This window comes from Homo sapiens, chromosome 19, assembly GCF_000001405.40.
Source record: "Homo sapiens chromosome 19, GRCh38.p14 Primary Assembly".
Lineage (NCBI taxonomy): Eukaryota > Metazoa > Chordata > Mammalia > Primates > Hominidae > Homo > Homo sapiens.
In genome coordinates, this window is record NC_000019.10 from 34249640 (window position 1) to 34359498 (window position 109859).

A 109859-nucleotide genomic window follows, 5' to 3' on the forward strand; every position below is an offset into this window, starting at 1 on the left:
GATCATGCTACTGTACTCCAGTCTGGGTGACAGAGCCAGACCCTGTCTCAAACCAACCAACCAACCCATCTGGTGTTTACCAAGTGCATCCAGGTATGGTCACTGATGGATTCTATGGCAAGGTCCAGTGGCCCCTGGGGCCTGTAGCAAGAGCTAGGAGGACCTCTGAATAACAGATGGGCTTATCTGAGACTGTAGGAGCTACAACTGGCACACTCAAAAGCCAGCCGCTGGCCAGCACTTTGGGAGGCTGAGGTGGGAGGATCACTCTTGAGCCCAGGAGTTCAAAACCAGCCTAGGCAACATGGTAAGGGGCCGTCTCCACCAAACAAACAAACGACAAAACTTGCCACCATCATTCCTAGCTCCTTTTCCAGCCTACAAAAGCAAGAGGACACTAGCACCCAGGCACACTTCCTCCAAGCCAGCTGTCCTCTTCCCTCTTACAACTCTCCTCCTGTGGCTCGGGTCCTACAGCCCAGCCCCTCATCTCAGGAACACTCTTGCCCTACTCTCCGTTACTCAACCTTCTGAAGAATCATTGCTCCACCTTCTTCCCTTTCACCTAAAAGCTACTGGACAAGTCCCTTAGTAGAAAGGAGATGTCTACAGGCCAGCACGATGGCTCACGCCTGTAATCCCTGCACTTTGGGAAGCTGAGCAGGGCAGATCACCTGAGGTCAGGAGTTCGAGACCAGCCTTGCCAACATGATGAAACCCCGTCTCTACTAAAAATACAAAAATTAGCTGGGCGTGGTGGCGGGTGCCTGTAATCCCAGACACCCAGGGGCTGAGGCAGGAGAATCGCTTGAACCTGGTAGGAGGAGGTTGCAATGGGCCGAGATTGCACCACTGCACTCCAGCCTGGGTGACAGAGTGAGATTCCATCTCAAAAATTGATAAACAAATAAAATAAAGAAAGATGTCTATAGTTGTCAACCTGCAGTGAATCCTCAGTACTACTGGGAAATTCTACCATGTTTCTTTTGTCCACTCACCTTTGTGCTTCCAGACCTTTCCCACTCCCCTCACTCTTTGCTGCAGTCTAAGGTAAACCTACCACCAAGCATTTTATTTATGGATTTATGTATTTTGAGACAGAGTCTCGCTCTGTCACCCAGGCTGGAGTGCAGTGGTGCAATCATGGCTCACTGCAACTTTGAACTCCCTGGGCTCAAGTGATCCTCTCACTCCAGCTTCCTAAGTAGCTGGGACTACAGGTGTATGCCAATGTGCCTAGTTAATTTTTGTATTTTTTGTAGAGACAGGGTTTCACTATGTTGCCCAGGCTGATCTCAAACTCCTAGGCTCAAGCAATGAGCCCACCTTGGCCTTCCAAAGTGTTGGGATTACTACTGTGAGCCACCAGGCCCGATCCCACCAAGCATTTTAGATCCCCTCCTTCAAGCCTTTTCAGAACCTTCACAAGAAGAACCAGATCATCTCTCTCCTATATCCTCAGCCACTTTCAACCAGATCTTCCTCTTTGACCTTAAAACATGTTTAAGTCTCTTCTACCTTAAAAAAGCAACCACCAAGGCCAGGTGCAGTGGCTCACACCTGTAATCCCAGCACTTTGGGAGGCCGAGGCGGTGGATCACTTGAGGCCACGAATTCAAGGCCAGCCTGGCCAGCATGGTGAAACCCCGTCTCTACTAAAAATACACAAATTAGCTGGGCATGGTGGTGCGTGCCTGTAATTCCAGCTACTCGGGAGGCTGAGACAGGAGAATTGCTTAAAACTGGGAGGGAGGCCGGGCACAGTGTCTCACACCTGCAATCTCAGCACTTTGGGAGGCCGAGGCGGGCGGATCACGAGGCCAGGAGATCGAGACCATCCTGGCTAACATGGTGAAACACCGTCTCTACTAAAAATACAAAAAAAAATTAGCCGGGCGTGGTGGCGGGCGCCTGTAGTTCCAGCTACTCAGGAGGCTGAGGCAGGAGAATGGTGTGAACCCGGGAGGCGGAGCTTGCAGTGAGCCGAGATTGCGCCTTTGGACTCCAGCCTGGGTGACAGAGTGAGATTCCGTCCAAAAAAAAAATTCAACCACCAAGAAAGGTATCCCCTCAATCTACACTGACATCTCCAGCACATACCTCTCTTCTAAGCTCCAGATCCTCATCCCCAAGTGCCTTATTGGTGCCTCTTCTTTGATGCCATGTTCACACTGGAACTCGGGCCATTCTTCCCATCCTCCACCCTCCCAAATATGGTCCTCTTCCGGGGCTTCCCAAAACAATGAGTGCCAGCACTACAATGGCTCATCCCAGAGACCCAGGAGACATTCATGATTCCTACCTCTTCCTCACCCTCCATATCCATTTCACCACTGATTTTACATCAATTTTATTCCAAAATCTTTCTCAAATTTGACTTTCTTTTTTTTTTCCATCCCCATTGCCACTACCATAGTCCATGAATGGTTTTCAAAGGGAGGTTCATGTACCCCATAGTATGGGAAGGCAATCCATTGGGATACTGGGAGAAAATATTAGAACTTCTACATTTCTTTCTTTTTTTTTTTTTTTTTTGAGATGGAGTCTCGCTCTGTCACCCAGGCTGGAGTGCAGTGGCGCAATCTCGGCTCACTGCAAGCTCTGCCTCCCGGGTTCACACAGTTCTCCTGCCTCAGCCTCCAGAGTAGCTGGGAATACAGGCGTCCACCACCACGCCCGGCTAATTTTTTGTTGTATTTTTAGTAGAGACGGGGTTTCACCATGTTAGCCAGGATGGTCTCGATCTCCTGACCTCATGATCCGCCCACCTCGGCCTCCCAAAGTGTTGGGATTACAGGCGTGAACCACTGCACCCGGCCTCTTTTTTTTTTTTTTTTGAGATAGATTCTCGCTTCATCGCCAAGGCTGGAATACAGTGGCGTAATCTCAGCTCACTGCAACCTCTGCCTCCCAGGTTCAAGTTGTTCTCCTGCTTCGGCCTTCCAAGTAGCTGGGATTATAGGCCTCCACCACCACGCCTGGCTAACTTTTTGTATTTTTAGTACAGATGGGATTTCACCATGTTAGCCAGGATGGTCTCGATCTCCTGACCTCATGATCCGCCCACCTCGGCCTCCCAAAGTGTTGGGATTACAGGCGTGAACCACTGCACCCGGCCTCTTTTTTTTTTTTTTTTGAGATAGATTCTCGCTTCATCGCCAAGGCTGGAATACAGTGGCGTAATCTCAGCTCACTGCAACCTCTGCCTCCCAGGTTCAAGTTGTTCTCCTGCTTCGACCTTCCAAGTAGCTGGGATTATAGGCCTCCACCACCACGCCTGGCTAACTTTTTGTATTTTTAGTACAGATGGGATTTCACCATGTTGGCCAGGCTGGTCTGGAGCTCCTGACCTCAGGTGATCCTCCTGCCTCAGCCTCCCATAGTGCTGGGATTACAGGCATGAGCCACCATGCCTGGCCCGTCTCTATGTTTTTGACTACTCTAGGTACCTTATGTAAGTGGAATCATAGGATATTTGTCTTTGTGACTGGTTTCTTTTGGCATAATATCTTCAAAGCTCATCTATTTGCATCGTAGCTGGGATTATAGGCATGCGCCACCACGCCTGGCTGATTTTGTATTTTTAGTAGAGACGGGGTTTCATCATGTTGGTCAGGCTGGTCTCGAACTCCTGACCTCAGGTGATCCACGCGCCTTGGCCTCCCAAAGTGCTGGGATTACAGGCGTAAGCCACGGCGCCCGGCCTCCTTCAACGCTGAGTAATATTCTATTGTTATGTTTATACCACATTTTGTGAACCCATTCACCCGTGGATGGACATTGGGTTGCTTCCACCTTCTGACTAATATGAACATGGGTGTACACATTTATATCCACTCTTGCCTCCCCTCCGTAGTCCTTCCTTCTCCACACTGCATCTAGAGTAACCCCTTTACACTCTCAAGTATGGACAAATCACCTCTTGCTTAAAACTCATTAGTTTTGCAACACTGTCAAGTAAGACCTAACTTCTCACCACTCTGATTTATTATTGGAACACAAAACTGGGCCATGCTCCGTGGCTCAAGCACTTTGGGAGGCCGAGGTGGGCGGAACACCTGAGGTCAGGAGTTTGAGACCAGCGTGGCCAACATGGGGAAATCCCGTCTCTACTAATAACACAAAAATTAGCCGGGCGTGGTGGCGCACGCTTGTAATCGCAGCTATCCGGGAGGCTGAGGCAGGAGAATCACTTGAACCCGGGAGGTGGAGGTTGCAGCGAGCCAAGATCACGTCACTGCACTCCAGCCTGGGCGATAGAGCAAGACTCCGTCTCAAACAAACAAAACCCACAGAACTGGAAGACCCTTGCTGCTGCTTCTGCGTAATGTGTTCTCCTCCCTTCTCGTTTTTTTTTTTTTTTTTCTCCCTTCTACCCCTTAGGACCTCAGCTCCTGCTCTTTCCCTGGGGGAATTCCGGATCACTCTCCTTTACTAGGTCAGGGTACTCTCTCCCTCCCTCTTACTCTTTCCCCTCCTACCACTTGTCACCATTGGTACTATATTATCACCCGGATATGTGACAATGGTATTGTGTATTTACCACTAAGGAATAAACTTATGAGGGAGAGAGCACTACCCGTTCCTGCAGTGCCCGTCGGGGCCTGGCATCTAGGAAACACTCCATACGCCAGTAATCGATTTCAGTCAATTTCAGTAATAAATCCAGGAGGACGCAGCCCGACCCCTCCCGCCCGGGGGCCAAGCCATGGTGGGGGATCTGGGTGGACCTCCGGCTCTGGCCGCCAGTCCTCAACCTCCGCCCCGGCCGTCCCGCTTGGGGGCCCAGGGTCCCAGGAGAGGAGGCTCCGGGGCGCCCCCTCCCCTCTAATGCGAGAGGAGAGTCCGCTCTAGGCGCGGGATCCGCAACCTCCCCGCGTCCGCCCGAGGCGGGGGCGGGGCCGGACCGGAGACGTAACTTCCGGTGTACACAGCCGGTCCAAGGCGGTGCGCTGGGGGCCGGGGCGCGTCGCAGGTGAGGAGCGGGCGCGGCGGGCGCAGGCGGGGGCTGGCGGGCGGGGTCGGGCGGTGGGCGGTGGGCAGCGGGGCCGCGGGCCGCAGCCAGGGCAGACGGCGAGACGGGCCCGCGGGGCGCCGCTCCGCTCGGGGCCGCAGGGCGCGGGGCCGTGGGCTCCCGCCCCTTGCCCGCCCGCTGTGGAGGACGCCGGGCTTTGCGGGCGCTGGCCGGCCGACGGAAGCCCGGAGGGGCCTCCTGGCGCGAACCCGGGACCTGGGGGCGCGTCGGAGACTCGGCGGCCGCGGCACCGCAGGGGCGGGTCGGCGCCCGTCAGGCGGGGAAAGGGGACGCTCCCTCGGTTCGCCGGGGCCCGGGAGGTCGCGCTGGCGCCAGGACCCGCTCCCGGAAGCCCGCGGAGGGAGGGCGGCCTGCTGGCGGCAGGGGTCCGCTGGGGCTAGCCGGGGAGGCGGCCCTCACGCCATCCCGGGGCTGCCGGGCGGGCTGCGCGCACCTTCCCGGCGGCGCCAGGCTGCCGAGGAACGCGCTTTTCCGGCCCTGCGGAGCCAGCTGGCGCATTGGGCCCGAGGGGAGGGTCCGCGGGGACCGGGAGGGCCGGGGCTGAGCGTGGAGGACCCGAGCCCGAGGGACGAGCGCAGAGTCAGGGGTGTGTCTTTCTGCGCCGCGCGGTGCGAGGAAAGAAGCGTGCCTGGTTGGCATGATAAGAATTTTGTTTAGACTTTTTAGAAATTTTCCAGAGACTCAGCTTTGGGGGCCTCCAGTTTGAAAATACCTTGTTCTGGTCCCTCATCCCCATTATAAAAGCAGTTAATTCTCCTTTCCTGGCAAAACACTCAAGACGACACAAAAAGTCTTAAGGTAGAAAATGACAGTCATCTGCCAGTCTACCATTCAGTGACAACCACTGCTAACATTTTGGTGATAATCAATAAATACAGATAGGTATTGTTATTTTTATGGACTTTACAGTATGTGATTTAACCACCGATGAGCATTGAGATAGTTTCCAATTTGTCACAAGATAAACAATTCTGCCGGAAGGATTTGTTTGATATGGTCTTTTTTTTTTTTTTTTAATAAGAGACTGTTGCCCAGGCTGGTCTCAAAACTTCTGGCCTCAAGCGACCCTCACGCCTTCGCCTTCCAAAGTGTTGGGATTACAAGTGTGAGATATTACACCTGGTCTGATTGTTATCTTAGAATAAATTTACAAATGGGGTCAAAGGTAACTTTATTTGTTTTTTTTTGAGACAGTCTCCCTCTGTCACCCAGGCTGGAGTGCAGTGGCGGGATCTAGATTAACTGCAACCTTAGCCTCCCGGGTTCGAGCGATTCTCCTGCTTTAGTCTCCCGAGTAGCTGAGATTACAGGCACCCACCACGCCCGGCTAATTTTTGTATTTTTAGTAGAGACAGGGTTTCGCCCAGTTGACCAGGTTGGTCTCGAACTCCTGACCTCAGGTGATCCGCCTGGCTCGGCGTTCCAAAGTGCTGGGATTATAGGCGTGAGCCACCGTGTCCGGCCGTAACGTTCAATTTTTAAGAATACATAGTATTTGTTTTCCTTTGACATATTTGGACAATTTTTCTGTCTCTTTGTCATAAAAAAAAATTCCAGCCTGGCGCGATGGCTCATGCCTGTAATCCCAGCACTTTGGGAGGCCGAGGCGGGCGGATCACTTGAGGTCAGGAGTTCTAGACCAGCCTGGCCAACGTGGTGAAACCCGGATTCAACTAAAAAAATACAAAAAAACACATTAGCCAAGCATGGTGGCGCGCTCCTGTAGTCCCAGCTACTTGGGAGGCTGAGGCAGGAGAATCGCTTGAGCCCAGGAGGCGAAGGTTGCAGTGAGCCGAGGTCGTGCCACTGCGCTCCAGCCTGGGCAACAGAGTGAGACTCCATCTCAAAAAAAAAAAAAAAGAAATTCATGTTTGCGTCTCATCGTTTCATGGTTTTATTTTTTTGCCTTTAGTCTACCTAAAATTCATTCTTGGTTTAAAATATGAAATATTTTGTAAATGGCTAGTCAGTTCCAGATTTATTGAATAATATGTAAGCTTTATCATTTTATCATATTTTAGACTAAAAGTTCTAAGTGTATGTTTGTAAGGGCTACTTACAAAGTTCATATTTACATTTTGTGTGTGCTTAGATGTTTTCAAGTGTCTTTAAAAATCACAGTATTTTCTTTTCACAGTATCTTCACAATATTTTGTTTTAAAAAGAAATCATTTTCCAATACAAGTACAGGGAATATTTCATGTTTGAGATTTTTTTTTTCTTTTTAAAGCAAAAAGTTTAGTTTATTGCCGTTTCATTTGCTTTCTTGCTGACAAGATAACAAACTCCATATGAAGAGTTCAGGTTTGTTGTGGCAACTTTTCAGTGTGGCATTTGAGATTCTAATCTTCCTCTATTTTTGCACACAAATACGTAGGTTGGCATTGGAGACCAAGATAGAAAAGTTCTCAGATTCCCTTGGCAAGCCTAGATTTTTCAATCTAAAATTATCTCCAGATGTTTGGAAGACCATGTTTTAAGCATCCTTTTTTTTTTTTTTAAGCAAATTGCACATGATTCTGTGAAAATTTTAGTAAATGTTTGTTCTGTTGAAAACCTATAGCCTAATACATCAGGATCCATGTGTCAAGTGGGTCTTCCAAGTCTATAGGAAATAATTGTTTCTGAAAGCTAGCAGGCTGGGATATCACATGGGTTGGGTGTCCACTCTCTTTTTTTTTGAGTCGGAGTCTCCCTCTGTCCCCGAGGCTGGAGTGCAGTGGCGCAATCTTGGCTTACTGCAACCTCCACCTCCCAGGTTCAAGCAATTCTTCTGCCTCAGCCTCCCTAGGAGCTGGGATCACAGTTGTGAGCCACCACCCCTGGCTAATCACTCTTTTTTCCTCCTGTAACTTTGTCCTTAGTGAAAAATGATGATCTTCCTAGGTAGGCAAAAAAATGTTGGTTTAGATAAGGAATTGATTTGTTTTGGAGTTATTGAAAAGCAGGTTGCCGTTTTCTCTGAAGTGTAAGTTCACAGAGAGCCTGAATGTTGTGTTTGGATTAAGGAAAAACAGCAACAGGTTGTGCTTGTGCTTCAAATGTCTTTAACTCTACTGAAACTGCCCTCTTGAGGGTCCCCTAACTGATGCATGCAGTGGCCATTGCTTAATTATTTTCCTTGACTTTGATCTCAGGTATTTGGCATGGTGAGCTATTCTTTCTTGCTCTCGTGAATCTCCCATTGATTGGCCTTCTTTTTTCTTTTTCTTTTTTTTCTTTTTTTTTTTTTTGAGACAGAGTCTTGCTCTGTTGCCCAGACTGGAGTGCAGTGGCTCGGTCTCAGCTCACTGCAACCTCTGGCTCCAGGGTTCAAACGAGTCTCCTGCCTCAGCCTCCCGAGTAGCTGGGATTACAGGTCTGCGCCACCACCCCCAGCAAATTTTTGTATTTTTAATAGAGATGGGGTTTCACCATGTTGGCCAGGCTGGTCTTGAACTCCTGACCTCAAAAGTGCTGGGATTACAGGCGTGAGACACCACGCTTGGCCTTGATTGGCCTTCTTGACTTGGAACTAGTGTGGTCATTTCCTGAAATCTGTGACTGCACTTTCTCATTTGTCTTTACTGCTTCTCTTCATACATCTACCTTGGGGCATTTTCTGAAGCCTAGTTTTGTACCTCTTACCCCCGCTCCAAAACATATTCCTTCCCACTTATCCAGTATATGAGTCCTGGGTAGAGAACCACCTCATTTCCTTACCTCTGCCACCACTTAGTGACCCCCGACTCAGAGTTTTCTGCAGGTCAATTCTTTTTCTCCTGTTCAGTAACCCCTGGACATGTTCCTGAGGCCATGCTTTCTCCAGGTGAAGAAAATATCACTTCTGGCCGGGCGCAGTGGCTCACGCCTGTAATCCCAGCACTTTGGGAGGCCGAGGTGAGCGGATCACGAGGTCAGGAGACCGAGACCATCTTGGCTAACATGGTGAAACCCCATCTCTACTAAAAAAAAAATATTAAAAAATTAGCCGGACATGGCGATGGGCGCCTGTAGTCCCAGCTACTCAGGAGGCTGAGGTAGGAGAATGGTGTGAACCTGGGAGGCGGAGCTTGCAGTGAGCTGAGATCGTGCCACTGCACTCCAGCCTGGGCGACAGAGTAAGACTCCGTCTCAAAAAAAAAAAGAAAAGAAAATATCACTTCTTTGCGAGGACAAGGTGAGAGGATTACATGCTCTCAGGAGTTGGAGACCAGCCTGGGCAACATAGTGAGACCTCTGTCTCTTAAAAAAATGAATTTTAGGTCTGGCACAGGGGCTCATGCCTGTGATCCCAGAAGTTTGGGAGGCCAAGGTGGGAGGATTGCTTGAGATCAGCCTAGGCAACATAGTGAGACTCCAAAATTATCTAGGTGTGGTGGTCCATGCCTATAATTCCAGCTACTTGGGAGGCTGAGGCCGGAGGATTGCTTGAGCCTAGGAGGTTAAGGATTCAGTGAACTGTGATTGTGCCACTGCACTCCAGCCCAAGCAACAGAGCGAGACCCTGTCTCAAAATAAATAAGTAAATAAATAAATAAATAAATATCACTTATCAAGGTGTCCTGTCCTTCCTGACTCTTAAGGTTCTTACCAGCCGGTGAATCACATCTTCCTTCTTGATATGGATTGTATTTGCCATTTGCTTTCTATCCCTACACCTCGATTTAGACTTTGTACCTTTTCTTAAGGGATTTCAGGCTTAACGTGGTCCTACTCTGGATGTGAAAGAGGAGACCCAGTGAATTTACTCAAGAATTGAGTTAGCTCACATTTATGGAGTACCTACAGTACAGCCCAGTTACTTTACTGGAAGATCAGAATACAGAGCTGGACAGCACATCCTGGGAAGAATGCCAAATAAGCAATTGTCATAAAGTATTATAAGTGCCTAGAAGGGGAGTCACCAAGTAACCTCTCCCAGGTTTCAGAGATCTTGCGTGTCTTATTTACTGCTTTGATCTCCAGGGCCTAGAACACAGTGCGTGGAAATGATGAAGTTTTTTTTGTTTGTTTGTTTGTTTGTTTTGTATTTCATTCAGTTTAATGAGGGGACATGAGGAGCCAGGGGCAGAATGATATGGTTAGGCTGTGTCCTCACCCAAATCTCATCTTGAATTGTAGTTCCCATAATCCCCACATGTGGTGGGAAGGACCTAATGGGAGGTAATTTAATCATATGAGCAGTTTCCCCCATGCTATGCTTGTGATAGTGAGCAACTTCTCACAAGATCTGATGGCTTTATAAGGGGCTTCCCCCTTCACTTGGGTCTCATTCTTCTTGCTGCTGCCATGTGAAGAAGGACGTGTTTGCTTCCCCTTCTGCCATGAATATGTTTTCTGAGGCCTCCCAGCCCTGGGGAACTGTGAATCAATTAAGCCTCTTTCCTTTATAAATTACCTAGTCTTGGGCATTTCCCCATAGCAGGGTGAGAACAGACTAATAAACCTTATTTTAAGAAATTGCCACAGCCACCCCAACCTTTAGCACCCACACTCTGATCAATTAGCAGCCATCAACATCACGGCAAGACCCTCTGCCAACAAAAAGTTTACCACTTGCTGAAGATGCAGATGATCATTAGCATTTTTTAGTAATGAAGTATTTTTAAATTAAGGTATGTGCATTGTTTTTGTGACAATGCGATTGCATACTTAACAGACTACAATATAGTGTAAATATAACTTTTATATGTACAGGAAAATAAAAAACATCATGTGACTTGCTTCATTGCGATATTCACTTTCTTGAAATGATCTGGAATGACACCTGCAATATCTCCAAGATAAGCCTATAATATCTTTTCCTGATAATTTTGGCTATATACTTCTTGATCACCTTTTCTATGACAAGGATTTGGTAATATCATTTTTTTATTTTTATTTTATTATTATACTTTAAGTTTTAGGGTACATGTGCACAATGTGCAGGTTAGTTACATATGTATACATGTGCCATGCTGGTGTGCTGCACCCACTAACTCGTCGTTTAGCATTAATGAAGTATTTGTTGAAGGAATGAATGATCATCTGAGAATGAAATCAGAAAAAATGTCATACACATTAGCTATCTATAGAAAAGATATAAGTCAAAAGATATTTCGTAAATGTAGTTTGAAGAATCTCAGGGAAAACTTTAAATTCAACCAAACTGACCCAGCTATAACCCCAGGAAGGCATGCATGGAATGTGTTTGTAGCTGGAAAGCTTAAACTTAATTTTGTATCCTCAGAAGAAATACTTGTGTTTCTGGGAGAGGATTGGGACAGTGTCTGGAAATTGGGGTGGCGGGTCCAAGAGAGGAATTACGTGGTGTGTGTGTAGCACTCTCTGGGGGCCTGACCAGAGGAGCAGTGCAGCGTTCCCTCCACAAAGCCATCTGCACTAACACACAGATGGGCGTGTCCCTGTTGTTGCCTCTGGCTGCAAGGGTCTCTCCCTTGCTTAGCGTCTGTCCTCCCAGTACCATCTGAGTAGAAGATAGCTGCACGTGGAGATTTCTTGGTAAGGAGAGAATGTGAGTGGTTGAGGGCTCTGCATCTAAGCTGCTTGGATCAGATCCTGGTCTTGGGATGCTGGCTAATCTTTCAGTTTTCTGATTTGTAGAATGGGGATAATAGTAGCACCTTTCTCTTAGTGTTGCAGTGAGGGCTCTGAGCGTGCTACCCGGCACCTGTGATAAGTATTCAATGACAGTATTAGCTCTCGTTGGTATTCATAAAGTAGTAACTGGCCTCTGGTTCATACATCAGTTTTCTTTGAGCTTAGATAGCCTAAATAATTAATCCCCATGGAACTGCTTGCTTCTGGGTGCATTGAATAAGCTGATAAACAGACACTGGGAAGTAATGACAGATAAGCTCTTCCTACACTGCTCATCCAGGGAATCCAGCCTGCAGTTCTCAGGGGAGACTTCTGGAGAAGGCTGTTCTTGAGCTGAGTACTGTGGGAAAAAGTAAGTCCAGTGCCACAGCAAGAGGGGAGGACTCTTGGGCAGGGGCATGACACGTCCAAAGGTGTGGAGGTGAGAGCAAGCATGAGGTATTTGAGCTGCAGGAGATTGAGGGTAGAGTCTGGACAGGTATGAATAAGGAGTAGAGGGAAATGACATTGGAAAGTGGGAGCAGTCCTTGAAATAACTAATAACAATGTCTAACTGGGCACTAACAGCACTTCAGGTCCTGTGCTGAGTCCTTCGACTCACTGCGCTAACCAGGTTTGATGCTGAGAGCTTTGTCTACATTGCATTGTTTAATCCTCACAACAACCCTTTGATGTAGGTACTTACCTCTGGTATGTGTGGCATCATGTCACATGTCACCTGGTAGGTCTCCCTGCCTTTTTTTTTGAAATGGAATCTTGCTCTGTCACCCTGGCTGGAAGGCAGTGGCAGGATCTCGACTTACTGCAACCTCTGCCTCCCTGGGTTCAAGCGATTCTTCTGCCTCAGCCTCCCGAGTAGCTAGGACTACAGGTGAGTGCCACCATGCCTGGCTAATTTTTGTATTTGTAATAGAGGCGGGGTTTCACCATATTGGCCAGGCTGGTCTTGAACTCCTTACCTTGTGATCCGCCCACCTTGGTCTCCCAAAGTGCTGGGATTACAGGAGTGAGCCACCATGCCCAGCTGCTGCTTTTTTTTTTTTTTTTTTTTTTTTTTTTGAGGCGGAGTCTCTCTCTCACCCAGGCTGGAATGCAGTAGTGCGATCTCAGCTCATTGCAACCTCCACCTCCTGGGTCGAAGCAATTCTCCTGCCTTGGCCTCCCAAGTAGCTGGGATTACAGGCATGCGTCACCACGCCCAGCTAATTTTTGTATTTTTAGTAGAGATGGGGTTTCACCATATTGGCTAGGCTGGTCTGGAACTCCTGACCTCAGGTGATCCGCCTGCCTTGGCCTCCCAAGGTGCTGGGATTGTAGGCGTGAGTCACCTCGCCTGGCCTCTGCTTCTTGATTCAGCCTGCACATGGCTGCCAAGATAACTCCCAGTGTCTTATATATGTTTAAAAGCTTTTTGTGATCCTGTTTCCTGATGAAGTCCAAGCACACTAAGATCCTCTGACTTCATGAAAAACCACGAAGTTAAAATGTAAAAATATTTATATCTTAGAATTTAATAAAAACAGGACAGGTGCAGATGTGGATCAAGCTCAGAGAAATCAGTGAAAGAAGCAAGGTACAGAACAATGTATGTTTGCCCATTTGTGTTTTTCTAATTTTAAAAAATTTCTCCACTTTTGAAGTAATATGAGCTCATTTGTTTAAAAAAATATATATAGGCCAGGCATGGTGGCTCACGCCTGTAATCCCAGCACTTTGAGAGGCTGAGGCGGGCGGATCACCTGAGGTCCAGAGTTTGAGACCAGCCTGACAACATGGTGAAACCCCACCTCTACTAAAAATACAAAAATTAACTGGGCATGGTGGCGGGTGCCTGTAATCCCAGCTGTCCAGGAGGCTGCAGCAGGAGAATTGCTTGAACCTGGGAGGTGGAGGTTGCAGTGAGCCAAGATCGTGCCACTGCACTCCAGCCTGGGTGACAGAGCAAGATTCCATCTCAAAAAATAAATAAATAAAAATAAAATAAATAATGTCTCCCTCTCTCGATAGAGAGATAGATAGATAGATAGATAGATAGATAGATAGATATACATGAAATAGGTTTATAAGTGCAGAAATAATTTATGGAATGATAGAAAAGAAACAGTGGTTGTTTTTGGGATGAGACCCCAGAAAACCAGGCTGTTAGGCTGAGTTAGCTTTTTCTTTGCATACCATTTTGTATGGTGTGAATTTTTTTCCCTGTGTATATGTATTTTCTTTTTTTTCTTTTTTTTTTTTTGAGACAGAGTCTTGCTCTGTTGCCTAGGCTGGAGTGAAGTGGTGCAATCTTGGCTCACTGCAACCTCCGCCTCCTGGGTTCAAGCGATTCTCCTGCCTCAGCCTCCTGAGTAGCTGGGATTACAGGTGCCCGCCACTACGTCTGGCTAATTTTTGTATTTTTAATAGAGACAGGGTTTCACCATGTTGGCCATGTTGGCCAGGTTGGTCTCGAACTCCTGACCTCAAGTGATCCATCCACCTCGGCCTCCCAAAGTGCTGGGATTACAGGCGCGAGTCACCGCACCCGGTCTATGTTTTCATTTTAACAATAACTTTTAAAATAAATGTCTATGATGGACATGGCTGTTGTGTAGAGTGAATGTAGCATGGAGGTTAAGAGTGAGGACTGTGCAAGGCGGCTTGGGTTCAAGGCCTGCCCCTGCCTTGACCTCAGTTTACCTCCTCTGAAAATGGGGAGGTAGTAATACCTGCCTCCTGGGGTTGTAGTGAGGCATTACTGAGTTAATATTTGTAAAGTCCTTGGAACAGTTCCCAGGAGGTATGTGTTTGTCGTCGTCTCTGTTGCTCTGTCCCTGTGCTATGCATGACCGTAAGTGTAAAGATGTGTCCAGCCTCTGTCTCTGATGCTCCCAGTTCATTTGGAAAGGGAGAGCATGCAGCTAATGACAGAGACAGCAGAGGCTGCAGGAGTCAGAAAGGCTCCTTGGGAACTGAGGTGGCCCAAGATGGTTTCATCAAAATGATGGTTGTTAAATATGGGTAATTTCTAGAGGGAAAATAACACAAAGGGACTTTTTCCATGTTGTGTGTCCCAGCCAGCCTGAGGCAGGCAGAGGAGTCAGAAACAGGACAAGAGCTTTGAGGAGGCCTGAAATTTGGACGTGTCATGTGATGACATGTCTTTTTTTTTTTGGAGGGGGGGACGGAGTCTTGCTCTGTTGCCCAGGCTAGAATGCAGTGGCATGATCTCAGCTCACTGCAAGCTCTGCCTCCCCGGTTCACGCCATTCTCCTGCCTCAGCCTCCTGAGTAGCTGGGACTACAGGTGCCCGCCACCATGCCTGGCTAATTTTTTGTATTTTTAGTAGAGACGGGGTTTCACTGTGTTAGCCAGGATGGTCTTGATCTCCTGACCTTGTGATCCGCCCACCTCGGCCTCCCAAAGTGCTGGGATTATAGGTGTGAGCCACCACGCCCGGCTGGCATGTCATTGTTATATGGCAGAGTTTTTCTTGGCATATATGAGACAATGATATGATTTGTAAATGGTGACATCTTTGACTCAGTGAAGTGTGGTTGCTCTGCCTTGATGTTTGGAATGGCTATGAGGTGTTCTGTGTGACGTATTTAACAATCCTCGTAATGCAGGGCACGTGGGAATAACCAGTGTTGCCAGTGAGTGTTCTTGACGCAGGCCTCTACATTAACCGTGAGTCTGTTCTAGGATTCGTGCCTAGATAGAATATTGCTTTTCTTTCTTTTTTTTAAGTCATTTTGATTATGTTCCTTGTGTCTGGGCCACTGTCAGTTAAGTGTGTTTTCAAATTGGCAGTGGCAAAGAATCATAATGGGAAGATTTTTGAAAGTGGAATTAGAGCAAGATATTACCTGAAAAAAAATCTGATTTTCTTACTAAAAATGATTTTGGGATTAAGTACTAGTGAGATGCTAATTATGGCCAGGAAACCTGGAAATAACTCGCATCTTCCCTCACCCCACCCCCGGTCCCCGAGGTGGATATATGTTCATGGGAACAGAGTTTGGGGAAAGCTGGCTTGGCTCCCAGACTTGGGTGCCGCAGGCTCTGGTGACCTAGGCAGGAAGAGGCGGAAGTGGTTCCTCTCACCAGCCACAAGGACCTGTGCTGCTCCTGGGTGTCAAGGTGGGAGAGAATGCGCTACATCCTTGTGCTTGAGTCACTTTGTAATGTACTTTGTAATTCCAGGTGATGCCCCTCCTCAACTGTGTCCCTTCTGTTCCTGCCTTTGGCTTGGGGTTGAAAGAGGAGGGAGTGGTGGGCACGGAAATGGGAGGAGCCATGACCTCTTTCCCCTCCAGCGCATAGGGCATTACTTCTTTTAGTTTGTTGCCTGGACTTGGGAGTTGGGCCCAGAGCTGCAGGAAGGTAAGTTTTATTTCTGAAAGTTGTTTTAACTTACAGATTTTGGGGGTTCGAGGGAGTTTGTTTTCGACTAGTAGAAGACAAGAATTAAGAATTGCAGTGGAAGATGAAATGCTATCTTCTTACTAATCCACGCCCTCTTTCAGAGCAGTAGCTTTCATTTACGGAGACTGAGGGTATGGCAGAGGCTGTGCTTTATGGATTTAATCCTCAGCAGTACTGAGGCACAAGAGTTAGGCGACTTGCTCAAAGTTAGTAAGTGCCATTTATTCAGCTGATATTTACTAAGAGCAGGAATTCACATCTAGATCAGTCTGATTCCCATACCCGTACCAGTAACTACTGCATTTTGGAAGTGCGTCGTTTCCATGAAGTTTCTTTGTATTGGAGCATCTACCTGAAAGGCAAGGGCCTGAGCATTTTCTCCTTTTCCCTTATTAACGGTAAGCTCCTTGAGAGCAAGCATTATGTCTGTCTCTTCACCACTGCATCCTGGGTTCCTGGAGCAGTGCTATGCACTTAGGAGAACCTTAGTGAATGTTTGAGTATGTGAAGGCTCATGGCGCAGATAAGTGGCAGAGCCAGAAGCCAGCCTGGAGGTGAACCACTGCGGGCCTGCTCTCTGGGGCTGTCTTCCCTGCCTAGCGAGTGGATGGTGAGGAATCACCTAGAATTTTCTCATTTCTTAATGTTTGACCTGATGAAATATTGGGAAGAATGAGCTTCCTGGCTGTGACTCTGATTTTCTGTTGTTTTTTTTGAGACAGGAGTCTCGCTTTGTCACCCAGGCTGAAGTGCAGTGGCGCAATCTCGGCTCACTGCAACCTCTATCTCCGGGGTTCAAGCGATTCCCCTGCCTCAGCCTCCTGAGTAGCTGGGACTGTAGGCGCATGCCACCATGCCCAGCTAATGTTTGTATTTTTAGTAGAGATGGGGTTTCACCATGTTGGCCAGGATGGTCTTGATCTCTTCACCTCGGCCTCCCAAAGTGCTGGAATTACAGGTGTGAGCCATTGCATCAGGCAACTTTCTGGTCTTTTTGAGGGATGGGAAGGTTTGCTGGGTATGCAAAATTGGAGTCAGTGTTCTCAGCTTGGAAGAGATGTTATAATTTATTGATAGAATTTTTTATGGATGCCTTAAATTCTCAGAAATGATTTTGAATCTTAAGTTTATCTAAAATTTATATAATCCTTCTCCATAGTGAGAAAAAAATTTCTAAATTATAGTTCGATTTACCTATTTATATATAAGCTTCTGGATAAATACTTGTTTTTTTTTCCTCCATTTGAGGTTAATTTTGGATAGGTTCCATAGTGCAAAGTTGTTAAGAGTGGCAGTATAGAATTTTTAAGTTTTCTTGGGCCAGACATGGTAGTTTATGCTTGTAATCCCAGCACTTTGAAGGGCCGAGGCGGGAGGATCGCTTGAGGCCAGGAGTTCGAGACCAACCTGAACATCACAGCGAAACCCCATCTTCTGCAGAAAAATTTAAAAATTACCCAGGCATGGTGGTGTGTGCCTGTAGTTCCAGCTACTTGGGAGGCTGAGGTGGGAAGTTGCCTGAGCCCGGGAGATCAAGGCTGCAGTGAGCCGCGATCACACAACTGCAGTACTCTAGCCTTGGCAACAGAGCAAGAGACTGTAAGGTCTCACTGCAGCCTCAATCTCCCTGGCTGAAACCATCCTCCTACCTCAGCCTCCCAAGTAGCTGGGACTACAGATATATGCCAGCACACTGGGCTAATTTTTTTTTGTTTACTTTTTAGTAGAGTCGAAGTCTTGCTATGTTGCCCAGGCTGGTCTTGAGCTCCTGAGCTCAAGCAGTCCTCCTACCTTGGCCTCCCAAAGTGCTGGGATTACAGGTATGAGCCACCGTGCCCAGCCAAGACCCTGTCTTTAAAAAAATAAGTAAAAACAAAAACAAAAAATAGAATTTTAAGTCTTCTTAAATAACTTTCTAATGGACACAATTAGTTTTCAGTAATCCAACCTTTTTTTTAGAAGTTTTGAAAACTTTTTTTTGGATACCTGGGCTTTTGCACATTGTACCACACTGTAACAAAAATAAACCGCAGGTTTCTAACTGGTGTAGACTGTTGATTTTTTTTTTTAACAAATTAGGTTTGAATAAATTATATAATTGCTTTGTGGTTTTTTTGTTTTTTTTTTTTTGATGGAGTCTCGCTCTGTTGCCCAGGCTGGAGTGCAGTGGGGTAATCTTGGCTCACTGCAACCCCTGCCTCCCAGGTTCAAGCAATTCTCCTGCCTCAGCCTCCTGAGTAGCTGGGATTACAGGCACCTGCCACCATACCTGGCTAATTTTTGTATTTTTAGTAGAGACGGGGTTTCACCATGTTGGCCAGGCTGGTCTCGAACTCTTGACCTCGTGATCCACCCGCCTTGGCCTCCCAAAGTGCTGGGATTAGAGGCGTGAACCACTGCACGTGGTGCTTTGTGTTTTTTTTTTTTTAAATCTACTTAGAAATAAATTATTTTCACCCCCTGATTTACACTTGAATTTCCACTAGCAACACAATTTGTTGTCACAAATGTTTTCATAGTACTTGGGCACATTTGATGCAGAAATTTTTAATGGTCCAAGACTATTTTAGTTGATAGATGAAACCTTCCTTTTACCTGAACAAACTTTTTCGGAAGTTTAGGAGCCAGCTTTGTTCATCCTTTGGTGATAGGTGGTGGTTTGTATGTGTTTGTAGACAAAACTTTCCTTGGCGGGGATTTGCCCCTTTTTTCGTTGTTTCTTCTTCCTTTGAAGATCTCTGTTTAACAAAGATTTTTTTTTTGGCTCACAGTGTTCCTGTAATAGAATTCCTTCAAGAGTTCTAATACTAGTTTTGTTTTGTTTTGATGGCAGCAGGTTTTGAGAGTGAGCTTTTGACTTCATAAGAAGACTAAAACAACAGTCTTAGAGTACAGTTAAGTCCATTTGTTACCAGAAAATCAGACAGACAGCTAGGTCTGTCCTCATCAGGACCAAGTAATACTGGATTTTTTTTTTTCATTAAATGTTCACTATTTTTCTTTGTATGAAATTGAGGCCAGGTATAGTGACTCACACCTGTAATCCCAGCACTTTGGGAGGTCGAGGTGGGAGGGTTGCTTGAGTCCAGGAGTTTGAGACTGGCCTGGGCAACACAGTGAGACTCCGTCTCTTAAAAGAAGAAAGAAAAAAGAAATTGAATATGTGGTGATTACTACCCGTTTCATTTACTTTTTTACTTATTAACGTAGTGACTGTTTAAAAAAAGTTACGCATTGATCTTCCTGTTCCTTCCCCACCAAAAATAAAAGCAAAAACAACAAGCCACCCCTCAAATGAAACAAAATTAAGCCTGTTCTTTATCTATATTACTACTTAGCACATTTGACCTATTTTTTTAAAACCTCTGTTATTTTGAAAGTAAATTTTGGCTCTGTTGACCTTGCGGTTAGAAAAGTTGTTCTTCTGCTTAAATGAAATGATCAGTTGTTTGTAGATTACCAAATATAAAAGCTCTTCAGAACCGCTAATGATAAGTTGCTTTGGCTTCATAGAGGAACGCCATGGTTTGTGGTGGTAAATTGTTACAGAGCAAATGTCAGTACCAGAGGCGGTCATGGATCACCACGTGGAAGCAGGTTGTTCCCACATGAGATTGGTAGCGAGCCGGTGCTGCATCTGTCTCCTTTCCCACTGCATCCTGGGTGCCTGGAGCCTCACAGGGTTGACCCGTGTTGGGGGTGGGGATGGTTGTAGAAGCCTCTTTATTTTTACTTGTGATAGATTCTGGCACTGATTAGAATGTTTATTCAGTAGTTTTTTTCCTATCCGCCTGAGTTTTCATAGCTCAGTATAGGATAACATGGGCTTCGGATTTTGTCAACCAATCAATTATATAGTAGCTCTTTTGTTTTGTTTTTAAAATTTATTTCTATTTATGTATTTATTTATTTATTTTGAGAGAGGCCCTTGCTGTGTTACCCAGGCTGGAGTGCAGTGGCATGATCATAGCTCACTGCAACCATGAACACCTGGGCCCAAGTGATCCTCCTGCCTTGGCCGTCTGAAGTGTTAGGATTACAGTGTGAGCCACCAGACCTGACCTTTGTTTTGTTTTAGTAGCTACCTCTTGACTAGAAAAATAGTTTAATCTTGGCCTCCTTAAAACCTTTTCATTGATATTTTTTACTCTGCTAGAACAGTTCAGTTTTTGCATGTCTTCAAGTGAACATGCTTTAGTATTAATTCCATGGAAGCCATTTCTGTAGAATAGGCTAGTGTCCAGTTTTGTCCAGTTTTCCTTTTGGAGCAGTGTCTCAGGCACAGAAATAGTCTGGGCTTGGTGGACCCCACCCCAAAGTGTCACTTCTTTTCCTCTGGCCTTGCTCTCCATGCCCGCCTTTCTCTTCTGATGTTTTAATGATACCCTCCCTGCTCGGTGATTTGTGTTCAGGAAGCTAGGCAGTGATTACTTTTGTTTCTGCTTTGTGAACTTCCTCCCCCACTTCCTATTTTTACCGCAGTTGCACAGGAAATGAGGCGGCTCCTGGCTGGCTGCTGCTAAGCAGTGATTTTAGGTGGCAGAGGACAAGGCCTCAGGGCCTGAGCCATTTAAGGCATTTTCCACCTTAATCTTTTCACTACCTTCTTCCTCTAGGAGTCATAGGAACATGATTTTGTGATTGGGTTGAGGTGACATCATGTCCTCAGCCTTGTGGGTGGAGACAGGGGTTGCTGTTTAGTTGGAGGACAGCACTTTTGTGAAGGAAGTGAGGGCTTTTTTCAGCAGTAACAATGTGGGTGGAATGTCGTGGCCCTGTGGCCTCTGCAGCTTGAGGGAAGGTTAAGTTGAAGGGACAGGCCCTGTTGCAGGTAAGGATAGGGAGGTGGATTCTGGTTACTCTCTAGAGGGCCTTGACTGGCAGCTTGAAGTGAGCTGAGGAGCCTAGTCTGCTCTCTCAGATCTTTGAGGGGGGCCTCAGCCTCTATGGCACCCTCCTTCCTCTGAACCCATGGCATTTGTTTTCTAAACGACTTATTTAGCATTTATCAGTCTCTTTTTTGATGATGCCTCTTCTTAGCTTATGGACCCGTTATAGCTTAATTTATGGAGAAAGTTTGTATCATCTCCCCAGAAAGAAGTAACTTGTTATACATTAGTTAACTTGAATATGGAAGGTGCTCAAAGCATTAGTTTATCGGAGATTCTTAAGAGCTGCACTGTTGACATTTTGGGGTAGATAATTCTTTGTAGGGGCTGTCTTGTGCATTATGGGATGTTCAGCAGCACTTCTGGCCTCTACCCACTGGATGCTACCCACTAGCACTTGCCCAGGGTGACAACCAAAACATCTCTAGACATTGCCAGATGTTGGTAGGGCAGAGAAGGACACAAAATTATACTTTTCCCCACTTGTTGAGAACCACTGTGTTAAAGAATTGAATTACTAATTACTAACTTATAAAATGGAATAAAGTAGAATGTTTGGTTCCCTGGGATTAAAGCCATTTGTTAGTTTCTATTTTCATATCTGACATTCTCATAATTCTTAGTTTGCTACTTAGAGTATGCTGTGCTCTATCAGCTTCAGCTAGTGTTCAGGTATACCTTCTGTGCACTTTCTTTTTTTTTTTTTTTTTTTTTTAGATGAAGTCTCACTCTGTTGCCCAGGCTAGAGTGCTGTGGCGTGATCTTGGCTCACTGCAACCTCTGTCTCCCGGGTTCAAGCGATTCTCCTGTCTCAGCCTCCCTAGTAGCTGGGACTACAGGTGTGTGCCACCACACCCAACTAACTTTTTGTATTTTTAGTAGAGACAGGGTTTCACCATGTTGGCCAGGCTGGTCTCGATCTCCTGACCTCGTCATCCACCCGCCTCGGCCTTCCAGAGTGCTGGGATTACAGGTGTGAGCCACCACGCCCGGCCCCTTCTGTGCACTTTCATTGAAAGAACTAGGAGCTGGGCGCGGTGGCTCATGTCTGTAGTACCAGCATTTTGGGAGCCGAGGCAGAAGGATTGCTTGAGCCCAGGAGTTTGAGACCAGCCTGGGCAATGTAGAGAGACCCCATCTCTACAAAAAATCAAAAAATAAAAATTAGCTGAGCTACTTAGGAGGCTGAGGTGGGAGGTTCACTTGAGGGAGGTCAAAGCTGCAGTGAGCTATGATCGTGCCACTGTGCTCTAGCCTGGGGCATGGAGCAAGTCTCAAAAACAAAAACAAAAACAAAAACAAAAAAACTAGGGCCTGAGCCTTTGGCAGGCTGGCTTCTTGTCCTCATAGAAGGCATTCTGTCAGCTTCTGTGCCTTGATATTGCTTGCTCTGGAAGTCAATTTCCTTGGAAGCTGAGTAGTGCAAGGGTAAGGAGGAAATGAGAAACATTTAGGATATAATAATAATAGGTAACATTTATGGAGCAGTTGCTGTAGAAGAGGCACTGTGGTGAACAGGATTGACAGGATTGAAAGGACAGGCTAGACAACAGGACGGGGACCATCTGGAATAACACCTTAAGTTTGGGTTAAAAGTTGGTTGTGCCTTTGACCAAGCAAGGCAGTAAATATAGCAGGAGGAGTGGGAAATAGAAAGGTGACAGGGTAAAACTTTTTTTGAAACATAGTCTTGCTCTGTTGCCCAGGCTGGAGTGCAGTGATGCAATCTTGGCTCACTGCAACATCTGCCTCCTGGGTTCAAGTGATTCCCAGATAGCTGGGATCACAGGCGCCCACCACCATGCCCGGCTAATTTTTGTATTTTTAGTAGAGACAGGGTTTTGCCATGTTGGTCAGGCTGGTCTCAAACTCCTGACCTCAGGTAATCCACCCACCTTGGCCTCCCAAAGTGCTGGGATTACAGGCGTGAGCTACCGTGCCCTGGCCATGAAAGGGTAAAACTTGAAGACCCTGCAGAGATGTCTCCTGGGTCTGGTCCTTGGAGAGGGAGGTCTTGACTGGAGAGTTGAATTTGGGAATCATCAGCAGTGATACGGAGTATGATCTCCTAGAGAGAGGTCACTTTTCATTGCTCCAGCTCAGCTTCTCATCAGTTCCAAGAAGCTGGAAGCCTTAACCATCTTCTAGGAGTGGTAAGCAGAGTGCCATGGTCTGGATATTTGACAGAGGTGGGATGGTGCAAGAATGGAGAGCTCAACCTGTGGCAGCAGATTGCCATGTCCCAGACCTAGCTGTGTGGTGACCACTACCTTAGCCATGTGGTGAGAACATGAAGAACTCACTTCATCTTATTAGATGCCTCACCTACCTTATGGGGTCATTGTGATAACCTTGTAATTTGATAACACGGCCAGGTGTGATGGCTTACGCCTGTAATCCCAGCACTTTGGGAGGCCAAGGAGGTTGGATCACTTGAGGTCAGGAGTTCGAGACCAGTCTGGCTAACATGGTGAAAACTGTCTCGACTAAAAACACAAAAATTAGCCAGGTGTGTGACGCACACCTGTACTCCCAGCTACTTGGGAGGCTGAGGCTGGTCAATCACTTGAACCCAGGAGATGGAGATTGCAGTGAGCCGAGATTGTGCCACTGTACTCCAGCCTGGGCTTAACAGAGCAAGATCCTGTCTTGAAAATAAATAAATAAATATGATAACATGTGAAGTGCATAGCACAGTGCCTGGCTCTTACCCACAGTTAATGTCAGCTGTTTCAAGATATTTGATATCTAAAGCTCCAAGTATAATGCTTGGCACGTCATAGACACTTAGTGACTGGTCCATTTCTTTGGGGAGTACTTATGTGGACGTGGCATGTCTTCACTAGCTTATTTATTTATTTTAAGCAGAACCTTATTTCTAGCATCTAACTACTGCCTCCGTGGTTGGCAAGGGTGACTTCATGAATGTTGTAAAGGAATACCATTAAATAAGTACTGAGGACAAACTAATAATTCAACAAATATTTGTTAAATGTTTACATCATGCTTAGCACCCTTGGATGTTTTGAATGAGCTCAGGGGTCCTGGGGGTTGGAGGTGACAGGGAAACACAGAGCAAACCGGCAGTTGTGATCTAGCATGTTATGCTTCAGTAGAGTTAATGTTAAGGTGGGGCTAAAAACAGGGTGTTACGGCAGCAGAGGAACCCCTCGCTCAGTCTGTCAAAGTGGTTTCTCAGAAGAAGTGATGCCTAAGTTAGACATCCAAGAGGAATGAGAGTGAGCCAAGAGAGCTTTCCAGACAGTAGAAATGAAATGTGTGGCCAGGTGGCGAGAAGGAAGATGGCACATGTAGGAAGTGGGTGGTGTTGGGGCGGTGTAAGAAAATTGGGAAGGGTAATGGAGAGCCATAGTGGATTTTAAGCGCAGAGTGGTGTGATCACATTGATTCTAGAGTAGTCACACAGCATCCAGAGGGGAGTAGCCCAGGCATTTGGAAGATCACTCAGGAGGCGCCTCCATAATTCAGGCAGGAGGTAAAAACAGTAGCTTTGGTACGGCAGTGAAGATAGAAGGAAAAGGACTTGAGAGATACTAAGAAGGCAGGAAGGGGCCGGGCATGGTGGCTCATACCTGTAATCCCAGCATTTTGGGAGGCCGCGGCGGGTGGATCACCTGAGGTTGGGAGTTCGAGATCAGCCTGACCAATATGGAGAAACCCCGTCTGTACTAAAAATACAAAATTAGCCGGGTGTTGTGGTGTATGCCTGTAATCCCAGCTACTCAGGAGGCTGAGGCAGGAGAATCGCTTGAACCCAGGAGGCGGAGGTTGCAGTGAGCTTAGATCGCACCATTGCACTCCAGTCTGGGCAACTAGAGCGAAACTCCGTCTCAAGAAGGCAGGAAGGATAAGACTGTGATTAATTGGATGTGAAGGAGAGTGAAGAGTAGAGGATAACTCCCAGGTTTCTGCCTTGTTCAAGTAGGCAGATGGTGATGTCATTTGCCAAGACTGGGAAGGCATATTGAAAGACTTGGAAGATTTGGTTTTGGACTTTTGATTTTGGGACCTGTCCACTAGGCAGTTGAATATTTGGGTTCTGGAGCACAGGACAAAGATCTGGGCTAGAGGGATGGATTTGGGAATCTTCCCAGAAGGAATATGTTGCTCTTAGAAACAGAGAGGGCATAGCACTTAAGGTCTATCAGAGGAGGAGTAGCTCAAAGGGGCAACTAAGAATGGCCAGAGAGGTATGAGGAGAGCCAGCACTAAGCGTCTTTTCGTGTTAGCAGCTTACAGAGTTGCTTCACTTTGTAATGTGGTAACAGATAGAGGGAGCTAAAAAAGTAGAGTTCTAAGGAACGTCCGAGCAAAGCACTGAATTTTCCAGGCATTTTCTCTTGCCTGGATAGATATTTTAAATTTATGAATGTTGAGAATAAAATTCTTCAAAGCATTTTTCTAGAGTGCATTTCTAAATACGGTTTGAGTCAGTCTGAACTGACTAAAAACATGGAAATGGTTGGGCTTTGAACTTCATAGACAATAACTTCACTAATCTGCCTAAAGAATTTCCTGTAGTGTCTCCACATTATCAAGGGTAGATATTTGGATTTGCATTTTTGTGGATTGGAGAGGACAGAACATTTTCTGTGTTTTTTTTTTTTTCCTCAGAAGAGGGAATTGTTTAGGAATGATTCATCTTTATATTTTTTGTAACAGCTTTATTGAAATATAATTCACATACCATACAGTTTATCCATTTAAAGTATATAAATTGGTGGTTTTTAGTATGTTCATAGTTATGCAACCATCATCAATTTTAGAATATTTTCATCACTCTGCAAATAAACCATATACCCATTAGCAGTCATCCCTTATTTCCCCCATTCCACACCCCCACCCCCAGCCTTAGGCAACCATTAATTGACTTTTTGTTTCAATGGATTTACGTAATTGGTACAGTTCATATTAAGGGAACTTTGGGTCTGGTTTCTTTCACTTAGCATAATGTTTTCAAGGTTCATCCATGTATCAGTACTTTATTCCTTTTCATGGCTGAATAATATTCCATTGTACAGTTATACTACATTTTGTTTGTCCATTTGTCAATTGATAGACATTTGAGTTGTTTCCAGTTTTTGGTATTATGATAATACTGCTCCAAACGTTCATCTGCATGTTGGTTTGTAGACATGTTTTTCATTTCTCTTGGATATATATACCTAGGAGTAAAATTTCTTGGTTGTGTGGTAATTTTATGTTTAACCATTTGAGGAACTGCCACTGTGTTTTCCAACATGTCTGTACCATTTTGTATTACCCTGAGCAGTATATGAGGATTCCAAATTCTCTAACATTTTGTCAACACTTGTTATTGTCTGTTTGATTATAGTAATCCTAGTGGTTGCGAAGAGGTATCTCATTGTGATTTTGATTTGCATTTCCCTGATAGTTAGTGATGTTGACTGTCTTTTCATATGCTTATTGGCATATCATCTTTGGAGGGTTCATCTATATTTGTGTTTTGTTTGTTTTTTTTTCTTTAGAGATGGAGTCTTGCTCTGTCTTCCAGACTGGTGTGCAGTGGTGCCATCTTGGCTCACTGCAGCCTATGTTTCCTAGGTTCAAGCAGTTCTCCTGCCTCAGCTTCCTGAGTAGCTGGGATTACAGGTGTGCGCCACCACGCCCAGCTAATTTTTTATTTTTGGTAGAGATGGGGTTTCGCCATGTTGACCAGGCTGGTCTCATGCTCCTGACCTCAGGTGATCTGCCTGCCTCGGCCTCCCAAAGTGCTGGGATTACAGGGGTGAGCACCTGTGCCCAGCCCATCCATATTTGATCATCAGTTTTGGCAAGGTAAATTAAGTTGCAAAACCTGAAACTTTAAAGGAACAAACATAACACATTTGATTGTAGAAATGAGGGAAAAAGAGTGTGTGTGGGTATGTGTGTTTATGTACATATGTGTATATGTACAGTGGAAGATGCCATAAACAGATTTGTAAAAGTTAAAGGACAGGCTCCCCAGAGAAATAGCCAGTGTGCTCCATCCACATCAAGCCTGAGTGTGAGAGAGTTCTGGATAATCCTGTTACCTGGCTGTGACTTTGGAAGTGGAGACCATGATCTCTGCCTTCTCCCTCATATCATCTGTCTTAAGGTCACAGATACCGCAGCCACTGCCAGGTTTCCACAAGCCAGTCACCTTTCAGGTGGAGAAGTAGCTTGCTATAGCAGCCAGTTTCTCGAGTTTGCGCGACAGTGCCACTGGAACAATGGCTCATTCATGTCAGATTTCCAGAGAGTTGGGCAGCACACTTGTGAGAATCCAGCTGTGAACAAGCCATTGCTGTCTTTAGGAGCTTATGTGCCAGGTGGTAAAGTGTACATATGCAAATAAAATGGTAAGATGATTGCAAGTTGTCATGAAGATAAGACAGCATTGTAGGGGTGAGGTGACCCTAGATTAGACAGGTTGGCTGCAGAAGGCTTCTCTGAGGGTGTAACACTTGTTTTGAGAGCTAAAGGATGAACGGGAGGAGCATCATGAGTAGGAGGGAGGCAGGAGCTTTCTGGATAGAGGCAGCAGCGTGTGTAAAGAGCTTGGGGCACTAGAAGAACTGGAAGATAAATGGTGTGACTGCAGAATGATGAGTGAGACTCAGGAGGCACGACATGAGGCTGGAGAGGTGGGCAGGGCTGTGCAGGTCTCAGTAAGGAGTTTGATTTTATTCAAAGTGCCAGGGACCATTGGATATAAATTCTTCATAAACTGCATGCAGAAGAGAGATTAAAAGGTTGGCAGAAAGGAATAAAAATGAAACTGGAGGACCAAGCTGGTAAAAATTGCCCCCAAGGGTCTATCAGAATCCTAACTCACTTAGACCAATAAGATCAGTGGTTACTTATGAACAATACGTTTGAAAAGACCTATGAAAAAACACGTGAAATTTGGAGTTTCTCTGTCTCTCATGTTTCCTGTAAGTAATTCGCTAGATATAGAGACTCGATTAGATTTTGATTCAGTATTTTAGGCAAAAATATTTTTTGGGTGGTACTGTGTACTTCCTATTTTGTCACAATGATAGGCATATAATTATATGTTTAGTTCCCCACTTTAATGATGCTAAAATTAATTAGTGAGTTCAGGTGTTATGCCTGATTCCTTCATCATAAACTTCTCCATCAAGTTTCACCAAATCATTTTAACAGTGATTAATAATCATTGGCTAGATACACTATTTCATTAGAGTTGCAAAATAATAGTTTTCCTAGCATTTCTTCTTTATTTATTGGCTAATTTTCTTTGATTAAGCACTTTCCTAAATGGAGTATTCAAAAAAAAACTATATAAACAGGAAAAGCAGGATAAATGCTTGATTTCACCCCCCCCCCCCACCCCCAGCAGTTTTCAGAACAATAGCTTGGTGCCTTAACACCTCCACAGAGAGATGACCAATGGAATTTTTCTTAATATCATTATTGACTCACTTTTTTTATTGTGGTAGAATATGCATAACACAAAATTTACAGTTTTAACCATTTTTATTATACATTTCAGTGGCATAAGTACATTAACAATGTTGTGCAGCCATCACCACCATCCATCTCCAGAACTTTTTCAACATCCCAAACTGAAAGTCTTGGCCAGGCATGGTGGCTCATGCCTGTAAACCCAGCACTTTGGGAGGCTGAAGCGGGTGGATCACCTGAGGTCAGAAGTTTGAGACCAGCCTGGCCAACATGGTGAAACCCTGTCTCTGCTAAAAATACAAAAATTAGCCAGATGTGGTGGCATAAGCCTGCAGTCCCAGCTACTTGGGAGGCTGAGGCACGAGAATTGCTTGAACCCAGGAGGCAGAGGTTACAGTAAACCGAAATTGTGCCACTAGTACTCCAGCCTGGGTGACAGAGCAAGACTCCATCTCAAAAAAAAAAAAAAAAAAAAAAAGTCTTGCCTATTAAACAGTAACTCCCCATTTTCCCCTTCTCTCAGCTCCTGGGCACAACCTCTCTTCTACTTTTTGTCCCTAAAAATTTGACTATTTTAGGCACCCCATATATATGGAATCACACAGTATTTGTCCTTTAGTGTCTGGCATCTTAGCAGAGTATCTCCAAGGTTCATCCATGTTGGAGCATGTTATTAGAATTTCCTTCATTAATTTTTTTTTTTTATTGACAGGGTCTCTGTCACCCAGGCTGGAGTGCAGTGGTGCAGTCAAGCTTACTGCAGCCTCAGATGCCTGGGTTCAAGTGATCCTCATGCCTCAGCCTCCCAAGTAGCTGGAACTACAAGTGTGCACCATAATGCCAAGCTAATTTTTAAATTTTTTGTAGAGACAGGGTCTCGCCATGTTGCCCAGGCTAGTCTCAAACTGGCCTCAAGCGATCTTCCTACCTCAGCCTCCCAAAGTGCTAGGATTACAGGCATGAGCCACTGCTTCCAGCCTTTCTTCCTTTTTAATACTAAATAATAGTCCATTGTATGGATATACCACATTTGTTTATCTATTCATCTTCCATGGACATTTGAATTGTTTCCACCTTTTGACTATTATGAATAATGCTTCGGTGAACATGGGTGAAGAAATACCTGCTCACGTCCTTGCTTTCAGTTCTTTTGGGTAGATGCACAGAAGTGGATTTCCTGAATCACATGGTAATTCTATGTTTAATTTTTTAAGGAAGCACCATACTGTTTTCCACAGTGGCTGCACTATTTTATATTCCCACTAGCAATACACAAGGCTTCCAATTTCTCCATGTCCTTGCCAGCACTTTTTGTTTTGTTTTGTTTTTGAGACAGTGTCTCGCTCTCCGTCCCAGGCTGGAGTTCAGTGGCCCATTGCGATCTCGGCTCACTGCAACCTGTGCTTCCCGGGCTCAGGTGATCCTCCCACCTCAGCCTCCCAAGTAGCTGGGACCACGCCTGGCTATTTTTTTTTTTATTTTTAGTAGAGACGAGGTTTCTCCATGTTGCCCAGGCTGGCAGTGGCCAGCACTTATTTTCTGTGTTTTGTTTATTTTAATATTAGCCATCCTAATAGGGTATGAAGTGGTATCTCACTGTGGTTTTGATTTGCATTTTCCAAGTTATATTATTCCCTAGTTGTACTGTCTGTTCTTGCCTTACTGTAAAGAAATACTTGAGACTGGGTAATTTATAAACAAAAGTGGTTTAATTGGCCGGGCGCGGTGGCTCACGCCTGTAATCCCAGCACTTTGGGAGGCCGAGGCGGGCGGATCACGAGGTCAGGAGATTGAGACCATCCCGGCTAAAACGGTGAAACCCCGTCTCTACTAAAAATACAAAAAATTAGCCGGGCGTAGTGGCGGGCGCCTGTAGTCCCAGCTACTTGGGAGGCTGAGGCAGGAGAATGGCGTGAACCCGGGAGGCGGAGCTTGCAGTGAGCCGAGATCCCGCCACTGCACTCCAGCCTGGGCGACAGAGCGAGACTCCGTCTCAAAAAAAAAAAAAAAAAAAAAAAGTGGTTTAATTGGCTGTACAGGAAGTATGGCAGCATCTGCTCCTGGGGAGGCCTTAGGGAGCTTTTATTGGTGGCAGAAGGCAAAGCGGAGCAGGCATCTTAAATGGCAGGAGCCAGGACCGAGAGAGAGAAGGGAGGTGCTGCCCACTTTTAAACAACCAGGTCTCATGAGAACCCACTCACTATTGAGTACAAAGGGGAAAATCCACCACATGATCCAGTCACCTCCTCCCAGGCTCCACCTCCAACATTGGGAATTACTATTCAACATGAGATTTGTGTGGGGACACAGATTTAAGCTATATCACTAGTGATTAGTGATGTTGAGCATCTTTTCATGTGCTTATTAGCTGTTCGCATATTTCTTGGGGCAAAAGTCTATTCAAGTCCTTTGCCCATTTAAAAATTGGATTTTTGTGTTTGAGTTGTAGGAGTTCTTTATATATTCTGGATATTAATTCCTTTTCCCATATGTGATTTATAAATATTTTCATCTATGGATTGCTTTTTGCTTGTAATGTCCTTTGATGCCTAAAAGTTTTGATTTTGAAGTCCAGTTTATCTGTTTTTTGTTGCCTGTGCTTTTCGTGTCCTATCCAAGAAATTATTGCTAAGTCTGAACTCAGTAATTTTTATATATTTAATGATTTTCACCCCTAAATGGTTATTCTTTTTGATGCTTAAGTTGTCCCATTATTGATCGTTAATGGCACTTATTTTTCGGGTTTTCTAGGTGCTTTTGACATGAGCCTAGTAGTGTTATATGAGTTCCCTGCTTTCTGGCTTTACAAGAAGTCCGGGGCTTATCGGAAAAATTTCTGATCCCAGATCCAGAATCAGCCATTTCTTTAACTAGTTCTGATTCTTTTTGGTGGGAAATGGTATTAAGGGCATTCATTACAATTAAGATGTAAATTCCAGTAGGTTTTTTTTTTTTTTTAGTAGAACTAGGAAATACATACTTTTTGGAAAGAAAAAGATACACCATGATTTCAGACTGATTTACTTCCAATTCAAATGAAGGATTAAAGGATTTTTATATCTTTGATTTTATATTTGTCTTTTCTCATTTGTTGACAGTAACACCAGAGGGGTCCAGTCAAAACACGATTTTATTGATTGACCGATTGATGGAGACCACCTCACTCTGTCGCCCAGGCTGGAGTATAGTGGCGCCATGTTGGCTCACTGCAGCCTCCACCACCTGGGCTCAAGTGATCCTTCCACCTCAGCCTCATCAGTAGCTGGGACTACAGGGATGCACTACCATGTCTGGATAATTTTGTTTGTTTGTTTGTTTTGAGATGGAGTCTCACTCTGTCACCCAGGCTGGAGTGCAGTGGTGTGATCTCAGCTCACTGCAACCTCTGCCTCCCGGGTTCAAGTGATTTTCCTGCCTCAGCCTCCCTGGTAGCTGGGACTACAGACGCCTGCCACTATGCCTGGCTAATTTTTGTATTTTTAGTAGAGACGTGGTTTCACCATATTGGCCAGGCTGGTCTCAAACCCCTGACCTTGTGATCTGCCTGCCTCTGCCTCCCAAAGTGCTAGGATTACAGTCATGAGCCACTGCACCTGGCCAATTTTGTTTGTGTGTTATAGAGATGGGGTCTCACTGTGTTGCCCAGGCTGGTCTTGAACTCTAAAGCATTCCTCCTGCTTTGGCCTCCCAAAGTGATGGGATTACAGATGTGAAGCACTACACCTGGCCGAAACACAATTTTAAACTTGAAATAATTCTTCTCTGTGTGGCTGTGCCACTAATTTGGTAAATAATATAGATTCATTTGTCTTTTGTTTCATTTTTAGGGATATTTTTCTTTTTTATATTTGCTTTTTGCTTATATATTTACGTAGTTCTAAAGATAAAACCATAAGTAAGATAGATTGAAAGAAGTCTGGCTTTCCTCCTTGTCTTTGTTCTTCTCTATACGTTGTAGGTAAACATCTTTGTTGGTTTTTGGTTTATTCTCCCATGGCTTATTTTAAAAGCTACAAGCGTGTGTGTCTGTGTGTTTCTGTATTCCCTATACCTTACTTCATTCCCATTTTATTTCTTCTCGTTTTTATCTTGGCAATCATATTTCTTATTTCCAAGAATTCATTGTTGATTTCTACTTCCTTTATGATTTGTTTGCTTTTGGTTTTTTTTTCTCCCCCCGAGATGGAGTCTTGCTCTGTTGCCTAGAGCTGGAATGCAATAGTGCGATCTCGGCTCACTGCAACCTCCGCCTCCTGGGTTCAAGCAATTCTCCTGCCTTGGCCTCCTGAGTAGCTGGGATTACAGGCGCACGCCACCACACCAGGCTAATTTTTGTATTTTTAGTAGAGACGGGGTTTCACCATGCTGGCCAGGCTGGTCTTGAACTCCTGACCTTGTGATCTGCCTGCCTTGGCCTCCCAAAGTGCTCGGATTACAGGCGTGAGCCACCGTGCCCAGCCCTGCTTTTAAGGATGCACTATCTTTCCAACACTGTCTGAGGAATACCAGTCAGAATTTCTTTTCAGGTGTTTTTTCTGGGACCTAAAATATGTATTTCTTCTGAGGTCTGATCACCTTTTCATCTTAGTTGTCCTTTTTTGTCCTTTTGGTTTTCCTTCACTGTCTGGTGATCCTTATCAATGAAGAACTGGGTTGTTCATATAGGTAATTTGCAGGAGGTCCCTCTGTTTTTCAATAGTCCTCTTGCCTTAGTGAGAGTTGGCTGATTGAGGAATGGGAAGTACAGATGAAATCAGGTTGATTAACTGGTTTCCCACTCCTGATTTCTCTACCTGCTGATTCAAAGCTGGGCATTTATCCAGCTCCTCCAGGAAAAAGGGCTCTGCCTCTCTGTTCTCTTTTGGCCCTGCATGTTGTAAAAAGTGGCCAGCTTTGCTCTGGTCTGTCTTGTAATATAGTTTCCTCTGCTTTCTCTCCATCCTCTAGAAGATGGCCTGCAGTTAAATAGACTGTGGCCCTCAGACCTTCTCATTACTGTTTTGCTGAGATTCCCTTGTGAATGTCTTTATTGTTATGTCACTGGGATTTGGGGAGGATGGAGAGGTAAGTGCACTTGCCTGTTTAGCCTGTCGTTTTGAAATGAAACTCCTTTTGTCATCCCATTTCTGACAGTAGGACTGCTTGCCACTCTCTTTTCTCTGTTGGTTTAAGGACTGAAGTGGATCTAAAATTATTCTCTGTATTCACAAATCATAGCTATCAATCTTTAGTCAGATGGGAAAACTTAATTAATTAATTCAGGGACTAAATTTCTCTTTATAGCTGCATAGTCCATGTAAGTAGAAGTTAGTTATCAATGAAGTGTGTGATGCTTCCTGCCCTGCGATTGGTAGATTTCTATTTGGTTCAAGGATTGGGTAACTTTTCAAGACCTTTCCTGTTTGTCAGTGACTTTTTTCCAGAGAAGCAGAAATAACAAGGCCTGCTTCCTTTGCTTGCTTTGTGGGAATGATAATATCATCATCATCAAACATTTAGTGCTTAATATGTGCCAGACATCATTCTAAGTGCTTTATATGTATAAACCCATTTAACTCAATAACAGTGGTTACTATTATCCTTATTTTATAGATGATGAGACAGGCAGAGAGAGGTTAAGGAACTTGCTCAAGGTCAAGCTGATCCTGACAGCCAAGATCTCACCCTATTAGTCAGACGCCCAGGGCCATTCTCTTCTTCACTTCAATCGTCTTATCTTTCTAAAGGGAAGTGCTTCAAGAGATTTTCTTAGGATGGCTGACCACTTTTCATGTCTTGTCAACCATAGGTATAAGAAAATCCTCTAATACTGAGTCTTCATCTAGTTTCTTTCTTTCTTTCTTTTTTTTTTTTTTTTTTTGAGACGGAGTCTCACTCTGTCACCCAGGCTGGAGTGCAGTGGCATGATCTCGGCTCACTGCAAGCTCCGCCTCCCAGGTTCATGCCATTCTCCTGCCTCAGCCTCCCAAGTAGCTGGGACTACAGGCGCCCGCCACCATACCTGGCTAACTTTTTGTATTTTAGTAGAGACGGGGTTTCACCGTGTTAGCCAGGATGGTCTGGATCTCCTGACCTCGTGATCCGCCCGCCTCAGCCTCCCAAAGTGCTGGAAGTGCTGGGATTACAGGCCCGGCTTTCTTTTTTTTTTTTTTTTTTTTTTTGAGACAGTCTCACTCAGTCACCCAGGCTAGAGTGCGGTGGTGCAATCTCGGCTTACTGCAACCTCCACCTCCCAAGCGATTCTCCTGCCTCAGCCTCCCAAGTAGCTGAAATTACCGGCATGTGCTACCACGCTCGGCTAATTTTTGTATTTTTAGTAGAGACAGGGTTTCACTGTGTTGGCCAGACTGGTCTCAAACTCCTGGCCTCAAGTGATCTGCCCGTCTCAGCCTCCCAAAGTACTGGGATTACAGGCATGAGCCACCATGTCTGGCCTTCGTGTAGTTTCAAGCATGTCCTTTATTGCCTGAAATAGAAATCGCTGATGACTCTAATTGTAGAAATGAATATTTTAAATGATATAATTATGGCTGAATTCAGTTTTAATCTGTGGAGAACTTTTGCAAATTATGTTGAAAAGATGTTACTTAAAATGTTCTTTTCTGCTATGTATTTGATTTTTTAAGTAGCATTAAAACTTAAGAGTACATGACAAATCTCACAAGTCTTGGCTACACTAACTTCTGAGGTCTTTCACAATGCGTATTTATTTCCATGCAGCATGAATAGTGGATTCATAAATGGTGAATGTTTTCCCAGTGAAAATTCTTTTTAAGAAAATACGGAAAAGAAATGTCCTTAAATGGTTTGAACATATTTTAGCCTGACAGGCAGATAAATATGAGGGTGGAGAAGCATGTGAAAAACATTTAGACAGCATTAAGAAGAATTTTATTAAAATAATGATAATAATAATAATTAGCTGGGCACGGTGGCATATGCCTGTAGTCCCAGCTACTGGGGAGGCTGCAGTAGGAGGATCATCTGAGCCCAGGAGGCAGAGGTTACAGTGAGCCGAGATCACGCCACTGCACTCCAGCCTGGGTGACAGAGCCAGACCCAGTCTCAATAAATAAATAAAAACAGAAATAAAATAATAAAATCCAGGTGTTCGTGTGTGTGTGTGTGTCTGTGTGTGCATTTTCAACATTTTGTTTCAGAAATGTTCAATCATATACAACATTGGAGCAAGTGATATGATGCACCTCATGTACCCATCACCTAACTTCCAACAGTATTTTGTCAGGGGATATTATGATCACTGCCATGAAGACAAATGCTTAGGTAGGTATTACCACCTTCTCTGTACATTGTTTCTTGGCAAAATGTCATTTGAAAATGATAGAACTCGGGCAGGCATGATGGCTCATGGCTGTAATCCCAACACTTTGGGAGGCTGAGGCAGGCGGATCACTTTGAGGTCAGGAGTTTGAGACCAGCCTGGCCAACGTGGTGACACCCTGTCTCTACTAAGAATACAAAAATTAATCAGGCGTGGTATCGGGCACCTGTAATGCCAGCTACTCAGGAGGCTGAGGCATGAGAATTGCCTGAACCCAGGAGGTAGAGGTTGCAGTGAGCCGAGATCGCACCACTGCACTCCAGCCTGGGCAACAGAGTGAGACTTCATCTCAAAAAAAGAAAAAAGAAAATGATAGATCTTGAATGTATTTCAGTTCCATGACCTTTTTTTTTTGTTTGTTTCATCGTGTTAGCTAGGATGGTCTCGATCTCTTGACCTCGTGATCCAGCTGCCTCGGCCTCCCAAAGTGCTGGGATTATAGGCGTGAGCCACTGTGACCAGCCAGTTCCATGACATTTTAAAAAAATTCAACACTATCTAGTTTTGATTACAACAAAGATCTGCACAGGAACACCAGATCTGTTAAGAATTAGCGAAAACTAGTTTACATGTTTTGAATGTTTTTTCTCTCTGCTTGGGTAGGAACCCCAGGCGTGACTGTGATACTTGAGCAGTCTTGTTAGAAGCAATTATGTTACAAACAGAACTTTTCATTGATCTGTGTAACCAGCCCCTTGGTTCTCAGAAAAAGAGTTGTGGCCAGGCACAGTGGCACACGCCTGTAATCCCAGCACTCTGGAAAGCCGAGACAGGTGGATTGCTTGAGCTTAACAGCCAGAGACTGGTGAAACCCTGTTTCAAAACAAACAAACAAACAAAACAAAACAAAAAAACTTATTTATCACTTTGGAAGGGAGGTGCCTTTCTGTATTATTATTATTTTTTGAGACGGAGTCTCGCTCTGTTGCCCAGGCTGGAGTGCAGTGGCATGATTTCGGCTCACTGCAAGCTCTGCCTCCCGGGTTCATGCCATTCTCCTGCCTCAGTCTCCCGAGTAGCTGGGACTACAGGTGCATCCCACCACACCTGGCTAATTTTTTGTATTTTTAGTAGAGACAGGGTTTCACCGTGTTAGCCAGGATGGTCTCGATCTCCTGACCTCTTGATCTGTCCACTTTGGCCTCCCAAAGTGCTGGGATTACAGGTGTGAGCCACCGTGCCCAGCCAACCTTTCTGTATTCTTTTTTTTTTTTTTTGAGACGGAGTCTGGCTCTGTCGCCCAGGCTGGAGTGCAGTGGCACCGGGATCACGCCATTCTCCTGCCTCAGCCTTCCCAGTAGCTGGGACTACAGGCGCCCGCTACCACGCCGGGCTAATGTTCTGTATTTTTAGTAGGGATGGGGTTTCATCGTGTTAGCCAGGATGGTCTCGATCTCCTGACCTCGTGATCCGCCCGCCTCGGCCTCCCAAAGTGCTGGGATTACAGGCGTGAGCCACCATGTCCGGCCTTTGTGTATTCTTGAATACACAGGAATATTGGTGAGAATCCCTGAGTTGCACTACAGTCGGCATCATCAGGCGTCCTCATTCTTGTGGCTGTCAGCAGATTTTCAGTGGACCCCCAGTTTGGCTCTCAAATTATAGCATACATCAGAATCATCTGGGGAACTTGTTAAAAAAGTGTATTCTCCAAAAAATTAGTCGGGCATGGTGGCGGGCGCCTGTAGTCCCAGCTACTCAGGAGGCTGAGGCAGGAGAATGGCGTGAACCCAGGGGGCGGAGCTTGCAGTGAGCCGAGATTGCGCCACTGCACTCCAGCCTGGGAGACAGAGCAAGACTGTCTCAAAAAAAAAAAAAAAAAAAGTGTATTCTCTGCTTCTCTCCCAAAGATTGATTCGTTAGATTTGGATTGCATCCCAGTAATCAGTATTTAAATAGTCATTCCAGGAAGGGTGCTATCCTGATTCTAGTATCAGAGAAGGAAGTCCTTAAAAGCCATTGTTGGTTTTCACTGGCTGCTACTAGGTTTTTTTGTTGTTGTTTGTTTAGAGACAAGATCTCACTATTTTGCCCAGACTGGACTCGAAGTCCTGGACTCAAGTGACCCTCCTGCTTTGGCCTCCCAAAGTGCTGGGACTGCAGATGGGCACCACTGTGTCCAGCCCTCATCCTAGTTTTACTAAGGTTGGTAGGTGGTGAAAAAAATTGCTAAAAATGTTTTCATCCTTTAACATGCTCAGTGAGTGTTATGACAACCCCACATAGACTTTTACTGCCTACAGACAGATTTACTGTCACAGAGGTTGTCTTAGTTCAGGCTGCTTTGACAAAGTACTATAGACTGGGTAGCTTATAAACAACAGAAGCTTATTTCTCACAGTTCCAAAGTCTGGAGGTTTAAGATCAGGGTGCCAGCACTGTCAGGTTCTCATGAGAACCCTCTTTCGGGATGCAGACTGCTGACTTACCATGTTCTCATATGGCAGAAAGAGAGTGAACTGGCCTCTTTTTATAAGGGCACTAATCTCATTTATGATGGCTGCACCCTCATGACCTAAATACCTTCCAAAGGCCCTACCTCCAGATACCATCACAATGGGAATTAGATTTCAACATATGCATTTTTGGGGAAACATTCAGTCCGTAACACAGGTGCACCCTTAGTTGTGGGCAATTCAGTTCTGATGCTGTGGTCTGATGACCACACCCTGACAACATAGGTGCATAGTGGGTAGTATGATTGCAAAGGATCTCGTGTTTTTCTCTGTGGTTCCACTAAATTCTTTAGTCCAAGCCTTAGGCCTCCCCTGCTTGGTCACCTGTTGGACCAACACTAGGTACAGGAAGTGCAGGAAGCTCAGTTTACAAAAAGTCATCTGGTGCTTCCAGCTGTATGTAGCTTCCTCTGAAAGAAAAGGAAGCGTGGGGAGTGTAGAAAGCAGTTAGTTCTTCACCTGAGGCTGCAGTTCCAAAACTGAATGGAAACTGTGGTGTTTGGGAAGTGTGTTTGACTAAAGTTTCCTTTCCTCAATTTCTCAAAGGAAACTGTGACTCTTCCCCCACCATCTTCCACCCCTTCAGTTTCCATACATACAAGAAAGAATGATGTCCTGGAGCAACCTCTGGAGAACAACTGTGGGGCCTCCCCATTACAAAACAGCCTCCCCTGTGTGCAATCAGAATTGCTTTCGTCTGGGCAGAACCATACAACACACAGCTGGGCTGTGTGGAGAGCTGTGGCCGACTGTAGGGCTTGCCCGCTAGTCTGTATTTTCCCCTACATTTCTCTACCTCTCATATAGTGGAATTGGTACCACGCAACCACCTCTGGCCTTTGATGGTGGCCTTTGACATGCAACCACCTCAAAGCCAAAGGGCTTTGAAGGGAGGTGATGTGTGTCACTTTCAGTGGGAAGTATTAAAGAGTGGGTATGAGTTTTGACTTTCTTTTTCTGTGCTAGGGCAACCATGGGAGACATAAGTTCTAGTAGTGTCCCTGTAAGCTGAAGAAGGGCTGCTAGACCCACAGTGAATTTTTGTGAACAAGAAGTAATCTGGGCTGGGCGCCTTGGCTCATGCCTGTAATCCCAGCACTTTGGGAGGCCGAGGCAGTCGGATCAGTTGAGGCCAGGAGTTCGAGACCAGCCTAGCCAACATGGTGAAACCCTGTTTCTACCAAAAATACAAAAATTGGCTGGGCATGGTGGTGTGTGCCTGTGATCTCCCAGCTACTCAGGAGGCTGAGGTAGGAGAATTGCTTGAACCCAGGAGGTGAAGGTTGCAGTGAGCCAAGATTGCACCACTGCACTCCAGCCTGGGCAACAGAGCAAGACTCCGTCTCAAAAACAAAAAGTAAATCTGGTTGGGCATGGCGGCTCACGCCTATAATCCCAGCACTTTGGGAGGCTGAGGCAGGAATCAGTTGAGGTCAGGAGTTTGAGACCAGCCTGCGCAACATGGTGAAACCCTATCTCTACCAAAAATACAAAAATTAGCTGGGCTTGGTGATGCATGCCTGTAGTTCCAGCTACTGTGGAGGCTGAGGCAAGAGAATCACTTGAGCTCAGGAGCTCAAGACCAGGTAGGTTGCAGTGAGCCAGGATCTCACCTCTGCACTCCAGCCTGAGTGACAGAGCAAGATTCCATCTCCAAGGCCAGGCATGGTGGCTCATGCCTGTAATCCCAGCACTTTGGGAGGCCGAGGTGGGCGGATCACAAGGTCAGAAGATCGAGACCATCTGGCCAACATGGTGAAATCCCGTCTCCACTAAATATACAAAAATTAGCTGGGTGTGGTGGCGCGTGTCTGTTATCCCAGCTACTCAGGAGGCTGAGGCAGGAGAATCGCTTGAACCCAGGAGGCAGAGGTTGCAGTGCGCCAAGATCATGCCACTGCACTCCAGCCTGGTGACAGAGCTAGACTCTGTCTCAAAAAAAAAAATAAAAAAAAGTAAATATTAGGTTAAGCCATTTATTTCAGGATTTGTTACTGCAGCATAGCTTGATCTGTCTGCCAGTTTGAAGTTCTGAGAGTCAAGATACCTGAGTTTGATTCTGAGACTACATGTGGTCTAGTGCAAGACCTTTAATGTCCTGAATCCCCTTTTTAATATATAAATTGAAGGGTTTAAGTTAGATGATCATGAAGGGCCTTTTTGGCACTTAACATTCACAGATGCTGGATGGCAGCACTCAAATGCAGATGTTCCTTGACTTATGATGGGAGTTTATGTCCTGATAAACCTCTCATAAGTTGAAAATATCCTAAGTTGAAAATGTAAGGACCGGGCGCAGTGGCTGATGCCTGTAATTCCAGCACTTTGGGAGGCTGAGGCAGGAGGATCGCTTGAGCTCAGGAGCTCAAGACCAGCCTGGGGAACATGGTGAAACCCAGCTCTATAAAAAATACAAAAATTAACTGGGCGTGGTGCTGTATGCCTGTAGCCCCAGCTACTCAGGAGGCTGAGGTGGGAGGATGGCTTGAGCCCAGGAGGCGGAGCTTGCAGTGAACCAAGATTGCACCACTGTACTCCAGCCTGGGTGACAGAGCCAGACCCTGTCTCAAAAAAAAAAGAAGAAAAGAAAATGCATTTAATATTCCTAATGTACCAAACGTCATAGCTTAGCCTTGCCTACCTGAAATGTGCTAAGAGGACTTCACTTTAGCCTGCAGTTTGGCAAAATCATCTACCACAAAGCCTTTTTTTCTCTCTCTCTCTCTTAGAGACAGGGTTTTACTCTGTTACCCAGGCTGGAGTACAAGGGCACAATTACAGATCACTGTAACCTCAAACTCCTGGGTTCAAATGATGCTCCCACCTCAGTCTCTGAAATAGCTGGGACTATAGGTGACCTGGCTAATTTGAAAAATTTTTTTGTAGAGGTGGGGTCTTTCTGTGTTGCCCGGGCTGGTCTTGAACTCCTGGCCTCAAATGATCTTTCCAGCTTGGCCTCCCAAAGCGTTGAGATTACTGTTGTAAGCCACCATGCCCAGCTACAAAGTCTATTTTGTGATAAAGTTATAAAGAAATTTGGATCAAAACTCAAAACTTGAAGTATAGTTTCTACTGAAAGCATATTGCTTTTTTTTTTTTTTTTTTTTTTTTTTTTTTTTTTTTTTTTTTTTTTTTTTGAGACAGAGTCTCACTCTGTCACCCAGGCTGGAGTGTAGTGGTGTGATCTTGGTTCACTGCAACCTCCGCCTCCCAGGTTCAAGCGATTATCCTGCCTTAGCCTCCCAGGTAGCTGGGATTACAGGTGCCTGCCACAATGCCCGACTAATTTTTGTATTTTTTAGTAGATACGAGCTTTCACCATGTTGGCCAGGCTGGTCTCAAACTCCTGACCTCAGGTGATCCACCCACCTCAGCCTCCCAAAGTGCTGGGATCACAGGTGTGAGCCACCGCGCCCAGCCGCATATTGCTTTTTTACCATTGTAAAGTAGCAAAACTGTAAGTCAAGCCATTGTAAGTCAGGAACCACGTGCACACTTTTCTGATTGATGTACAAAAAGGAGACTAAGTCTGGCACTAAAGTCATCCCTGGAAAACTTATTTATTATTATTAGTTTTTGCTATTAAATGAGAAGTTAGTTATGTGAAGAAAGTGACAAAGATGAAGTAATACTTTTTTAAAAATTAGTTTTATTGAGATATAATTCACATAATTAGTTTATTTGGCTCATGGTTCTGGGAAGTCCAAGGTCATGGCATTGGCATCTGGTGAGGGCCTTCTTACTGCATCACCCCAAGGCGAAAGGTGGAAGGACAGGAGAGCTCAAGAGAGCAAGAGATGGTTGAACTTCTGTAACAGATTCACTCTCACAATAAATTAAACCACTCCTGTGATAATGCCATTAATCTATTCAGGAGGACAAGAGCCTTCATGACCTAATCATCTCTTACAGGTCTCACGTCTATACACTATTGCACTGGGGATTAAGTTTCCAATACAAGAACTTTGGATGACATTTCAAGCCATAGCAACCACTATTTAACTTCAGAACATTTTCATCACTCCCCAGAAAAGCTGTACACATTAGCAAGGACTCCTCATTCCATAAATCTACTTTTTTTTTTTTTTTTGAGACAGAGTCTCACTCTCTCGCCCAGGCTGGAGTACAGTGGCACCATCTTGGCTCACTGCACCCTTCACCTCCAGGTTCAAGTGATTCTTCTGCCTCAGCCTCCTAAATAGCTGGGATTACAGGCATGTGCCACCATACCTGGCTAATTTTTTTTGTATTTTTAGTAGAGACGGGGTTTTACCATGTTGGCCAGGCTGGTCTCAAATGCCTGGCCTCAAGTGATCTGCCCCCCTTGGCCTCCCAAAGTGTTGGGATTACAGGCGTGAGCCACCGCACCCGCCCAGATCTACTTTTTTATCTGTGTAGATTGCCTATTCTAGACATTTCATATCAGTAGACTCATACAATAGGAGTCTCCTTGTCTGGCTTCTTTCACTTAGCACAGTGTTTTTAAGGTTCGTCCATATTGTAGCATTTATCAGAACCTCATTCCTTTTTATAGTTGAATAAATAATCCATTATATGTCTGTACTACATTTGTTTATTCATTTGTCAGTTGATAAGCAATTGGGTCGTTACTACTTTTGACTATTATGAATAATGCTGCTATGAACATTTGTGTGCAGGTTTTTGTTTGGACATATTTCTTCGTTTCTCTTGGGTATATACATAGGAATGAAATTGCTGGGTTATGTGGTAACACTATATTTAGCATTTTGAGGACCTGCCAAACTGTTCCATAGTAGCTATCCCATTTTACTTTATTTTTTTTTTGAGACAGCGTCTCACTCTGTTACCCAGGCTGGAGCACAGTGGCACGATTTCGGCTCATTGCAACCTCTGCCTCCTGGTTCAACCAATTCTCCTGCCTCAGCCTCCTGAATAGTTGGGATTACAGGCATGTGCCACCACACCCAGCTAAATTTTTTTTTTTTTTTTGAGTCTCGCTCCATCACCCAGGGTGGAATGCAGTGGCGTGATCTCGGCTCACTGCAAGGCTCCGCCTTCCGGGTTCATGCCATTCTCCTGCCTCAGCCTCCCAAGTCACCCAGCTAATTTTTGTATTTTTTAGTAGAAACAGGGTTTTGCCATGTTGCCAGGCTGGTTTCTGACCCCTGACCTCAAATGATCCTCCCGCCTCTGCCTCCCAAAGTGCTGGGATTACAGTCATGAGCTACTGAATTCGGCCCATTTTACAATCCTATATGCAATGTATGAGTGTTTTGATGTTTCCACATCTTCATCAATACTTGTTACTGTCTTTCTTACTGAAGTAATCAGTTTTGATAAAGCAGCCATATGGCAAACTAAACAGTGAAGAGATTTTTACATGCATATTAGCTTAAGTTGCTCTCTAAACAGTTGTAGTGTGTATTGGCGTATTTATAAAAATTTGCACTGTGAGCTTAGCACTAAAGTAAATGTTAATGACTAATAACATAATTCTTCAACTTGTTTAGCTTTTGGAAAATTTTTCATTTCAAAAATGAAGCACTCTTGAAGGGAAAAAAAGGAGTAAATAAAAAATGAGTTGTTTGATCCTCTCTCTCTTGATTCACCAGATGTAATTGTTCTCTTGGAGCATTTTTTTTTTTTTAAAGACAGATTCTCTGTTTTCCAGGCTGGAGTGCAGTGGTGTGATCATGGTTCACTGCAGCCTCAACTTTTCAGGCTCAAGTGATCCTCCCACCTTAGCCTCCCGAGTAGCTGGGACCACAGGTGCACACCATCATGCCCGGTTAATTTTTGTATGTTTTTGTAGAGACAGGGTTTCGCCATGTTGCCCAGGCTGGTTGAACTTCTGGGCTCAAGTGATCTGCCTGCTTTGGCCTCCCAAAGTGCTAGGATTACAGGTATGAGCCACTTTGCCCAACCTCTTGAAGCATAAACATATAAACACACACACACACACACACACACACACATATTTCTTTTTTTTTTTTTTTTTTTTTTTTTTGAGACGGAGCCTTACTCTGTCACCCAGGCTGGAGTGCAGTGGTGCGATCTCAGCTCACTGCAACCTCCGCCTCTCAGGTTGGAGTGATTCTCCTGCCTCAGCCTCCCGAGTAGCTGGGATTATAGGCACGCGTCACTACACCTGGCTTATTTTTGTATTTTTTAGTAGAAATGGGGTTTCCTTCTGTTGGCCAGGCTGGTCTCTAACTCCTGACCTCTCAGGTGATCCATCTGCCTCAGCCTCCCAAAGTGCTGGGATTACAGGTGTCAGCCACTGTGCCCGGTTGCATAAACTTATTTTTATAAATTATGTGCTTCTAAATTATCAGGTGGACTGTGCCTTACATGTATAGGCTTGAGTAGGCTGAGCATGGTGGCTCACACCTATAATCCCAACACTTTTAGAGGCCAAGGTAGGAAGATGGCTTGGGGTCACGAGTTCAAGGCCAGCGTGGACAACATAGTGAGACCCTGTCTCTACAAAAAAAAAAAAAGAAAATTAGGTGGGCATGGTGGTGCATGCCTGAGGTCCTGGCCCCTGAGGAGGCTGAGGTGGAGGATTGCTTGAGCCCAGAAGGTCAAGGCTGCAATGAGCCATGATTGTATGACTATACTCCAGTTTGGGTGACAGAGAGAGACCCCATCTCTAAAAGCAAAAAAAAAAAGTGAAATAAAATAAAAAATCGTTGCTATCTTTTATTAATATTCTGTTTTGGGAGACATTATTCTTATATTTTCCTCACACTTTTTAAATGTGGTTTCTTTTAGTTCTTTGAACATACTTAAATTGACTTAAACTCTTGTCTGTTAAGTCCAATATCTGGGCTTCCCTTGGGAAGAGTTTTCTATTGTTGTTTTTTCCCTTTATATGGGCTATATTCTTTTGTTTCTTTGCATATCTTCCAATTTTTTGTTGAAAACTGGACATTTTATTTTATTATTATTTTCAGACAGAGTCTCTCTCTGTCGCCCAGGCTGGAGTACAGTGGTGTGATCCAAGCAATTCTCATGCCTCAACTGCCTGAGTAGCTGGGACTATGGGTGGGCAGCAACACACCTGGCTAATTTTTTTTGTATTCTTAGTAGAGACAGGGTTTCACCATGTTGGCCAAGCTGGCCTTGAACCCCTGACCTCAGGTGATTTGCCCACCTCGGCCTCCCAAAGCACTGGGATTACAGGCTTGAGCCACTGTGGCCAGCCAACTGGACATTTTTAATGACATAATGTGGCAACTCTGAAAATCAGATTCTCCTCCCTCTCCAGATGAGCTCTAAGTCAGGTAAAATACAGAGATATTTGCAAATGGGGTATTTTGGGGAACCACCAGACAGGTTAAATAATGCCAATTTCCTGGGAATGGTACTTTGAAGGAGCTGTAGCCCAGTTCTGCTTCCTCTGGTAACTGCCAGTCTTCTGGTCTTCAATGTGGATGCAGCTGGTAGTTTTCAAGGCTATTATGGAGCTGGAGAGCTAGGAATGGGACTCAGTCAAGTTAAAATGCTACAAAACTCACTGTTCTTACCAGGATTCAGCTATTTATCTTTGATAAATTATCCCCAGTTTGCTAAAAGCCTATTTCCAGAGTTCTGAAAAAGGTGATTCTATTATTTTGCCAATTTTTCATTGTTTTTATGTAGTAGAGAATTTTGGTCAGGGAAAGTCCTTATTCTGCCATTTTTGATGATACTCTTTCCCTCCCCTTTTTAGGCTTTTATTTTCATGAATCTTGTATCTCTTGGTGTTTTGTTTTGTTTTGTTTTGTTTTGTTTTCGAGACAGGGTCTTGTTTTGTCACCCAGGCTAGAGTGCAGTGGTGTAATCATGGCCCACTGCAGCTTAAAACTCCTGGGCTCAAGTGATACTGCTCCCTCAGCCTCCCAAGTAGCAGAGACTACAGGTGCACACCACCATGACCAGCTAATTTTTTAAATTTTTTGTAGAGATGGGGTCTTGCTCTGTTGTTCAGACTAGTCTCAAATTCCTGGCCTCAAGCGATCCTCTTGTCTCAGCCTTTCAAAGTGCTGGGATTACAGGCTTGAGCCACTACACCCAGCCTAATTTTTGTATATGATGTGAGGTCGGGGTCCAGATTCATTTTTTCATGTGGATATTTAGTTGTCCCATCACCATTTATTGAAGAGACTGTTCTTTCCCCACTGGATGTTTTTGGCATCCTGGTCTAAAATCAGTTGACTGTAGATGTATGGGTTTATTTCTGGACTTCTAATTCTACTCCATTGATTTATACATCTTTCCTTATGCCAGTATTTCACTGCTTTGGTTACTATAGCTTTATAGTAGATTTTGAAATCAGGAAATATTACTTTTACAACATTTTTTCTTTCAGTATTTGTTTTAGTCATCCTGGATCCCTCGCTTTTTTTTTTTCTTGCGTCAGTTTGTTTGTACAAATAGCACAGGAGGATCCCCGCCCCATGCAGACGGCAGCCCGAGGGGGTCGCAGCAGTCCTTCTGTTCTCACATTTGTAGACAGAGATATCTACTCTGAAGCCTTTGTAGGGGCCTGGGCACCTTTGGGAGCTTGAGCTGGAACTGAAGCTGGAGCTGCAGTCTGGGCGCTGATTTGATCCTTGGCCTTGGCCTTTAGCCGGCACAGCCTGAGTCCCTTGGCAGTGCGGGCACGAGCACACTTCCCAAGCTTGGGGTGGGCAATGTAGGCAAGTCGATCGAGCTTGTGGCTGACACCCTTTGGGATCTTGGGCTTAACCTCCTTGGGCTTTACGAGGGCCTTGATAGCCTCGGCACGTGCACTCATGGCCTTGGCATTGTTGGCCTGCATCTTCTTGAGGCCCTTCTTGTGCTTCTTGGCAAAGTGCATGTTCCTCAGGAACCTGGGGTCCATCCACTTAAGAGATTTGTATCTTTGTGATCGGGGTTTCTTGATAGCATTTCTGTGCCATTTTCGGGACTGGTTGTGTGTGGTATGGTTCTTGGACTTGGCCCTGTCTGTACCTTAAGCCGCAGCTCCCGAAGCACCTAGAACTGGAACCCTCACATTTTTATATGATTTTAGGGCTTTGTTTTATTTTTGGGGACAGAGTCTTGCAGTGTTGCCCAGGCTGCTCTTAGACTCCTGGGCTCAAGTGATGTTCTCACCTTGGCCACCTCTAAGTACCTAGGACAGCAGGCATGCACTACCACTCCTGGCTTCCAAATGAATTTTGGGGTCAGCTTGCCCATTTCTGTAGAAAAGGTAATTGAAATTTTGAGGCCGGCATGGTGGCTCACGCCTGTAATTCCAGCACTTTGGGAGGCCGAGGTGGGTGGATCACTTGAGGCCAGGAGTTTGAGACCGGCCTGGCCAATATGGCGAAACCTCATCTCTACTAAAAATACAAAAAATTAGCCAGGCACTGTGACGCGCACCTGTAATCCCAGCTACTTGGGAGGCTGAGGCAGGAGAATCACTTGAACTCTGGAGGTGGAGGTTGCAGTGAGCTGAGATTGTGCCACTGCACTCCAGACTGGGCGACAGAGCACAACTCTGTCTCAAAAAAAAAAATATTTTGATAAAAATTGTGTTGAATCTGTAGATGAATTTGGTGAAATAGTATAACTTTAAGCATTATAAGTTTCATTTAGAGAAAGTTTGGAAGTATGTAAAGTGAAAAAGAGTTTAATGTTTGTGGTTTTTTAATTAGGTAAGCATATAGGTCTCACTTGGTCTTCCAGATCTGTCAAAGGAATGGGGGCAGGCTCTCCTAGAGCCAGAGGCAGCCGCGGTAGAGGAACTAGGAAGCTGGTGCACCACTGAACAAAGATAGAGTGTTTCTCAGGGCTGCATAAGACACTCACTGTGGCCAACTCAGGTGAAGGTTTTCCTTCAGAGGCCACAGAGTCTCCACGGGAACAGCCTGCCCCGCTTCAGCATTCCTGTAGAGTGCTTCTGTTGTATATCAGAATCTATAAATTGTGGAGCACTCGGGTGGGGATAGATGTGATTGCCTTATTTGTCATGAATTTGAAAAAAGAAAACATTTTGGAACACATTTTTTACAAGTAGCCATTTGATATTTGTTTCTTGAAAAGTTTATGAGATTTTTTTTAAAGAGCTCAAATTTTGTTGAACATAGAGCCATAAATAATGGTTGTTTTATTGACTTTATATGTTATGTGTTTGTATCCACAGTGTCCTTCTCATCTCTTGCCTTTGTAACCTACCTAATTCCTGTGTTGCCAACACAATCATAGAAATACAAAGGAATTATGGTAATTGGCCATAAGTGACGAAGTATGAGTTACATTTAATTATATATTCAAAAAAGGAAAATAGAAAACCTGGTTATCAATAAGTAGACGAAACTATATACCACCATTACATAGGTTGCAGTTGAATATGTGGTCAAGCACGGTGGCTCATGCCTGTAATCTCAGCATTTTGGGCTGAGGCGGGAGGATCACTTGAGCTCAGGAGTTTGAGACCAGCCTGGGCAACATGGCGAAACCTCGTCTCTACAAAAAATACAAAAATTAACCAAGCATGGTGGTACATCTGTAGTCCCAGCTGCTCCGGAGACTGAGGCAGGAGGATTGCTTGGGCCTAGGAGTTCGAGGCTGTAGTAAGCCAAGGTCATGCCACTGCACTCTAGCCTGGGTAACACAGTGAGACTCTGTCTCAAAAAAAAAAAAAAGTTGGCCAGGCGCAGTGGCTCAGGCCTGTAATCCCAGCACTTTGGGAGGCCGAGACGGGTGGATCACCTGAGGTCAGGAGTTCGAGACCAGCCTGGCCAGCATGGTGAAACCCCATCTCTACTAAAAGTACAAAAATTAGCCAGGCATGGTGGGCGCTTGTAATCCCAGCTACTCAGGAGGCTGAGGCAGGAGAATCACTGGAACCTGGGAGGCGGAGGTTGTGGTGAGCTGAGACCACGCCACTGCACTCCAGCCTGGGCAACAGCAAGACTCCATCTCAAAAAAAATAATAATAATAAGTTAAATATGTGGTAAATGTGACTTTCAGTGAAACGTATTTGAACTTTTGTTTGGGAGAGCAGATGGTTTCAAGCAAATGTTATTCCTGATTTTAGCTTTATGAGAAGAGTCACAGTATTCCGCTGTTGTAGGTATCAGAAACTACAACCAGCGATATCCAGATTCTGCTATTTGAACCTATCCAGAGTCAGGGGTTCTAAGAAGCCACCCAAGGTGTGAAACTGGTATACCTTGCCAGGCTCCCGCTCTGCACACCCAGAGGGAAACTGGTACCGGAGTGAGGATTGGAAGAATCGTGTCTGTAAACCGCCTGCCAGCCACTCCCTTCTCCAGGCTCTGTTTCTGCACCCTGCACTTAAGCCCAGCTTGGTATCCGACTGTCCCGTCCTACTTTGGGACCTTTGCCGTGGTGGTCCTTTACCTTGTGAGTCCCACCTGTCCCTTTTGCACTTGTCCAAACCTATCCTACAATCAAGGCCTACCTCAGAAGAATATTTTTTTCGTAACAACCTTTTTGATTTCCCTTGCCCTTTGCCCATCTCTGCCTTTGCTGATGCCCCATAAAGTTTATGAGTGCTGTGTGTGTCAACAGCCCTCACCATAATCTGAGTACTCATGTGATCCTCCTGAAGCTTGTGAGCTCTTCAAAGAGGAAAGGAGAAAATGCTGAACGTGGATCCAGGCCCTGTTCAACGTGCCAGCCTCAGCTTTGAAGGGGCCAGTCTAGAATCATACTTTTTTGGTTGCATTGTTTTTGTATTACTACTTGAGGAATTTTCTAACAGTCATCATTTCATAGTTCAGTGCTCACTATTGTACCTGCTCCTCTAAGGTTATAATATGATTTCTTATTCATTTGTAGCCCACCTGTGTGGATAATAGCATCACAGGAGTTATTGTCCAGAATTACTGTAGCCTTCCTCACTTTATCTTATTTTTCCCCCCGACAGGAAAGGACTTAGAAGCCTTACAAATACATCTGTGCATTCTTGCTTCAGACTTTACAACTGAGGGCCAGCCCAGTCTGGAAGCATCTCTTATTAATGTTACAAGGAAACCGCTACCTCAGCAAACAAAAGGAATGGAGGAGGAGACTTACAACAAACGCCATTTAAAAAAAAAAGAAAAACTTGTTTTCAGGAAACATTAGAGGAAATTTGGAGAATTTCAGCATTGCATAGAAGCAGCCTTACAGGTAAACGGATTTGACGGGCAGGCTCTGTCAAAATTCTGCAGAAGTTTGATCTTCCTTCTTAAGGACTTTGTGTGAAGTAATTCTTTACTGCTTTTAAATTGCTGTTGATCAGCTTCTGGGTTTTTGGGTTCTAACTTTTTTGGGTATATTGAAGACACAGTGTATTACATTATATTACATTTTTAAACGTTAAGTTATTTTTCTGCCATTGTAAATACAAGTATCAAAATATTCTTGCAAAGAAGTAAACATTTTTCTCAGCAAGCATATCCTTTTAGTAAGAGAGTGGAATGCTAAACAGTTCTTATCCAGCATTTTGGACATCTTTTATTTTTTGTCAGAGATCCTGTCTACACTGAAAATATTAATTATATAAACCTGTTGTCTCTCACCTCTACATTGGATCACATGGTCACCTGCCTCATGGAAATGCCTTTTTTAAAACTTCGATTTGCAGAACTCCACTATTTTTATACCTAGCTACAGTTTTGAGAAAGAAGAATCAGAACCCTGACCCACTTACGGTTGCTGGGACAATTCCCCCTCCCGCATGTATTGCTGCAGTGCCCAGGACAGTAAAATGGACTACAAGCGGCGCTTCCTGCTTGGCGGGTCCAAGCAGAAGGTGCAGCAGCACCAGCAATACCCGATGCCTGAGCTGGGCCGAGCACTGAGTGCTCCCCTGGCATCCACGGCCACCACTGCCCCCCTGGGCAGTCTGACCGCTGCAGGCAGCTGCCACCATGCCATGCCCCACACTACTCCTATCGCCGACATCCAGCAGGGCATCTCCAAGTATCTGGATGCCCTGAACGTCTTCTGCCGTGCCAGTACTTTCCTCACAGATCTCTTCAGCACTGTGTTCAGGAACTCTCACTACTCAAAGGCAGCCACACAGCTCAAAGATGTGCAGGAGCATGTCATGGAAGCAGCCAGTCGGCTGACCTCGGCCATAAAGCCTGAGATCGCCAAGATGCTAATGGAACTTAGTGCTGGGGCTGCAAATTTTACGGATCAGAAGGAATTCAGTCTCCAGGACATTGAGGTAGAGTATCTTTTGTGTCATACTTGTGTAGGAAAATATACTACAAAGGTAAGTGAGAATATTGTCTTAAGTTTTTTTCCAAATCACTGTAATAGTAGCCTTTGTCCTCTTGCTGTTGGTACTCTGTCTTTGTAAAAAATGTGTGCGTGCCAGGTTCTGAATTGCTTTCATATCAAATTCAGTAGGTTAAGGGTAGGTGTGGTGGCTGTAACCCCAGCACTTTGGGAGGCCAAGGCGGGAAGATCGCTTGAGCTCAGGAGTTTGAGGCATCATAGTGAGACCTTGTCTCTACAAAAACTAAAAAAATTAATTAGCTGGGTGTGGTGGTGTGCACCTGTTGGATAGATTTTAAAAATTACTTTTAGCTGTTCAGAGAGTTAATCTGGCATTAGTTTTTCCATCCTTCTACATCCAGAAGCCCTGACTACTCCAGAAGCCCAGAAGCTGAGGTGGGAGGATTGCTTGAGCCCAGGAGTTTGAGGCTGCAGTGAGCCGTGATTGCACTGCTGTACTCCAGCCTGGACGGCAGAGTGAGACCATGTCTCAAAAAAAAAAAAAAAAAAAAAAAAAGAAAAATTATTAAACAAACCAGCCAATATTTTATATTGTTGTCTTTCAAATTTTCAAGTCAGAACCTAATTTTCAAATACCGTACTGGTAAAAGTTATTAGTGAGTACTGAGAATTCTAAATACGATTATGAGCTTTATTTGTGGATTTTTTTTTTTTTTTTGAGACGGAGTCCTGCTCCGTCGCCCAGGCTGGAGTGCGGTGGCACGATCTCGGCTCACTGCAAGGTCCGCCTCCTGGGTTCATGCCATTCTCCTGCCTCAGCCTCCCTAGTAGCTGGGACTACAGGCACCCGCCACCTCACCCGGCTAATTTTTTCGTATTTTTAGTAGAGATGGGGTTTCACCATGTTAGCCAGGATGGTCTCGATCTCCTGACCTTGTGATCTGCCCGCCTTGGTCTCCCAAAGTGTTGGGATTACAGGTGTGAGCCACTGCGCCCAGCCTTTTTTTTTTTTTTTTTTTTTTTTTTTAAGTCAGTTTCGCTCTTGTTGCCCAGGCTGGAGTGCAATAGTGCAATCTTGGCTCACTGCAACCTCCACCTCCCGAGTTCAAGTGATTCTTCTGCCTCAGCCTCCTGAGTAGCTGGGATTACAGGCATGCGCCACCATGCCCGGCTAATTTTGTATTTTTAGTAGAGACGGGGTTTCACCATGTTGGTCAGACTAGGGTCTCAAACTCGCAACTTCAGGTGATCCGCCCGCCTCAGCCTCCCAAAGTGCTGGGATTACAGGCAGGAGCCACCGCGCCCAGCCGTTTTTTTTTTTTTTTTTTTTGAGACGGAGTCTCACTCTGTCACACAAGCTGGAGTGTAGTGGCACGATCTCAGCTTACTGCAACATCGCCTCCCAGGTTCAAGCAATTCTCTGCCTCAGCCTCCCGAGTAGCTGGGATTACAGGCGCCCACCACCACACCCGGCTAACTTTTTGTATTTTTAGTAGAGACAGGGTTTCACCATCTTGGCCAGGCCGGTCTCGAACTCCTAACCTCAAGTGATCCACCTGCCTCAGCGTCCCAAAGTGTTGGGATTACAGGTGTGAGCCACCCTGCCTGTCCTGTGGATTTTTATTATATTGAATCTTTGGTTTTTAGAGAGTCCCACACGTTTATAGAATAATTTTTCCAATTCTAAATTCACAGTTGCTAATATTCAGATGTATTTGAGTCTTCTTCAGTACATTTCTTGGGGTCTTTGATAGTTTTTTTTTTTTTTTTTTTTTTTTAAAAGACAGAGTCTCTCTCTGTCGCCCAAGCTGAAGTGCAGTGGCACTATCTCGGCTCACTGCAACCTCTGCCTCCTGGGTTCTAGCAGTTCTCCTGCCTCAGCCTCCTGAGTAGCTGGGACTACAGGCTCACGCAGCCATACCCAGCTAATTTTTTGTATTTTAGTAGAGATGGGTTTTCACCGTGTTGCCCAGGCTGGTGTCAAACTCCTGAGCTTAGGCAATCCACCCACCTCATCCTTCCAAAGTGCTAGGATTACAGGTGTGAGCCACCACACCCAGCCTCTTTGATAGTTAAAATGAAATATTATTCTTTTAGGGCTCTAGATTACAATGTAAGATTAGAATACAAGTTTCATTCAAAGTAAAGATGACCTTTTTTCTTGTCTTATTTTAGGAAATGATTTATTCAACTTTGATCTCTTATATTCGTTTGATAGATTTTAAAAATTACTTTTAGCTGTTCAGAGAGTTAATCTGACATTAGTTTTTCCATCCTTCTACATCCAGGTGAAGTTCTTGGATATGAGATCCTAGGAAGGAGAATGTTCCTTACCCCATCCTGGGGTTAAGATCACCAGTCTTTTGGGTCGGATCTGATTATTTAGGTGCCTGAATAAGCTAACTAACACTGCTTTGGGTTAACCAAAAAAAGAACTTGACTTTTAAGTAACACAACTAATTTTTACTGTGTTTAAAAGTGATTTTGAAGGAATTTCCAAGAAGAACTTAGAGTTATTTCTTAAGAGACACAGCATCATTGGTATAAATCAGGGTTTATCAAGCTTTTTCTATGAAGGGCAGACAGAAATTTTAGGCTTCATGGACCACATGTGGTCTCTCTCACATATTCTTTGTTTTTGTTTTTGTTTTGAGACGAAGTTTCATCTTGTAGCCCAGGCTGGAGTGCAATGGCGTGATCTCGGCTCACTGCAGCCTCCGCTGCCCGGGTTCAAGCAATTCTCTTGCCTCAGCCTCCCGAGTAGGTAGGATTACAGGCGCCCACCACCATGTCTGGCTAATTTTTGTATTTTTAGTAGAGATAGGGTTTCACCGTGTGGGTCAGGCTGGTCTCAAACTCCTGACCTCAAGTGAGCCACCCACCTCAGACTCCCAAAGTGCTGGGATTTACAGGTGTAAGCCACCGCTCCCGGCCTTGTTTTTATTTTTATTTTTTACAATCCTTTAAAAATGTAAAAGTCAGCTTTACTTTGTGGGCCCATCTATTCTATGGATGGGGTTTGGCCGATGGGTTCTAGTTTGCTGCACCTGCTGGTATAAGTGTATAGTCACTTCCTTGGGTCAGGGTCATTCTACTTTGGATCTATCTTTGTAATTTTTTTTTTTTTTTAGACAGAGTCTTGCTCTGTTGCCCAGGCTGGAGTGCATTGGCGATCTCAGCTCACTGCAACCTCTGCCTCCTGGGTTGAAGCAATTCTTATGTCTCAGCCTCCCAAGTAGCTGGGATTACAGGCATGTGCCAACACACCCAGCAAATTTTTGTATTTTTAGTAGAGACAGGGTTTCGCCATGTTGGCCAGGCTGGTCTCAAACTCATGGCCTCAAAATGCTGGGATCACAGGCGTGGGCCACCGTGCTCGGCCATCTTTGTAATTTTTTTTTTTTTTTTTTTGAGACGGAGTCTTGCTCTGTTGCCCGGGCTAGAGTGCAGTGGCGTGGTCTTGGCTCACAGCAGCCTCTGTCTCCTGGGTTAAAGCGATTCTTGTGCCTCAGCCTCCCAAGTAGCTGGGACTGCAGGCACGTGCCACCACACCTGGCTAATTTTTTTTGTATTTTTAGTAGAGACGGGTTTCACCATGTTGACTAGGCTGGTCTCAAACTCCTGACCTCAAGTGATCCACCTACCTCGGCCTTCCAAAGTGTTGGAATTACAGAGGTTAGCCACCACGCCCAGCCATCTTTGTAATTTCTAATTGTTTCTATGATCATATTTTATACCCAGGGATACTGTCATTTTAAAGTGTGTATAAAATGGCTTGTCATAATTTTATTTTTATTTTTATTTTTTATTTATTTATTTATTTTTTTGAGACAGAGTCTTGCTCTGTCGCCCAGGCTGGAGTGCAGTGGCGTGATCTCGGCTCACTGCAAGCTCTGCCTCCCAGGTTCACGCTGTTCTCCTGCCTCAGCCTCCCGAGTAGCTTGGACTGCAGGCGCCCGCCACCACGCCCGGCTAATTTTTTTGTATTTTTAGTAGAAACGGGGTTTCACCATGTTAACCAGGATGGTCTTGATCTCCTGACCTCGGGATCCGCCCGTCTCGGCCTCCCAAAGTGCTGGGATTACAGGCGTGAGCCACCGTGCCCGGCGGGCTTGTCATAATTTTGTTTAAAAATTCAACACATAAAAAAGCATGCCTTTACTTCTCAAAAGAAACGTAAGCAGTGAAACTTCTACTTTCCTTTAGCACCTCATTCCTTTCCCCAGAAGTGACCATTAGTAACTGGTTGTTGTATGCCATTCCAGACTACCGTCTGTACATGCATGGATATGTACAGATGTGTGCAGCTTTGACTTTTACATAAAGAACCACGTTGTTCATCCACCATTGTGCCTGGTCACTGCTTGATAGAGATATGGCAAGACAATAGTTAGGAACACTTTGTCCTCTCCTAGAAAGTGTTGAACAATCTTAGACTCTGACAGCTGTCACCCCATGATGACATAGCGCTCTTAGCTTTATTCAGGACTTCAGGCAAGAGTGGTTTGAAATATAAGGCCAAAGGCTTTTATTTTAACCTGAGCATTACTGAGCTCTTCTTCAGGACATGCTTGCAGGTATTGGAGGAAACAGAGCTTGACCTGCAGGGCCCTTTGCTTTCCAACCCTGGAGGGCAAGTGCGCCTGTTGCCCAGGGCAGGACAATTAGAGAAGATAACCAGCTGTGAGCAGTAGGGGCTTGGTAAGCCGCTGGGGCACAGCAGTACCTGCTTTGTTTCTTCTGCTTTCCTGGGACTGGCATTGACCACTGAAGCTGAGAACGGGAAATACTTATTGTTGTAGTTTGGAATTTTGACTTGGCTTTCCACATTGAAATGCTGATTAGATAGTTGGAATACTACCATGTTTTTTTGTACATAATGGGCTGAACAGGCTTTCCCAGACGAGTCTGGAAACTAAGTATTTGGTGGGTTTTCCAATTTATGCGTCTATTCTGAGTTTCAAACAGCTGACTTACAAGTGAATTTCTAAATGTGATTGCCAAGCATAGGCCCGCAGACTTCACGTTTCACTTTTTCCCCAGAGCAATATTTGTTGTTTCTGGAATTTATGTACTGCCAGGGGATTTAGCCATAGGCCAATAAGGGTCTCTCTCAGAATTTTCAGCAACTCAGATGAAATGGCTAGGCATTTGGATTTTTTCCTTTTGGTTTTTTAAGGATTTTTATAAGCAAGGCCCTGAGAGTCACTTTGACATTCATCCCTGGGGAAAGAGGTCTGTGGCCTAACATTGCCAGGCAAGGCCTCTACTCAGGAGCTCAGTCCAGGACTGTGGGTGAGAAAAGCTCTGGATTCGAGAGTATTCAAATATTTGACCATTTAAGAGTTAGGACAAAGGATGATCCTGTCCCCTTGCCATGTGGCCAGTGCATGTGTGCAGTGTTCCCAGGTGCTTCTGACTTACAGCCAAGTTTGGGCTGTGGTTATTGATTGACAGATACTGATGCCTTTGTCCAGGAATGGTGGTTGCTGACTGTGTGCTCTGCCACCCTGCCTTGGAACCAGCAGGGCATATGTGAGTCCTGTCCAGTCTATACTCACCAGTGACTTTGCCCCTTAGCCCGAGTGGTTCACCCTCACAGTCTCTCTGTTAGAGAAGTGAGTTGTGACTATGGGGTTTCACTAGCTGACTAGTGCCTGTGACACTGGTACATCAGCCTAGGAAGTCAGTTACTGGGCACAGAGTCAGAAGACCTGGGTTTGGAAGGTGACATCTATCACTTAAATAAAATTACTTTTTCAGTGGAAGTGTACATAAATAAAAGAATCAAAGTGACTTGTGATTTGTGCATTCATTCCACAGATATTTATTGTATGCCTTGTTTCTGCCTGATACTACTCCAGCATGTCGATTGCAGTAGTGAACATGACAGAAATCTCTCCCTTCATGTAGCTAGAAGGGAGTTTCGATCTTAGAGAAGGTAGTTAGAAAAGGTACCACTGAGAAGGTGACATTCGAGTAAAGGCCTGAAAGGGATGAGAGAGCAAGCCTGTTGGCCCAGAAAAGAGGATTCCAGGCGGAGGGAGCGCCGAGCACAGAGTCCCAGAGGCAGGAGCCAGCCTGGAGTGTTGGAAGAGCAGGAAAGAACCTGCTGTGGCTAAAACAGAGTGAATGGAAGGGAGAGAAGCAGGGGTGAGGTCAGAAGGGTAAAGAGGGGCCACTCTGGTGTCTGTTCTGAGTAGCCAGGTAGGAGGCAAGGTGAGGTACACCTCTGAAGGGCAGGGGATGGGAGGGCAGCAGGCTGGGCCCTGCCATTCTTTTGTAGTGAGCAGCGATGCCACTTCTCCCCTTGCCTTCTTCATACTGGGTAGCTCCAGGGCTCTGGTTTTACGTTGGGTCCTCAGTGTTGAGAGGTGTTGGTCCTCTATGTAGGCAGTCCAGGAACCCAGGGCAGCCATGGGGCTCCCAGGAGTTGTATGTCTCTAAGGAGACTGTATTTTATAAATTCCAGCATTTTTATTGACTTTTCAAGTATTTACCATCTTGTGAATAAGCAGCCAGACTTATATGTATATATACGTATTATATATATATATGCCAGACATATATATAAAATATGTATTTTTTATATATGTATGTATATATATACACATACGCACACACATACATATATATACTTATATATACATATATACTTATATATACATACTTATATATACATATATACTTATATATACATATATACTTATATATACATATATACTTATATATATACTATATATACATATATACTTATATATACTATATATACATATATAGTATATATATACTATAAAATATATATACTATAAAAAAAAAATATATATATATATTTTTTTTTTTTTTTAGAGATTAGGCCTTGCCATATTGCCCAGGCTAGCCTCGAACTCTTGGGCTCAAGCAGTCCTCCAGCCTCAGCTTCCCGCGTATCTGAGACTGCGTAGCTGAGACTACAAGTATGTATCACTGGGCCTGGCTCTCAAATCTTTACACAGTTGCATCTTGGCTTTCAGTTTGACACAACAACAAATTTCTTTTGTATACTATGTGATTACCTGTGAATATGTTTGAAATAATTTATCTGTGAGTGCTGACTGACTCTTAATTAAGGACCTTAATTCAGGTATATTAACATTTATTTTGGATAGATATATACCAGAAATATTGTAGAGTAACAATAATGGAAAATATTAGAAGCTGGTTTCAAAAATACGATTTGCATTAACCTTAATGGAATTGAATGTGCATCCTGTTCCTTTTTTTTTTTTTTTTTTTTTTGCCCTAAAGGTAAAAGTAAGTGTTACTTGTTTTGACTGGTAGATCTTCTGTAACAGATTATGGAGTAAATATTTCCTAATGGTATGTGCCAGATGAAAGTTCATATTGCTGCTGCTAATCAGAAACTGAAGTTCACCTCATAAAAAGCTTGTATGAATCCAGTTTTGAAACTTGCTAATTTCAGGTCAGTGTTTTTGGCTTACTTTTTTGCTGAGGTGAATCTGCTATTACCTAAATTGTCTTCAGACTTTAGCCTGTAGAGGAAGCTGTACTTAATTAAGCAGCTGGAATTTGGGTGATTCTGTAAATTTGCATTGTGGTCAACAAACATGATTTACCATCTGTCTAGCCCATTCTACGTGGGTGGAAGCCACCAAGGCCATTGGGCATCTGTCACTGTGGAGGGACTGGACCCTTTGACTTTGATTTGTCAAGACAAGCATGTGCAACCAACTCATTATTCTGATAAATGCTAATTAAAAGGAGAAAAGTAAGGAAATAAGCAAATTTCCTGCTTTTCCAGTAGAAACTGTTTTTCATGGTAACCAAATAGCCCTAATGGATGAGAGAAAAATCTCCACTTTGCAGACTGTGATCAATTCGGTGACTCAACCAGTGGCCAACAGTGGAGGATGAAACCATTTGTTGGAAGGTTGCTGAGGAACCGCATTTGGGAGAATCAGGCCTTCCGCACCCAAATCTCATTGATCAGCCTTAGTGTCATGGAAATGGAGACAGGTCATCACGTCTCCTGATGTGCTGCAGCAAGAACCGCACAACACATCTAATATTAATAATATTCTACTTCTCCCTCTTTAAAAAAAAAAACAAACCCTGAAATAATCTAATCAAGCTTCTAAAATGAATCCAGTCTACAGGAAATGTGGGGTGTAGTGACGCAAGTTATGCAATACCACGAGAAGGCAACCAGACAAATTCACAATGTGGCATATCCTGTAATAAGTTGACCTGATTTGTTCAACAAGTCAGTAGCATTAAAAGAAATTACACAGAATGTACTGTTCTAGATTAAAAGAGTTAAGCAATATAACAACCAAATAAAATTACCTTTTTGGGGTTGAGGTTCAAACCAAATGTAAAACATAATTTTTAAAAGATAAGTTGGGAAGCTTGAACACATACTGAGTCTTGGTTGATTGGGATTTACTTCAAAAAAAGAAAAAAGATGGGGAAGGATAGATGGTAAAAGCATGGCAAAATGTTAATGGAATTGAAACTTTTAATTTTTTTGTAGAGACAGGATCTTGCTGTGTTGCCCAGGCTGTGAGCCCAGGTCTCAAACTCCTGGGCTCAAGTGATCCTCCCACCTCAGCCTCCCACAACACGGGGATTATAGGCTTGAACCACTGTGCCTGGCCATAGGATTGAAGTGTTTTGATGGGTACATGGGGGCTTGTTATGTTCTGCTTTTGTGTACGTTTGGACCTTTTCCAAGTTTGCAAAAAGTGAGAGAGAAATTCAGGAATGTATTAAAGACGTAATATATCAGAGTACCCAATAAATAACTCCATTTCATGGAGGGCTTTTCGCATGTGAAGTGGTCTTCTAACAGAAAGGGGAGCATTATTGAGTAGTTAGAAAACCCAAGGTGTAGGGATGAAGAGAAAAGCAGGTGTTCTTCAAAAAAAATGAAGAGAGTAAAAGTGAATCAAAGGAGAAAATGGGAACAGAGAAAAGACCGTCTCTGAAAGTGGGAGGCCAGCAGCAGGTGGGAGTCAAGGAAAGAATGAAATGTTGCTAATTTTGGGGACTAGTGATTGAATGGCAATGTTGCTGTCTTTTTAGAGAGTAGGATTTAAAATTTTGAGTTGCTGAAAAGGCTTGCGTGATGTGCTAGAAAAATTAGGTTTGGTGGGCAGATTAGAAGGAAACAAATAGGAGAGTTCATGGAATATAATTTCAGATAGAACTGGCTTTCCTGAATTAATTTTTTGGTTCTAGTCAGCTTAGGAGATCTCACAGGATTGGATAATGGCCTGTTCTGGCAGCCTCCCTCCTCTTTACAAACCAGGAACCTGAGCACCCATAAAACAGCATTTGCCTGAAGTCCTTCTGAGGCCAGCCCATGTATGGGTTATGTGTCCTATGTGTCTGCTGCCTCCCCACTGCCTCGGGCCAGTGCAGTCTAGTGCAGAGGGGCTTGTTGGCAGAGGCCATCCCCCTGTGAGAACAGGCTGTCTTGCCCCTCTGCTAATGGTGAAATGTCCAGAGCCAGGAAATCAGAAATAGCGTGATGTAGAGGCACCCCTGAGCACCCTTGCTCGCACTAGGGCCCCTCCTGAGTAGGCCCAGCCACCTGGCCTGCCTTCCTCTTCTCCCAGCTGAGCCACCCACCCTCCTCGATAAATACACATGAGCTAGCTGCAAGCATTGCACAGATGACAAGGACAATAAAAGCACTCCAGGACTGGTAGGCCAGATAAATAAATAGACTGGCACTAGGTGTGATGAGTGCTGTGATGCAGATGGAAAATAGCCTGAAGTCTGTTGATTCGGCAAAACTTTCAACTGCTCCTCTCCCCGCACCCAGCTCACTGTGCCAGGGCCAGCCCTCATACCAGAACCTCCTACCTAACTGAGAGCGCATCTGAGCAGGGGCAGGGCAGAGAGCCCAGTAGGCCCTGGGGAGAGTGAGGAGATACTGGTAGTTGCCTCTGAATATCCAATCTCTTTTTTCTTTTTTCCTTTCTTCTTTCTTTCTTTACCTTCTTTCTGCCCCCGCCCCCCCGCAAGACAGGGTTTCACTTTGTTGCCCAGGGTGGAGTGCAGTGGAACAATCACAGTTCACTGCAGCCTGAACTCCTGGGCTCAAGCAATCCTCCTGTCTCAGCTTCCCAACTATCTGGGTCTACAGGTGCATGCCACCACACCCAGCTAAACTGTATTTTTTTGTAGAGTTGGGGTTCCATTACATTGCCCAAGCTGCCATTTTTTCTTAGTAACAAACTCTCATTTTGTTTTCCATACTGTACCTGGAATAAGGACTACACCTCTTAGTTCCTTAAAGCTGGGAGTGGTCACTTGAATAAGATCTGGTTCATGACGGTGTAACTAGAAGTACTGCATGAGATTAGTGGGATATCTCCTTAAGGGGAAATTGGTGCTCCCTCCTCCTCCAATTTTCTACCGTCTCCAGTGCGTGCAGAATGACTGATGGCCATTTAACCATTTATAATCGTGAAGTCACCTAGAAATAGGAGCCTCGCATGAGTGTGCCGAGCAGAAAGCTAGGAAGTGGGCTCCTTGTGATGCCCTGGCGTCTCCATTCCAACCCTGGTCCATCTGCTCTGGATTTGTTTTACCTTAGAAAAAAATAAACATAATTTTTTTTTCTTTTCCCCCCTCTGAGATGTAGTTTCGCTCTTGTTGTCCAGGCTGGAGTACAGTGGTGCGATCTCGGCTCACTGCAACCTCTGCCTCCTGGGTTTAGGCGACTCTCCTGCCTCAGCCTCCCAAGTAGGTGGGATTACAGGCGTGTGCCACCACACCCAGCTAATTTTTGCATTTTTAGTAGAGATGGGGTTTCACCATGTTGGTCAGGCTGGTCTCAAACTCCTGACCTCAGGTGATCCCCCTGCCCTGGCCTCCCAAAGTGCTGGGATTACAGGCATGAGCCACCACACCCGGCAACATAGTTCTTATTTAAGCCACTGTATTGGTTTTGGGTTTGATTTTTTTTTAATTAAAAATTATTATTATTATTTTTATTTTTACTGTAGAGATGGAGTCTCACTGTGTTGCCCAGGCTGGTCTCAAACTCCTGGGCTTAAGCGATCCTCCTGTCTGGGCCTCCTAAAGTGCTGGGATTACAGGTGTGAGCCACCATGCCTGGCCTGTTTCTGTTTTTGTTTTTGTTTTGTTATATGTAGATAAACCTGATTCTAATTAAGTGGAAGCAGGAAGACTAGTTAAGGGGCTATTAGAGCAGTCTAAATGAGGGATGATAGTAGTTTGGAATAGAAGGGTAGCAGACGTGACTAGAAGTAGTTATGTGTATTTTTACTGTGGTAAAATATATGTAACATAAATTTTGCCATTTTAACCATTGTTAAGTGTTCAGTAGTATTAAGTACACTTACATTGTTGTGCAAGCATCACCATCATCCATCTCTAGAACTTTCTTATCTTCCCAAACTGAAACTCTGTACCTGCTCAACAATAACTCCTGGTTGCCCTCTCCTCCCAGCTCCTGGCAACGAACATTCTTTCTACCTCTATAAATTTGACTACTCTAGGAACCTCGTATAAATGGAATCATAGAATATTTGTCCTTTTGTGACAAGTGTGTTTCACTTAGCATAATGTCTTTAAGGCTCATTCATGTTGTAGCTCGCATCAGAATTTCCTTCTTTTTAAAGGCTGTGGCCGGGCGCGGTGGCTCATGCCTGTAATCCCAGCACTTTGGGAGGCTGAGGTGGGTGGATCACCTGAGGTCACGAGTTTGAGACCAGCCTGGCCAACATGGTGAAACCCCATCTGTAGTAAAAATACAAAAATTAGCTGGGCATGATGGTGAATGCCTGTAGTCCCAGTTACTCAGGAGGCTGAGGCAGGAGAATCGCTTGAACCTGGGAGGCTGAGGTTGCAGTGAGCCAAGATCGTGCCATTGCACTCCAGCCTGAGCAACAAAAGTGAAACTCCGTCTCAGAAAAATAAAAATAAAAATAATAAATAAATAAAGGCTGATAAATATTTTAGCAGTTGTATTTTGCATGGTTTATGACATGCGCACCTGGGTCACTCACTCCCTGGTAGTGCTATTTACTGAGATGGGGAGTAGTGGGGAAGAGTAAGTTCAGATAATAGGTCTGTGATGCCTATTAGATATCCCATGGGTGATTTCTACAGGATAGTTGCATACACAAATCTGGAGTTGAGGGTTGAGGTCCAGAACTTGGAGACCCTCAGTCAGTAGACAGATGTAAAGCTAGAGAACTGAAGGAGGTCATCAAGGAAGAGCGTAGCTGGAGAATGAGTAAACCCTGGGGCACTCCCACATTTACAGTCAGAAGATGAATAGGAAGCCGCCCAGGAGTCTGAAACTGGAACAGCTGGAGAGCTAGGAAGGAAATGAAGCAAGGGTGATGCTGCTGAGGGGAGGTGAGGCCTCCTCTCCACCCCATTCCAAGATTTGCCATGGTTACACCACTTGGAACACTGTGCAGATACAGCCGGCTGGGAGTGTCCCTGTCAGATGGGGATATTGGGATCCCTGTCTCAGTGCGGCAACATGGGAGGCATCTAGTGCGACAGAGCGGCCTCACCCAAGTGATGTGTCATGATGAGGATAATGTTCATGGAGACTGATTTCCATTTGCCAGTTCCCTGTTTGTCTTTGTAATCAGTTTATCAATAGTATTCTTGATGGAAGTGACAAATTTTAACAAAAAGTACACTCATGTGAACAAAAAGAATTTTCTGACCTCTGATGGGCTCTTGAGGCCATATATCAGGATAACTTAAATATGTTTTTATCTCTGCCCACAATGTAAACTTGTTTATGGAGAAAACTTGCATTTTGTTTTTATTTATTTTTTGAAACGGAGTCTCGCTCTTTCTCCCAGGCTGGAGTGCAGTGATGTGATCTTGGCTCACTGCAACCTCTGCCTCCCAGGTTCAAGCAATTCTCCTGCCTCAGCCTCCCGAGTAGTTGGAATCACAGGCATGCACCACCACGCCCGGCTGATTTTTGTATTTTTTGTAGAGACAGGGTTTCACCATGTTGACTAGGCTGGTCTTGAACTCCTGACCTCAAGTGATCCACCCGCCTCAACCTCCCAAAGTGCTGGGATTACAGGCATGAGCCACCGTGCCCGGCCAAAACTTGCATTTTGAATGGGAAAAATTACTCAAGAGTAATTAACGTGGACTCAGTTATCTTGAGTGGCCTTTCATTTTTTCCCTGGATGATATTTTGTAATTATTATTATTAGGTATGCTAAGGTTTATAGCAGTGTAGCTGCTATAAATATAAATATAGAAATGTAAAACTTCCTGTGTGTATTGATATGGTAACAGATTTTTAATATATTTTGGAAAGCAAACTATAAACACACAATCTACTTTTTGCAAAAAAAAATCTATAGGTACAAATATGGGCTGTTTAGTAATCGTACAATCAATGGTTATACCTATTTAGGAATATTTAGAACTATTTGTATGTTTGTATAGCTAATCTTTTCCCCCCTGATTTATTGATGGTGAGTATTACTGATACAAAAAGTTTTGTGCACCACAGTGCTTTGCCCATGAAATATGAGCTCAGAAACTGCCTGTGCTGTTATTTTCACCAGCAGTGAAGCAGCGTGTCTGGGGGCAGAATGTACTCTTGTCTGAATTATTAGCATTTGGTGTTGGTTCTGCCACCCTTGGGCCTGAGCTTGCTTTCTCCCTCGTTTGTTCTAAACATAGCATGGCACCTTTTGTATCCTGTAGGTTATTGCTGACTGCAAGGAGACTTTGTTGTTCTTTAGTTAGTTTTTTACATATTAGTTTCAGTAAGCCTGTTTCTTACATTTTTCTACTGTAGCATAATCTTTGTAAGTACTTTCTATAGCCCAGGCATGGTCTGCTGCATTCTCTGTGTCTCTGGGGATGCATTTAGGTCTTTGTGTCACATTCTGGTGTGTAGCTCATTATGTAATGACTCGAATGATCATCAGAACAAAAGATACCTCATTAAGAACAAGGTTGAGGACACTAGGAACCTAATGTAACATTTAAGGTATAAATGAGTATTGAAGAGAAAGAAATGATTGAATGCTTTGGAATTTCTAATACAAGCACCCATCTTGTACCTACTTACACTGGACTTTTAAAGTGATCGGAAATAAATGGTTGTATGAGAGTTTTACTTGTTCCTCATTCTAAAGGGATATGAAAAAGATGAACTTGAGTTCATGAAGTTGAGCAGAACAATGAACTTAGTGATAAATTATTTGTATTGATGTGAAAATCACACCATGTTTTGGGAAATGGGGTGGACTTGGGCACTCCATAGTTCCAACCACATGCAGGTATTATAGGCTGAGTCAGGCCTGAGCCTAGAAGAGGAATAACTGCAACTAAACTTTGAAATATTCCAGGAAAGCAGAGTTGACATGTAGGTTGATCTGCAACAACTACAGTGGTATAGAAAGGGTGGTCTTGGCTGGGCGCAGTGGCTCACGCCTGTAATCCCAGCACTTTGGGAGGCCAAGGCGGGTGGATCATGAGATCAGGAGATCAAGACCATCCTGGCTAACACGGTGAAACCCTGTCTCTACTAAAAATACAAAAAATTAGCCTGGCGTGGTGGTGGGTGCCTGTAGTCCCAGCTACTTGGGAGGCTGAGGCAGGAGAATGGCATGAACCCGCGAGGCAAAGCTTGCAGTGAGCCAAGATTGTGCCACTGCACTCCAGCCTGGGCAACAGAGCAAGACTCTGTCTCAAAAAAAAAAAAAAAAAAAAAAGGGTAGTTTTTTGGTGCTCCAAATGGGAAGGCCTTAAATTAAAATCTGTTTTACAATCTGAATAAAATATAAATATCATCAAAAAGAAAAGGTATTCTGGTTATGTACATGAATACAACATCCTTAGCAGCAGATGTTGTGTGTGTGCAAGGGAATAGGAAGGTAAAGATGCACCCTTCTCCTCCACCATCAAGGGTTGCTAGAAAACAGGCTCTCATTCAGTAGACCCCGATAGCTGTCTGTAATCCATAGCTCCTTCTCTGATTAGTATTTATCCACTATTGTGGCTTCATTCTGGATCTTGTCATAGGTAGAAAGAGTAGCCTGGTGGTTAGCAACACAGTTTTCGGAGTCAAACAGACCTGGTGTCAGATCCCTACTTATTACCTGCTTGACATTGAGCAAGTTTCTTTATCTCTGTAAACTTCAGTGTTATCATCCGTAAAATGGGTGAATTGCTCACACCCCACAGGGATGGTTCACCAAACATAAGGTGCTTGGTATTTAAACACTCAATAAATGGTAGCTGTTGATAGAGCTTCACTGGCATTTTAAACTTAAAAACCTGCCTTTGGCCACTCTGCTCATCCACTCCCCAGCTTCCCCCATGTGTTCTGCAATTTGACTGAACCACACAGTCCAGGAAACTTTCTCCATGTGAAGGAGAAAATAGCTTTCCACAGCCCTGGGGTCACACTCTCCCAAACTTATGTCAGGAAGACGCCCAAAGACTGGCTCATTCCTGGGTCAAGGAGAGTGGGGTCTGTTTCAGGAGAGGAGCTGAGCTAAGACCTGAGATCCTCGGAGGGGAAAGGTGGGCAGAGGCAGGCTGGAGGTTGAGCTCTGTACTCTCTCAAGAGAAGGTGGTGGTTATGCATCTGTTACTCTGGGTAAATTTTTAGAGCAGATATCTGATGAAACAGCTGTTTCCAAGGTCCAGCGTTAACCATTGGTTTGATTGGCTTTGAATAAGTTATTTACAACACAGATATTTTGTTACAATCATAATTTGTATGACTGAGTTGGTCTCCAGGCATCCTGGGTAGGAGAGGGAGGTGTACAGTAGCTGAGCTGTTGTCCTCATTCCTTATTTATAGGAAAGAAGCTTAGGTTAAATGACTCATCCAAGGTCAAACACATCCTAAGTGGTGGAGACAACACAGACAATGCCTTTTAAACTGACCTGTGTCTCTTCCCCCACTCCTTCCTACAGCAGGGTTCTGCCCTCCTTACTGCCACCCCACAGCAAGAGGGCTTCCTCCACCTCATTCTCCCCAGGGGTGATGGCCTTGTCAGAGAGCATCCTGTTCTTGATCTGGGGGCCCTCCTTCAGGCCTTCAGCCATTCCTCAGAACTTTGCCCCTTAGTAGGGGAGGGGACAGGGTAGCTCTCCCTTTGCCCTCGGTCATTTCCTTGAGGAGCCTTTTCCTTCCCATCCGTCTGTGTTCCTTTCCCAGCAGCACCCGGCCTTGCATATCTGTTCATTGCCTGTTGTCTTCCCCATTAGAATGTCGCCCTGGCGAGAGCAGGGACTTGCTCATTCTCTTTCCAGTAGTGTTCCCAGCTCTTTGTGCTTGGTGCATATCAGGCATCCCCATCTTATATATTTATTGAGAGAATGAATGACTAAGTTGTGTCCATCAGAGCTGTGAGAGTGTGAACCCAGAGCTAATGGAGCATGGCGTCTTCCCTTTTTCCTCCTCCTCCAGCTTCCCATAGCTGCCAAGGTGCTGAGGAAGGAGTGGGAGGAATAGTTTGTGTCCCTGAGGAGCCGGCTCACTCCCCCTCCCTGTGTCTGCAGTGGGTGGGGAGATTGAGGAAACCCTCAGCCTACACCAGTTAAGGTGGAGTTCCTGTCACATGCAAGCCGATGCCAGTTTAGAGTCTGCTGAAGGCAGTGGGGCACACAGGTGAAGGGCATGGACACTTGAGTCAGGTGACTGGTCCACCACATGCAGATTGTGTCCCGTTGACAAAATTTTGTAGCCTTTCTATGCCTTGATCTTGTTGTCTATGAAGGGAGGATGACCTCATAGGGTGGTTCCTGGGATTGAATGCGCTAGCCCATGTGACTCTCCAGCATTGGTCAGGTACAGGCTGTGTGCTCCACTAAAGCTGTCTGTGTGCTCTACAGGACTAAATAGCTGCTGCTTATTCTACTCCTGGCACCTGTCTAACTGGCCTAGGTGCGCTGCCTTCGTGTCCCTCACCCTGCCCAGTCTAGCACAGAGCACTGGGGGAAGGGCTCTGAAGGAGGTGTGAGTGGAAGCCCAGGAGTTTGGGGGGCTTCAGCCTGTGATGTCGGTTGTTGTTCCCTCTGGAGGGCAAGTGCTTTGGTGTGAGATTTGTGTGCGGTTTTTTGTTTGCTTTAGTTTGGTCCTGGTGATTTCCACAGGGTGAGGAGGGATTCGGAGATAATAAGTGTCTTGCTGGGAACTGGCTTGCCCCTGCTTCTCCAAGAAGAAACAGCTCTGACTCTTGGGAACTGAGAGGGCGTGTGGCAAAGGTAGATGCTGAGGCGAGGCAAGGCGAGAGGTCCACATGCGTGCCACAAGGCAGAGAGTCCACGTGTGCACCTGAGGGGAGAGGAAGGTTGAGTCTTACTGTGTGCTGCTCAAGGGACAGGACAGTGCATGGGCACTGTGCTGGATTTTGGTTCCTTGTAAAAAGCAATGGCTATAGTTCCCTGACCTTCACCACTTGCGTGAGGCAGTGGGCTGAGGGCCGGCTGTGAGTAGGCTCTCTCAGGTCCACTCCTGCTCAGCTGGGTGAATTGCAAACTCAATAAAGTAAGTTGTTGTGAATAAGTAATCTGCATAAGCCAAAGAAATATAAAATATCTTCCACAAAAAATTATTAGGGAGCAGGATAAAAGAGCTGCAAAAGGTTTTTGTTGGTATTATTGCCAAATCTGATGTGGGCAAAACAACTATGAGAAATTAGGAAAAAATGTCAATAATCTGGAAGGTTTGTGGTCAAGTTGCTTTGTAAGTGGCCAGTTTTTGCCCTGTGTTAAAGAGGAAATAAGGCCGGGCATGGGAGCTCATGCCTGTAATCCCAGCCCTTTGGGAGGCCGAGGCAGGTGGATCACCTGAGGTCAGGAATTCAAGACCAGCCTGGCCAACATGGTGAAACCCCGTCTCCACTAAAAATACAAAAATTAGCCGGGTGTGATAGTGCACCGAGGTCAGAGAATCGCTTAAACCCAGGATGTGGAGGTTGCAGTGAGCCGAGATCACGCCACTGCACTCCAGCCTGGGTGACAGAGCGAGACTCCATTTCAAAAAAAAAAGATAAATAAGAAATGATAGAGAACACATTGTAACTGTGGTTTATGCAAGAAAGTAACAGGGAGGAGCAGCAAAGGAGCTGTCAGAACAGCCTTAGCCCATACCAGAAGGCTGCCAGAGAAATGCACAATCATATCTGAAAATGTTTGTGGCACATAGTATATATTTAGTATACATCTTATTATAATTACATATTCATGTGTATAGTATTTTTTAAGTTAATTTCCTACTTGGACTATTAGCAACCAATCACTGATATATATCAGGTTAATGGGTTTCTACTGTACTCATGAGTGGAGCTGTCCATTATATTTTCTTGACTCCTGGAAGACTGGTCTGTCAGCTTTGTTTCCTAAGACTGGAATGATGACATACAACTATGTTAATAACTATGTTAACACTCCTACTAAAATAACCGGTATATTTGGATTCCATTTTCAACGGAATGTCTTATGGTCAAACTGGCCTTCTTTCAGATTTTTAGTTGCATGGTTTTTCCTTTACCTTCTGAATACTGTATGGACGTAATTGCTGTTGTGGATGGCTGTGGTTCAGCAGGAGCTCAAAGACACCAGAAGTGGTGTGAGTCCAGATATAGGGGGTGGAGACAGGATTGGGGGTTACTTGGTGGGAAATGGGAAGAATTATTTCAACCTTGGGCCTTGTTATTTGATGGAAATGTTTTGACTTCCAGGCATCAGTCACCGAGGTCCAAACACAAAAACAAAGGCAGATCCTTCTGAAGCATGGTGGCCTTTTAACTTTGTATGATTTTGGATTTCCAGTTAACTATTGCTTCTATTCAAGTTGGTCATTGAAAATTTACTGCGCGAATCCAACAGCAACCCACAACCTAAACATCCCTGGCTGTCTTGTTTTCACAGGTGTTGGGGCGATGTTTCCTGACTGTGGTGCAAGTCCATTTCCAGTTTTTGACTCATGCGTTACAGAAGGTCCAGCCGGTGGCTCACTCTTGCTTTGCTGAGGTCATCGTGCCAGAAAAAAAGAACAGCGGCAGTGGCGGCGGCTTATCTGGCATGGGCCACACACCTGAAGTAGAGGAAGCTGTGCGGTCCTGGCGGGGGGCTGCTGAGGTAACCCTGGCTTTGGGGAGATTGGTGCCTGTGTTCAAATAGGAGAGGCTCCAGAGGGCCTTTGCCTGTTGATTCTCAAAACAGCCATTTCATTTAGAAATGTACATTTTAAACTGTTATCATTGGCTTGTTCATTCATTTAACAGTGAACATCTTTGTGAATGCCCACTTTGTGCCAGGCATGTGCCAGGCACTAGGATGACAACCTCTACTCACAGCCTCCTGGGAGAATAGGCTTACAAAAACAGGGCTAAGGGGCCAGGATGGAGATATGCGGGAGCCAGAGGAAGGGAGGGCCCTGTCTCTGAACGGTAGTGCTGCAGGAAAGCTTCTAAGATGGGGGACCAGTGAGAAGAGGCTGGCACCCAAGTCAGGAAAGACGGGGTGGAGCTGTCTGGGGAGGGTAAGTGGCCAGCCAGGCAGCGAGGCAGGCGAGCAGGAGTGTTTGGCAGACGGATGGGATGACAGGCTCCAAAGATACAACCACAGCAGGGCGAGAGCTCAGTGGACACAGGGAATTTTGTGTTTTTTGTTAGTCAAATCATTCCCTATAGAAGTGCTTGGAATCTTTGTAACTTTTTAAATTCTTTAAGTTTTTCTTTTTCTTTTTCTTTTTTTTTTTTGAGACAGGGTCTTGCTCTGTTGCCCAGGCTGAAGTGCAGTGCTGCGATCAAGTCTCACTACAGCCTGTACCTCCGGGCTCAAGAGATACTCCCACCTCAGCCTCTTCCAAGTAGCTGGGACTACAGGCTCATGCCACCATGTCTAGCTTATTATTATTATTATTACTTTTTTTTTTTTTTTTTTGGTAGAGATGAAGTCTCACTATGTTGTCCAGGTTGGTCTTGAGCTACTGGGCTCAAGCGATCCACCCACCTCTGCCTCCCAAAGTGCTGGGATTACAGGCATTAGCCACTGCACCCAGACAAGATTCTTTTTTTTTTTTTTTTTTTTTTTTGAGACGGAGTCTCGCTCTGTCCCCCAAGCTGGAGTGCAGTGGCGTGATCTCAGCTCACTGCAAGCTCTGCCTCCCAGGTTCACGCCATTCTCCTGCCTCGGCCTCCCGAGTAGCTGGGACTACAGGCGCCCGCCACCAAGCCCGGCTAATTTTTTTTTTTTTTTTTTTTTTTTTTGTATTTTTAGTAGAGACAGGGTTTCATCGTGTTAGCCAGGGTGGTCTCAATCTCTTGACCTCGTGATCTGCCTGCCTTGGCCTCCCAAAGTGCTGGGATTACAGATTTGGACAAGATTCTTAATTGGTCTAACTCTGCCTAGATCCTCATTTGTCAGTGCTTTACATGTGATTTCAGCAGTTCTCCAGTATGCTTTATGTGACTTCATGAAGTTTTTTTTTTTGAGACGGGGTCTCACTCTGTCGCCCAGGCTGGAGTGCAGTGGCACGATCTTGGCTCACTGCAACCTCCGCCTGCCGGGTTCAAACAATTCTCTGCCTCAGCCTCCCAAGTAGCTGGGATTACAGGCGCCCGCCACCATGCCCGGCTAATTTTTGTATTTTAGCCCCAGCTAATTTTTGTATTTTTAGTAGAGGCAGGGTTTCACCGTCTTGGCCAGGCTGGTCTTGAACTCCTGACCTTGTGATCCACCCACCTTGGCCTCTGAAAGTGCTGGGATTACAGGCGTGAGCCACTGCACTGGGCCAACATGAAGTCTTTTATCCCTTGGAAGATCAGCTATTTCCCAGCACAGCAGATATGTTTATAAAATCTAGCCATCATGCAAGAGCTAGACTGAGTGGTTGGCTCCCTAGTGGATAGAGAGCGCAGTGGTGTGGGATGGTATGGCATGGTCATCAGGGATAATGTGAAGGAGAATTGTGGGATTCTCCTCTCGTGGTGACAACCTCATGACTAAATGGTGGGCTGCAGGGAGCCGCTCCGGTGGGGGGATTCTAGCCTAGCGCAGGGTTGCTTTCCTAGTCACTCTGGTGTGGCATTCTCTATTCCTTTTCCACAGCCAGAAGAATTTAAGCTTAAATAAAAGGCAATCAAAAACAGCTCTGAAAAAGTCTGTTTTAAGGAGACTTTGCCTATAATCAGTGACATTTCTTTTGGGAGACAGAGTTTCGCTCTTGTTGCCCAGGATGGAGTATAATGGCGTGATCTTGGCTTACTGCAACCTCTGCCTCCCAGATTCAAGCCATTCTCCTGCCTCAGCCTCCCGAGTAGCTGGGATTACAGGCGCGCACCACGACGCCTGGCTAATTTTTGTATTTTTAGTAGAGATAAGGTTTCACCATGTTGGCCTGACTGGTCTTGAACTCCTGACCTCAGGTGATCCACCTGCCTTGTCCTTCCAAAATGCTGGGATTACAGGTGTGAGCCACCATGCCTGGCCATTAGTGACATTTCTTGTAGGCATTTTAATACTTATTTCTTTCCAGTATGAGAAATAAAAAATAAATCTTAGAAGTTGAGACTTTAGGACTTACTGCTCCATTTTACAGAGTAAAAGATAATTTTCTTTTTTTTGAGACGGAGTCTTGCTCCTTCGCCCAGGCTGGAGTGCAGTGGCGCAATCTCGGCTCACTGTACCCTCTGCCTCCCGGGTTCAAGCAATTCTCCTGCCTCAGCCTCCTCAGTAGCTGGGATTATAGGCACCCGCCACCACGCCCAGCTAATTTTTGTATTTTTAGTAGAGATGGGGTTTCGCCATGTTGGCCAGGATGGTCTCAAACTCCTGACCTCAGGTGATCTACCTGACTCGGCCTCCCAAAGTGCTGGGATTACAGGTGTGAGTCACCCACCTGGGCCAAAAGATAATTTTTTTAAACTATCCCAGCAGGCAAACACAGATTAAAAGATAATTTATGGTTAGCAATATAGTGATTCATTAAATAATGTCTAGTTCAAATCATTCCATAATTAACTTGGCAAAGTATTTCTTTTCTTTTTTTTTTTTTTTTTTTTTTTTTTTGAGGTGGAGTCTCGCTGTTGCCCAGGCTGGAGTGCAGTGGTGCGATGTTGGCTCACTGCAGGCTCCGCCCCCCGGGGTTCACGCCATTCTCCTGCCTCAGCCTCCCGCGTAGCTGGGACTACAGGTGCCTGCCATCTCACCTGGCTAATTTTTTGTATTTTTAGTAGAGACAGGGTTTCACTGTGTTAGCCAGGATGGTCTCGATCTCCTGACCCCGTGGTCTGCCCGCCTCAGCCTCCCAAAGTGCTGGGATTACAGGCGTGAGCCACGGCGCCCGGCCTAGTATTTCATTTTATGTTTTGGAAATTTTCTTTAATAAAATTTTCAAAACATGATTTTTCACATGTTAATATTGTCCAGTCTCTAGTTTTATTATTTCAATTTCATGCCATTTGCTGCATTGTTGTCATTTCTTTTTAATTTTCACTGTTTTCTTGCATGTTTTGGTCTGTCTTTCATGCTAAAGACTTCCTAGGGCTTTCTTTCTGTTCATCAGAAAGGCCCTGGAATGCTAATTGGAGGCTGTGTGTGGGGGTGGGACCTGTTAGCTTTATTGTAGATGGCTAAGCCCTGAGGTCCAGACCTGCACCTTGTTGCCTTGTCATGTGACTTTACAACCCTCGGTGTCCTCCTGGCTGCTGGGCCCCAGCCTCCTGACTGTTCAGCTCACACACGTGAACCTAACACCTGCCTTGGTCCCCTGCTCCATCTTCTAGACAACTCATGCTGAGGACCAGCCCACAGGAGGAGGCCTCCGAGTTCTCTCTTGACGTCTTCACCTTGACCTTTTTTGCCACCATTTTAGTCTGTCCAGGCCTTTCTGCCCTTTCTACATTCCCTTTGCTTTCAGCCAGTGATGCCACCCCCTACTACACTGAGCAAATAGAATCTCCCTGATGGCAGCCCTTCTTCCTCATGTGGCCAAGCCACCACCACTCCTGCCATCCCTCTTCACAACCATCTTTTCTTCCTTCCCCTGCCTCATGACAGCAGAGGAGGTGCCCTCTCCTCCTGTCCAGGCTTGCCCCGTGCTGGCCTTGCCCCCATCCTCGAGGGCCCAGCTTCTGTGGTGCGACCTAGTGTTTTCTCTCCCTCATCCTCAGCCTGTTCCCACCAGTACACAAAGATGCTTCCCACAGAAAAGTCCACTCTGCCCTGCCCTGTTTCTCTGCTCTTTTCTCAGCCAACTTCTTGGAGTAGTTGTCTACCTTTTTTTCACCTTTCATTCATTCTAAAAAATTACTATTTTATTTTTACTGCACCTTGTGGCTCCTTACTGCTCCTGGCACACCCCGTGGACAGTTTACTCAGAGTAGTCTAAAAAGTAATTATTATTGAAGTATTTCAGGCACATAGAACATTTCACACCCATCAGTGTATCTTCCTTTTAGCTGCCTGCCATATTTGCTCATGCCTGTTACATATTTTTAACAGAAAAATATCACCAGTGCACTTTTTTTTTTTTTTTTTTGAGACTGGGTCTTGCTCTGTTGCCCAGGCTGGAGTGCGGTAGTGATCACAGCTTACTGCAATCTTGACCTCCTCGGCTCAAGCAATCCTCCTGAGTAGCTCAGACTATAGGCATGCACCACCATGCTTGGCTAATTATTTATTTTATTTTACTTTTTATTTATTTTTTTAAAGACAGGGTCTTGCTATGTTCCCAGGCCGGTCCCAAGCTCCTAGGCTCCTGCACCCGGTCTGTAAATGCACTTGAATCCCTTTTGTACCTCTCCACTTTCTTATTCATCCCTTTGTCTCTAGAGATAACCTCTGTTGAATTTGAAGCGTGTGATCCTTGTGCATATTTTAATATTTTTTCCGTATATGAATGTATCTATACATAAGGTATTATTTTACACAGTCTGAAACTTTATATACATAATGTCATTCAGCTTGCTGAAATCTGGCTTCCACTCCTATACAAGAACATGCCTTCTCTTATCAAGGTCATTGGTGCCTTCTTCCATGTTTTCAAATCCAGGGAACCCTTTCAACAACTTTCAGCAGCTCACAGCAGTGTGGAGAATATTCCTCCTTGGAAATACTCTCAGCTTGTGACATCCAAGAACCAACCTTTCTTTCCTCTTGGGTCATCCTTTCTTCATCTAGTTTACTGGCTTCTCCTTCCTCAACACAATTTCTGAATGTGAGTTTCTCCAGGCTCAGTTCTAGCTGCCCTTCTCCCTAGGGGTTCTCCATCCAGTCTTGGGACTGAAAAACCACCTGTGTCCTTGGAGGGGGCTCAAATGTGTGTGATCAGTGAGCAGCCCACTTCCTGTGGGCTTCAGGCCCCTGAGCTCAGCTGCTACCGGGGGTCTCACAGGTGGCTCAGGCGTAGCCTCTCTCCACTCACCTGTTCCTCCCTAGACCCTCTCTATGCTAGTGAGTGGTGCCATCCCACACTGGCTTCACTTGAGAAACCTGAGATTTATCCTTCAGCATTTCCGTCATGTCTACACCCAGTCCAATCCTTAAGAAAACCCGGCAGTTCCCACCTCCAAAATCTTATCCCAGATCTGTCCCCTTCTTCCACGTCCTTCATCGCTACCCTTGTTCAGGGAATCGTTACTTCTCCCCTCCCTGTCTTGCTCGCCTTCATTTTAAAATTGGATGATGTCGCTTCTCATTTCCTTAGGGTAGCATGTGGACCCCTCAGCACGACCTGCCTAGACCTGCCTAGTCTGGCTCCTGCCTTGATGGCCAGCCTTATCAGTGGCCACCCTGCCCTCGCTCACTGGGCTCTAGTTCCTTGGATGTGTCTTTCTTTGTTACCTTGGATCCTCGGCCTGTTTCACGGACCCGTCTGTAGGTCTTGACACCCCCCACCCCACCCCACACACATGCAATTCCATTCACGACCTTCTCCTCTAATTCTCACCCTAAGTGCTGCTTTCTGGGTGTCTAGGACATTCCCTGGTATAGTCCTCTGTTTGTTTCCCGCAGTGTTTTTTCTCCATTTATAATTCTGTGTTTTCTTTGTTCACCTTTTTGGCCCTGAGGCTCTCAGCTCCAGGAAGGTAAGGAGCAGCTTTGTGCTTCAGCACGTACCTAACATACCACCTTGTGAGCTAAATATTTGACTGAAAGATTCTTAGAAAGAGTCAAACAGTTTTAAACTGTGAGACTCTTAGGCTTCAGGCAATGGTGTTTACATACAGTTTGTGAAACCAAAGCTTTGGAACTTTACGGCATTATAGCTGCTAGTCATTTTCCTGTAGTCTGCAAGTTTTGTAAATATTACAACTCCTACACTGGCCCAGCAGAACAAAAGCTAACTGCTAAAAAATGTTACTTGGTTCACAGAATTGCAACAAAAATAGAAATCTAAAAACAGTTCATCTGGAATCCCATCTAATAAATCAAATATATATTTTTCTGTATTCTCTTCTTGTCCTGATCCATGTATCTGTTTTCTGCATTTAATCGTAAAATGACAGAGATTAGTTTCTCCTTTTCTATCTTGCTTATCTACTCTTCATAAACATATGTAGTGACTGAATAATAAATATTTACTTTTCTGTGCAGATTTCAAAAGCTCTGTTTTTCTGTTAATATGCCAATGTATATTTTTCCTGTTATGTATTCATGTGGTCTTTTCCTTCACTGAATAGGAATGCCAACCATGTATGTTCTTCCTTTTTTTTTTTATTCTGGAAACTCCAAGTACCAATATTCTAGGTAACCTGTCTTTTTAAAGCAGGAAAGTTAAAAATGTCTGAGTATATACACACATATATATGTGTGTATATACATATATATATAACAAATAACAAGTAGGTAAGTCTTTTTTCCAGGGTTCCTAAAATAAAGGGAGATTTCGGCCGGGCTCGGTGGCTCAAGCCAGTAATCCCAGCACTTCGGGAGGCCGAGGTGGGTGGATCACCTGAGGTCAGGAGTTCGAGGCCAGCCTGACCAACATCATGAAACCTTGTCTCTACTAAAAATACAAAACTCAACCAGGCGCAGTGGTGGGTGCCTGTAATCCCAGCTACTCGGGAGGCTGAGGCAGGAGAATCGCTTGAACTCGGGAGGCGGAGGTTGCAATGAGCTGAGATAGCGCCACTACACTCCAGCCAGGGTGACAGAGTAAGACCTTGTCTCAAAATAAAATAAAATAAAATAAAATAAAATAATAAAATAAAAAATAAAGGGAAATTTCCTTTCTCTTCAGGATGGTTAATTAGGCTTTCAAAATTTGGGCTGCTCACTTTGCAATACAAACAATCTAGAACTTCTAGTTTATTTGCTTAGATGGTTTATTGCTGCATTTTACTTGAGGGGGTTTTTCTTGTTGTTGTTATTGTTGGTCTAATGTTGCTAGAACTGTACCACCCTCTTTTACCTACCAGTTACTATATATGTTACAGGCGACATCTAGACTAAGAGAAAGAGGCTGTGATGGTTGCCTGGCAGGAATTGAAGTTCAACAACTCTTTTGTTCTCAAAGTGCAGCAATTCCTGAGCACCAGCTAAAAGAACTGAACATAAAAATCGACAGTGCTTTGCAAGTAAGTTTTTCAGAACTGACATACTGATTTCCACGGGATAGAAACAAGGGAGGGAGTTAAAGTTGTGATGTTGAATCAATTAGAAAGGGTTATAGAGTAGTAATTGACCTTTTAATAGCTATAGAAATTTAAGATTTCTATTTCCATTGAACTTTGTCATCTTATAATTTGCTTTACGATCTTGATTGTTAAAAATAATTTATTTCCAGGCATATAAGATAGCTCTGGAAAGCTTAGGACACTGTGAATATGCAATGAAAGCCGGCTTCCACCTGAATCCAAAGGCGATTGAAGCAAGTTTGCAGGTACACTTTTCCTTCCTAAAGCTCTGGGGACCTATGGCGCTGCTCCTGCAGTCTAGTGTGAACCAAGTGTTTTGACAGATGAGCGATGGGTCACCTCTCCTCTTCCATCCATGCCTTTTCCAGGGCTGCTGCAGCGAGGCGGAAGCCCAGCAGACGGGGCGGAGGCAGACACCCCCGCAGCCCATGCAGTGTGAGCTCCCCACCGTCCCTGTGCAGATAGGATCGCACTTCCTGAAGGGCGTCTCCTTTAATGAGTCGGCCGCCGACAATCTGAAACTTAAGACGGTAGCTTTCCATGGGGTTCCAGCAAATGAGTGTGAACTTGAAAATAGAGTTCTTAAGAGAAATGTAAAGGCTTGCGAAGGATGTAGATTAAAAAAAAAATGGGGCCGGGCGTGGTGGCTCACGCCTGTAATCCTAGCACTTTGGGAGGCGGGCGGATCACCTGAGGTCAGGAGTTTGAGACCAGCCTGATCAACATGGTGAAACCCTGTTTCTGCTAAAAATAAAAAATCAGCCGGGTACGGTGGCACGCACCTGTAGTCCCAGCTGTTCGGGAAGCTGAGGCTGGAGAATTGCTTGAACCCATGAGGTGGAGATGGCAGTGAGCTGAGATTGCGCCATTGCACTCCAACCTGGGCGACAAGCAAAACTCTGTCTTAAAAAAAAAAAAAAAAAATTAAAAAGCAGACCTACGGAGACTTTAATCAGACATTTGCCAAGCAAGTTTTCGTTTTGTTTTGTTTTGTTTTTTTGAGACGGAGTTTTACTCTCTCGTCCAGGCTAGAGTACAGTGGTGTGATCTATCTCAGCTCACTGCAACCTTCACCTCCTGGGTTCAAGCAATCCTCCTGCCTCACCCTCCCAAGTAGCTGGGACTACAAGCATGTGCCACCAAGCCTGGCTAATTTTTGTATTTTTAGTAGAGACGGGGTTTTACTGTGTTGGCCAGGATGGTGTCGAACTCCTGACCTCAGCTGATCCACCCTACTTGGCCTCCAAAAGTCCTGGGATTACAGGCATGAGCCACCGACCTGGGCCTAGGCAGTTTTATTCATAATTTTATTCAGATGTTTAACAGAAAGGGTTTGAAAGTACACTATAAGATATTGTTTATGATTAATGTCTCTCAGTGGACTTGTATGAATTAAATAAGAAGAGAGATGTTGTTATAATGCTGCAGTGATAACGATTATTTGTGGAACATCATGTGTTCCAGTCATTGTGCCAGGTGCTCCACATCATTGTCTCACTTAATGCTCACCCATGAGGTAGGGGTGCTGCCCTTTGGCCCACCTGCCACATGGGAACTGATACCCAAGGTCACACAGCTAGAAAGTAGAAGAGCTGGAATTTGAGCTTATGTAATCTGTTTCCAGAGCCTGAACACCTGACTACTTGGTCATCCAAAATAAAATTGAGATTTTAATTAGTATTTACTTGTATCAGATGATTTTGTTTCCCTATTTGGAGGGATTCAGAATTTCAGAATTCCTCAACCAGTTCACATCAGTAGATTGCTAAATAATTTTGTGCTAGTATAGAAATACCTGTGTATATTATCGCATATGTATCCATATCTAGTCATTTACTCTATGGGGCTGAGAAAATCTCTGAGAGTGATTGATGATAATTACTAAGGAAATTAAAATGGCATAATTAGGGTGTATTTAAAATGCTCTTCTTGAGCCAGGCGTGGTGGCTCATGCCTGTAATCCCAGCACTTTGGGAGGCCGAGGTGGGCAGATCACCTGAGGTCAGGAGTTCAAGACCAGCCTGGGCAACATGGCAAAACTGCATCTGTACTAAAAATACAAAAATTAGCTGGGTATAGTGGCAGGCACCTATAATCCTAGCTACTCAGGAGGCTGAGGCAGAAGAATTGCTTGAACCCAGGAGGTGGAGGTTGCAGTGAGCTGAGATTGTGCCAGTGCACTCCAGCCTAGGCAAACAGAGCAAGGCTCCATCTCAAAAAAGAAAAAAAAAAAATGCTCTTTTCCCAGGAGTTCAAGACTAGCCTGGGCAACATAGCAAGACTCCACGTCTACAAAAAATTTAAAAATTAGCTGAGTGTGGTGGTGTGCACCTACCTGTGTGGTCCCAGCTACTGGGGAGGCTTGAAGCAGGAGAATCACATAAGCCTGAGGGGTCTAGGCTGCAGTGAGCCATGTTCGTGCCACCGGACTGCAGCTTGGACGATAGAAAAATACATAAATAAAATGCTCTTCTCTTGAGGATGATTGTATAAATGCATTTTTACAAATTTTAGAACCTTGCATGGCTTTGTCTTGAGGTGTGAACTCTCTTCTTATCAATCTATAGCATACAATGTTACAGCTGATGAAGGAGGCAGGCTGCTATAATGGAATCACATCCAGGGATGATTTTCCTGTGACTGAAGTGCTGAACCAGGTTTGCCCTTCCACATGGCGAGGTGCCTGCAAGACGGCGGTGCAGCTGCTGTTTGGCCAGGCTGGACTGGTGAGTGAGCGTGGGTGGTGGATGATAGGTAGAATACCAAGATGTTTCAAGCATGTGAGGATGTGGTGCAGACACATGTGTGAAAATATTGAATAATTTAAAAAGTTATTTGGTGCTGTGGAATTTAGACCAGGCAGGTAGACAAGGTAAAGGAAGAGCAGCATTTAAAAATCTCTTTAAAAAGAAAAACCAGATTGATAATATATATTTGCAGGGAACCTAGTTGCAAAATGATGCTATGGGCTTTGCTTATTTTAAGAAAAAAACCATTACAGTCTGGGCCCCATGGCTCATGCCTGTAGTCCCAGCACTTTGGCAGGAGGATTGCTTAAGTCTAGGAGTTTGAAATCAGCCTGGGCAACATAGTGAGACCCTGCCTCTTTTTTTTTTTTTTTTTTTTTTGTGTGTGTGTGTGTGACAGACTCTTGCTCTGTCGCCCAGGCTGCAGTGCAGTGGCGCAATCTCAACTCGCCGCCTTCTGGGCTCAAGTGATTCTCCTGCCTCAGCCTCCCAAGTAGCTGAGATGGTAGGCACCCGCCACCACATCTGGCTAATTTTTTTTTTTTTTTTGAGATGGAGTCTCGCTGTGTTGCACAGGCTGGAGTGCAGTGGCGTGATCTCAGCTCACCACAACCTCTGCCTCCCGGGTTCAAATGATTCTCCTCCCTCGGCTTCCCGAGTAGCTGGGACTACAGGCACGCACCACCATGCCTGGCTAATTTTTGTATTTTTTAGTAGAGATGGGGTTTCACTGTGTTGGCCAGGCTGGTCTCGAACTCCTGACCTCGTGATCTGCCTGCTTAGGCATCCCAAAGTGCTGGAATTACAGGCATGAGCCACCACACCCGGCCCTTAAAAAAAAAAGAAAAAAACATTACATTAGTAACAAGTTGACAGGGCCACTTGATCTAGCCCCTATTCTGGAGCTACATTGGATGTCTGTTGCTCAAACATCCCATGCTTCTTCCTGTCCCAGGCCTGTGCTCTTGATACCCCTTTTATCTGAAAATACTCTTCTCTCTGATTATCATGTAGGTCACTCCTTATCTTCTTGGTGTTAGCTCCAAAATCACCTCCTCCAAGAGGCCTCCCTTGACCACAGTGGTATAAGTAGTACCCCCATCCAGTCACTGTATACCGCTGCTGTTTATCTCTTTCTTAGCAATAAAGTAACATCAACTAAAAAGTAATGATTTGTTCATTTCATCTTTCAGAGAAAAAAAAAACTTTGCCCAGAGTTGGGTGGGTCAGGAGATCAACATCTGAAATCACCATTTAGCTTTTTGTTTGCATCACTGACCCATAGAATCTTACGTATTTGATCTCCCTTTCTAGTAAACGACTACTTTTCAAAAACATATGGTGGCAGGGCGTGGTGGCTCACACCTGTAATCCCAACACTTTGGGAGGCCGAGGCAGGCAGATCACCTGAGGTCAGGAGTTCAAGACCAGCCTGGCCAATATGGCGAAACCTCGTCTCTAAAAATACAAAAATTATCCAGGCGTGGTGGCGGGCACCTGTAATCCCAGCTACTCGAGAGGCTTAAGCACAAGAATCACTTGAACCCAGGAGTCAGAGGTTGCAGTGAGCCGAGATTGTGCCACTGCACTCCAGCCTGGGTCATAGAGTAAGATCCAGTCTTTAAAAAAAAAAAAAAAGGATATGGCATTTCAGTCAGAGGTTGGAAGGACCTAATTAGAGATTAAGAAAATTAAAGAACTTGTTTTTTAGTCTGGTTCCTACTTTATTCACAAAAAGAGCTATTGAGGGTATACTGTCGTTTTGTTTCAAGCGGGTTAGGGCTCAGGTGGCCCAGCTCACAGTGGGGCTGTCTTGTGGAGGCTCAGATGAGGGCTTGTTCACAGTAATGAGTCACATTTCCTTTGGGATCTTTTCCTCAGTATAGGGACCTCCAAAAGAAGTAGTAAACCAGAGATGCCTTGCTGAAGCGTGGAAGAGCCCATTGGCTTTAGTATATCGATCCATATTCCCAGAGACCATTTAGCTGAAACTGCAAGGACCATGCCAATGAGTTCCCCTGAAAGGAGTATGCAAAATAAGGCCAAAAGGCACAAAGGCTGTTTTGAGAAAACACTGTAGATTAAAAAAAAAAAAAAGTTCCATGTTATTCAGAGAGCAGAAACTTCTTCCTAGTTCCTTGCGTCTTGATTGTAGGACACATTTCTGTGTGACTTTAGGTTATGGTTCTGGGGATGGGAGGAGAGAGGAAACACCTGTGTGGTCCAACAATGGCTATTCCTTTGACAGGAAGTTTTTTCCAAAGGTCATTGCAGATCAGCTATGGGAACTCTGTTTAAACCAGTGAAAGCTGGCTCCATTAGAAGCTGAATTTGGAGTATGATACACAACTCTGTACAGTTTTACCCCTTCTGAAATATTACAGATTTGGTTTTAAAATATTTTATGATTTTTTAAAACATTCTTTTAGTTATTTGAAAATATATTCATCACTTTGTCAAACTCTAGATTACATAGGATACTCTTATCACCTATCTAGTATTAAAGACTCTTCCTGGAAATAAGAGGAAATCATTCAAAGAAGGGTTAGTTCTTCCTCTGTCCTGAAGTAATTCAGTTTTTATTGATGGTTGAGGATAAGATAATCTTTAAAAAAGTTTCATCCACTTCTGGGCGTGTCATGACAAATGGGCTTATCTGAAGCATTGGTTTGACTTTTTTGTTTGTTTGTTTGTTTGAGATGGAGTCTTGGTCTGTTGCTCAGGCTGGAGTGCAGTGGCGCAATCTCGGCTCACTGCAACCTCTGCCTCCTGGGTTCAAGCTATTCTCCTGCCTCAGCCTCCTGAGTAGCTTGGACTGCAGGATCACCACACCCAGCTACTTTTTGTATTTTTAGTGGAGACGGGGTTTCACCATGTTGGCCAGGGTGGTCTCAAACTCCTGACCTCAAGTGATCACTTGCCTAAATCTCCCAAAGTGCTGGGATTACAGGCGTGAGCCACTGCACCCAGTCTGGTTTGACTTTCAGTGACACTTTTACTTCTTTTAAGTGCATAAAGTAAAAAATACTAAGATAAAGGACGCAAATTAATTCCTAATTAACATATTTATAGTTTGGAAAAAGTGCTAGAGGTGCTTGCCAGTTCAATTTAATTCCATGCCCAGAATGTGGTTTCTGTTTATTGAAATGTTCTTAGTTTTGGTCATCTGTTACTACTTGCTGTTGTCTTCACGGGGCCCTGACTGGCCTTGGCATAACTAGGCTGCTAGGGGAATAGTTCTTAGAGAGTCATTTTATGTATTGGATTTTATTCTGATTTGTTTTCTCTCTGAAAGCTGGTTGTTATTTGTTTTTTTTTTTTTTTTTCGATCTTAGGTGGTGGTTGACACAGCACAGATTGAGAATAAAGAAGCCTATGCCCCCCAGATCAGTTTAGAAGGCTCTAGAATCGTGGTTCAAGTCCCATCCACATGGTAACGTGCCTCTTACTTTCACCGGAGCCTAAGCTCTGACTGACGTTTGCACATCTTTGAAATGATGGCCTTGTTTTGAACAATGCCCATGCTAGCTGACGCAACAAGTCTTGCTGCATGTGCAGGTTTATGGGCAGCAGTGGTATGTTAGTGGCATGTGTCATGATTATTGGTCTGTGATGAGGAAGCCAAGAGGTCTGAAAAATGGTCTCATTGACCATAATGTAACTAAAATGTTATATACTCTTGGATCATAATGAGCAGTATTATCTTTGTTACTGAGTCTACAGCATTTAAACATAGTATATCATTTTCTCTAAGTCACCCAGTGTTCACTAAAGCCCAGTAGAGAACATAGAATTCCTTCTCCTCTGTTCCAACTACAATCCTGATGATCTTGAGCTCATGTTGTGACACACCCAGTGTCTTTACAAATCTTGGGACAGTCATTTTTAGATATTATATTTGTAACACTTATAATAGATAAAAGATTATTCTTAATTTATTTTTTTTTAAAAAAAGCTCCTACAAATCAGAAGAAAATGGGCAAGGGACATGAACAGCTAAGTCAGAAAAGAAGACATATGATCAACAAATAGATTAAGAAAATGTAATGGCCAAGTGCGGTGACTCACACCTGTAATCCTAGCACTTTGGGAGGCCAAGGCGGGCAGATCGCCTGAGGTCAGAAGTTTGAGACCAGCCTGCCCAATGTGGTGAAACCCCATCTCTACTAAAAATACAAAAACTATCCAGGCATGGTGGTGGGTGCCTGTAATTCCAGCTAATCAGGAAGCTGAGGCACAAGAATTGCTTGAACCCAGGAGGCGGAGGTTGCAGAGAGCTGAGATTGCACTATTGCACTCCAGCCTGGGCAATAGAGCAAAACTATCTCAAAAAAAAAAAAAAAGAAAAAAGAAAATGTATAACTTCACCTAAAAATCAGAGACAAAGTAAAGAAACCATATGGGGCCAGGTGGGGTGGCTCACACCTGTAATTCCAGCACTTTGGAAGGCCGAGGCGGCCAGATCTCCTGAGGTCAGGAGTTCCAGACCAGCCTGGCCAACATGGTGAAACCCTGTCTCTACTAAAAGTACAAAAATTAGCCGGGCGTGGTGGCATGCACCTATAATCCCAGCTTAAGGCAGGAGAACCGCTTGAGCCTGGGAGACAGAGGTTGCAGTGAGCCGAGATCGTGCCACTGCACTCCAGCCTGGGTGACAGAGCGAGACTCCGTCTCCAAGAAAAAAAAAAAAACCGTTATGATGTCATTTTGCCCAGAATATTGTTAAATTGTTTTAGAATAACAATACTAAATATAGTGACAATACTAGTTTGAGCCAGACTGTGAAACAGGCAAAGAGGTTGTTGAGTAGAGACTAAATACAACCTTTCTGGAGGGCAATTTAGTATATTAGAAGCCTAAAATAAGGGATATGACCTCAACAATTCCACAGTTTCACCTCTAGAAATTTATCTTTGTGATATGTATTCACATTCAGCTATAAGGATGAGTATCATAGCTTTATTAATAAACAGGAAAAACTAAGCATATATTGGAAGGTATTTGCTATTAAAATGGTAATCTGCATGAATATTTAGCTATAAGAGAAAATATTTAAATCATTTAAGTAGGCAGAGATACTAAGGAACAAAGAGGTGCTGTTGGTGCCTATGTGGACTAAAATGGTAGTTGGGTAAGGCATACAAGTTGTATTTAAACCATTTGTTCTTTTTTTTCGAGACAGAATCTCGGTCTGTCGCCCAGGCTGGAGTGCAGTGGCGCAATCTCGGCTCACTGCAGCCTCTTCCGCCTGGGTTCCAGTGATTCTCCTGCCTCAGCTTCCTGGGTAGCTGGGATTACAGGCGCATGCCACTACGCCCAGCTAATTTTTGTACTTTTAGTAGAGACAGGGTTTTGCCATGTTGGCCAGGCTGGTCTTGAACTCCTGACCTCAGGTGATCCACCTGCTTCGGCCTCCCAAAGTGCTAGGTTTACAGGCGTGAGTCACCGCGCCCGGCTCATTTGTTCTTGAAATGTAAGAGTATAATAGTAGATTCTGTCAAAAGTGTTTAGAGTCTATGAATATATTTAAGTAAATGTTGGCAGTTCACTTTGTGTCCTAAAACCTCCCTTCTATAAGTACTCTGCCACCAAAAAGTTCTTTTATTTTTTTAAATTATTATTATTATTTTTTTTTTGGTAGAGACAAGATCTCATGCTGTCCCCCAGACTGCAGTGCAGTGGTGTGGTCATGGCTTACTGTAGCCTTGAACTCCTGGGCTCAAGCAATCATCCCACCCTGGCCTCCCAAGTAGGCGGGACTACAGGCATGTGCCATCATGCCTGGCTAATTTTTAAGTTTTTTGTAGAGATGGAGTCTCACTATATTAGCCAGGATGGTCTGGGACTCCTGGGCTCAAGCGATCCCCCTGCCTTGGCCTCCCAAAGTGCTGGGATTGCAGGCGTGAGCTACTGTACCTGGCCCAAAATTTTAAGTTAATTGTAGGGTGGCATACTGTGTCCTGAAATTAATGGTAATTTATACACATATTTTCATTTCTATCAAACAGTAAACCAGAGGCTCACTTTCTGTAAGATTTTTGTGTTACTAAATTCTTTTTTTTTCTTTTGTAGTCAGTGTTCTGCTGAAATGTGTTCCTGAATTTTTTTTTTTTTTTTTGAGATAGTTTCGTTCTTGTTGCCCACACTGGAGTGCAATGGTGTTGTCTCGGCTCACTGCAACCTCCACCTCCTGGGTTCAAATGATTTTCCTGCCTCAGCTTCCTGAGTAGCTGGGATTACAGGCACCTGCCTGCATGCCCAGCTAATAACTTTTGTGTTTTTAGTAGAGATGGGTTTCACTATGTTGGCCAGGCTGGTCTCAAACTCCTGACCTCGGGTAATCCACCCATCTTGGCCTCCCAAAGTGCTGGGATTACAGGCGTGAGCCACTGCACCCAACCCTGAATTCTTAAATTTTTCCAATTCAGGCTGTCATTGGAAAATGTTAAAACTTAATCAGAATTCTCATTTTGAAGAGTTTGAACTTTTGGATAGTTGGGTGAATATAAACAGTCAGTGCAAAAATGGCTAACACTTGAGTTTGTTTTGAAAACTCTCCCTGTGGGGTTGATTTCATTTGTAACTCATTGCACCCCCGCAAAAAACACCTTGTAGACTGTGATTTCTTGTAGAGGTGCCCTCTGCTGGGTGCTTTTGGTAATTTTGCAAAATTTTAGTTCTGTTTTTTTTTTTTTTTTTCAAATTACAAAATACTGTATGTGCTTGTTGGGAAGAACACAAACAGAAATGATTGCTTTACTCCACCTGGAGAAAAAGGATATTGCTATCCATCCATGCTTTGTTTCACCAAATATTTACTGAACACTTACTGTGTACCAGACACTGTTCTGGGCTCTGGGAATTTAATTATGAGCAAGACACACAGGGTCCCTGCCCCTCATAAACCAACTTGAGAATAGAGAAGGGGGAGACAGCTGTTAAGTATAAGAGATGAGTTCAGACACAGGCAGGCGTATGATGGAAATGAGAGGAGAGTGCCATTATATGATAGAGAATAAGTAGGATAGAGATTCGGGGGAGACTTTTAGACGAGTCAGTCTGGAAGAGGGTCTGAGGATGTGACATTGGATTTGAGAGGAGCCTGTCATGCAGAGAGCCGATGGGGAACACACTTCAGGCAGAAAGAATGCCAGTGCAGAGGCCTCAGGAGTGACCCAGCATGGAAGGAGATGTGCTAGGTGGTGATGAGGATGGGAAGTTGTAGACGTCAAGACTTGCAGGGCCCTTGAAGGAATTGGGTTTTTATCTAAGAACAGGTAGAGGGTTTTAGGCAAGTCTTGGTGATTTGTCAACAGAATGGGTTTAGCCACTTAAGGGCATTTTATTGATCAGCTCAAGGCTGATGAATAAAATAAAAATGCCAGTTTGTTGATTGTTGATTTTTCAGAAAGATTAATTATCATCACCAGGAGCTGTAGTACTCTTTTCTACATGGCCAACAAATGCTCTCCTAGTGGGCAAACATGTGACAAGCCAAGTCACAACCAGACTTGGCTTGGGAACAAGAGCAAATGTGTCCTGATTATCAGTGATTCCAGATGGAGAGAATTGGGTGCACTGAACCTTGGGCAGGCTCAGCTGCCAAGATTCTCTCTGAGGAGTCCAAGGTCTAGCTGGGCACTAGCAGAGCTTGCGTTGTTGTTCACCCTTTCCAGGCTTCTGAGCCTGGCCGGCTCTCATTTCATTCTCTGATATATTTCTTCCCAAGTCAAAGTCATGTTAGGGAGTACTGCTACCTCCTTGAGTGACTTTGTAAGTGTTGAGTTCACCATTTAGCTTCCAGAGTGCCCAGGATCTGGCAGACATCATCTTCCTAGTAGACCTATGCTGCTCAGACTGTTTTCCCTCTCAGAAAAGGGCTCTTGGCCAGACCAAGTGGCTCACACCCGTAATCCTAGCACTTTGGGAGGCTGAGGCAGGAGGATCACCTGAGCTCAGGAGTTTAGGACCAGCCTGGGCAACATAGCGAGACCCCATCTCTACAAAAAAATTAAAACATTAGCCAGGTGCGGTGGCACACGCCTGTAGTTCCAGCTACTTAGGAGGCTGACATGGGAAGATCGCTTGAGCCCAGGAGGTCGAGGATAACAGTGAGCTTTGATCACACCACTGCACTCCAGCCTTGAGGATAGAGTAGGACTCTGTCTCGAAAAAAGGTTGGGGGGCTCTTGGTGTAGGTACCCTGAATGGACGGTGGAGACCCAAATGATGAGAAGCAGTTGGCCATACCAAAATCTCAGGAAAGAGAAATTCGGGCAAAGGCAGCAGCAAGAGCAAAGGTCCTGAGGTGTGGACAAACCCATCCAGGGAGGAAGAGAAGGCCTCACAGCTGGGACAAGGTTGAGGGGCTGGGCACAGAGGGCTTTGAGGGCTGTGGTGAGGGTTTAGATTTTATTTCAATCACGATGATATCCCATTGAAGAGTTTTAAGCAGGGGAGTGATGTGCTCTGATTGGCACTACAGGAAGCTCACTCTGGCCCCTATATGAAGGATGGGCTTTGGAGGTACAGGAGTAGAGAAAAAGAGGCCAGGTGAGAGCTTGGTCCTGAGACCCAGGAGTGGTGGTTTCCTGAAGCAGGGGGTTCATAAACAAGGTGGCGAGAAGTGCTTAGATTCTGGATGTGTTTTATAAGAAGAGCTGTCAGGATTCACTGATGGATTGCATGCAAGATGTGAGGGAACTAGAGAGGGTGTGTAAGTTTTGGGGTAGACAGTTGTGTTGTTCACTTATTGGAGAAGTCGGCAGGAATCAGAGTGTCTGAGCTAGCACAGACCGCACAGGTTAAGGGCTCAGCCCCACAAGGCTACTCCCCACTTCAGATGCCATCCACAAGTCCCAGGTTGTCACCCGACTTCTAACCAATCGGCTATAAGTTGGGGGTTCCCAAAACCTCCAGGTTTGATATTTTGCTATAATGGCTCACAGAACTCAGTAAAACATTTAATTATATTTAAGGTTTATTATAAAGGATATTATAGCAGATACAGATTAACAGCCAGGTGAAGAGGTGCATAGCGTGAAGTGTTTGGGATGGGGCTCCAAGCCTCCATGCCCTTGCCAGCTATGCCCTGTGCCCAGCACCTTAGTGTGTTCACCAGCGTGGAAGCTCTCAGAACCCGATGGTCTGATGATTTTTATGGAGGCTTCATCATATAAGCAAGTCATCTTATTAGAACAAAAGACACTATCACCTAGGAAATCTCAAGGGTTTTAGGAGCTCTGTATCAGGAACTGGAGGCAGAGACCAAATATATATTCTGATATCATGAGACCTCAGACCTTTTTGCTTCCTACTCCTCTTGTGGGGCAGTGAGTTCCAGGATCAGCCCTGTTGTTCTCTCCATGTTCTTACAGTTACTGAATTTTTGCTGGGCGCCAGAGGTACATAAAAGTTGTAGCCTTTTCTATGAGACCTGCTTGAGACACCTTTGCAGAGAAATGCAGCCAAGACTAATGCAGCCTAATCTATGCCTAGGTGCCTGAAAGAAGACCCTGCTACCATGTCCCTGCTGCAGAGAAGCCTTGATCCTGAGAAGACCCTGGGTCTAGTGGACGTGCTCTACACAGCTGTGCTGGACCTAAACCGCTGGAGGGCTGGAAGGTTGGTGTCTGTGGTTTGCATTAGATGCATACCGAGGGACAGTGTGACTATGCACAGTTTCATGTGTGCTTGTGTCATTGATAGTATACGGTATTGTAAAGAAGGCAGTAAGGACTTTTTAGTAACTTTTATTTTCAGAATAATTTAAAACCTGCAGCAAAGTGGCAAGAATAATACAAAGAACTGCTCCATGCCCTGTACCAGATTCCCCTATTTGCTAACTTTTTTGCCTTCCTTTATTTTGTCATTTGAGAGGAAGTCCATCAAGAGGACTTTTAACTCAACTCATATTCTCCTTATGAATTAAGAACAGAGAAATGTTTAGAAAATTTGCTTATGTCTTTTAGAATTTTTTTTCTTTTTCAATCAGTTCTCTCAGGTTGAACTTGAGAAATGTGTATACATCTGGTAGTGGCCTTAAACATCTAGCCATGGCCCCTCTCCCTTTTTCTTTTCTTTTCTTTTCTTTTCTTTTCTTTTCTGTCTTGGTCTTTGTCTTTGGTCTTGTCATCTTGTCTTTTTAGGATCTGGCTCTGTTGCCCAGCCAGGCTGGAGTGTAGTGGTACAATCTCAGCTCACTGCAATATTGCTCTCCATCCATGCTATCCATCCCATCCATCCCCCAGCTCCTGGGCTCAAGTCATCCTCCTACCTCAGCCTTCCGAGTAGCTGGGATTACAGGTGTACGCCCAGCTAATTTTTGTATTTTTCATGAAGATGGGGTTTCGCTGTGTTGGCCAGGCTGGTATCAAACTCCTGACCTCAAGTGCCTGCCTCGGCCTCCCAAAGTGCTGGGATTACAGGCGTGAGCCACCATGCCCAACCTTTTCTCCCTTTCTTAACTCATGAGTACACAAAGGCCAGAATAGTGAAGTGACTTTTCCAGGGTCACACAGCCTTCACCTGCCTCAGCTCCTGCCCCATGCCCTTTCGCTCTTTAGGGCTCCATTTTAGTATGGGAAAAATGTGCTCAGGAAACTTTGAAAGTCACAGCCATCTGTTGGGACAACGTTGGCACATAGTATCCCTGCATCCCCCCACCACCTCCCTCTGCTTTGTGGAGTTGTCCATTGTCCCTCTGCTGCATTTGCGTGGCTGTAGCCCCTGTCCTCCAGGCACAAATCTAGCTTCTGCAAGTTGCATCCCCACATCTAGCCATGCTTTCCCCTCCTGTGCCACCATTAGAGGATTTCACTGAATCACACTCCTCAGGCCAGAATCCTAGCAGAACTTCCAGTCCTGCGTTAGACACTGTAGATTTCATACTCTCCAAACCCCTGGGTGTTCATTTATATATAAAATAAGTGAACCCGATACCAACCTGAGAGGTTTTTCTTGCTCTCAACGCCATTCTTAAATACAAAGAGGTCCATTTTATTATTTTATATATTTGTCTTTTTTTTTTTTAAACAAATTTCTGTTTAAATAGGGAGCAAGCTTTACCCTGCATACAGATCCAGCTGCAAAGGGAGATCTGTGATTTTGGCAACCAGGCTGACCTGCCTTCTGGAAATGGAAACAAATCTTCAGGTGGCCTGCAGAAGACATTCTCCAAACTGACATCCCGGTTCACCAAGAAAGCTTCATGTACCAGCTCCAGCAGCAGCACAAATTATTCCATCCAAAATACCCCTTCCAAAAACATCTTCATAGCTGGATGTTCCGAAGAGAAGGCCAAAATGCCTGGCAATATTGATACAAGGTTACAAAGCATTTTGAACATTGGTAATTTCCCCAGGACTACAGACCCTTCACAGTCAGCTCAGAATTCCAGTAATACAGTGGCCAATGGCTTTCTCATGGAGAGGCGTGAGAACTTCCTGCATGGAGATGACGGCAAGGATGAGAAGGGTATGAACTTACCAACTGATCAGGAAATGCAAGAGGTGATAGATTTTCTCTCGGGCTTTAACATGGGCCAGTCACATCAGGGCTCTCCGTTGGTGACAAGGCATAATTCTGCTGCCACAGCCATGGTGACTGAGCAGAAGGCAGGAGCCATGCAACCACAGCAGCCGTCACTGCCTGTGCCCCCTCCACCACGGGCACCCCAGGCTGGGGCACACACACCTCTGACACCCCAGCCGGGACTGGCACCTCAGCAGCAGTCCCCAAAGCAGCAACAACCTCAAGTCCAATACTACCAACACCTACTCCAGCCCATTGGACCGCAGCAGCCCCCGCCCCAGCCTCGGGCACCTGGGAAATGGGTACATGGCTCATCCCAGCAGCCAGCGCAGGCTGTTGGAGCAGGTCTGTCTCCTCTTGGTCAGTGGCCTGGCATATCTGATCTCAGTTCTGACTTGTACAGCTTGGGTCTGGTGAGCAGCTATATGGATAATGTGATGTCAGAGGTTCTGGGACAGAAGCCGCAGGGACCTAGAAATAACACCTGGCCCAACCGTGACCAAAGTGATGGAGTCTTTGGAATGCTGGGAGAGATTCTGCCTTTTGATCCTGCAGGTATGTGAGGCCTCCCATCCCTCGCCCAGTGTCAACAGCAAATGCAACTGCCGAGGTCTTCCCAGGGCCTGTCTGCTGCAGCCTTACTTGTGAAGGTGAAATCATTTAATCCCCCTTTACGACCCTTTCTCACTGTGGAGGCAAGTATGGGGCAGATCTACCAAGATGGGAAACAGTGGTGAGAAAGGGGCTGAGAACATGAGTGGACTATTTTTCTTACTTTATAGAGAACAGAACTGAGGCTAAGAGAGGTTACTTGAACAGCTCAAAGTCCCATAGTTCAAGTAGGCTCCAGTCTAGGCCTGCCTACTCCCGGCAGCCAAGGTCAGCAGCCCTTTGTGGGGTGCTTTTTTCCTGATTATATAACCTGTTCTTTGCGATGCTTTTTTTTTTTGCCTAAACTCTAGGACCTATGACAGGTGACAGACACCCTCCTGCCTTCATAGAATACAGCTTCTCCTGGGCTAGACAATGAAAATACCACCAGAGTCATCTTAAAAAATTAGAGAAGGAATTTACAAACAAGAACAAACTAGGAGGAGGAATTAAGGGGGAAAAGCCAAAAATAAGTAAATTAGAAAGAAAAATAGAGTAGAAATTGCAAATAACTCTAAAGGATCTTTGGAAGACCAATAAAATGTATAAGCCAATTTATTCTAAGCTTGATTAAGGGAGAACAAAGAGAAACAAAATTAGGAAATAGAAAGGATACATTAAAAGCGCTTTAGTGGCTCATGCCTGTAATCCCAGTACTTTGAGAGGCTAAGGCTGGAGGATCACTTGAGGCCAGGAGTTCGAGACCAGCCTGGTCAACATCACAAAACCCTCATCTCTACTAAAAATTAAACAAAATTAGCTGGGTGTGGTGGTGCTTAGGAAGCTGAGGCGGTAGGATCCCTTGACCCCAGGATTTTGAGGCTGCAGTGAGCTATGATCATGCCACTACACCCCAGCCTGGCTGACAGAGAGAAACCCTGTCTCAAAAAAAAGCCACTTTAAGACAGTACCATCTAAGACTTAATAGCAATACATTTGGAAATTCAGCAGAAAATGGATTCTTTCCTAGCAAAATAGGCATTACAAAATTATACCAAGAAGTGGAAAACCTGGCCAGGCATGATGTCTCATGCCTGTAATTTCCAGCACTTTGGAAGGCTGAGGTAGGCAGATTGCCTGAGGCCAGGAGTTCAAGACCAGTTTGGCCAACATAGTGAAACCCCCATCTCTACAAAAAATAAAAAATTAGCTGGGTGTGGTGGCACATGCCTGTAGTCCCAGCTCCTTGGGAGGCTGAGGTGGGAAGATCGCTTGAGCTCAGGAGGTTGAGGCTGCAGTGAGCCATGATCACACCACAGCAGCCCAGCCTGGGCAACAAAGTAAGACTCTGTCTCTAAAAAATAAGTAAATACATAAAAAATAAAAAAGACTATCTACTAAAAGCTAATAGCAAATAGTGCCTTATATAATGAAACAAAAATCATTTCAGTTAATATCAGGAATCAGACAAGGGCGACTGTTATCACCTGTAGCATGTAACTTTGTCTTGGACTTCACAGCAAATGCAGCAAGACAAAAAGCAATAAAATAAGTGGTCTAAGCTTTGGAAAATGATAAATTAAGCAGCACATCTTTTTGCTGATAATAGAATTGAACCCCCCCCACAAAAAAAACCATCTAAAATTAGTAAGAGAATTTGGTAACATAGGTACATGCAAACTTTTTTCTCTAATTTAGCAAAAGGCATACACAGAAGTAGAAAATGTATTTCATTCACAGGGGAGTACTGTGAAATGTTACAAATAAGTATAGCAAATACTTGTACAAGTAAATCACCACCATAAGAGGACACTCCAGGCCGGGCGCTGTGGCTCACGCCTGTAATCCCAGCACTTTGGGAGGCCGAGGCGGGCGGATCACGAGGTCAGGAGATCGAGACCATCCCGGCTAAAACGGTGAAACCCCGTCTCTACTAAAAATACAAAAAAATTAGCCGGGCGTAGTGGCGGGCGCCTGTAGTCCCAGCTACTTGGGAGGCTGAGGCAGGAGAATGGCGTGAACCCGGGAGGCGGAGCTTGCAGTGAGCCGAGATCCCGCCACTGCACTCCAGCCTGGGCGACAGAGCGAGACTCCGTCTCAAAAAAAAAAAAAAAAGAGGACACTCCTTGCTGAAACACCCAGCATTTGTTACAGGAGGGAAGTTAATGCTGGGGTTAACACTCCTTTCTCTTTTTTTTTGAGACAGAGTCTCACGTTGTTGCCCAGGCTGGAGCGCAGTGGCGCGATCCCCACTTACTTGCAACCTCTGCCTCCTGGGCTCAAATGATTCTCCTGCCTCAGCTTCCTGAGTAGCTGGGACTACAGGTGCCTGCCACCACACCCAGCTAATTTTTTTTTTTTTTTATACGGAGTCTCGCTCTACCGCCCCGAGGCTGGAGTGCAGTGGCGCGATCTCGGCTCACCGCAAGCTCCGCCTCCCGAGTTCACGCCATTCTCCTGCCTCAGCCTCCTGAGTAGCTAGGACTACAGGCGCACGCTACCATGCCCAACTAATTTTTTGTATTTTTCATAGAGACGGGGTTTCACTGTGTTAGGCAGGATGGTCTCTATCTCCTGACCTCGTGATCCGCCCACCTCGGCCTCCCAAAGTGCTGGGATTACAGGCATGAGCCACCGCGCCCATAGAGATGGGGTTTTGCCATGTTGGCCAGGCTGGTCTTGACCTCCTGACCTCAGGTGATCCACCCACCTCAGCCTCCTAAAGTGCTGGGATTACAGGCATGAGCCACTGCATCTGACCATTGCTCATGTCTTCTGAAAATTCTTCATGCCGCTGCTCTTGCTGTTTTGTGCTTGCTCCCCTTGGGTGGATGGATGTAGGAAACCCTTGTGCCTGCAACCCTGGGCCACAAGAAGGGTAAACACCTCCATCCTGCTAAGAAACAGCAAGCCCACTGGCTGCCACCCACTGGTGTGGGCACAGTGCGTTTTCTCAGTTGATCATAGATGGTGTGTACATTTTTTGACTGTCATATAACTAAATCCAGAGTATAAACAGTATTTGTCAGAATTGTGTCATATTTGAGGCCGGGTGCAGTGGCTCATGCCTGTAGTCTCAGCACTTTGAGAGGCTGAGGCCAGCGGATTGCTTGAGGCCAGGAGTTCAAGACCAGCCTGGCCAACATGGCGAAACCCCGTCTCTACCAAAAATACAAAAAAATTAGCCAGGTGTGGTGGCACACACCTGTAGTCCCAACCACTTGGGAGGCTGAGGCACGAGAATTACTTGAACCCAGGAGGCAGAGGTTGCAGTGAGCTGAGATCACGCCACTGCACTCCGGCTTGGATAACAGAGTGAGACTTTGTCTAAAAAAAGATTTATTTTTAATAAATGAATAAGAATGTTATCATATTTGACCTCTGAGTCCTGGATACCTCTTCTGTCTGTAGACTACAAATCCTACTCTTTCCCTTCTGGGTGTTCCTTTCTGCACCTGAAGTCCATGGTGTAGTTTTCTACAGACCTTGCCCCGAGGGCATAAGATCTGCATAGCCCTTGATGCAGATTAAGGAGGGGCACCCCTCTGGACAGAATCAGAGGGCGCCATCTAGTGGCCCCGTCTAGATAGGCAAAATCAGTGCGGGATGGGGAACGGGAGACAGGCCAGCATGACTGAAATCATCTTGTGACAGTGCCCTAAGGATAAGTTGATAATGGGATTGTGCCCTAGTATCTTCCCTAATTTTAAGCTAAAAAATGCATTGCTGAGTCACATTTGATTTATGATGCATGGATGCTTTCCTGCCATATGTTTTTTTTGACACTTTCTGTAAACGCCATCTGTGCTTTTCTCCCATTTGTACTGCCCTGTATATCCCCGTTCAGCATTGCCAGTGTTTCCAGCCACCTCTTAAAGCATTCTGAAGTTTCATTTTATTCTTTGCCACACTTAAGATGTTCAGATGGAATGAGCAAATCTCCTGTCAATAGCCAGGAAAATACTAGATCAAACTTTAGCTTAAGTGGGATCAGCATATAACCTCTATCTGGCTGACCCCAATGCTTTGATGCTTTGTTAACGTTCAGGTTATCAGTTGGCCAAAGTCATCATCTGATTTTCGAAGTTGTTAGCTAATGACTCTAGGCTACATACAGAGCACCAAGACAATGGACTTTTTTTGAGTTGGAGTTTTGCTCTTGTCACCCAGGCCGGAGTGCAATAGCGCGATCTTGGCTCCCTGCAACCTCCGCCTCCCAGGTTCAAGTGATTCTCCTGTCTCAGCCTCCTGAGTAGCTTGGATTACAGGTGCCTGCCACTACGTCCAGCTAATTTTTGGTATTTTTAGTAGAGACGGGGTTTCACCATGTTGGCCTGGCTGGTCTCGAACTCCTGACCTCAGGTAATCCACCTGCCTTGGCCTCCCAAAGTGCTGGGATTACAGGTGTGAGCCACCAAGCCCAGCCCAGTTTTGTTTTGTTTTGTTTTTAAAGACAGGGTCTAGCTCTGTCTCTCAGGCTGGAGTGCAGTGGCGCAATCTTGGCTCACTGCAACCTCCACTTCCTGGGCCCAAGTGATCCCCCCACCTCAGCCTCCCAAGTAGCTGTGACTACGGGTGCACACCACCACACCCAACTAATTTTTTTTTTTTTTTTGAGACAGAGTCTCACTCTTTCGCCCAGACTGGAGTGCAGTGGCACGATCTCAGCTCACTGCGACCTCTGCCGCCTGGGTTCAAGTGATTGTCCTGCCTCAGCTTCCCGAGTAGCTGGGATTACAGGCGCCTGCCACCGAACCCAGCTAATTTTTGTATTTTTAGTAGTGGTGACAGGGTTTCACCATCTTGGTCAGACTGGTCTTGAACTCTTGACCTCGTGATCCACCCACCTCAGCCTCCCAAAGTGCTGGGATTACAGGCGTGAGCCACCGCGCCTGGCCCACACCCAGCTAATTTTTGTAGAGATGAGGTTTTGCCGTGTTGGCCAGGCTAGTCTCGAACTTCTGGGCTCAAGCGATCTGCCCACCTCAGGCTCCCAAAATGCTAGGATTACAGGAGTGAGCCACTGTGCCTGGCTGATGCTGGAAATTTTTTAAGTAATTAGTATTTGTCTTTAAAATCTAGTCGTAGGGAAATCAAACCATTTTTCTCTCTTTTTGTTTCTTTCACACTTAGCCTGCCTCTATCCTAGGCATAGCCCTTCATGACAGCCCTGGCACACACCATGCCTCAGCCCTAGGTGCGGCAAGTCCCATCTCCCCACAGCAGGGTGCTGGGCACAGCCTACAGCCCACGCTGTGGGGCACAAGCCTGGCAGCTCCTCACTGCCTTTCATTGCATGTGTGACCAGCACGTTAGCAAAGCGTAGGGAAGGACCAAGAGGCCAGTTTGTCCCCAAACCCGGTTTATTCCTTTGTCCCAATGCAGTGGGCTCAGACCCAGAGTTTGCACGCTATGTGGCAGGAGTGAGCCAGGCGATGCAGCAGAAGCGGCAGGCCCAGCACGGTCGCCGGCCAGGCAACCCCCGGGGCAACTGGCCGCCTATGGATGACGCGCATCGGACCTGGCCCTTCCCCGAGTTCTTCACAGAAGGGTGAGTGCTGGGTACTTCAGGGAATCTGAGCTTGAGACCCAGGTGTCCCCCGAGGGGCCTGTGAGAAGAGAGGCTCCTTGCCTGTGTGCATTCTTTTCAGGCAGTTCAATTCCAAGCCCCCATGTGAGAGAGTGACATGGGATGAAATCTTTAGGGGTCAGAGTCATGTGGCTGACTGTTAGATGCCAAGTAGTGTGATGTATCCCTGTGAACGTGCCATTGGTATACATTCATGATTTTCAAAACAGACTCTTCAGCCCTAGACAAGGCTCTTACATGATGGTGCTTGTGAGGTGAAGGCATGTTTCACACGGCCTTTATACTGAACTGAGTGTGGCTGCGAAGCCCACGTGATTTATGGAACGCTGTCATTATAGCCTATGAAAAGCAAAAGTGTACAATTGAGATTCTAGTATATTGAGAGAATTGCAAATTTTTATTGTAAAGACAACTGGGGATTTTTTTATATCCCATATTGCTACATGGTTAATAAATCTGGATGACTAAAGACCAGCTCAACTTTTTGTTTTTTCTTATTTTTAAATTTTTTTTTTTACTTAAAAATTTTTTTTCTTTCAACTTTTAAGTTCAGGGGTACATGTGCAGGATGTGCAGGTTTGTTGCAAAGGTTAATGTGTGCCATGGTGGTTTGCTGCACAGATCATCCCGTCACCTAGGTATTAAGCCCAGCATCCATTAGCTATTCTTCCCCATGCTCTCCCTCCCTTGCTTTTTCTAAAACAAATTTCATATACAAACCATAGGCTTCTTAGAGGAATAAAGGGAATTGATGAATATGTATTACTTTTGAAATAAGGCAAAGGAGGAAAACCTCACGTTTTAAGAAGGGAGAGACAAGAGACCACTATTTGGTTATGGGATGAATGCAGGGTAAGGACTGCCCTTTCAGGGTGGGGTGGCGGGTGGTGGGGCTGCAGGAGGCCCTGGCCCAGCTTCTCTCTCTGGCTTTCAGGGATGGCCTGCACGGTGGCTGGTCGGGTGCTCAGGGAGACTCTGCCAGCTCGAGTGATGAGACATCCTCAGCCAACGGGGACAGCTTGTTCTCCATGTTTTCAGGGCCTGACCTCGTTGCTGCTGTCAAGCAGAGAAGGTATGAAGGGATTTCTAAACCAAGGTGGGGAGAGAAGGGCATGTGAATGCAACCCATGGCTCACTCCCTGGGAAAGCCAGGAGCCCAGTCACCTCCAGTCTCCCTGTGTGAGAGGAGGGGCTCTTCCAGCAATGCCTGGCTGAAGCCTCTGAAGAGCACCTGCAGGAGGCGGTTTCCACAAGGAAGAGCCGGCCTCATCTTGTGCAGATCAATTTGGGAGACGGGGTGGCCGGTGCTGGTCTGTGCCTTGCAGGAGGCACCCATTTCTGTGGGAAGAGCAGGCCTTTGGTTGCGAGTTCTAATCTGGACTCACCAACAGGCTCTGCAACCCTAGACAAGGGGCTGGCCCTCAATTACCCTCCATCTCTTTATTAAAGATGGATAAAATGACCTCTGAATGGCGTTTCAAAGTTGGGAAAAGTAGTAATTAGCTTTCAAAAGTAGTCACAAAAATTAAAATGGGCTCTGAACTGAGAGGAGAGCTTGGTTAGAAATAAGTAGAGAAACTGCTGTGGATATGAGAAAGCAAGGTCAGGGTGGCAGACTAAGGACCATGGGCAGGAGTAGAGGGCACGCAGGGCTCCCAGGCACTCGAAGCCATGCTGTAGAGCAGAGTGGGAGGCCGGGTTACTTGGTCCCTGCTGGACAGGCCAGGCTCTGTCAGATAGGCAGTGGGGAGCGGGTAGGTGAAGACAGAATGGTACTTGCACAGAATAGTAGTGGGGTGGGGGGTGGCATTGACCAATCACGAGCACACATTCAGATGCTTTCTGTCCACACTTGTAGTCCCAGCTACTCGGGAGGCTGAGGTGGGAGGATCACTTGAGCCTGGGAAGTTGAGGCTACAGTGAGCTGTGTTTGTGCCACTGCACTCTAGCCTGGGCAACAGAGTTAGACCCTGTCTCAAAAATCAAACAAAAAATCATGTCAGGTTAGGCTAGGTGCTCTGAAGGAAAATAAAGCAGGGTATGAGGGTAGTAAATGCAGAGAACAGGTGGATGTTCTATTTCCAGCACTTAGTCAATGAGGCTTCTGATGAGCAGAGAGCTGAACAAAGTGCGGCAGCAACTGGTGGGGAATCGGCAGTGGGGTGTGGGTGAGGTAGGAAGAGTCAAGGATGACACGCAAGTTTTCTGCCTGAGTTTCTGTGAAGGGCGCCATGAACTGAGGTGCTAAGCCTGCAGGAGGAGCAAGTTTGAACCGGGGGTGGAGTTTGAGACTTTTCTTTCAGACATATGACTGATTCGACTTCTAAGAAGTCACATCTGGCACCATCTCTGCAGAGACTGTTGTCTGCATGCAGGAGTGCTGGCTCTGATCTGGCCACATCCTGCCTTTTTCATTCAACCTTGTAACAGACTTTCATGTGATTAGTAAAACGAATGGGCTTTAAGTCACATATCCTTAGTGCTTGGAAACAGTATCTCTCTCTTTTTTTGTTTTTTTGAGACGGAGTCTCGCTCTGTTGCCCAGGCTGGAGTGCAGTGGCGCGGTCTTAGCTCACTGCAAGCTCCGCCTTCCGGGTTCACGCCATTCTCCTGCCTCAGCCTCCCAAGTAGCTGGGACTACAGGCGCCCACCACCATGCCCGGCTAATTTTTTGTATTTTTAGTAGAGACAGGGTTTCACCATGTTAGCCAGGATGGTCTTGATCTCCTGACCTCGTGATCCACCTACCTCGGCCTCCCAAAGTGTTGGGATTAAAGGCGTGAGCCACCGCACCCGGCCGGAAACAGTATCTCTTAAATAAATTAACAAAAAGCCGGCCGGACTCGGTGGCTCACACCTGCAATCCCAGTACTTTGGGAGGCTTAGGCGGGCAGATCACCTGAGGTCAGGAGTTCGAGATCAGCCTGGCCAACATGGTGAAACCCCATCTCTACTAAAAATACAAAAATTAGCTGGGCATGGTGGCACGCACCTGTAATCCCAGCTACTCGGGACGCTGAGGCACAAGAATTGCTTGAACCTGGGATGCAGAGTTTGCAATGAGCTGAGATCATGCCACTGCACTCCAGCCTGGGAAACAGTGAGACTCAGTCTCAAAAAAAAAAAAAAAAATAAAATAATAATAATAATAATAATAAAGCCAAAGAAGGTGGACTCAGCAGCTGAGTAAACCAGTGCCTGTCTTTGCCTGCCACCTCCACCCCCAGCTCCTCCACCTGCACTGGCAGTGCAGGAGCGCCGTCATTCACTGCTGGCTCCCCTTAGCCGCCTTTATGCCATTGACCCAGGCAGGCCTCCTCCCCTCCTAGAACCAGGGCCTGGAGATGCTGGAGCCTAGCACTAGTGTGTACCCTACAGGTGGGCTGGGCAGGAAGCCAAGCAATCACTGCCCTGAGCTCTTGGTTCTTGCAGGAAACACAGCAGTGGAGAGCAAGACACCAGCACGCTGCCCTCACCACCTCTCCTCACCACGGTGGAGGATGTGAACCAGGTATTCAGGCAGGCTCTGTGGGCACAGACTTGGGCTAGCTTCCACAGCTGCAGTTTTCAGAGGGCCTCAAAGTAATGAGGGATCTTCTTTGTGGTGATTAATTTTGTGTAAATGATTAGCCACCTCAGCTGACTCAGAGCCACAGGAAGCTCTACGGCTGTGCTGTCCAGTGTGATAGCCATTCACCACATGTGGCTATGTAAATTTAAATACAAATAAAAATTCAGGCCGGGTGTGGTGGCTGATGCCTGTAATCCCAGTGCTTTGGGAGGCCAAGGCAGAAGGATGGCTTGAGGCCAGGAGTTCTTGACCAGCCCAGGTAATATAGACACTGTCTCTGCAAAAAAATTAAAAGATCAGCTAGGCATGGTGGCACATGCCTGTAGTCCTAGCTGCCCAGGAGGCTGAGGCAGGAGGATGGCTTGAACCCAGGAATTTGAGATTACAGTAAGCTATGATTGCACCATTGCACTCCAGCCTGGGTGACAGAGCGAGACTGCCTCTAAAATACTTTTTAAAAACAATCAGCCGGGCGCAGTGGCGACGCCTGTAATCCCAGCACTTTGGGAGGCCAAGGCGGGTGGATCACGAACGAGGTCAGGAGATCGAGACTATCCTGGCTAACACGGTGAAATCCCATCTCTACTAAAAATACAAAAATTAGCCAGGCATGGTGGCATGCGCTTGTAATCCGAGCTACTCAGAAGGCTGAGACAGGAGAATCGCTTGAACCCCGGAGGCAGAGGTTGCAGTGAGCCGAGATCGTACCACTGCACTCCAGCCTGGGCGAGAGACAGACTGCATCTCAAAAAAAAAAAAAAAAAGTTCCTTTCCTCAGTTTGCACTAGTCACATGTGGCGAGTGGCTACCATACTAGACCGTATAGGCACAGAACATGGCTATCATTGCAAGAAGTTCTGTTGGACAGGGGTGTGGGAGTGAGTGGGGCTCTCACCCGGCTTCCTAGGAGGGAATAAGGGCCAGGCATCTGGGGAGGTGGGAAATGATGATACATTGCCCGAAATGCCACTAAGAACTCTCTTTTGTTTCTCAGGATAACAAAACCAAAACGTGGCCACCCAAAGCACCCTGGCAGCACCCTTCCCCGCTTCCCAGCACGCTGCCCAGCCCCAGCGCACCACTCTATGCAGTCACCAGCCCTGGCAGCCAGTGGAACGACACCATGCAGATGCTGCAGTCCCCAGTGTGGGCCGCAACCAACGACTGCAGTGCCGCTGCCTTCTCCTATGTGCAGACCCCACCCCAGCCCCCACCCCCACCAGCACACAAGGCAGCACCCAAGGGCTTCAAGGCCTTCCCTGGGAAGGGTGAGCGCAGGCCAGCCTATCTGCCCCAGTACTGACCCCAGGCCAGCCAGCCTGCCTGCCTGCCTGCCTGCCCGCCCAGAGCTGTGGGGATGAGTGTCCCCACCCCAGGGCCACTTAGCTGACACCAGCCCCTCAGAGGACCAGTGCGCCCCATCCCAGGGAGGGTTCCTTGGGGACAAGGGTGGTTGGCAGCTCCAAGCCTTTAAACCTGGCTTCTGAAACGATGGCATCAGAGCCCTGGAGAGCCAGCTGGAGACACAGGCGTCTGGCCTTCAGGGGCTTGCTAGGGAACCTGCATGCCTAGTAAGCGCCACAGGTGACTCTGATGCAGGCGCCACAGCCACACTTGAAGAAACACAGCTCTTGGGTTTTTAGTCCTGCTGTGTGTTGGGAAGACATCAGGCCTGAAAGCTGAGGGCATAACTGACCATTTTTTGGAAACCCTCTCCTCCCTCCTCCACACCTTGAGTGATGACCACACCAATCACTGTATTTTATAGCTTTTTTTTTCATGTAGGTTTTTAGTTAAAACATCTCCTGCCTAAAATGCATTGAATATTTTAAGATAACAGATATACTGGCTGGAGGTTTGTTTAACACTATCTATATTTAAGCTTATACAAAATGGGCAAAATATAGAATATTTGTGATTGGAAGCAGTCACCTGGGGTTTCTGGGGGTGGACAGTTCCTCGCCACCCAGCAGCACCCTGGGACTGCGGCCTTTCCCAGCTTTATTGAAGCAGAATGGTGGAACTTGTGCCGGAGGTACACTGCTGAAGGTGCGTGGCGGTGGACCAGCCAGCTGCTGTCCATGTGCAGAGCAAGGCTGCACCTGCTGCCCTTCGATCCTTCCACACATGGCCAGGACACTGCCACAATCCTCGGGGTGTGGTCAAGGGGCACTCAGAGACACCTGCACTAGAAATTGCATTGACATTGTGAGCTGGCTCAGAAGACAAACCAATTAAGATGTAGATAGAAATTAATTTAAGGTCTTTTCTTAAAAAAAAAATCCACCTCATTTTCAGTTAACATGTGCCATTAAATAGATAACATCCTGTGGATTTAGGGATATTTTCCAGCCAGAATGGATCCAGAAGAATTGAATGGTGCTTAAATTGAGAAATAATAATAAATATATCTATATAGAATAGACATATCCCACTGTATATTAATTGAGGTTACAGAAAGTTCTTTATATAAAACTTATTTAAATTTTTCATATTTCATCTTTGAAAAAGTCTGAGAAAAATCCATAATATTTTCTGGTATGAAAGTTTGACAGTATTAATATTTTTTTTATATTTTCTTAAATCATTAAACCATTTTAATATATGTTAACTACTAATAAATGGTTTATTCTTTCTAACTCCATATAAGCTTTTCCAGCAAAGATTGTAATAACACATTTATGTTCTCGTTTTTCTACAGATATAAGTAAATTTATATATAAAAATACCAAAAAGAGGCTGGGCGTGGTGGCTCACGCCTGTAATCCCAGCACTTTGGGAGGCCGAGGCAGGTGGATCACCTAAGGTCAGGAGTTCGAGACCAGCCTGGCCAATATGGTGAAACCCCATCTCTACTAAAAATACAAAAATTAGCCGGGTGTGGTGGCGTGCGCCTGTAGTCCCAGCTACTCGGGAGGCTGAAGCAGAAGAATCGCTTGAACCCGGGAGGCGGAGGTTACAGTGAGCTGAGATTGTGCCACTGCACTCCAGCCTGGGTGACAGAGTGAGATTCCGTCTCAACAAGAAAAAAAAAAAAGAATATATATATATGTATGTATGTATGTATGTAAACACACACACTAATTTGAGAGGACCCGTAGGGTGTCTGAGCCCAGCCACCTGAGTTTTTAGTACTGTGTTGTCAGGCTCTTCCCAGGCCTCAGGTGTTGTCTTTTGTGCTGTGTGGGGATGCATTGCTGCCTGTATTTATGATCTTTTGCCGTGGTTCTGAGCATTCACCTCACCATGTTTACAAAGAACTGTTTTGTATATAGACATTTTCAGGCACGTGCTTTGCACCAACCCTGCGTGGCTCTTGTCTGTGTTAGCTGTCACGGTGTGCACACTAATCTCTGTTAAAGTTGTCTATGGCTGTTCTACTTGTAAGATAGTTTTCTATTTCCTTCAGTAATGTGTCCACAGTACCCTGTATTTCGAGTTCCATTATACTGAAGTACTCATGTTTTAATAGTGCCTCTCCAAAGGCCTCACCTTGGACAGAGGTCAATCCTTGATGCTCCAGCACAGGTGACGTCACTAATTGTCACTTTCCAGTTTGTTTTTCTCTATTAAGGAAGACATTTTCTAATTGCATCTCCATGGGCTGTGAGACTGTGTGAAGCCGTTTGTGTGGTCTCCATGTAGGTGCTGTGTTCCCGGCACCGCCTTGCTCTGAACACTGGTAATTCCAGGTGCTGCGCTTGGCAGAGGGGTCTCGCCAAAGCGCATGTGTGTGCATGTGTGAACGTGTGTGTCCTTTGCATGGTTGGGCGTGGGTGCCTTGCTAGGGCATCAGCAGGACATTGTGTGTATAGTTACAATGCTTCCAAACTGGAACTCTACATTTTGTATCTTTTAAAGCTCCTATAAGTAAAATAACTATTGGCTTTATTAAAAATATACATTTAATAATACTTTGTATCCTTGTTTAAAATGAACTGCAGAGGACATTATGTCAAAAGCCCTGCCTGACTCATTGCTTTGAAAAGCTGCATACTGAGTTGGTTTTTAGGTCAGCCTGTCCTCTGATTCTAGCAAGGGGAAGACCACTTGGGATATTACGGTGAGCTGAAGTGGATGGGCAGGAGGGAGAACAAGCAGCTACGCCTCCCCTATTGGCTTCCCTAAGGCCCAAGCTGGTTTAGGCCCCTGTGCAGGGGGAGCCAGTGCAGTAGTGAAGGAGACGTCCTCTGCAAGGGTGCAAGCTCTCTGGGTTGGGGTCTACCAACACCCATGTTCCACCAAATGTGGATGCTGTGACTTGCCCAGCCAGCTTGTCCAATGACGAGACCCAAGAATGAGGGCTTGTTTTACCCTCTTCCCAAACCAGGGACCCAATCTATGGCAGAGATACTGTGCCTTACAGGGATAAGAAGGACCTGTCTCTGCCGGCCGCAGTGGCTCACACCTGTAATCCCAGAACTGTAGGTGGCTGAGGCAGGTGGACCACAAGGCCGGGAGATCGAGACCATCCTGGCCAACATGGTGAAACCCCATCTCTACTAAGAATACAAAAATTAGTCGGGCATGGTGGCGTGTGCCTGTAATCCCAGCTACTCAGGAGGCTTAGGCAGAAGAATCGCTTGAACCAGGAAGTCAGAGGTTGCAGTGAGCCGAGATCGCACCACTGCACTCCAGCCTGGCGACAGAACGATGGGGCTGTCTCCAAAAAAAAAAAAAAGCCAGGCACTGTGGCTCACGCCTATAATCCCACCACTTTGAGAGGCTGAGACAGTAGATCATGAGGTCAGGAGTTCAAGACCAGCCTGCCCAACATGGCGAAACCCCATCTCTACTAAAAATACAAAAAATTAGGTGGTATGGTCGCAGGTACCTGTAATCCCAGCTGCTTGGAAGGCTGAGGCAGGAGAACTGCTTGCACCCGGGAGGCAGAGGTTGCAGTGAGCCAAGACTGCTCCACTGCACTCCAGCCTGGGCAACAGAGTGAGACTCTGTCTCAAAAAAGAAAAAGAAAAAAAGAAAAAAACAAAAACAGGACCTGTCTCACTGGATGATGCCATCGTGTTAAGCAGAAGAAAGATAGTATCATGAGACCCACAAATGGAGGGCAGGTCACAGGAGCATTTCAGCTCATTTTCATTTACAGAAAGACAGCACCTCAGTGGAACCTTTTTTGACGACCTGAAGAAAATGGAGTAATGTGGGCATTAATATATAAGCTGCTGGTGTAGGAACCACTCTTCTTTCTGCCAAGGTGCCCTGAAGTTGAGCATGGGGACCAAGTCCCAGAGCCTTCCAAATGCACCTCAGGACAAAGTTGCTCGGTAACGGCCATGTTGCCTGAGAGTGCTCAAGAATACACTGGAAGTTCATATTAAAAAGCTAGCAGGGGCTGGGTGTGCTGGCTCACGCCTGTAATCCCAGCAATTTGGGAGGCTGACCTGGGAGGATTGCTTGAGGCCAGGAGTTCAAGACCAGCCTGGGCAACATAGTGAGACCCCATCTCTTTAAAAAAGCCCATATTTTATTCCAGAGTGTTCCCATTTAACACAAGCACCCAGTTCTCTTGACTAGTTCTGATTCACAGCAGTGCTGGAGGCCAGAGGGCAGAAGTCCCGCAGCTCTGGCTGTGTGCAAATGAGTGGGGAGGGAAGCTGAGCAGATGCTACACCTGAGCTACTACTGCAAGGGCTTCACAGGCCTTGGCCCATCTGAGAAATGGGGGAGGATGCGCAGGCATCTTGAGGTACTTGGGAGGCTTGTGACCTTCCTCTCCCACCTGGGGGCTCCTTGGATAGGGGGCTTCCAGTTTGGAGGCTGAGATGCTGCATGCCAACCATGCGGCTGTGAGGGGATGGCCTTTTGTGCACTGTGTGGCCACTGCTGTGACCTGCCTCCTGTTGTGGAGACAGGAAATAAACCTTCCCAATGATCAGCTTCTCTACTGCCCAAAAGCATGTATGTGGACAGCATGACTGGCTACCTCCCAGCGACAGGTACCCAGGAGTCTGAGGCACCTCCAAGGGTAGACTCTGGAAATAACACATGCACCTAGCCTTACAGCACAGGGGTGAGCTCCTGGGCCCAGGCCTGTGTGTGTCAGTGAGGGGACTGGATGTGGCTTGTACTGGAATATTGACTTGGAGATGTGGGCCTAGGTGAGGGAGAAGGATTGTTTCAGGCGTGTCACATTCATTTCAACATTCACGAATGTCATATAAGGGCTAGGCCCTTGCTAGGAGCCAGGACTGCAAAGATACAGTCCCTGCCTTTAAAACTCAGTATTTTAGGGGAGACAACCCATCTTTCCCATCCTTGATAAGAGAACCACCATCCACCAGCAACCCAGTTGCTCAGGCTGAAATCCCAGAAGATATTCTTCGTTCTTTTATTTCCTCATTCAACTAATCAGCAAGTCCTATAAGTGTATTCCCAAGCACACTCAAATTCCACCATGTTCTGGCCAGGCGCGGTGGCTCACGCCTGTAATCCCAGCACTTTGGGAAGCTGAGGCGGGCGGATCACCCGCGGTCAGGAGTTCGAGACTAGCCTGACCAACATGGTGAAAACCCATCTCTACTAAAAAATACAAAAATTAGCTGGGCATGGTGGCAGGTGCCTATAATCCCAGAGAATCGCTTGAACCTGGGAGGCGGAAGTTGCAGTGAGTTGAGATCTCACCATTGCACTCCACCCTGGGGGACAGAGCAAGACTCCGTCTCAAAAACAAAAAAATTCCACCATGTTCTTACATCTCCACTGCCATCTACCTGGACTTCACCTGGCTCCTGCCTCTCCCCCCACAGCCTCAGGGTTTCCCATGCACCCTCCCCTACTTCCAAGTAGCCTTGCCGTGTGTCCTCCAACTTGCCTGTTGCTCCCAAGGCTGCTTGGGCCTCTCCATCGGTTTTCTGGGGTCAGAGCCCATCTTCCAGCCTGTCTTCGTTTCTCATGATAGCACTCAGCACTCTTCTGGAATTTTGTGTTTGCATTTGTGTCTCACTGGAATGAAGGCCCCATGAGAGCAAGGAGCGAGTCTTGTTCATGGCCACATGTGCAAGGTGCAGGACAGCTCCTGTGACCACCACAGTGCAACTTGAGACAGATGAAAGGACGAGTTGCTGGGGCCAGAACTTACGAATTCTAATACTGAGCAAAAAGACAGAACTAGAGGCCGGGTGCGGTGGCTCACGCCTGTAATCCCAGCACTGTGGGAGGATCACTTGAGCCCAGGAGTTCAAGGCTGCAGTGAGTCGAGATCTTGACACTGCACTCCAGCCTGGGTAATATAGCGAGACTGTCTCTAAAAACGAAAAACAAAAACAACCAGACGAAAACATTCTCGCGTTGGGCTAAAAGAATACTATTAAATACATCATCTGGGCTGTTCCAGGACTGGGAGGGGATTAGCACTACGGTGGAGCTGCGGATAGGCCCAAGCAGGCCTCAAATAAATGTAAAGCTTTTTATTCTCGTGGAAACAGCTATGTACAATGGGGAAAATGTTTTTAAGCATCTAGCAAAGGATTCACGGGGCTCTGGTAATGAAGCCCCGAAACGACAAGACTGGATCGCGCAGGGTAGGGCCAACACCAGGGACAAACCCCCGGCCTCTTGGGGGCGCGGTGAGTAGGTGGCCTCTCCAAGCACCACTCCCGATGTGCGCATGAGCGCAGCCGCCCCTACGCAGCGCGTGCGCACGTGCACTCACCACGTCCATCCCAGACGTGCGGACCCGGGTGTCTGCAAGGTTCAGTCTCCACACCCCAGCGCCCGACCCTGCGCGGGGACATGCGCACAAGCGCGCGTCCTGACCACCCGGACGTGCTGGCCCACACGCACACGCGTGCGCATTACCCCCGCCCCATCCGCGCCTGCGCTCAAC

At 45.5% G+C, this 109859-nt stretch overlaps 1 protein-coding gene and 1 pseudogene across 1 annotated transcript, besides 6 other annotated features; one reads left to right on the forward strand and one right to left on the reverse strand.

The window, feature by feature from the left end:
- The first annotated feature begins 4914 nt into the window (after positions 1-4914).
- On the forward strand, positions 4915-105927 carry GARRE1 (granule associated Rac and RHOG effector 1). The gene is made up of 14 exons (NM_014686.5): positions 4915-4975; positions 50040-51329; positions 70268-70477; positions 77782-77922; positions 78132-78227; positions 78351-78512; positions 80550-80708; positions 84065-84162; positions 90228-90353; positions 91783-92816; positions 98238-98403; positions 99377-99514; positions 101875-101953; positions 103008-105927. The coding sequence occupies exons 2-14, from the start codon at positions 50835-50837 to the stop codon at positions 103314-103316; spliced, it is 3213 nt and encodes a 1070-aa protein (NP_055501.2). The 5' UTR covers positions 4915-4975; positions 50040-50834; the 3' UTR covers positions 103317-105927.
- Positions 5212-5733: an enhancer, noted in NCBI's record as "H3K27ac hESC enhancer chr19:34745756-34746277 (GRCh37/hg19 assembly coordinates)". NCBI's record gives its function as "activates a minimal SCP1, AML or CMV promoter by ChIP-STARR-seq in primed H9 embryonic stem cells {active_cell/tissue: H9 hESC(primed)}" and the evidence as "EXISTENCE:reporter gene assay evidence [ECO:0000049][PMID:30033119]".
- Positions 9536-9736: a silencer, noted in NCBI's record as "peak3442 fragment used in MPRA reporter construct". NCBI's record gives its function as "represses an SCP1 promoter by STARR-seq MPRAs in K562 erythroleukemia cells {active_cell/tissue: K562}" and the evidence as "EXISTENCE:reporter gene assay evidence [ECO:0000049][PMID:32103011]".
- Positions 20477-21177: an enhancer, noted in NCBI's record as "H3K27ac hESC enhancer chr19:34761021-34761721 (GRCh37/hg19 assembly coordinates)". NCBI's record gives its function as "activates a minimal SCP1, AML or CMV promoter by ChIP-STARR-seq in naive H9 embryonic stem cells {active_cell/tissue: H9 hESC(naive)}" and the evidence as "EXISTENCE:reporter gene assay evidence [ECO:0000049][PMID:30033119]".
- RPL29P33 (ribosomal protein L29 pseudogene 33) lies at positions 46524-47145 on the reverse strand (annotated as a pseudogene).
- Positions 60851-61350: an enhancer, noted in NCBI's record as "H3K4me1 hESC enhancer chr19:34801395-34801894 (GRCh37/hg19 assembly coordinates)". NCBI's record gives its function as "activates a minimal SCP1, AML or CMV promoter by ChIP-STARR-seq in primed H9 embryonic stem cells {active_cell/tissue: H9 hESC(primed)}" and the evidence as "EXISTENCE:reporter gene assay evidence [ECO:0000049][PMID:30033119]".
- Positions 70145-70439: an enhancer, noted in NCBI's record as "tiled region #14193; K562 Activating non-DNase unmatched - State 8:EnhW". NCBI's record gives its function as "activates a minimal TATA promoter and a strong SV40 promoter by Sharpr-MPRA in K562 cells {active_cell/tissue: K562}" and the evidence as "EXISTENCE:reporter gene assay evidence [ECO:0000049][PMID:27701403]".
- Positions 92507-93007: an enhancer, noted in NCBI's record as "H3K4me1 hESC enhancer chr19:34833051-34833551 (GRCh37/hg19 assembly coordinates)". NCBI's record gives its function as "activates a minimal SCP1, AML or CMV promoter by ChIP-STARR-seq in primed H9 embryonic stem cells {active_cell/tissue: H9 hESC(primed)}" and the evidence as "EXISTENCE:reporter gene assay evidence [ECO:0000049][PMID:30033119]".

Excerpts from the sequence above, each read along its gene's own strand:
- GARRE1 (NM_014686.5), top strand. The coding sequence starts at position 50,835 with ATGTATTGCTGCAGTGCCCAGGACAGTAAAATGGACTACAAGCGGCGC. Across the intron at positions 51,330-70,267 it reads TCAGTCTCCAGGACATTGAG|GTGTTGGGGCGATGTTTCCT; the intron begins GTAGAGTATCTT and ends TTGTTTTCACAG. Across the intron at positions 78,228-78,350 it reads CGATTGAAGCAAGTTTGCAG|GGCTGCTGCAGCGAGGCGGA; the intron begins GTACACTTTTCC and ends TGCCTTTTCCAG.